This window comes from Crinia signifera, chromosome 7, assembly GCF_055691185.1.
Source record: "Crinia signifera chromosome 7, ASM5569118v1, whole genome shotgun sequence".
In the NCBI taxonomy this organism is placed as follows: Eukaryota; Metazoa; Chordata; class Amphibia; order Anura; family Myobatrachidae; genus Crinia; species Crinia signifera.
Genome location: NC_139223.1, coordinates 56,487,237 through 56,631,415, shown reverse-complemented (window position 1 = coordinate 56,631,415; position 144,179 = coordinate 56,487,237).

Sequence of the window (144,179 nt, the reverse complement as noted above, 5' to 3'; positions counted from 1 at the left end):
ATAGAAGCTGCTTTTCGGTTGTTGCCGGTTCACCCATAGAGTGTTCGGTTCTTAGGTTGCTTTTGGGATGGGGGTTACTTTGTTGATCGTTGCCTTCCAATGGGGTGCTCCCTGTCGTGTGCCTACTTTGAGGTGTTTAGTTCCTTTTTGGAATGGGTGGTTAGGGATGTGTCAGGGTGCGGTTCAATTATCCATTATTTGGATGATTTTTTGTGCATTGGCCCGGGGGACGGCAAGGTCTGTGCACTGTTGCTGTGCACCGTCGAACGGGTGGCAGCAGATTTTGGAGTGCCGTTGGCTCCTGAAAAAACAGAGGGGCCGGCGTCAGTGATTAGCTTTCTGGGAATTACTATTGACACTGTGTTGATGGAATGTCGTTTACCTGCAGACAAGTTAGCTTCGCTCAAGGCGGAAGTTGGGAGGGCGGTGAGATTAAAGAAAATTAAGTTGAGGGAACTGCAGTCTTTGTTGGGCAAATTAAACTTTGCCTGTCGTATCAATCCTATGGGCAGGATTTTCAGCAGACACCTGGCAGGGGCGACGGCCGGAGTTACTTCCCCTCATCATTTTATCAGATTAGGGAGGAAGTTGCGGGATGACCTTAAGGTGTGGGCGGATATTTTGGAGTCGTTCAATGGCAGGGCCATGTGGATGTCAGACGCGGTGGTGGCATTTGACATAGATCTGTTTACTGACGCGGCTGGGAGCATTGGTTACGGGGCCTATTGTCAGGGCCACTGGAGTGCAGGAAAATGGCCAGAGTCATGGGTCAGTCAGGGCTGGGTGCGTAACCTAGCGTTGTTAGAACTGTTTCCCATACTGGTAGCGGTGGTGATTTGGGGGCCATTATTTCAGGACAGAAAAATTTGCTTCCATTGTGATAATATGAGCGTAGTGGAAGCAGTTAATCATTTGTCGGCATCATCTCCTCCGGTGGTTAAGGTACTACAACGGTTGGTGTTAGAGTGTTTAGCCTTGAATGCTTGGGTGGTGGCACGGCATGTTCCTGGAGTGGCCAATTGTATAGCGGACTCCTTGTCTCGTTGGCAGTGGGATCGATTCAGGGAGCTGGCGCCTGGAGCGGATCAAGATGGGGTCGATTGCCCGAGGCACCTTTGGGAGCTGCTGGAAGAATAGCGGATCAGCTCATCAGGGATTCTCTCGCACCCGGCACATGGGCGGCTTACTGCCAGGAGTGGCAGCGCTGGAATGAGTGGTGCAGATCAGTGGGCCTGCCGGAGGGAGAGGATGAGATCAGGGTGTTGCTATACATCGGTCATTGTAAAGAGCTGGGGTGGTCTGTAGCAAAAATTGGGAGGTGCATGGCAGGTTTGGCATTCGGTTTTCGGGCTAGTGCGAAGCCAGACGTCACAAAGAGCTTCTTGGTATCACGGGCACTTAAGGGATGGAGAAGGGGTCATGCAGTACAGGATAAGAGGAGGCCGGTTTCTTTTAAATTATTGCAGGATTTAGGTGTGCAGTTGGGGTCAGTCTGCCGATCTGTTTACGAAATCAGCCTGTTCCGATTGGCATTTTCCCTTGCGTTTTTTGGGGCGTTAAGGTTGGGGGAATTGGTTAGTCCAAGCGTTGTTGTACCGGGGGGCCTTAGATACGAGGAGGTTGTTTTATTTTCGGACAGGATGGAATTTGTGTTGTGTCGGTCAAAAACAGACCAATTGGGAAGGGGAAAGCGGGTTGTGCTATTTGAGGTACGGGGTTCTTCTATGTGCCCAGTGGAATGCCTCAGAGTTTTCAAAGAATGTAGGTTTACAGAGGGGCAGCAGCGAGACCCATTGTTAGTGCATGTTGATGGGTCCTTTTTGTCCCGTTTTCAATTTGTTAGCGTTTTTAGGAAGGGGCTGCGGTTGCTGGGCCTGAGAGAGCAGGAGTATGCGGGGCACTCGTTCAGGATCGGGGCAGCGACAGAGGCGGCACGCTTAGGTTTTGGGGAGGATTTAATCAAGAAGATTGGCAGGTGGGATTCGGCTCGTTTCAAGTCATATGTGAGGGTAGGTATGTTATAATGTTTAGTGAGCTGCTAACTGGGAGTTTGTTCGTTTTTTGTTTTCTTTGTTGTTTAGGGCAGCCTTCGTGTCTCATCTGGATTATGGGACACTCATACGTCTTTTGGGGTGCCGTCCGAGCCGGAATGAGACCGAACGGACGACGATTGGGCTTGGATGGTCGGGAATTCGAAGTCCGCTGGCTGGGGAAGCGTGGCATGGTGTGGAGTGGGGTACTACCGGAGTTCCATCGCTTCGTAAGGCTGGACAGGCCCCCCGAGATCTTGGTGTTACATGTTGGGGGTAATGATTTGGGGGTTAGGCCTTTCCGTGAGTTAATTTGTGACATTCAGTTCGATTTATTACGCCTCTGGGCGTTATTTCCAGATGTGATTACCGTCTGGTCAGATATAGTGCCCCGGAAGGTTTGGAGGGAGGCGCGTTCAGTAGAAAGGATCAATAAGGCCAGGATTAAGGTCAACAGAGCTATTGGAAAATTTGTGGCTAGGAATGGGGGAGTGATGGTGCGTCACTTAGAGCTGGAATCTGGGTCGGGCGCATTTTGGAGGGGAGATGGGGTCCACTTGAACGCGGTAGGCATGGATCTATGGGCTCTGGCGATACAAGATGGGGTAGAGGTGGCTGTGGCTTTGTGGCGGGTACGCAGGGGGTTAACCCCATGCGTTAGGGCGGAGGGGATCCTCGAGGTTGGTGGTCATGGAGGCTTGGCTTTGTGGAGGGGAGGGCCCCATGGCGGGGGCTGGACTCCTCGGGGTGAGGCTATTTGGATACATTGATAATGAGCACGGGGTCTATGCAGATCGGTGCCCTCGAGCCTGAGTCATCGGCTGGGGGTAAAAAAGTGTGAGGGGAGTGCTCTGATATGTATGCCGGTTTTTAGGGGTTTTGGGCCTCGAGGATCACCTTTGGCGGGTTATGTGGGGATCATGGTTAAAAAACTGTTATTGTTAGTATTTTATTGTTTTAATAAAGATGGCTGCTGTGGCCAATTTCATCCAACATGAAGGAGTGGAGTCTTATTTGGGGAAAAGGGGGTGGGGAAAATGGTCACAGCGAGTTGACAATACCCTGTCATGTATTGGGCTGGACTGGGGCGGAGCCTAGGGGGAGGCCCACTTGACAGGGGTTGGAAGGAGCTTAAGGGTAGTAGGGTAATTGGGTTTTGGGGGTGTACCTGTGTGAGATGGGTGTAGGGGCGATGCGGTGTGGTGCCTGCTGCCGTGCAGGTGTCGTCAGACCACTTACCTGACGCCGCACCCTCTCACCTTCAGGCCGTGCCAAATCACGGTCCTGGAATTCTCCGGCACCCGGACACGAACACCTAGGAGGAAGGAGAGTAGGTGAGAGCTGTTCCTCCTGGACGAAGACCGATGCGCCCTCCGTCCCGCGACGTCTCTACAGTGGCACCCTCCGGGCTCCGGGAAACATCATCATCGGCGCACTGCCTCAGAGCCCGGAGTGTCACCTATTGGCACTTGCGCACCTAGGTGAGGCCTTAACCTTGCACGGGGTACAAGGTCCGCGTACGCCCTGGATGGAGGAAGGAAGGGAGATAGGCAGGAACACACAAACAAACAAGACGACACTCACCGTCCTCACTCTTGTACTGCGTCCGCACTCTTGTACTCTAACCCACGGTTCTCCTCACAGGTCCCTGTAAGGAGACAAACACCAGACCCGTGCAGAGCCTAACAAACCTAAACGTGGCACGACTACATAACTACAACACAAAGCCCTAGAACTGACTAAGTGTGTGTGGTGCAACACAACTACAAAAATCTAAACAACTTTGCTCTGCACGGACAACATACAATACAGTACAAGACCTTACCAACCAACTGCTCCTTTAACCTCTGCCTGTATTCAGATGTACTCCCTTCCTGGCTAGAGCTGGCCAGCGTATGCTCACTCAAAACAGTACCAGTTCGCTACTACAATCGCTCCTAACTGACAGCTCAGGCCTAGTGCCTGTCTGGGTCCACAGGCCTAGTGCCTGACTGGGGCACAGGCCTAGGGGCCTGATTCAATTAGCCCCCCCAAACTATGGGGGCCTCGGGCCTTACACCCGGCTGCTGCGCAACGGGCCTAGTGCCCGGCTATCTGGTTCTCGGGCCTGGCAAACTACACAAGGACCAGGAGGGCCCAACAATCATGTGGCCACGGGCCAAGAGGGCCCGACTTCAATTCCCACAGGCCGGAAGGGCCTGAAAATACCCACGGGCCTAGTGCCCGGCTCCCGGTGGTCAAGGGTAGGGGTAGGTGACCTGGGGCCGCCTACCTAGTGTTGGGAGAGGCCGCAGGGGGGAGCTTCGTCAGCTCTTTTGCTTCCCACCCTTGCTGGCCTCTCCTGATCCGGCCGCCATCTTCTTTCTTCTGCCACTGGCCTGTCCTGGCCAGCGGCGGCGCTGCTTCTTCTGTTCTTCCAGGAGCCGCCGGAGATCTCCCTTCTTGATCCCGGCGTCTTCTGGCCTCTTCAGCGGCCGCCGGAACTCTTCAGTCCGTCGCCGCTGTGTCCTCTCTCCTCCGGCGTCTTCTCGCTTCAGCCGGGGCGCTCCTGCGCTCCGCCGGCGTGGGACCTTCCTGCTTGTTCGCCTCCCGGCGGCGTCTGACGTCAGACGCCGGGGGCGGGCTTTAGGACGGCGCGGCCGTCTGCCATTGGCCGCCGATTCGGGAGCCATGATTGGCTCCCGAACGGCGGGAGATTCAAACTGACGCGAGCGGCACTTCGCCGCCCGCACTGTCAGCGCTGGGATCGGTGCATTGATCCCAGCGCTGTTCCTGTCCGCCGCTGTCTGCCCTATTGGCACAGGGATCAGACAGCTGATCCCTGCGCCGGGGGAGGTGGCGTCCCGTGGGGGACCCAGCCCTCCCTCTCCTCGTCCCTGCTGCTGCTGCTCCGGTGCTGGGAGCAGGGGAGCTGTCCCAGCACCGGGGCACACCATTACATTTCCCCCCCCTTTTTCCTTTGTAGTCCCTACAAAGTCCTCACTCACCAATATCCGGGGGTCAGGGCATTCTGAGGTCCTCTCAGGGAAGTAGTCTTCGGGAGCCCAGTCTGGACCGACTGTGGCCCCACTTTCTTCCACTGGCTCCGGACTAACCTCCGTCCCTCCTGACACTACTCTCCGGATCCTCTGGGGAAGTGGCTGCTTGTTATGGCCATTCATCATAGGCCACCAGGGAGAATCCTCTTCAATGGGTGCAGCGTTCACCCATGCTTCTTCCTCCACCTGGTCTGGGTCGTCATCGCGGGCTCCATGGGGTGGAGCTGACCACCAACCTATGGCAAATTCCTCCGGGGCATCTCTTTCCTCCCGGGCAATCGTCACCATCGGACAAGCTTTTTCATGGGGCACTTCCAACGGTTCCATATCTCTGGGAACGGTCCCTCCCATGGCATCACCATCCTCTCCTTCCCCTTCCTCCATCGAAGTCCATCCTTTCAGCAGGGGGTCTTGCGCCAGGATCTTCTCTTCCTCTTCCCCGAGGGCGATCGACTGCGAACACTGCTCCACATCCTGCAAATCTGGTTCTTCAGGCATGGCTAACACTTCAGAGTCTGGATTCTTCTCCACAGACTCCGGCGCCAGGTGCCGACCTTCTTCCTCAGCGTACTCCCTCTTTTCCGCTGGCACTTCACGATACCCAGGGCACTCCTGTTCCAACCGTCTAGGTTGAGGACTCTGCCAACCTTGGGAACTTCTGGGCTTCTTTGCCACTGGGTCTTCACGCTCTTCCTCAATGCGTGGTTGCTTCACCTCCCGGTCATTCACGTCGGCCTTCAACGGGAAAGAATCTTTTCCAGAGGTCTCTTTTTCTGGGCACAACATTGCCATGGCATCTTCCCAGGGACACTCGTGGGCCAAATGTCCCTGCCGCCGACATTTCCAACAGGGGGGCATCGACGCGGTCTTCCCCGGAATCACAGCGGCCAACTCTTCAACACAAGGGTATCTCTTGCTCGGCGCTGGCACAGACAAAATGGGCACCTGCGAACTCACTTCAAGCAGGCTTTTCCGCTCCACTGCTCTGGCTTCTTCCTGCCGTTTCTGGACCCCGCCATCGGGGATCATCCACTCTTTAGCCATCAGGTCTGAGTCCCCGTGTTTCCATCGTGGTTTAGTCTGTGGCCTCTCTGTCCACTTGGTTTTCGGCGGCCAGTCCCCAAAAGGACAGTCCGGTCGCAGATGTCTCGGATCTTCACATAACTCACACCGGCCAATGTCATCTTCACTATACGGCTCCTCCCATGGGCAGCTAAAATCCTTGTGTCCATACTCCCCACAGAGCTTACAACGGGGCTGTTTCTTCACCGGGGCCTTCTGTCGACGCCTTGGAACGACATCCTGGGTCGTCTTCCTCGGAGGCGTCCGGCAGGCTCCTTCTATCGCAGTTTCTCTCCAGGGACAATCACTGACGAAGTGTCCGACCTGTTGGCACGTCCTACAGGGGGTGACGGCAGCCTTCTTGCGCCCCTTCTCCCGGCGCTCTTCTTTGGCTCTCTGTATCGACCGTTCCACCATCATCCTAAATTCTTCTCCTGTCACAGTCGCCCATCCGTCGTCGTCAACCACAGGGGCGTGGATCGGTTCCGACGCAATCCGCTGGGGGGTCTTCCTGGGGACGTTCCACATCGTGTCCGCAGTGCGTATCCTGCCGACTACGCCAAATGTGAGATGGGTGTAGGGGCGGTGCGGTGTGGTGCCTGCTGCCGTGCAGGTGTCGTCAGACCACTTACCTGACGCCGCACCCTCTCACCTTCAGGCCGTGCCAAATCACGGTCCTGGAATTCTCCGGCACCCGGACACGAACACCTAGGAGGAAGGAGAGTAGGTGAGAGCTGTTCCTCCTGGACGAAGACCGATGCGCCCTCCGTCCCGCGACGTCTCTACAGTGGCACCCTCCGGGCTCCGGGAAACATCATCATCGGCGCACTGCCTCAGAGCCCGGAGTGTCACCTATTGGCACTTGCGCACCTAGATGAGGCCTTAACCTTGCACGGGGTACAAGGTCCGCGTACGCCCTGGATGGAGGAAGGAAGGGAGATAGGCAGGAACACACAAACAAACAAGACGACACTCACCGTCCTCACTCTTGTACTGCGTCCGCACTCTTGTACTCTAACCCACGGTTCTCCTCACAGGTCCCTGTAAGGAGACAAACACCAGACCCGTGCAGAGCCTAACAAACCTAAACGTGGCACGACTACATAACTACAACACAAAGCCCTAGAACTGACTAAGTGTGTGTGGTGCAACACAACTACAAAAATCTAAACAACTTTGCTCTGCACGGACAACATACAATACAGTACAAGACCTTACCAACCAACTGCTCCTTTAACCTCTGCCTGTATTCAGATGTACTCCCTTCCTGGCTAGAGCTGGCCAGCGTATGCTCACTCAAAACAGTACCAGTTCGCTACTACAATCGCTCCTAACTGACAGCTCAGGCCTAGTGCCTGTCTGGGTCCACAGGCCTAGTGCCTGACTGGGGCACAGGCCTAGGGGCCTGATTCAATTAGCCCCCCCAAACTATGGGGGCCTCGGGCCTTACGCCCGGCTGCTGCGCAACGGGCCTAGTGCCCGGCTATCTGGTTCTCGGGCCTGGCAAACTACACAAGGACCAGGAGGGCCCAACAATCATGTGGCCACGGGCCAAGAGGGCCCGACTTCAATTCCCACAGGCCGGAAGGGCCTGAAAATACCCACGGGCCTAGTGCCCGGCTCCCGGTGGTCAAGGGTAGGGGTAGGTGACCTGGGGCCGCCTACCTAGTGTTGGGAGAGGCCGCAGGGGGGAGCTTCGTCAGCTCTTTTGCTTCCCACCCTTGCTGGCCTCTCCTGATCCGGCCGCCATCTTCTTTCTTCTGCCACTGGCCTGTCCTGGCCAGCGGCGGCGCTGCTTCTTCTGTTCTTCCAGGAGCCGCCGGAGATCTCCCTTCTTGATCCCGGCGTCTTCTGGCCTCTTCAGCGGCCGCCGGAACTCTTCAGTCCGTCGCCGCTGTGTCCTCTCTCCTCCGGCGTCTTCTCGCTTCAGCCGGGGCGCTCCTGCGCTCCGCCGGCGTGGGACCTTCCGGCTTGTTCGCCTCCCGGCGGCGTCTGACGTCAGACGCCGGGGGCGGGCTTTAGGACGGTGTTGTCAAAGGTGTTGATAAAGCTGCAGGAAAGCAGTGAAACGCGTTAGGTGAACCCTGGTGTTTCTTCTCCCCACCTCTGGACTCTACTGCCACTACAAATCGGTTGTGGACACTTATAAATTCCTTGGTTTGCTACCACTTATTGGCGGACACCGTGCTCCAGTCATCGCTGGTAAAACAACATCCATACCGGCGCAGCCCCTGTCTGGGCACGGAAGCCTTTATTGATCCTTGCTGGCACTTCCATCTGGGCGCATCACAGCAGAATATCCTCCGGTGTTTGAGACCATCAACATCAGTTCTCACACCCCCAAAAAAGAGGACTGGAACATACTGAGCGACCCTTCATACCTCCAGCGGCAATACACCAAATCACCGCATATATTGTGAGGACTTCCAGCTTTACATCTTTATTTGAAAGGATCCAGAAATCTTCTATTGGTAATGTGCACTTACCCATTCTTCTAAAAACAAGGAAAATTATTTACCTCTTACAGTATTGTTCATTGAGGCGGGGACATTCACCTTTTTTAAAACTCGTTAATTCCAGTTTACTTTTATTACCTACCTTAACCCTTACTGTGTTCTTTTACTGTCATATACTGTGTAATATTGTGTATACTTTTTTAGTAAAATTTGTATCTTTTTATACCATTGTGTCTTATTCATTGCCACAAGCGCTGCTTAAACTCGCCTGGTGCGAGTTCCCTCTCTTGTTTCTTTAAAGTGAGGAGTGACTACCCTCACATCAAAGCAGCTGCTTAAAATTGCAGAGACAGCTCATCGTCAAGCGCCTGATTATTCCTAGTGAGTGCTCTGATATGTATGCCGGTTTTTAGGGGTTTTGGGCCTCGAGGATCACCTTTGGCGGGTTATGTGGGGATCATGGTTAAAAAACTGTTATTGTTAGTATTTTATTGTTTTAATAAAGATGGCTGCTGTGGCCAATTTCATCCAACATGAAGGAGTGGAGTCTTATTTGGGGAAAAGGGGGTGGGGAAAATGGTCACAGCGAGTTGACAATACCCTGTCAGGAGTACTGCACTTTCTAAGCACATATGCCCTTATTCAGATCTGATCGCAGTACAAATTTGTTCTTAAAATGGGCAAAACCATGTGCACTGCAGGTGGGGCAGATGTAACATGTGCAAAGAGAGTTATTTGGGTGGGGTGTGTTGAAACTGAATTCTAAATTGCAGTGTAAAACTAATGCAGCCAGTATTTACCCAGCATGTGTAAGTAATTTTGTAATGGAGCCCCTCGCTTCCTTGGCCTGCGATCACCAGAACGTCCCTGCTGGCGAGCATTGGTGGAAAGGGACTCCATCAGACATCTCAGTGGCAGGGCAGCGGGACCCTGCCCATCTCCGCTTCAGGGAGATGGGCAGGGCTAGGGTGGGTGCAGGGAATTGGGGGCAGGCATCAACAACCATTGCGAGGTAGTGGGGACCCGGGAAAAGCTCCATGGGAACGGGGCACGCGAGCATCTTGTGCGCGCATGCCCCCTTCCGATGGCTGGCGACGGCTGTTGGCTGGCGGAGGCTGGCGATAGAATCGCCAGCCCCTGCAAGGATGGAGCAAGCTCCATCTGTATATTAGAAGGCAGTACGTTCTAGCAGGCTCTCCGCCTTTCAGCATCCAGGAATCAGCATGGTCACACCAAAATCAAAACTATTAAGTGTATTCTTTCATATCTATACTGTGTGTACTTCCCAAGCTTATGTAATACAATTTAGCACAGTTTTAAAGAATGTGAGTTGTGAACAAAGATTATATGTTGTTTGATCTTGGGGATAAGAGCGTTCTACATAATTTTCCTTTTTAAACAGCATTTACTCATTTCCAGCACTATAATTACCTTATTGCTGCAATTATGCACTTAACATAATTATGTTTTGTTTTGTTCCCAATCTATTGTACTTTTTATACCACATCTAAAATATATTCGGCACCTTTTTAATGCTCCAATTAAACATATGGAAGGTCTACATTAATAATTAATTCTAAAGCAGCTTTGATGACGCCGGTATGCAATTACCAGCAACATTCCAGTTTTACACCAATCAATGACTTTACTTGTTTGTCTAAATTATATTTAAGATAATGTAAAATCCACGTTTTTTTAGGTACATTTGAAAAGTGTGTGCGAATCTTATTATATTTAGGGGCCGATTCAGCCCCATTTGTAATGGGCCGAATTCCCCCCTCAGGAGCGAACTTCTTAGGTGAGATTCACACTCATTGTGCTGTTCGCTCCAGGAGGGGCGGGAAAGGGGGCTGGCAAAGGCGGATGCAGGGGAACGCCCAGTTTTTTATGTGCATGGCCATAAAAATGCTGGGCATACTCCTGCAGCCGCCCTTAATTTTCACCTTTTGCACGTCTTGGGTGTAATCGATTTACAGGTTCATAGCAGCAGGATGTGCTGATGAGACTTTTCCATGGGACTGGATGCAACCAGTGGGGCAGAATGAGCAAAACCTGGCAGGAGCTCAATAGATTCAGGAGATTGGTAGTGGATTACAGGTAGGTGTGCAAGGTCCCTGTGGATCAATAAAAAGCTCACCGCATTTCCCCGGATAATTTGACTTGCGGCTTCCAAAGGAGCAAGTGGAGTTCCTGAGGAAGCCGGAAGTCAATTTATCTGGGGGAAACATGTTGAGCCTTTTATTGATCCTCTGGGACCTCGCACACCTACCTGTGATCCACCATTAACCTCCTGAATCTATTGAGCACCACCAAGGGCCAGTAAAGTGTTTGAATTTCTTTATGGGATATCTAGCCCAATCCCTAATACACACCAGATGTCAAAGTGGTCTCCATAAGGATACCTTGTGCTCTTGAAATTATAGAGCACCTATTAGGGATTGCTGTAACTCATCTTCAATTAATAGGATTATACTCCATTCCCAATACTTCCAGTACCCATCAGTGGATCACTATGAAAATGGTAATATGATTACTTATTTCATACCCAGTTTTGAAAAAATTGTGACTTTTAAAGTGAAATTTACCAACAATTTATTCCACTATTGAAGTCACAAATGTGACATTTGTTACACACCACCGTCCGGGATCTGCTGCACCCAGACGGACGGCAGCTGCGGCACGGAGGCTGGAGGCGGGGGGCGTTGCTAGGCAGCGTCCCAAGCCTCGCTCTAAGGACGGGCGTCGGGGTGTTGCCTAGCAACATCCCTGAACTTCCGTCCAGCTGACGGGGAACATGCACGCGCCTGAGTGACGTCGGCGATCTTCTGATAAATAGCTGGCGTCTGCTGGGCACAGACGCCGGTTATACAGATTGCTTCCCATCAGTGGCGTAACTATAAATTTTGCTCCCCCCTGCCAAAAAACTTTCTGGCGCCCCCCCCCCCCCCCCCCCCCCAAATAGTGCACCTACACTATATGCGACTTACCTTAGGACCCCCTTTCACAATATGACACAATGTGTAACGACATATCTCACGTATGTGTGTGTGTGTATATATATATATATATATATATATATATATATCACACACACACACACACAACATGTGTGTTATGTAAATTGTGCTTACCTGCCATAATTCTTGTTTCTGTTGGTCACTTTTAATGGCAGCCACCAGCCATGGATGGGGGAGGCGCAGGCACACATGAGGATGAGGAGGTAGCAGATGTACAGATGAGGAAGGACGAGTGGGGAGAGGGGTGCCTAGAGGGACAAATGTAGATTGTGGCAGAGGTAAAGAAATGAAAGAGGCATGGATATACAGATGGAGCCCCTGCCATCCTTGGCCGGGGCTCGCCAGACCCTCCCCGCTGGCGAGCGCTGGCGGCAGGGGCTACACTGAACTGGGACGCGCGTGCGTTTCACACGCGCACACGTCCCAGTCTCTCGGCGGGGACACTGCATGTCCCTGCCCCTCTCCACTTCAGGGAGATGGGCAGGGTTAGGGGGACGCTCGGGGTGGGGGGTTTGAGGGCAACGGGGGCGGGGACCGAAGGCAGGCTCCGTTGCCCATCTGTAGAAAGTACCAAAGACCTTACAAAATATATTGAAAGTCTTGCATGCTCATCAACTTCTCATCCATGCACACACCCTGCCTATTCAATTTTCCTTCACGGCCCACTACTACATTTTTCATTTAATTTCCCTATTCCCACATTTTTCTTCACATGTCTCCCCTGCCCATCACAATTATCCTCAATTGTCCCCACCATTCAAATTTTTCTTCACATGCCCCCTTCTCATGATATTTGTGTTACCTGTCCATATTTTTAATAACATGCCCCCACCTCCCACCATTCACATTTTTCATCATAATGTTAGCACATTTCCTCCTTGCCAATCATTTGTCATCAGAATTTTATGACATTCCATTTCCCACCCCTCTTAGCCATTATACCTACAATATCTTATTCACTCTTTACATGATGCACACCCTGCACACAAGTCCCCCCCCCCTTTATTCCCACTACATACCTCAGTTTCTGCTGTGTCTACTCTTTACTAACTGTAGCTGCTGTGTAAATATATGTATGACTGCAGCTTCAGCTTCCATTACTGCTAGTAGTGCAAATGGTCTGAGGGGAGAGCAGGGGCATTCACACACATAGCACACATTCACACACATAGCATACATTCACACACATACTGTAGCATACATTCACACACACACACACTCACACCATGTACAGACACCAACATAACATAGATACACACACACATCAGATACACACACACAAGCACAGCATAACTTCAAACACATAGCATACACACAAAAAAGATACACAGCATGTACAGAAGACACACATAGCAAACATACACACAGAATACATAAACACAGCATGTACACAGTCACACACACACATAGAATACATACACACATGCATACAAGCACACACACAGCATATACACACAAACATACCACCTCCAAGTCCTCCCCCACTCCCTCAAACTTCAGCAAAGTGTACCACTACCTACAGTAGTACTGTACCTACTCAGCTGCTGGCCACAAGATTCCAGGGCAGGCCATCTCTCGTACAGGACAGGACACGCTGGAGGCTGGAGCTTAGAGGATCTGCACACTAGCTCCCTCTATCTGCAGCCAGCGGCAGCCTGTCTCTATGACACTCGGAGCTTAGCTGCCGTCAGAGGGGAGAGAGAGAGTTCCTGCTGCCGGCGCTGCTGACTGACAGCGCGTCCCGACCCAGTCCCTGCACTGCACCGTGGGGTATGAGGGTGCAGGCGCCCCTGCTGCCCCCGCTCCCCCAAGCGGCCGCGGGGGTTGCCTCACGCTAGTTACGCCCCTGCTTCCCATAGCATACGTTTACCCGGTCCCTGGAGCTGCTGTTCCAGCTCTATCCTTTCAGTCCGCTCTGCTCTCCTGGTTCCCTGCTGCCCAGCCAGCTTCTGTGGATTTCCTGGCCTGGGCTAGTGCCTGCGTCTGATCCACACTTCCCATCTGCTTGTGGGTCACGTAAGTGCTCCGTTGGAGCACGGTGTTTTCTACCTTTTGTTATTCTGTTGCCCGCCGTGGCCTTCCCCCGCCGTGGGGCCCGTCTTTATTCTATGGTGTTGTTCTCTCAATTATTCTCTCAGTTGTTCTTTCTATTCAGTGATTGTCTGTCGCCCTAGCTCCCGTCAGGTAGGGGTGTACCCCTCTTTATCTGCACCCGGCTTTGGGGAATCACTTGTCTAGGTGTGCCCTCATTCTGAGATTCCCCTTGGTATCTCTTGTGTCTGCGACTGGGTCGCGATTCCCGTCCTTGACCTGGTGTCGGTTAGTCAGGGGTCCCTTCCAGCTAGGCCCTTTAACCAGTCATCCTTTTGAGATACTCCCTGGCGATCGCTCACCCCTTGGGGGAGATTCTCTAAGAATCTCCGCCACCCTTCGCCGCCCATCGCATATTTAATTATCGCATATGCTGTAACATATGCGATAATTAAGGCAAAGGACAGCTCTTGCGTTAAGAGCTGTCCTTTGCGGTGAGAGTCGCCGGGTCCCAGCAGGTCCCGGCGGCTCTCCCCTCCCTCCCACACCCAGCGCTGCTGCTGCTGCGCCGGGCTCTCCTCCTCCCTGCACCCGGAAGAGGATCAGTGCAGGGAGGAGGTCACAGGTCCGGGCAGCACTGCGCTGTGCTGCCCGGACACAGGTGAGGGGGGAGGGGGCGATGCGGGGCGGCGGGGGGTCGGTGCGGGGCGGCGGAGGGTTGCGATAGAAGCCCATTGGCTTCTATGAGGCATCGTCAGATTTTTCTGGCGATGCCCCCCGCCGCTTTAACCCGGCGGGGGATGCTTACAGCATCCCAAAATGCAGTAAAAACCCCGATAACGGGGTTTTTACCGCATTTTTAGCTTAGAGAATCCCGCCCCTTGTCTTTACGTAACACCTGGCTGCATCGGGGTCAGAGCCGGCTTAACTGGCTCTGTCGAACGCGGCGGCTACAGGCGAAGCCTAGCACTTGCAGGGGTATTCCATCTGCCCGGGGGACTCAACAGAGTCAGTGTAGGTTTTGCTGTGGCCGTCCTAAACAGCGGTCCCAGCTACGGGCTCACGCCTGACCTATTGTCTCTTGCCAGCTGTCATACTCCCCATAGCCCTGCCGAGTCCCGTAACAACATTGACTTTTTTCAAATTTTTTATATATTATGTTTTGCATTATTCTGAATTTTGTTATTATTGATTTCTACATTTATTATAATTCTAGTTAATGACTAGTATTTGTAATTGGGAACCATCTTGTGTATATTAATCAGCCAGGGATATTTATATATCCCTGTTATTTGACTGACTGCCCTGTGGATCAATCAGAACCTGAGGACGGGGCTTCACATGTGTCAGGGTCAAAGTTATGCTCTGCCATCGATGGAGGGAACCTATCTGGTTATCCCAATTGATGGAAACATGTATTGACCATAAACCATTGATGATTATGACTCATCAATTGTACAGTAGATGGCCGTCAAGATAGAGTCATTTATCAAATGTCTGAATGGCTACAGTATTGTACAGTTGTTAGGACTACTGAAGATCGACATGGCTTAGGTCAACACATGTATTAGGTCAACATGGCTAAGTTCGACAGGGTTGGAAGGTTGACACAAGCATTAGGTCAACAATGGTTAGGTTGACAGTCAAAAGGTCGACATGAGTTTTTCACTGTTTTTTTGAGCCGACATGTGCCGACAGGTGGTATTTCATGCCCTACCATCCACTAAGGCATGGAGGGAGAAGAGAATAGTGTGCCGAGCGTAGCTCAGCACCTTGCCCGAAGCATGGCGAGGGCAGCAGTACACTTTGACGGGGTCCATGTGGACCATGCCGACATTCGGGACAAAAAATGTAAAAAACTCATGTTGACTTTTTGAATGTTGACCTAGCCATTGCCAACCTAAAGCTTGTGTTGACCTTCCAACCCTGTCGAACTTAGCCACGTCAACCTATTTCATGTGTCGACCTCAGCCATGTTGACCTTCTGTGGTTGACGCAATGCATGTCGACACTAAATCCTGTGTCAGCCCTGTGACTCATACCAATTACAGGAGATTTGTACTATTTCCACCATGTTAATAAATGTATTTTCATTGTATGTGAGGGTTTTTGTGCTCACCATGGTTACACATTTCCCAGTAAATTCAATAAACACAAGGCACTGGCTGCATCCTCAACAAGCAGCCAGATGGAAACATGCATTGGCAAGAGAGGTGACAAAGAGGAGAAAACATTGTTATTATTACGCTGATAATAGAAGCTAGGCAGCAGATTTGAAGTTGTTTATCTGCAAACAGTGAAAGCTGGTGCACCTGAGCCCCAATACAGAAAAATGCTGCGGATTACAGTATAGGCACATCTTGTTTTATAAACTAAAGCATAAAGTGGTTATTCAGACCTGATCGCATGACTGCGAATTCACAGTCCAGGCGATATGGCTCATAGTACGCATGTGGCAATGCACAAGTTGATTGACAGAAAACCAGCACTTGTGGGTGGTGACCGTAGGGTTTCAGGGAAAATGTAGGCATGCCCAAGCATTTGAATAGAGGTCATGTGACATCAGCTCTGGGACCTGCACAGCCTGTTTCTATCGCAGATGCCAAGTAAGTCCTAAACTACGCACAGACTGCACACACTGGAGGAATCATTTGATGGTGAGCGGCTGGGGTATGGATTATGGGTATGGATTCGTTTATGGGTATGGATTATATTATCGCAGGCATGTCCAAACTATGGCCCTCCAGCTGTTGTGAAACTACAAGTCCCATTATTTATTTACTATTTATTAACAGTTTCTTATATAGCGCACACATATTCCGCAGCGCTTTACTTGAACATTCAAACGAGTCCCTGCCCCAGTGGAGCTTACAATCTATATTCCCTACCACATGTACACGCACACATTCATTCTAGGGTTAATTTTGTTAGGAACCAAATAACCTACCGGTATATTTTTGGATTGTGGGAGAAAACCGGAGTAACCGGAGGAAACCCACACAAGTACGGGGAGAATATACAAACTCCGCACAGTTTGGGCCATGGTTGGAATTGAACCCATGATCTCAGCGCTGTGAGGAAGTAATGCTAACTATTACAAAATAGTATTGCCCCATCATGCCTTTCACATCAGCTAAGGGCTATAGTTTGGACATGATCGGTGACCACTGTTGCAGAGACTGCTTGCAGTATGTGGAGCCCCTAATGTGTTGCCCCCTCTTAATCTATCTATGTTCCAAGTTATTGCCCAGAGTTACTCAATTCATTGGTGTTATATACGTTTATGTTCAAAATAAAAAAAAGAGCAATGGTTCTGATGGCCGTGCTTTGCTAGTAAGTCACTGTCGTTTTAAATTTTGTGCATAAACACGACGCTAGGTCTTACACTTTATCAATTGTTGTTGTCTACAAGATCCGGAGTGCCCAATCATCTGCTATATTTATGTCAAATGGAAATGGACCATAGGCGATGGAGAGCTGGATACACAAGTGCTGAGGGATCCAATTAAGGTCCGTCACATCCAAATAATACTCATTGGATGATATATGAAAAAGGCAAAAAACAACAATGGGCCTTATTTTGGTCCATTCTTTCTGACAAAATCCTTCTTAGATGGGCAAAACCATGTGCACTGCAGGGGGGACAGATGTAACATGTGCAGAGAGAATTAGATTTGGGTGGGGTTTTACTTCAAAGTGAGATCTATATTGCAGTGTAAAAATAAAGCAGTCAGTATTTTCCCTGCACAGAAACAAAATTACTCACCCAAATCTAATTCTCTCTGCACATGTTACATCTGCCCCCCTGCAGTGCACATGGTTTTGTCCATCTAAGAAGGATTTTGTCAGAAAGAATGAACCAAAATAAGGCCCAATATGTAGACTTTCTAAAATTTGATTAAAAACAAATGCACGTATGTGTGGGTTCCACAATGTGTACCCTCACTCACACAAATAAAGACGTTTGTATAAAGGTATCTTTTACATGCATCCAGGTTCCACCACATGCTTGACAGGGTGTTCAAATATGGGCACGTACCCTACTCACTCAAATAATGACTGGAATATGTGCATAAAGGTATCTTTATCTGACAGAAAATCTCAAGGCATAATCCTCCCATCCATAGGCTTAGAGAAAGAAAGAGAAAATCCTCTTTCAATTTGGTTCAAGAGATTTTAATTAACAAAAACTGACATACATCTGGGACGGAAGATGAAAAAGACACAGTACCTGGAGGTGCGGATAATGGTCATATACCGCAGAACCGGTACTGGCAAAATCACAATCCCTGGGATTAAAACACAGATTCTCCACCCAACGCGTTTCGATAGGATAATCTTGATCAAGGCTGGGAGAGGAGAGAGCTGCCATATTTAGACTACGGAGTATTTGTCAGTCAAGAAGGTTCTTCTGCGCCATCAGTAAAGCAGCTGTACTACCTGGATACTACAGCCACCTACTTACTATTAATCAGTTACCTGTCCCTGTGCACAAAGCCCATACTGAGTTGAACTTTGACGTTGCTTAAATTCAAATATGCCCAGTCCGCTGACTATATCATCTTCATATCATGTCTGAGCCATCCTATGCGGGAACAGTCCTGCCCTAATTCTCATTTTTTAGCCAACATGTTTCTGTTTGCCAAATGTGTTTAGTATGTACAGTAAACTCCATAATGGAGTGTATAATCGCTGCCTCGCTACCGTGCCGAGCACAAGCCCCCCGCCAAGGGAATCAACGCACTAGCATGTAAGCGGAAGTGTATGCTTACACATCCGCTCACATGCGGCCGTACGGAGGAGAAACCATTCTATGGTCACTCACCATCTACTGATTTCTCCAGCCTTCCCTCTGAAAAGTAAGTCTATAATTACTTTTCAGATGCCCACTATCCGCCGAATTGGGGGTGGGCGCTGATTCATGTGACATCAGCCGCCCAACCCAAGGATGCAGGGCTACGCCCAGCGTTTCCATGGGCACACCCACCATTTTTGTGGGCATGCACATAAAACGCTAGGCCGCCCCCTGCATCCACCACCCCCTTCTTGCCCATCTTCTTCTGAATGCCCCAGCCAGTGTGAAACTTTCCAAAGGCGTATGCTCCCAGGGATGGCACATACGCATATTTGCGCACAAACAACAGGCAATGGCCAGAGGCGCGAACTTGAAGCTGAGTGATCAGGTCTATATCCCCCTTCAAAGTCTGGTGCAGTAACAACACAAATCATTACCCACCTCGCTGCCAGTGCAAATGACACAATTAGTGCCAGATGCACCAAGCTTCAAAAGTGATAAGATGGAGAGTGATTAACAACTAACCAATCAACTCCTACCTGCCATGTCACAGACTGTGTTTGAAAAATGTCAGGCAGGAGCTGATTGGCTGGTTGTTTTTCACTCTCCATTTTATCACTTTTGAAGCTTAGTGCATCTGGCCCTTAGTTTTTACAAATAGTGCTTTATTGTTATTTGCATTTATTTTCAGGGAACCATAAAGCTAAACAGTGCCTCACAGACCAGTAATACAGAGCAGATGTAATTGTTTAGCGTTATGACTGCTTTAACATAGGTGACCTGGAGGGTAGTTCTTTCCTATATTGGCAATAGTGTGTAATTCAGTCTTTTGCATTTTTTTTTACATGTAGAAGGCAGGTCTCTTGTGTGTTGGCTTATTTCAGGAAGCGGGTCAACATTTTTGGCATAATCAAAAAATTACAAGGTAACAAACATATTTTGACATAATTACATGCATGTACATTATAAAAAGTATATATTTATTAGCTAAGTTATGTCTGCTTAAAAGAGGAAGTATGAAACAAGAAGAACGATGAGAAATAGAGAGGAGGTGAAAGGTAAAAGAGGTGTCTATGTGCAGGGGATGAATCAAGCAGTGGTTCTGTATGTGAATTTTGAAAAGTATTTGAAGCAATGGATGTTGTGGAGAATCTGAAGGACAGAGGAAGAGTGTTCTATAGTTTAAGGGTAACGCAGGAGGAGTCTTAGAGACAGGAGAGAGAGGTAGTTATCAAGGAGAAGGTGGTTACCGGTTTGGAAGCAACAGAGTTTTGGAGGTTGGCTGAAACCAATGGATTATCGATGGTGAATTGATGGTAACCCAACGTTGGGTCAATGGTGATACTTGGGAACCCATTGGAACAGCTTGGAAGCTAGAGAGTTTTGGAGGTCGGCTGGAACTGACAGACCATCGATGATGAGTCCATGGCGATGGTTGAGAACCCACAAGAGATTAGCTGAGAAGCCAATAGAAGACACAGGAGATCGGCTAGGACAGGTGTAGTAGAGGTAGTAGAGGTGGGAGTCAGGCTGTGCTGAAGACGATAAAGCACTTGGTCTGGAGTCCGGATATCACAGGAGCAGATCCTAAGATGCTACTAGGCTGTAGACACCATTGCACTGACGATTTTCAGAATTTCTCCCAGCATCCTTATAAGGTGTTGCTGATTGGCTCGAGAGAAATTATGTCAGAGTAGAGTTTCCCAGGTTGGCTTCTGAATCTCATGTGATTGCAGGGAAGATGGTGGTGGCCATGTTTGGAAATTGGAGGGAAACTCGCTGTGCTGGAATTGTGGCTGTGTCCTGTGACTTTGGCAATGGAAATGAGTTCAGATGAGTGCTGTCAGAGGTAGCAGAATACACAAAGCAGTATGCACCAGGTGACTGCAGAAGATGCTGGCCCAACACAGAGGCCTTGATAGTCTGTTTACCGCACCATGACCTTGTATAGCACTTCAGAGCAAGCCTAAGTATGGCAAGAAGGTGCTTCTCAGACACTGGATCATGTATAGCATTGTACAATAACTGTATAACATTATACAAATAGGAAAAGGCAAAGTACTGTACATAGTCAAACAGATCTGAGGTCAGGGCAGGCGGCCAACAACCTGTCAAACACATGAGCAGATATCAAAATATGAGAGCACATCAATACAATACAACGGTATCTTGGAGCATGGAACCACTTCTGAGGCTGAAGCTTTCACCTCATTGCCTATTTTAACCACAATGCTTATTTAAACTATAGCAGTTGCAGTGCATAATAATAATAATCATAATAATAATAATCATCTTGGTTGCTAAGCATCTGGCAAGGATAATGATAAGAAGCAGTTCACTAATTAAGAGCCATCGTGTTGTAACATTTAGTGAGGGTGAGGTGTTTGAAATTAATTCTGAACGTCAGAGGGATCCAGAGGAGGGATTTGCAGGGTTCTGAGGAAGAAACAGACCAGTGCAACAGAAAAATAAGTCTAGCAGTAGCCTTGCTATTGATGCCCCAAGAGAGCAAGATGATAAGGGATGTGGACCTGGGGTTTGGTGGTGTCAAGGGAGAGGACAAGTCTATTTCTGGCAATGTTTTGGAGTTGGAACCAACAGGTGAGAATAAGATGTGAGCAGTGAATGAAAGTGAGGGTGACGTCCAGAAACATACCTTCCAATTGTCCCGTTTATCTCGGGAACGTCCCGTCCCGCTTTCCTCCCACGGCCGGCAGTGTCCCACGGTGGGGGGGGGGGCAGTTGGGAGTCCCCCCCTGTCGTCCGTTAATAGACGCATGCGCATAGCAGCTATTCTTGCAGCCAGAGGGGCTGGGGGCATAGCCAACAGCTCACAGAGCTGCTGAACATGCCCCCAGAGCGGCGGAAATGGGGCGTGGCCTCACGGCAGTGCCGCATGTACAGACCATGCCCCCTTTCACTAGGCCACTCCCTCCGCTGACCGGAATTCATATGTTGGGAGGTATGCAGACAGCAGACATTAGAAAGTGCGAGGTGGTGGTATTGTCAACAGTGTGGGAGAAGCTGGGTGGGTGTATGGGAAGGGGGTAGGGGGGGGGGTTGTTGAGACTTGAGAAGGTTGGAATAACAGTTGAAATATAATGTCATTTTAAGAGATGAAACACATCAGGAGCTGCTCTGGAAATTCAGGGAATGGTATTCTAATCATATTGTGTAATGGTCTCTGAGTGAGTTCATCAAACAACCGTTGAATGACATAAATGAAACTGTTGTTTAGAAAAACTATTTCTTCTGCCACATTTGAAAGACTCACTATGTAACTGGAAGAGCAGAGACAATGTGAATTTATTTGGTAACACACAGAACAGTCTCTACCTGGGAACAAGAAGAAAGGATTTGTAAAGTATTTAACAATGTTGCAGAAAACAGGGCGTATATTCGATCTGATTCTAATTTGTGTGTTCTCACTTTTTACTCATGGCAGATAAAGAGAAGGCTTGGAACACTCATTTTAGGGGACACCCTTTATCAGCTGGAAATAGAAGAGGCTTGTTGAATTTCCAGATAGCCAATATAGACCTTTTTTAAAAATATAGGACAGGCCGAACTTAATAATGCTTTTGAGTCCTATCACAATTATCCGGAATGTAGATAAGTAAAATCAGAAATAATTGGAGTGATGTGACAAAGAGAAGAATAGCAAGTTATTATCTAGTGCCCACAGCTAATGGGCATAGCCACATAGCTATCAATACAAGAGTTATTTCTGATTGCAGGGCTAGTCCTCATGGGCATAGCTATATCTGCTGTACACTGTAGACTGTAGAGCTTGATCATAGATCCCAACAGTATCAAGCTAATTGCAGACTGTCCCTCTGTCCCTTCTGTGGGCCGCAGTGCACAGTGAGAGGGAGGGCCGGTTGGGGGAGCCAGTAATCACTAGTGGTGATCGCTGAATTCAGTCCATGAAGTGAGCCAGAGGCTACCCAGCTGCTCAGTGAGCGCTAAGCACGTCCCTGAAATAATGCAAACAGGAGTTGCAGCTCTTAGCCCTGTCCTCTCTAACTGGGGCCACAGCCCCCTCACCATTGGCCCCACCCGTTTTCCTCTACAATGGTGCCTCTGGTGCGGCAAGTCCCGCTCATGGGGCTTTGACAGTTGGGAGGTATGACTTGATATATCAACCACTCAGTCGCAGTGCCAGAATCTACACTGCACAAGTACCAGAGTTAAAGAGGGTATTATAGTTCCAGACAGGGGCAGATTAATATCAACCTTGGTCCTAGATGGTAATAAAGACAAGGGCCTGAAGCATGCCTCTGCCATGTATACACCTAGCTGATATGATCTATTTTCTCTCTATACCTCTGCTGGCAATTATTACTTATTTAGTATAATTATTATTTTTTTTTTTAATAAAGCGCCAACAGGGTTCTGCAGCACCTAACATTATAAATACTGCAAATGAGCAAAAACATTGAAAAAACGACTTACATTACAAAACAAATTAGAGCAAGTACATTGTAAATAAAGATAGTTGCTTCAGGGGAGAGGACACTGAAATAATTATTAGGACAGCAGAGACATGGGGATAGGTGCCATTAAACAGAGTAAGGAGTAAAAAAAAATAATAATAATGGGGGATTGTGACCTTTTCTGTGCTGTAAGGTTAGCTGCACCTCTAAATACCTCGCTGTTAATAGAGGTATGAAATATACATAGGGAAAAGAGAAGTATAGAGGTGCGCTGATGTAGGTTTCACCCAAATTGTGTACACAATGTAGAACAAAATATAAAAATGTATTATGTACAATGATATAAAAACAATTGGTTCTCAAACAAATTATCGTATCACATTTAATCCGATGTCTGATACCAGTTTTGACAAGTATTTTTCCTGAAAGACCCGACGCGTTTCGTTCCGGCGGGACTTCTTCAGGGATGACAAGGTATTGATCAGAAATGTGTTCAATCTTAATTGGTAGATGGACCAAAAAGAGTCAGCCCCCTAAAAGGGGTGTTGACTATCTGGGTATCCTCAGCTTGGGGAGATAAACAAAAAATCCAACTGATATCTTCTCCAGATATATATTCTACAAAAAGGTATGGTGTGTCCCATCAGTCAGAATGCTAGTGCCTATATATACAATCCAGCTGGTGGGCGGCACTCAGAAACGCAGAGAAAATCACTCACAATGCATCGGGCAAAAAAAATGTGTATTGGATATATAATAGAGGAAGCATATGACGAAAGAGGGCCCTGCTCATGGAGCTTAAATTCTAAAGGGGAAGGGCAGACAGACCGGAGTGACACAGAAGGGGTAGAAGTGAGCATATAACAGTGGCTTAGGATGGCTGTGTTTAATGAAAAAGTGGGTCTTGAGAGCTCATTTTAAGTTTTGCAGAGAGGTAGAGAGTCTGATAGGGCGGGGTAGAGCACGACTGCCAAATTGTTGGAGGCAGGAATGGTAGGAAGTAACCAGTTAGCACAAGAGACGACGAGCATTTGTGGAGCGAAAAGGGCAATTCAAAATAAAACAATAATTCTATACATTAATAAGTATTTTATAGGACAACTTTTTTTATATGGTTCACATAATGATATAAAAATGTATCCTCACATTTTTGCCACAGTAGGGGCAAACAGCAATTCTTGGCGCACAAAGTATTGTATATTGAGGTTATTTTTTAGACGTGTCCTCATATATACATCATTGCTGCAGTCATGCCAAACAGCACCTATCAGTGTACCAAGGAGACTGATTCAGACTCAATTGGTTTTGCTAAATTTTGGGAAATGGCAACTGGCAGTGGTAGTCTGCAGGGGAGAGAGGAGCGCCCAATACACGGCAACTGGCAGTGGTAGTCTGCAGGGGAGAGGGGAGCGCCCAATACACGGCAACGCCGCTTACAAGCCGATGACCTCCCTGCGATGTGCCCGCAAAATTTTGTGCAATATAGTGCAAGTGCTTTACTACACAACTGAGTCTGAGCACAGCTCCGTCTGTATATGGACGCAGAGTGGCGTGTGTGATTTGGAGACTTCCTGCCTTTGGCCAGAGGCGGATTAATACATTTTTTTAAACAGCACTAACAACAATTAAGTATAAGTTTGTTATATTAACAGTGGCATACAATTAAACCTGTAAACATTTCTTGCATATATTACTTACCTATAACCTCTAATGGTAGTTCCACCTCCACTATGGCCCTGTACAGTAATTAGAACAGAAAAGCCCATTCAACCACCATTGATAATAAAGAGTCAGTGATGAAATGGAGGCACCCAACCCTAGTCAAGTCCTGGTTGCTTCATTGTTCTCCTCCACCTTTGGCCTGTCCCTCCTGATGCTCACATGCAGCATTTGCCCCCTCCTCAGATCTCAGTGTCTTTCTTTTCTGGTACGGCAAATGTGATGTCATGCTATCACTGCCGCTGATGTGAAGAAGCACCATTAAGACAAGTAGGCTCTGAGCATGCTGAAGGCAAAGTGAGAGGGGGCTGGAGGAACAAAGAGATTTGGGGAAGCTGCTGGAGGTACACAGTGGGGAAGCTGCAGGATGGATACCAATGGTGAGCTGCTGGAGTGACAGAGGCAGATATGTGTATAAGGGGCACTATGGGATTAATGTGTATAAAGGGCACTTTTACTGTGGGTATTATGTGTTTAAGGGGAACTAGTATGGGAATTATGTGAATAAATAGCACTACTATTGGCATTGTGCTCGTGGTACCCCGCCAATCCCGGTCCCAGCTACCGGTCCCGGTCCCACCCGTACGCAGTAGCTTCTTCTGTACAGTTTATGCGCTGGCCCCCTGCCTCTATGAGCTGCTTATGCAGCAGTCCACAGAGGCATATTCAGGGTCCCGGGTTTGGCATATTCACGGTATCATCCCTGTACTGAGGATGAGCGGATCCCGGTTTTTATGGGCTGCCACTCAGCAGCCATGTAGAGGCATCCTGGAGGGAGCGAATACTTCCCAATGGGACTGCAATGGTCACTTTGGTGACTGGCAGGTCGGACTTCCAATCGAAAGCCACTGCCAAAGACAGTGAAGCCAGAGCAGTCTCACAGACAGGCAGAAAACAGAGGAGGATTTTACATAGTTTTAGATTTATTTTGGTGTGATTTTTCTTTTTTTATTATTATTTTATTATTCTTCAGAGTTAGTTTTGCCTTACAGCAGATTATGTTTTAAACACAAAACAATGCAGAACTACTATGCTCTTACACATCCCCTCACATGTGGCCGCACGAGTAAAAAATAATTCAATGGTTCCTGACCAACGAATTATATATTTTTCCCTTTCGCAAATAACAGTCATTCTAGACTGACTTTTATATCTGACGGAGATAGACAAAAAGGGGGCGGGCACTGACATCATGTGACATCGGCCACCTGCACCGAGCAGGCATTGACCCGCCAGCTTCCAGGGCAACGCCCAGGATTTCCCCTGCTGCCGCTCCCTGCCCGCCCCTTCTCCTCACCTGCCCAATGTGAACACCTTGGCGAGTGATAATTGTGGAAGGCATGGGCACAAGCGCATATACGCACATGGGCAGACACGCATAATCTGAAACGGGGGCCGAATTCGGCTTTGATCGTTTGGGTCTGAATCAGGCCCAATATTTGGTTTGTGATCATTCGTGAATAAATACATCATTTCTAAGGGAATGAGTTACAGTATACTGTTGTTTTTTTATTTTCCATGGGGGCGGTGGGATTGTGTTTTGGGTTATTTTTGGCAGACCCAACACCAAATCTGGGTAATCTAATGTCATGTACATTCCATATTTAGTTTGCAGCTATTTCGGTTTCCCTAGCATTAAGCTCTCTCAGATTTACTTAGGTTCTCACAAATGAATTCCAGATACAGCTGTTTTCCAGTGAATTCCAGACTAAATTATTTACAGTGTGAATTCTTCAGCAAAGTCAAATAATGTGGTACCAACCTGTACCAGCAGCCCCCCAGACCGGTGGAACTGGCTGTCTATATCTGTTACTGTGATAATGGCCTGTCATTGGCAAGGGAAATAATGAAACATATGTTTTTAAACCCGTGAATAGCATCATTCACACATCAATTTCAATTCATTTCAATGAGAGTTCTAATGTACATTTTTCTTTGCTGAATATAAAAAGAAGATAATAAGACAAAAATATGCTTACGTTTTATTTAATGTTTTCTTTTAAAACAGGTTCTAGTTGTGATGTTGTTTGCAATGTTTGATATATGTCTCAATGACCCAGTATATCATCTACTGTATATTCACTTAATATATATATACAAGGTCCAAATGTCTGATTCACCTATCATTTATTTTGAGTTGCTGGGCTGCAGGTGTGCAAATACATTCCCAGTATTGGTCATTTTTTTGTTATGAATTATTTAGAAAAGTCAAAAGGCAACTAATGTATAGTCTATTATTATATACTGTACAAGTTCACCAGATGCCCACTTATTGCACATATCCCTCATGTTGTGGAACGGCTCATCAATTCCAAGGGTAGAAAGCAAGTGTAGTGTAACCTAGGGGTAGATGTATGAAGCAGAGATAAAGGAGAGGTAATAAAGTGCTTGGTACTTTATGACCGGCCAATCAGCTCCTAACTGTTGCTTTTTAAACCCAGCCTGTAACTTAACAGTCAGGAGTTGGCTGGCTGGTGATAAAGTATCATGCACTTTATCACTTCTCCTCCCTTGTAACTGCTTCATACATCTTCCCCTGAGTCATGTTACAGATGGAGCGCCTCTCAGCCAGCGCAGGGGCTCGCCAGAATGCTACCGCTGGGAGATGGTGCTCCAACTGACTGGGACGCGCGAGCGTCCCAGTTACCGGGAGGCGGGGGACACGAACCCTGCCTGTCTCCGCTTCAGGGAGGGTTAGGGGGGTAGCAGGGAGGTGAGGACGAGCATCAGGGAATGACGGCAAGGTGGCGGGGACCATGGGGAGCTCTGTTTTAAGGGGATGCGCATGTCTCGGGTGCGTACATTCCCTTCCGGCGGCTAGCGGGGGCTGGCGGTTGCCAATCTGACCACCAGCACCCGGATGGAAGAGAGTGGCTCCATCTGTACAGCTCTGAACAACCTCTGAAGTTAGGTGGGCATGCCAAAAAGGCAGCATGGGCTGTTCCCTGGGGCACCCAAAACCTTAATCTGACCCTGGAAAACATAGATAAAGATTTATTGAATTCAGGGTGTATTACTTGTGCCCAGGCTATGGTTGGTTCCAAATGTGCACTTATAGTGAAAAATACTATTCTTACAATAAATGTGTTATAAATAAATCTGTAAATGAATACAGATAGAAATGCACATCTATTCTCAGATATCTAGTGGTCATCTTGGATCTGATTTTGAACCCTAACCCTAAATCTCAAATAGCAATTACCTTCGAACATTAGAGTGCCGAACAGCCACAGCACATTTATCTATCTATCTATTTATTTATCTATTTAGGCAAATTTGACTGCCCGGTGTCGGTTTTCGTTTGAGTGCCAACCTCCATTGGTATTGTATTTCATAGCCGACTTATATCTGTGCTCTCCGGAGGGCACAGACTGTATTTCTATTTGCAATATATGTATGTCTTTCATGAAGGAGTGCCGCCCTGTGTAGTTGTTATGTATATATATATATATATATATATATATATTGAAGAAAAAGGTGTAGAGGTGCGCTCAGAGGATAGTTTCACCAATCAACAATTGGGAAAATATAAAACATTTATTACATACAATAAAACAATTAAAAATACTTTCATAAAAGAGCTTCTCATTTGAAGTCAATTATACAATTTCATGGTGTGTCATTATCATCCAATACAGCTTTGATCATAGGTGTTGAAAGATCACGCAGAACCCTACGCTTTTCGTCCACTAGGGACTTCTTCAGGGGTAATACACCAGGATCTAAAAAAGGGGGTGGTGAAACAATGCCGTAAGGAGATGGAATTAACCAAGAAAGTTTGTTAAGGAGGATATTTTCTCAAAACATGGAGGACCGGAGGAAGAGACAAAAAGAGGAGAGCAAGAGGAGAGAGGATGTGGGTAGTTCCTCACAGGGAACTGTAGAAAAAGTTTGAGTCGGGATTTCCCAGAGTCACCCTAGTGAAAAACAGGGGTAGAAAATGAACATACCTATGGATATTGTATACCTTGGTTCGATACAAATGGGCATATAGTAAATAACCCTTTTGGGAATTATAGAGGGAGATGTGGTCACAGTAGTTATTCCGGTGACCCTGTGATACTCCACTTAGTGATGAGTATAATGGAATCTGTAAATTAATACAGTGTGAATGAATGAGTACATACAATTCTATAGTCAGTGGGTCCAATTTTCCAATAATAACATCATAAAGACTACAAAACATATAATAAGTCTCTATAAACGTATAAGCATCTTAACACATCGTCAAAGTGGGGTATAGTAGGTAAATATATATAACTGAACATCCAGTACGGTACAGCATCTCCATAAGTGATTGGTACTATAGGTACTTGAAATATGATACAATGAGAAAGGAAATGTACATACCGAATCGAGAAGTATAAACAACACCTCTCCGACAGATGACTTATTTTCCAACTATACAGTCAATTCTGAATATTAATACATAATAATTGGTTACAAATTTATACATAGAAAAATGTGATGCTTGTTAAACACCGGCTGACTGAGATATGTCAACTTGAAGAATATGGCCGCTGGCTTTAGTAATCCATAAATGGGTATAGAGGTACATAGAATACCTGTATATGTATATGTTAGCTTGTTCACCATATTGGGTTACTACACAGAACAACTAGTGAAACATAACATCAGTATATGTTGTAACTAAGATTCACTGAGACAGAACAAATAGTGGATAATACCTCAGTATATGTTATAACAAGAATTCACTGGGACTCACTGGGACAATATATATAAGTAACACCCAATTTTACTTATGCCCAGTGTGGACTTAAAGGTGCCAGTGCGCATAAATAGTACATACATTATGTCCTATGTTTACAGTGATGCATATCAAACACACTTTGGGCATTACAAAGGACCATAACATACAGTGGTCAGAGGTATACAAGACCAATTGGGTGCAACCTACCTGAATTAGTTAGCCTCAGTCACAATCAGCATGGGGAGAGATGATAAACCTCTGTGGAGTGAGGCTTTAAATACCCTTCTTAGAGTGACCTCACTTCCGGTTTTTGGGTTAGTGATTAAAGATAAACACGGGCTTTTGAGAGATACTGAGGGTGGGGTACAGGGTAATATAGCTGTATAGTTGTGGATAAGGCGGACCCAGGCTCTCTAGATAGATAGAGGTGATTAATTAACTATCTAAAGGGAAATATCGCATTTCCGGGACCGCTTTGCGTTCCATTTTGCGTGTCAGCCCTCTGTTTTGAGTGGCTGGTCACGTGCACGTTAGCTCCGTCCGATAGGAGGCTGGGCGCCATGGTCATCAGGAGGGGGTGGGCATTAAGCCTACTAGGCGTTCCCCTATTGCGTAGCAACCCTCTAACACTACTACTGGTCACGTGGGCGGGATCTATCTACTGGATGGGCGGCTGGGCGTGACAGAGACCGGGGGAGTGCGTGACTCATCTAATATATCACGTGTGTGTGAGCGCCGATGCTATATGGTAAAACCATCTAGCCTATATTAATATGCTCCTGATATCCAACTGCTCACTCTTTGCGTGCCAGTTTGCGTTCCACAGTAACCATGGTAACGCGTGGTACAAGGAAGTGAATAGGAAATGAAAGAGAAACTTCTAATGTTAACTAGGGGATATAATATTCCCTATAAAACGATAAAGGGGAATTACAAGTGTAAATAATTTTAATATTAGAACCATAGTGAACTGTGGATCTAGCGTTAGGGACCCTATTATACGTGTAAAGGATGTTAATGTGATGTGAGGGAGTTCCTATAATAATGATATATTATGACAAGGATCCAAGGGGCTCTGTGACATATAAAATACACATTAGAACACACAATGTGAGCACCTTGGCTAGTGAATGGATGGCTACTAATACCACCATTTGTTAATAATATATATATAATGACAAAAAAGGGGGTCTGTGACGTGTATAATAAACAGTGTGAGCACCTTGGCTAATGAATGGATGACTACTAATGTAACCATTTATTAATAATAATCCAGAAAAAAAAAAATGAAGAATGTGATATGTTATAAGAAATATATAAGTGTAATAGTAGAGACTCCCATTTGTTCTAGCAATGGGGCAATTTAAAGATGGGGGGAACCTTACCCTCGGGGTACATAAATATGTATATGTGGGACACAACCGAGCTAATGGGTGAAAAGGTGATACAGAATATATATATATATATATATATATATATATATATATATATATATATATATATATATATAGCAATCCAATGCTGCCGGCACTCCTAGTGTCTTGTGTACAAATGCTCCAGGTGCCAGAGTGAAGATAAATAGCAGTCCAGTAGACCCACAAACGTGGGAATAAACAGCACTCAGGGAGACTTGGTAAATGCACAAATAGTGTATTGATGAGTACAGGTGGATGGGGGACGTTTCGGGGTATGAGCCCCGTCCTCAGCCCCAAACCTACAGCAATCATATACAATACAAACAAACATTATATACTCACCTGGTCCTGGGATCACCGCAGACGCGTCCACAGCCCGCCTCCGTCCGCCGGAAGTGACGCGCAACGCACATCCTGGCAGCAGCACAAGGTACAGGTTGCCAAGCAACCTGATGCTTGCGCTCCACAGACCAGCAGCGCGTGCGTGTCACCTTGTCCGATCGTGACAGGCGCTAGCTGCGGCGTGTAATGGGGTCCCCCAGGCCAGGTCAAATACAACAAGAAAAATAAAAAAGACACTGCTCACCCCCCGGATCCTGCTCCCAATCATCTCTCAGCATGGGACCTCATGTGAGGACGACCATCCCGGATCCAATGTTCCCTGTGGCACCCGCTAGCGCCACCTTGAGTCATGGTTACCAAGGGACCAATCAGAGTGTCGACATGATGTTGATGTCAGGGCATCTTGAGCCGGATTAGGTGATGTGTCTGAAAAAAAATAAAACACAATATCAGAATACAATAAAAAACAAACAAAGATACAGGGTCAATAATATAACCACAACAATAAGAAGTAAACATGAGGACCTCAACCTAAAGAGTTCCAATTGATCTTCTCGTTGAGACCATCAGGGTGGATGGTACCCAATCTGAAGATCCATTCCGACTCACGAATGAGTAATTTTTTAGACCTATCACCACCCCGTGGGGACTCTTTGATATGGTCGATCATGAGATACTTAAGATCGGAAATGGAATGCCCACATCTCTTGAAGTGGCGTGCCACCGGTTGGTCAACATCTCTGCCCTTGAGTGACAGATTAATTGCCGACCGGTGTGCAGCCATTCTTTCCCTGAAAGTACGGGAAGTTTGACCAACATAATAAAGCCCGCAGGGACAGATGATAATGTAAACCACGTGTGACATCCTACAGGTGAGTACCTGTCTGATGTCATACTTTTTTGACCCATGGGGGTGCTTAAAATGTTTGCACACAATTAGATGCTTGCAGGTCTCACACGAAATGCAACTGTAACAACCAGGTGCCTTTGTGTAGGTGTTCGGGGGTTTGGGTATGCCAATGCCAGTAATATCAGCCTTGACCAGGCGATCCCTCAGGTTGGGGCCCCTGCGGAATGCTGCCAATGGTCTCACTGACCTTAACCCAGGTAAATCAGGGTCGGTTTTTACAATAGGCCAGAGGGCATTGGTGGCATGTCTAATGACTGCACTGGAGGTGGAAAAAGAACTTGACCAGGGCAGGACCGATGTTTGATTTCTGACCTTAGGAGCAAGCAGATTGTTACGGGACATGAGCAGAACTTCTTGTTTCTGGGACAGTAATGTATCCAGATTGTAACCTCGAGCCAAGAATTTGGAAACGAGAACATCCAAGCGTGGTTCAACCTCAGATCGATCACTGATGATGCGAGCCACACGCATCATCTGAGAACGTGGAAGGCCACGCTTGAGGGCTGGTGGGTGATGACTAGCCCCCATTAGAAAAGTATTTCTGTCTACGTCCTTGAAGAAGACATCTGTTTTGATTTTGTTGTTTGAAATACATACAGCTACGTCCAGGAAATGTGCTGAGACGCCACTGTAAGTGGCCGTATACTTAATGGTGGAAGGACCAAGGTTGATATCATGCAACAGATTGAGTAACGTCGACTGGTCCCTTGGTAACCATGACTCAAGGTGGCGCTAGCGGGTGCCACAGGGAACATTGGATCCGGGATGGTCGTCCTCACATGAGGTCCATGCTGAGAGATGATTGGGAGCAGGATCCGGGGGGTGAGCAGTGTCTTTTTTATTTTTCTTGTTGTATTTGACCTGGCCTGAGGGACCCCATTACACGCCGCAGCTAGCGCCTGTCACGATCGGACAAGGTGACACACACGCGCTGGTCTGTGGAGCGCAAGCATCAGGTTGCTTGGCAACCTGTACCTTGTGCTTCTGCCAGGATGTGCGTTGCGTGTCACTTCCGGCGGACGGAGGCGGGCTGTGGACGCGTCTGCGGTGATCCCAGGACCAGGTGAGTATATAATGTTTGTTTGTATTGTATATGATTGCTGTAGGTTTGGGGCTGAGGACGGGGCTCATACCCCGAAACGTCCCCCATCCACCTGTACTCATCAATACACTATTTGTGCATTTACCAAGTCTCCCTGAGTGCTGTTTATTCCCACGTTTGTGGGTCTACTGGACTGCTATTTATCTTCACTCTGGCACCTGGAGCATTTGTACACAAGACACTAGGAGTGCCGGCAGCATTGGATTGCTATATGCTGTGTTTGGTCCCATTTGGATTCCTGACACCGGTTTGCAAGGCACCTGCTGTACTCTTTTTATTATTGTGATTGTTTTTTCATTCAAATATCCTGTGGAAGTTCCCACTACAAACCTGCATTCTATGCTCAGTTTTTGTATCAGCTATACCTGTGGACATTTACTTGTTTTTTGTGCTGTCTATCAGTGTCATGGAACCACAGAACCCCACATCCAGTGGTGAGACACCAGGATGTCAAGTGTTTTCTGTCCCTCCATGTGACACACTCACGTTTACAGCAGCAGAGATCGAGGGTATTTTATTTAACCACGATGAAACACCTAAGGGGCCTGATTCAACAATTGAAGACGTCTTTCACCAGTTACATCGTTTACGCAAACGTGAGACGGATTATCTACTCCACGGCACTTCCCTTTCTGAGTATTTCAGAGCCAGACGTATTCCAAGGGGGTTCAGGGTGCGGAATACACCCACCATCGGCCGCCACAACCCTGACTTTGTGAGACGCTGGGTCGCCATTCTCAACCACTGCTCCCTCGATTTGATGGTGCTTGTCATCGAGGAGGCGGGAAGGGATTTACAATCTACCCGTAACAAACTCACTGATCTCACCAAGGAACATCATCTTATTCTCAACGATGTTTCCAACATTGCTTGGATCGACAAATTGGAAGCCCAATGTGCGTCATATAAGAATGAACTGATTAAGTTTAAACGCACTAAACGTACGACTGTTGACAATGACTATGCCGAAAATAGGGTATATACCTGGCTTTCTGGAACTAATCAACGCCAAGAAGGCAATGATCGCAGACGTCGCCCCTGGCAGTCACGTGGTGGCCGAAGTCGCCAATACCGTGAGGCTAGGGAAGCTAACAATGACAGCGACGTCATCATTTCTGATTCGGATGATGCTACCATCTCTGGCAATGTCCCTTTAGGCGGGACGGCCTCCGCTTCCAAGCCCCCGAATATTACAAAGCGCCCACCCGTCGGGGGGGCCAAACCAAGAGAAATTCGGAGAAACCCTACTCGTCTAGTCAATCAGAAACAGTCGTAATCAATTTATCTTCTAGAGTGCTGTCCGATTTAGAAACCCAAGTTTTGAACAAAGGCCTCACCTATGTTCCCACCAATCTCCATGATCCTTTCACCTGGAAGCGGGATCACCATCAACTCCTTCGCAAATTGCGTTTAAAGGAACATTTTCAATCCTGCCCTACAGTGACATCAGATGATCCAGTCCATGGTTTCATCCGCAAAACCACTAAATCTCGTTTTGACCCCATATCATCGAATTCATCGATCAGGACTTTTGGCAGACTCTTGGACGAATCAGTTGCAAAATTTTCGTCAGCACCAGCCAAGATGAAACACAACCTTACCAGGCCCGAGACACAGGCGCTGAGTGCTTTAAGTAAGTATGACGATATCGTTATCAGACCCGCCGACAAAGGCGGGGCAATAGTCGTCCAAGATTTTGCCTCCTATCGCCAAGAATTACAGAACCAACTTTCAGATGTTCTTGTCTACAAAAAACTACAAGTTAATCCTACCTTGAAATACCAACAGGAACTGTCAGACCTTCTGTCCAAAGCCGTCACCAATGGGACAATCTCATCCAAACTCAAGTCAGCATTGTATAGGGAATACCCCATGGTTCCTGTGCTCTATTCCCTGCCTAAAGTGCACAAGGACCCTCTGGTACCACCTGGCAGGCCCATTATATCGGCCCGGGACTCCCTATACCAGAATGTATCTCAGCTGTTGGATCACTTGCTGCAACCATTGCTGCATCTTAAACCCTCTTTTTTAAAGGACACTACCTCCTTTTTACAATTACTTGGGCAGATAGATCAGGTCCCTGATGGTACCATTATGGTATGTTTAGATGTATGCAGTTTGTACACCTCCATACCACACTCTGGTGGTTTGGAGGCTGTACAAAAATTTATCAGCGAGTTTCTTGATCCTGCGATTTTTGACCACAAGTTGTTTGTCGAGTTATTGTCCCTTACGTTACAAAGAAATTATTTTTTGTTCGACGGTGGGTACTACCTACAGCTAAGAGGGTGTGCCATGGGTTCTCCTGTGGCCCCCACTTATGCTAACATTTTTATGTTTTTCGAGGAAGAAGCCAGATTTCTCCATGTTCCCTCCGTCAGGGACCACCTACTCCTGTTCACCCGCTACATTGATGATATTTTCATCCTGTGGACGGGTGGACAGGAGGCGTTACTCAATCTGTTGCATGATATCAACCTTGGTCCTTCCACCATTAAGTATACGGCCACTTACAGTGGCGTCTCAGCACATTTCCTGGACGTAGCTGTATGTATTTCAAACAACAAAATCAAAACAGATGTCTTCTTCAAGGACGTAGACAGAAATACTTTTCTAATGGGGGCTAGTCATCACCCACCAGCCCTCAAGCGTGGCCTTCCACGTTCTCAGATGATGCGTGTGGCTCGCATCATCAGTGATCGATCTGAGGTTGAACCACGCTTGGATGTTCTCGTTTCCAAATTCTTGGCTCGAGGTTACAATCTGGATACATTACTGTCCCAGAAACAAGAAGTTCTGCTCATGTCCCGTAACGATCTGCTTGCTCCTAAGGTCAGAAATCAAACATCGGTCCTGCCCTGGTCAAGTTCTTTTTCCACCTCCAGTGCAGTCATTAGACATGCCACCAATGCCCTCTGGCCTATTGTAAAAACCGACCCTGATTTACCTGGGTTGAGGTCAGTGAGACCATTGGCAGCATTCCGCAGGGGCCCCAACCTGAGGGATCGCCTGGTCAAGGCTGATATTACTGGCATTGGCATACCCAAACCCCCGAACACCTACACGAAGGCACCTGGTTGTTACAGTTGCATTTCGTGTGAGACCTGCAAGCATCTAATTGTGTGCAAACATTTTAAGCACCCCCATGGGTCAAAAATGTATGACATCAGACAGGTACTCACCTGTAGGATGTCACACGTGGTTTACATTATCATTTGTCCCTGCGGGCTTTATTATGTTGGTCAAACTTCCCGTACTTTCAGGGAAAGAATGGCTGCACACCGGTCGGCAATTAATCTGTCACTCAAGGGCAGAGATGTTGACCAACCGGTGGCACGCCACTTCAAGAGATGTGGGCATTCCATTTCCGATCTTAAGTATCTCATGATCGACCATATCAAAGAGTCCCCACGGGGTGGTGATAGGTCTAAAAAATTACTCATTCGTGAGTGGGAATGGATCTTCAGATTGGGTACCATCCACCCTGATGGTCTCAACGAGAAGATCAATTGGAACTCTTTAGGTTGAGGTCCTCATGTTTACTTCTTATTGTTGTGGTTATATTATTGACCCTGTATCTTTGTTTGTTTTTTATTGTATTCTGATATTGTGTTTTATTTTTTTTCAGACACATCACCTAATCCGGCTCAAGATGCCCTGACATCAACATCATGTCGACACTCTGATTGGTCGACTGGTCCCTTGGTAACCATGACTCAAGGTGGCGCTAGCGGGTGCCACAGGGAACATTGGATCCGGGATGGTCGTCCTCACATGAGGTCCCATGCTGAGAGATGATTGGGAGCAGGATCCGGGGGGTGAGCAGTGTCTTTTTTATTTTTCTTGTTGTATTTGACCTGGCCTGGGGGACCCCATTACACGCCGCAGCTAGCGCCTGTCACGATCGGACAAGGTGACACGCACGCGCTGCTGGTCTGTGGAGCGCAAGCATCAGGTTGCTTGGCAACCTGTACCTTGTGCTGCTGCCAGGATGTGCGTTGCGCGTCACTTCCGGCGGACGGAGGCGGGCTGTGGACGCGTCTGCGGTGATCCCAGGACCAGGTGAGTATATAATGTTTGTTTGTATTGTATATGATTGCTGTAGGTTTGGGGCTGAGGACGGGGCTCATACCCCGAAACGTCCCCCATCCACCTGTACTCATCAATACACTATTTGTGCATTTACCAAGTCTCCCTGAGTGCTGTTTATTCCCACGTTTGTGGGTCTACTGGACTGCTATATATATATATATATATATATATATATATATATATATATATATATATAATACTGATCCCATCAACAAGAAGCATCCAGGAATGAGAGACCAGCACATCACCAGTTAAATATCCATTTGTATTGAAAGGACAGTCAATCCAATAACCAAAGCATTTCACTGCAGTAACAGAAAAAGCAATTCAATGCTAGTACTTATCATTTTCTGCAAACAAGGGGCAGCCCTATGATAATAAGCCCCATTCGGCCCGATATATATATATATAGCGTAGCGTGCAGAGGTCCGGCACTCTGGGCAATGGAACAATTGCCGCTGTGCCTTCCTAACAATTAGATATAGGCAAGTAATCCCTAATAGGCAAGAAACCAATTTGGTTTCACATTTTGGTTTCACATTTTTTGCACTTATTTAATTTCTGCCAGTAGTCCTGAGGAAGGGGCTCCGACCTCAAAACTGTCGACCATGACTGCAGATGTTATGCCTTGGTTTTTTCAATACACTTTTACATTGATTTATCACTAAGCCCGACGAGTGCTGCCTTTTATTCCTGGAAGCATTGATACCCCAGGGATTACTTGCATATATATATATATATATACACACACACACACAGACACACAAACACACAAATACCCTTAAACTAATGGTATCATATAAGTTCTGGCGGCAACCTTACCCACTTGGATTCCATGTTAGACTTAATCAGATTAAAACATGTATAACAATAGTGATTTGGCACATTTTCTAGAAGGATTGAGTGTTTACTTAAAGCAGAATATAATTAGCCTGTAATGACATTGGATATCAGAATTCAATAAACAGATGTTGTGAAGTCCAAATGTATAAAAAAAAAATTGTTTTTGTTTTTTTTAAGTATTTTTCCATTAAACCAATATTGTGGCATCACTTCATATACACAATCTTCTCCCCCCATTTTTTGGTGCATAGAACACAACGCATTTCGTCACATAGAGATTTCATCAGGGGTGAAACTACAATTGCAGAACAAACATTCTGTCTGTATGTAATTACTGTATTATTATGGATTGGTTGAAGTCCTATTTTTTTATATGTTTTTTATTGTTCATTTGTTCTGCAATTGTAGATACACAAACATTTTAAAAATTTTAAAATATTGTTCCACTGATGAAGTCTGTGTAAGAAACGCGTTGGGTCGTTTCTTTTTGCTGTTTACATGGGACAATTCAATTTGCATTTGTACTGTAAATCACAATTTTCTTGTTTTGTTCTTTGCTCATCTATGTATTGTCAGGTGCTGCGGAACCCTTGTGGCGCCATATAAATAAACGATACTAATAATAAAATAGTATTGAGCGAGCGCATAAGGTGAGACAGCCCATGCCCATCTGAAAGATGAAATTCACTCTCAGGCCATACGTCGTATCTCTGACATGAGAAAACAATATGTAGAATTTATGAATACATTTAACTTACATGATTTCAACACACATTTTTTTCAGTTTAGTTGGTGATGTGTTGAACAGGAAAAAGAATGACAGGAGAATTCAGTTTTATTGTGCTCACGATAAATCTCTTATCTATGTTTTGGCTTGATAGAAACATGTCATAAAAATGCCAGTAGTATGATACATACCAAAGTTTCCCTCTAATCTTCTGCCAAAGAGATAAGTTGTTTGAAGAACAAAGTACTTGCTTGATTTTTGCAAAATCAGAGGTTGAAGAAAGCAAGACATAATCTCATCTATATTTCCAGCTATGTGTTATTGTCTACTAATAGCAACACTGAACTGTCCATCAGACCAGGCGGGATGCATATCAGAGTCAGCTCCTAGGTTTTAGGGATGATGCATATGAGGTCTGGCATTGTTACGCACAGAGTACATTATCATGAATACATGCTGCAGCAAGTATGAGGCAACACACATTTTACCTGAGATCCGATTTTACCTTGTCCCTATCTGACATCTACAGTATTCAGAAATTCAGAAACTCAGCAAAATTGCCACTTGCTCAGGGATTGCGGGAAAGGAGAATGCTAAATTTTTTGGGCTATTAGTTTATGGGACATTATTATGACAGACAAAGGGCAGAGGCAGAAGAGCAATTGCACCACAAGCTTTCATGATTGAGAAATCATCAGCAATTTAATGACAGCTAGTAAAATGATAAGTCACATTTATTTCATGTCAATAACAAGAATTAGGGACAGATGTATCAAGTTTCAAAAAGTTACACCAAATTCACCACACCAGAGGGATTGGCTGTCAATAGAACGAATAGTTCTGGTTTCAGGCCCAAATAGGGTTATCAGCTACCCGGGTTTTAGTCCCTGGATCGCATCTTTCCTGTGACTAATACTATACTATATGCAGTCTTCCACTATCAATTCATAGATTTGCCAATAATGATTGTAATCTAGCACCATTCCTGCTAATCTTGGTTTACACAGGGCTGGTTCTAACATTAGGCAGCTACCTAGGGGCTCTAGAAGCTGGAGTGTACCACAGACCATCTAAGACACCACGTAAAAAGTAAAAAGACAGAAAAAAGCAGCGCTGATATCTGACAATTAAATCAATGAAAAATATTTAATAACAATACACAAAAATGACATTAAAATTACGAAGTGTTAGATATGGACCCAATTTATATAGTCACCAATTTGAGGAAATTTATCCTGCACTGATCTTGGTAGATGGAATAAAATGGAGTCCTTATTAGCCACTTGATGGTATCCTGATGTTGTTTAGAGGGACTCAACTGATGGCACAAGATGGAATTAGCCCGCTCGGGAGTCCTCACTGCTGAGAGTGGTCAGGTGTCCAAGGTGGAAAGGGCAAGGGACTTCCAAAGATGGTTGAATCCAATCAGATGATTGAGCAGGTGTAGATATATTCCCTAGGTGTGGTGAAATTGATATCAGGCAAATTGGGTCCAGGAGGCTGAAGGCACCAACGCGTTTCGCAGTGCTTCTAACTGCTTGATAAAGCAGTCAGTAGCACTGCAAAACACGTTGGTGCCTTCAGCCTCCTGGACCCAATTTGTTTGTTCATAAGTCACTGCTTAGTTCAGAAACTGTGGCTATATCCCTTGATCCTGTTGTATAAAGAGCATGAAAACCCATACCAGCAAGTCACTCCTCATCAATTTCCTCCTCCGTCTGGATCGGAGGTAGTCCTGCAGGCCATGGCACCGGCATAACTGACTCTTCTATCCGGAATTCAGCAGCCTACTGCTGCCGCTGTTGCTGCTGGGAGTCGTTCATCATCCCAGAGGGGACGTCAGAACACCGGTATGTCTTTTACTAAGCAATTGACTGTCCAACAGTTGTTTGCGATGAGGACGAAGTACGACAGCAGTGATCCAATGGTAAAGCAGATAACTGCGGCCTTCACAGCTATGTTTGTGTTAGACTTGCGTCTGGTGTCCGCCATCAGTGGAGTGGAATTCAGACGATTGATGGAGGTATTGGTGTCCCCCCGGTACCAAATCTTGTCTAGATTCTACTTCACTATGCAGGCGATACCCGGATGTACAGAGATGTCTAAAAAGTGTCCCCAGTGCCCTGAAAGTGTTGTTGTTCCCACTGTCCACTTAACCATGGACATGTGTACAAGTGGATCAGGGCAAACTAAGGGCTATATGACTGTGACAGCCCACTTTGTAGATGCATCACCTTCCGCAGCAACAGTAGCAGCAGCATCTAAAAAACGCCTGCTCTTTCCAAGGCAGGCTACTCTGTGTATCACCGTTTTCAGTATGAGGCACAACGCCGACAACTGAGGGAAATCATCTTGCAGTGGATTACCCCACTTAAACTCTCCTGGGGATATGTGGTATCAGACAGCACCAGTAACATGGTGCGGCATTACACATGTGCAATGTTTTGCCCACACAATAAATTTGGTGGTGCAGCATTTCCTTAAAAGTGTCAGGAGCATGCAGGAGATGCTTGTGGTGGCCCGCAAAATTGTTTAAAGTGTATGTTGTTTCTCTGTTTCCGGCAGACAGAAGTCTACAGTGGTGCAAAGATTTGACAGTCAGGAGATTGTCTGAAGCGGACCGTGACATGGCAACAGCTCCTCCTTTATTTTCTCTGACACCTGTGGCTGCGAGGAAACAGCTCAAATTTCCTACCCGACCTGCTGGCTGTGATGCATGGCAGGCAGGAGTGAGTTTGAACCTGCCAACAAATGCTGACATGCTTACTGTCACTGCATACGATGCTTTCACCTTTGAAAAAGTGGTGGAGGATTACATCGGTGACAGCATCCAAGTAGACATGTCAGAGAGTCCGTACCTGTACTGGCAGGAAAAAGGGCAGTTTGGAGGCCCATGTACAAACTGGCTCTATTTTAGTTGTCCCCCCTCCAAGAGTTTATATTGCAGCCAAACCTGGTCAGTGAGCGGCATAGGAGGTTGCTTCTGCAATATGTGGATAAGATGATGTTCATCAAAATGAATGATCAATTCTTCAACAAAGACCAGCAATTGCTTTTAGATACTACAGAGGGTCCTGTGATTGGGGAGTCCAGCGGGGATGAATTGATAAGTACACACTGAAGGGGGGTGAGAAATCAGAGGATGAGGACAACATCTTAACTCTGTAGAGCCAGTATGTACAGGTAGAGACTTTTTTGTGGGGCACAAACAAACCAATCATTTCAGCCATAGTCTTGTGGCACTCCCTGTCGCTGAAATGATTGGTTTGTTAAAGACAGTGTGCATGTACTATTTACACAACATAAGGGTGGATGGGAGGGCCCAAGGACATTTCCATCGTGCACCTCTTTTTTTGGCATTATGTGCTCTTTGGAGCCTAGTTTTTCAGACTGCCATCCTGTCTGCCGCTGTAGTGCCACTCTTAGATGGGCCATGTGCTTGTGCTGCCCACTTGTGTAGCTTAGCATAGTCATCCAGCTACCTCAGTGCAACCTTTTGGCCTAAAAACAACATAGTGAGGTGTGAGGTATTCAGGATATAGTGGAAATGAGTGGACATTAATGTAATTGAGGTTAATAATAGCATAGCAGCAGAAAAAGGACCAAATTCTGCGATTTTAGCAATTTTTTTTTTTTTTTAAATACAGATACGAAACACTGATGGGTGGTGTTTTGGAACAGATCCAGATCCAAAAGACTGCCAGTGATACAGATCCAAAACATGTTTCACGAAACACAATTAAAGTGGCCCAGTGCACATCACTAGTTTATAGATAGGAATAGCCATGATGGTCTAACCAGATGGCCAGATGAGGCTTCCTTCAGTCTAACATAATACTATTGGGTTGACTGTGGTGTGGGGGGGAGGTAAATTTTAGCTGTTTTAACACATCACTAAAGGATCCCATATGTATTATTAGTGTCCTTAGCATATATTTCGGGTCCCACGACATAGCAGTTCCTGTAATGATTCTATCTATAACAGGATACTGCATTCCTAGAACCACAAAGTGGGAATGGGTGCTAGACTAATGCCAGGTCTGCCTTGGGTACATACAGATGTGGCATATTTCATGTTACACACTAATCGCAGCAAATGTGTGCATTTGCAGTGATTATCACACCACATATTAGTGTGTGCACTGACTGCGTATAGGATCGCATGGGTGCGGGCTCTACGGTAAACAAGTTCTAGCCTGGGATGAAATGTGGCATTGTCACACTCACAACCTGTTCACAGGTAAGTTAAAGTCACATCTGTATGGGGAAGCGGATTAAGGAACATAACAGAAACACGTAGGCATGTTTATGATGATGTTTGCCACTCCCTGGCATGGATGAAGTGTGTCCTCACATGGCCACGGTAGTAAAACTTATCTTTAATGACTAGTGACGTTGGAGTTTGACAGAGATAAAAATATACTTTATAGCTGCTCATACAAGTATGCATACCACTCTCGCTATTTAAATGAATTATAATAACAATTGATGTTCTTCCATGTTATGCTTCTCTAAATATTCATTAAAGACATTGACATAGGTTACTCTACGCATCACACTCTAACCAGTATATGGTGCAGCTCATCAGTATGCTCTCGAGAATCCCGAGTCGAGCACTGCTTCCATGGCAAAAATACCCGCCAAAACGGACGCCGCACATGACTAGTTAAATCGCCTCTAGAACATGGTGGGTGCCATGTTTTATGAGACCTGAGCATGTGCAGTCGAGGAGGTGGCCCACCCAGAGTCTGCATATGGGCCCCTCCTCAGTTAACAAGTTCCTGAGCTCGCCGATTACCCGTACTGAGTCTGTATACAAAGAAAAGCCCCTTCCAATAACCAGTTTATAATTCAAAGCTTAACTTTGTTTAGTATCACATAATTCTGTTTTTCAAAAAATAATGAAGAGGCCTATTTTAAACAAAGAGCTTTGTTTGTATATGTAGTATATAGTCAGGGGCTGATCCAGGATAAAATGAAAGGGGGGGCACCATGATAAAAGAGGGTTTAGGTGGGGGAGGGGCGGTGTTAGTGGTGCCAGTGTACATGCTAAGAGAGCGGCAGAGAGAGGGTGGGAATGGGATTAAAAATAGGCCCTGGCATTTAAAGTGCGCACGCCCACCATGGCGACAAAAGTGAAGGACGTAGTTGTGCGCTCGCCGAAGGCGCGCTCCGGAAAAGGGGGTGTGGCCACTCAACAGGGGGTGTGTCCTTGAGTGTAGTGTACAACAACTTCTACACATTATGCAACAAAATACTAGACCCCATTATACTTGCCCCTTACATATGATGCCAAATGGAATGAGCCAAAATGCACATAATGCCACTCGGATTGAGCCAAAATTCACATAATGCCACATGGATTGTGTCAAAATTGACATAATGCCACACGGATTGAGCCAAAATTGACATAATAACACATGGATTGAGCCAAATTCATAAAATGCCAAATGGGTTGAGACAAAATTCACATAATGCCACATGGATTGAGCCAAAATTCACATAATGCCACATGGATTGAGACAAAATTCACATAATACCACACGGATTGAGCCAGAATTCACATCATGCCACACAGATTAAGCCAAAATTCACAAGACGCTTTATAAACAGGGATATTGTCCACCAAAGGCGTGCATTAAACATTTACACCATAATGTCCATTACATGTTAAATTACACACCATTATGTCCATTATGTATTATGCCAAACACCATAATGCCTATTAAAAATGATGCTACATAAGTGCTGCTTATCTACATGCTCTTTGCCAAGGGTTCCATGCTCATTGCCAGAGGTTCCATGCTCGTTGCCATGTGGGATTACATGCTCATTGCCAAGGGGGAATACATGGTCACGGTAAATGGGGGACAGCCACCGCCAGGCAGAAGTGATAGCCACTGACAGTGGCAGAGCCTGGCTGTATTCAGAGCACTGCAGGTCCTGGCTAAAATAATACCCCTTTCACACCAGAAAATGCATTCCCAGGTTGGCCCCTTTTACACCAGCCTAGTCCCTGCATTTTCTGGTGTGAGGGGGAGAGAAAACCACCCATCCCCCCCTTTAACCAGTTATCTCATTTAACCGGCTATATCTTCGGAACCAACTGACCCATTTACATGAGACAAGTATCATATTGAAGAACTTTTGAATGGGCTTTGAATGATTTTGTTCCAGTGAAACTGGAACGTTTGGTTCCAGAGTAATCTGCCCTCAAAGAACATGAACAGCCATGAAATTACATTTAAAAAATAAAAAAATCGGTTTACACGCAATATCTCTGGAACCGATATGGACCAGCCTGGTATCATATTGAAGGCCCAGCGAGTTGGAATTGAATGAGATCAACCACAAGCTTCTCTGATGCCAGGGAGGGAACTGGCAGCCGTCGGCACCGGGTGGGGGTTGGAATTGGCGGGTCCCATATTATCCTATGGGGAAAAAATGTTACAGCTTTGCCAGGCGATATCTCCGGTTCCCGGGGGGCTAGAGACACAGGGCTGGGCTCGTTGGAAAGCCCTGGTCCTCAGTTCCAAAAAGAAATGACAGGGGGGGCACGTGCCCAGGTGCCCCCCCCCCCCTGAATCCGCCACTGTATATAGTATAAATTGTATTATTAGGCAGATCTCCAATTGTTGGTCTCCTGAGATTCTTGGAGGCAGTAGAGAATATCAGAGCAGCCAGGCAGCATTCTCTTCATGCTTGCCAGCCTGCAGCCAAACAGTGAATGGCTGTAAGCATGTTGACTGGTTAATAACTGGTGCTACATCCACCAATCAGAAAGCATTATTCTCTTCCTCCTTCCCAGCCTGCAGCCAGACAGTGAATGGCTGCCATCATGCTAATTGGTGAATGGCAGGTGCTATATCCACCAATCAGAGAGCATCATTCTCATCCTGCTTCCAAGTCTGCAGCCAGACAGTGAATGGCTGACAGAATTGGTGGATGGCTTGAGCTATCTAGTTGCAGGTAGAGTGAAGGATGTGATTGATTTAGAGAGAATATCATGGAGAGAGATGAAAAGCAATTTGTTGTACCATGGTGCGTTTGATACAAAACTAGAGTTATAAAGGCTTAGGGCAGTGTTTTTCAACCACTGTGCCCTGGCACACTAGTGTGCCTTGAGCTGTTCTCAAGTGTGCCCCCAGATCTAGAGAAGCCCAAACCAGTTTACAGCGACTACCAGTTCAACTGTTATTTACTGGTCTCTTCTCTGTAAAGGGCCAATGTGCTTTATTTTTGTTATCTGTGGGGACTAGTGTGATTGTTTTCTATATGGGGGCCAATAGGTTTGTTTTTTTCCTGTGGGGGCCAATGTGTTTTGGAGCTGTGGGGATCTCATGGTGTGCCTTGGCAATTTAAAAATCTTATTTAGTGTGCAGCAAGGTAAAGAGGTTGAAAATCACTGGCTTAGGGGAAAATGTAATAGGGTAAGAAGATGAGAAAGTGAGAGATTTGGTCAATTTATTTTAAGCGGTTTTAAACTGGTTTTGCAGTGTACTGGAAATGATTGCCAATTTAACCCCTTCACGACATTTGACGTATATATACGTCATGGCCGGGAAGTACTTCCCGACACATGACGTATATATACGTCATGACTTTAAACTGTCACTGCGTCTCGAGACGCAGTGACAGAGGGACGATGTCTGCTGTCCCTGACAGCAGACATGTCCCTGCATGCCCAGGGGGGGCTGCGATGTCGCCCCCCCGTCGGCGATCGCTGTGATTGGCTGTTCAGTGTGAACAGCCATTCACAGCGTTTTCCTGTGTTACCAGCGAATCAGACGCTTGGTAACACAGGTGTCAATCACCGCCGGGCGTCAGGGGGCATGAGGGGGTCATCGGTGACGATGACACCTCACCCCACCCTCACCCCACCTGCCCCCAAGGCTGTGATTGGTCCGTGGGACCCACGGACCAATCACAGCCAAGGCGCGACATTTAAACTAACGGTGACTGCGCTGCAGACGCCATTCCGGTCTGGAATAGCGTGCAGAACGGTCACCGTGCCTGTCTGCCGTGAATACCGACCTGATCCTTGCTAATACTTACCTGATCCTTGCAAATACCTTACCTGATCACCTGCTCACTGCTTGTAGCGTGCTGGACGCTTCCTGGATCTGACTTCCTGAGACTTCCTGCTGCTGCTGCAGTGTGATAGAGAGATAGAGAGATAGAGAGAGAGATAGAGAGAGATAGAGAGATAGTGACAGAGAGAGCTATATTTTGTGTCTGCTACCCCCCCTTTTTGGGGGTGCAGGGGTTTTTTATATATAAATAACTGTCGCTGCTGCTGCAGTGTCATAGTGATAGATAGTGATAGATAGTGAGAGATAGTAATAGATAGTGAGAGATAGAGAGATTTGTGTCTGCTACCCCCCCTTTTTGGGGGTGCAGGGGTTTTATTTTATATATATAACTGTCAGTGCTGCTGCTGCAGTGTCATAGAGTGATAGATAGTGATAGATAGTGAGAGATAGAGAGATAGAGAGAGATAGTGACAGAGAGTGATAGAGAGTGTATATTTTGTGTCTGCTACCCCCCCTTTTTGGGGGTGCAGTTTTTTTTTATACATATAACTGTCAGTGCTGCTGCTGCAGTGTCCTAGAGTGATAGATAGTGAGAGATAGTGAGAGATAGAGAGATAGAGAGAGATAGTGACAGAGAGTGATAGAGAGTGTATATTTTGTGTCTGCTACCCCCCCTTTTGTGCTGATCAGTATATCTGTGCTGATCAGCAACTTTTTGGGGGCGCAGAGGTTTTTTTTTTATATATATACCTGTCAGTTGCTGCCAGTTGCACTGTCAGTTGCACCAAAGGTTGTGCACCTGCTGTCCCTCACTGGTAATCAGTGTCGCATCACTGATCACCTTTTTTTTTTTTTCGTGAGTGCTGTGGGGTCTTTTTTTAATTTTTTTTTTACACACACTGATTTTGTGGGTGTCCTGTGGCCACTGTGCGCCGATCAGTGACGTACATCACTGATCAGCTTTTTCGGCACAGGGTTGATCAATTTTTTTTTTTTTTTTTGATCAGATTCCTGTTGCCTTTGAGCGCTGTTCAGTGACAGACGTTACTGACCAACATCTGTGCTCAATTTTTGGTGCAGGACCTTTTTTTTTTTTTTTAACCCCTTCATTTTTTTTTTTTTTAACCCCTTCAATTTTTTTTTTTTTTAACCCCTTCATTTTTTTTTTTTGTATAAAGTATTGTTTTTGTTCTGCACTACATACACACTACATACCCCCCGGGTTGAAATAAAGTTTGTACCCCCCCCTACACTATACACGTGTTGAAACATTTCACTACCAGTAACACAAAAATAAAAATGGCATCCCAAATGTCCTCCCAAATGTCCTCCCAAATGTCATCCCAGTCATCCAGAAGAATGTATTCAGTGGAGGAGGCATATGCCATGCTTGCCTCTGATTCTGACACAGCCAGTGAGGCAAGCGGGGAATTTGAAGGATTCGTCTTAAGCTCCTCTTCCTCCTCTGGTGATGAGGGACCCCCTCAAAGACGCCCCCGTAGAGCAGCTGAGACCCCCCCCCCAATAATTGATCTCGTATGGACCCCACCACCAGACAATTTTGAGCCCCAGGTTCCTGAGTTTTTGGCCATGCCAGGAATCCAATTTGATTCCACAGGTCTCAGAGAAATTGACTTTTTCAAATTATTTTTCTCTGATGATTTTATAAATTTAATGGTGGACCAAACTAATTTATATGCCCAGCAGTTTATTGCTCAAAACCCCACGTCATCATTTGCTAGGTGGACCCCTGTAGATGCAGTAGAGATGATGACGTTTTGGGGTCTGGTGTTTCATATGGGCATAGTAAAAAAGCCACAAATTAGGCAATATTGGAGTACAGATGTTCTGTACAGCACCCCATTTTACCGTATGGCCATGACTCGGACTCGTTTTGAGGCAATCCATAAATTTATACATTACACCGATAATGCACAGTGCCCACCCAGAGATGATCCCACCTTTGACCGGCTATTCAAAGTCAGGCCGGTCATTGATCATTTCAGTGCCAAATTTGCAGAGCTATACATCCCTGAAAAATTTATTTGTATTGACGAGTCCCTTATACATTTTAAAGGAAGGGTTAAATTCCGCCAGTACCTTCCCAGTAAGAGGGCAAGGTATGGCATAAAAATGTATAAGCTGTGTGAAAGCACCACAGGGTACACCCACAAGTTTAGGGTATATGAAGGGAAGGATTCAAGAATTGAACCGCCAGAATGCCCCCCCTCCCTCGTAGGTGTTAGTGGCAAAATTGTCTGGGATTTAATGCACCCCTTCCTGGATAAGGGTTATCACCTCTATGTGGATAACTTTTACACCAGCATCCCCCTGTTTAAGGCCCTTGGTTCAAGAGGTACAGCAGCTTGCGGTACTGTGCGCAAGAACCAAAGAGGCCTCCCCAAAACGCACATTGCCCAAGTAATGAGAAGGGGTGAAAGCAGGGGAATATGCACCGAAAATATGTTGTTGGTCAAATATAAGGACAAGAGGGATGTCCTTATACTGACAACAATTCATGGAGACAGTACCACCTCCATCCCTGTACGAGGTACCAGTACCCACACCTCAAAACCAAATTGTATCCTAGATTACAATAAGTACATGGGCGGAGTGGATCTTTCAGATCAGGTACTGAAGCCGTACAGTGCCCTGCGGAAAACAAATATCTGGTACAAGAAGCTGGCCGTGTATATCATCCAGATGGCACTGTATAACGCTTACGTGCTATTCCGTTCTACCGGCCAGAGGGGGACATTTATGCACTTTCAAGAGGAAGTCATAAAGGGCCTAATATTTGGGAACCAGCAGGCAGAGGGCCCCAGTACTTTTAGTACTGGGCCCCGTATTGTACCAGGGCAGCATTTTCCCAACGAAATCCCCTCCACTGCAAGAAAGGGCAGGACACAAAAAAGGTGCAAAGTTTGCTATAAAAAGGGAATAAGAAAGGAAACTATTTTCCACTGTGAAACTTGCCCCGACAAACCCGGCCTATGTATAAAGGAGTGTTTCAAAATATACCACACATCGATGGATTATTAGGTTCATCATTTCACCGTGCATCGGGGGTCTTGCTAATGCCACATAGCACCCACCATTCATTCCACCAGAATCTGAGCTGCAAAATCCAAAAATCACTCCTTCCCTTCTGAGTCCTGCCATGCACCCAACTGGTATTTTTTGGTCACATGTGAGGCATTGCCGTACTCTGGAGAAATGGGGGCACAGATTTTGGGGTGCTTTGTCTCCTTCATTCCTTGTGAAAATGAAAAATTTTGAGCCAGAAGTACATTTTTGTGTAAAAAAATGTAATTTTTCATTTTCACAGCCCAGTTGTACCAAAATTGGTGAAACCCCTGGGGGTTTGAAATGTACACTATACCCCTAGATGAATTCCCTGAGGGGTGTAGTTTGCAAAATGGGGTGACTTGTGGGGGGGTTCCACTGTATTGGTAATGCAACATAGCACCCACCATTCATTCCACCAAAATCTGTGCTGCCAAATCCAAAAATCACTCCTTCCCTTCTGAGTCCTGCCATGCGCCCAACTGGTATTTTTTGGTCACATGTGAGGCATTGCCGTCCTCGGGAGAAATTGGGGCACATATTTTGGGGTGCTTTGTCTCCTTCATTCCTTGTGAAAATGAAAAATTTTGAGCCAGAACTGCATTTTTGTGTAAAAAAATGTAATTTTTCATTTTCACTGCCCACTTGTATCAAAATTGGTGAAACCCCTGGGGGTTTGAAATGTACACTATACCCCTAGATGAATTCCCTGAGGGGTGTAGTTTGCAAAATGGGGTGACTTGTGGGGGGGTTCCACTGTATTGGTAATGCAACATAGCACCCACCATTCATTCCACCAAAATCTGTGCTGCCAAATCCAAAAATCACTCCTTCCCTTCTGAGTCCTGCCATGCGCCCAACTGGTATTTTTTGGTCACATGTGAGGCATTGCCGTACTCGGGAGAAATTGGGGCACAGACTTTGGGGTGCTTTGTCTCCTTCATTCCTTGTGAAAATGAAAAATTTTGAGCCAGAACTGCATTTTTGTGTAAAAAAATGTAATTTTTCATTTTCACTGCCCACTTGTATCAAAATTGGTGAAACCCCTGGGGGTTTGAAATGTACACTATACCCCTAGATGAATTCCCTGAGGGGTGTACTTTGCTAAATGGGGTGACTTGTGGGGGGGTTCCACTGTATTGGTGCAACATAGCACCCACCATTCATTCCACCAAAATCTGTGCTGCAAAATCCAAAAAACACTCCTTCCCTTCTGAGTCCTGCCATGCACCCAACTGGTATTTTTTGGTCACATGTGAGGCATTGCCGTACTCGGGAGAAATTGGGGCACAGATTTTGGGGTGCTTTTTCTTTTTCATACCTTGTGAAAATGAAAAATTTTGAGCCAGAACTGCATGTTTGTGTAAAAAAATGTAATTTTCCATTTTCACATCCCAGTTGTACCAAAATTGGTGAAACCCCTGGGGGTTTGAAATGTACACTCTACCCCTAGATGAATTCCCTGAGGGGTGTACTTTGCAAAATGGGGTGACTTGTGGGGGGGTTCCACTGTATTGGTGCTTGGGGGGTCTTGCTAATGCGACATAGCACCCACCAAAATTCCACCAGAATCTGAGCTGCAAAATCCAAAAATCACTCCTTCCCTTCTGAGTCCTGCCATGCACCCAACTGGTATTTTTTGGTCACATGTGAGGCATTGCCGTCCTCGGGAGAAATTGGGGCACAGATTTTGGGGTGCTTTTTCTCCTTCATACCTTCTGAAAATGAAAAATTTTGAGCCAGAACTGCATTTTTGTGTAAAAAAATGTAATTTTTCATTTTCACTGCCCACTTGTATCAAAATTGGTGAAACCCCTGGGGGTTTGAAATGTACACTATACCCCTAGATGAATTCCCTGAGGGGTGTACTTTGCAAAATGGGGTGACTTGTGGGGGGGTTCCACTGTATTGGTGCTTGGGGGGTCTTGCTAATGCGACATAGCACCCACCATTCATTCCACCAAAATCTGTGCTGCAAAATCCAAAAAACACTCCTTCCCTTCTGAGTCCTGCCATGCACCCAACTGGTATTTTTTGGTCACATGTGAGGCATTGCCGTACTCGGGAGAAATTGGGGCACAGATTTTGGGGTGCTTTGTCTCCTTCATTCCTTGTGAAAATGAAAAATTTTGAGCCAGAAGTACATTTTTGTGTAAAAAAATGTAATTTTTCATTTTCACAGCCCAGTTGTACCAAAATTGGTGAAACCCCTGGGGGTTTGAAATGTACACTATACCCCTAGATGAATTCCCTGAGGGGTGTACTTTGCTAAATGGGGTGACTTGTGGGGGGGTTCCACTGTATTGGTGCAACATAGCACCCACCATTCATTCCACCAAAATCTGTGCTGCAAAATCCAAAAAACACTCCTTCCCTTCTGAGTCCTGCCATGCACCCAACTGGTATTTTTTGGTCACATGTGAGGCATTGCCGTACTCGGGAGAAATTGGGGCACAGATTTTGGGGTGCTTTTTCTCCTTCATACCTTCTGAAAATGAAAAATTTTGAGCCAGAACTGCATTTTTGTGTAAAAAAATGTAATTTTTCATTTTCACTGCCCACTTGTATCAAAATTGGTGAAACCCCTGGGGGTTTGAAATGTACACTATACCCCTAGATGAATTCCCTGAGGGGTGTACTTTGCAAAATAGGGTGACTTGTGGGGGGGTTCCACTGTATTGGTGCTTGGGGGGTCTTGCTAATGCGACATAGCACCCACCAAAATTCCACCAGAATCTGAGCTGCAAAATCCAAAAATCACTCCTTCCCTTCTGAGTCCTGCCATGCACCCAACTGGTATTTTTTGGTCACATGTGAGGCATTGCCGTACTCGGGAGAAATTGGGGCACAGATTTTGGGGTGCTTTTTCTCCTTCATACCTTCTGAAAATGAAAAATTTTGAGCCAGAACTGCATTTTTGTGTAAAAAAATGTAATTTTTCATTTTCACTGCCCACTTGTATCAAAATTGGTGAAACCCCTGGGGGTTTGAAATGTACACTATACCCCTAGATGAATTCCCTGAGGGGTGTACTTTGCAAAATGGGGTGACTTGTGGGGGGGTTCCACTGTATTGGTGCTTGGGGGGTCTTGCTAATGCGACATAGCACCCACCATTCATTCCACCAAAATCTGTGCTGCAAAATCCAAAAAACACTCCTTCCCTTCTGAGTCCTGCCATGCACCCAACTGGTATTTTTTGGTCACATGTGAGGCATTGCCGTACTCGGGAGAAATTGGGGCACAGATTTTGGGGTGCTTTTTCTCCTTCATACCTTCTGAAAATGAAAAATTTTGAGCCAGAACTGCATTTTTGTGTAAAAAAATGTAATTTTTCATTTTCACAGCCCAGTTGTACCAAAATTGGTGAAACCCCTGGGGGTTTGAAATGTACACTATACCCCTAGATGAATTCCCTGAGGGGTGTACTTTGCAAAATGGGGTGACTTGTGGGGGGGTTCCACTGTATTGGTGCTTGGGGGGTCTTGCTAATGCGACATAGCACCCACCAAAATTCCACCAGAATCTGAGCTGCAAAATCCAAAAATCACTCCTTCCCTTCTGAGTCCTGCCATGCGCCCAACTGGTATTTTTTGGTCACATGTGAGGCATTGCCATACTCGGGAGAAATTGGGGCACAGACTTTGGGGTGCTTTGTCTCCTTCATTCCTTGTGAAAATGAAAAATCTTGAGCCAGAAGTGCATGTTTGTGTAAAAAAATGTAATTTTTCATTTTCACAGCCCAGTTGTACCAAAATTGGTGAAACCCCTGGGGGTTTGAAATGTACACTATACCCCTAGATGAATTCCCTGAGGGGTGTACTTTGCTAAATGGGGTGACTTGTGGGGGGGTTCCACTGTATTGGTGCAACATAGCACCCACCATTCATTCCACCAAAATCTGTGCTGCAAAATCCAAAAAACACTCCTTCCCTTCTGAGTCCTGCCATGCACCCAACTGGTATTTTTTGGTCACATGTGAGGCATTGCCGTACTCGGGAGAAATTGGGGCACAGATTTTGGGGTGCTTTTTCTTTTTCATACCTTGTGAAAATGAAAAATTTTGAGCCAGAACTGCATGTTTGTGTAAAAAAATGTAATTTTCCATTTTCACATCCCAGTTGTACCAAAATTGGTGAAACCCCTGGGGGTTTGAAATGTACACTCTACCCCTAGATGAATTCCCTGAGGGGTGTAGATTGCAAAATGGGGTGACTTGTGGGGGAGGTTCCTAACTTTTAGCACTTATGGTGCCTAGAAACCTACATGGTGCCTAAAAAAAAATCTCATAAAAAGGAGGCTCCAAAATCAAGTAGGTGCTCCTTCTATTATGAAGCCTGTGGTTTGGTCAAAGTGCACACTAGGGCCACATATAGGATATTTTTGAAAACAAAAGAATTGGGGGAATCAATTTTTAGTCACATTTCTCTAGTAAAATCTACTGTATTCGTTAGAAAAATGTATTAAAATTGAAACTCTGCAAAAAAAAAGAAATTTTGAAATTTCACCTACACTTTATTTTAATTCCTGTGAAACACCTAAAGGGTTAACAAACTTCCAAAATGCTGTTTTGAATACTGTGAGGGGTGCAGTTTTTGAAATGGCATCATTTATGGGGGTGTCTCACATACAAGTCCCTCAAAGTCACATCAGAACTGAACTGGTCCCTAAAAAAATCAGTGTTTGAAATTTTCTTGAAAATTTGAGAATTTGCTATTCATATTGTAAGCCTCCTAGTGTCCAAAAAAATTAAAAGGAAGTTGAAATAATGATGGAAACATAAAGTAGACATATGGTCTATGTTAGTTATTAACTATTTTGAGTGGTATGATTATTTGTCTCACAAGCAGAAAATTTAACATTTTGCAAATTGCTAAATTTTCCATTTTTTCACGATATTTTGGTATTTTTCACAAAAAAACACAGACTGTATCGACCCAAATTTACCACTAACTTGAAGTACAATGTGTCACGAGAAAACAATCTCAAAATCACTGGGATAAGTAAAAGCAAAAAAAAGTTATCCCCACTTAAGTGAGACATGTCAGATTTGAAAAAAAGGGCTCTGTCATGAAGGCACAAACTGGCTCTGTCATGAAGGGGTTAAAACAACTGGAGATTTCTTAACAAATCACTCACTTCCTGATTCTTTCACCCTCTTACATTTCCCCCTTAGACTGCAGTGATTTTCAGTTGTTAACGATAAGCATTAAAATGCCTTTTTACTGCTGTTGTTTAGCATGTCATTTTCAAATACCTAATTCTATGCAAAATTTGTGCATGTGAATGCTCAATGAACAGCACAGCTGACCCTATATTGCATCTAATATAAAAGGTGATGTTAGCTTGTATTTCACTAAGCAAACACCAGCCTAGTATGAGTTTAATTAACTAAGCATCATTGACTGAATTTGAAAACACAGGTGTATTTAATAGCAAGCAATCATAATATTGTAAACATTTTATCCTATATACAAATTGGCTGCATAGTGTTCTCAGATAGGGCCTTATTCTGGTTCACTCTCAGAGGCAAATTCCTTCTCAAATGGACAAAACCATGTGCACTGCAGGTGGGGCAAATGTAATTTGGGCAGAGAGAATAATACCCCTTTCACATTGTAGCTTTAACACAATATATTGCTGTTTTTTTTACCGTTTTAAAACGGGAACATCTGCAGTGTGAAAGCTCCATTGTCAATTTACCGGTTACAGAATACCGGTATTTTAAAACGTGTTAAAAGCAGGATCCTACACGTTTCTGAGCCGTTTTCCCTGCAGTCTGAACAGCTCAGAAACGGTATTTTCTACAAATGATAACCACACAGGGGTGATAGGTTATCTCCCTGCATGATCCCTGCCCACAAGCATTAAACAAACATTTAAAATGACATTGTATGGCTTTCTATGGGTGAAACGGGTTGAATCGGAAAGGTACAAAAACGGTATTGAAACTGCAATATATCGTTTACAACATGCAATATGAAAGGGATTTAACTGGCTTTTGACCCGTTTTAAGACACGTTTAGAAAAAACGGGTTCAAAGCAGGTTTGCAATGTGAAACCAGTATTAGATTTGGGTGGGGTTTTACTTCAAAGTGAGATCTATATTGCAGTGTAAAAATAAAGCAGTCCGTATTTTCCCTGCACAGAAACAAAATAATTCACACAAATCTAATTCTCTCTGCACATGTTACATCTGTCCCACCTGCAGTGCTGGCATTTATAGCGGATAATTTGACCATCTCTTACAGAGATGTTGGCTCTCAAAGGGTGGAAACTACAAATTTGTTAATATAGAGATCCATTCAAACTTGGAGCTTCTTGTACTTTACAATACAAAGATTCCAAATCATTCAAGCAAAGTAAAAAAACATCTGTGATATTATACATGACGCGTGACGTATTTCCTTTTGATCTTATATTTCTGCTGAGTATTTTTTTCTTTTCTTTTCTTGTCAGTAATTCACATACATTTTCCAATAAGAAAAAAAATAATAAGTAGCTTGTGTCAAAGTATTATGGAAACGTTACTGAACAGCCTGTTGGCTTAGTCTTAGAAAAGAGAAGGGAAAAATCCTCTACGTAACTAAAAAGAAAAGTGTTAGACAATTCCTTGCTTTTCCACTAAGCGTAACCATGAAAGTACATTTGTTATTATTTAAGTACTTTGCAGCTGGAAGGATCAGCAGCAGGTAGCTTTATGGAGCACTTTAAATTTTGTGAGCTGTCTGTGAAATTGGAATTGTATGCTACAGATTGCACAAAGAAATATAAATCAAGCATTTTAGCCAACCAGATCTGCCAAATGGAGAGTGAGTGGGCGGTTTTATTATGTTGTATGCTTCCTAAGGAAATTTGTGACTCATAGAAAAAAAAATCTGCATTCCTCACCCTGACAAAAGACACTCATACCCCTTTCACATCGCACCTAATTGTTGGGTTCATGACAGTTTTATACCGGGTCCCGCAAACCGGTAGCAACATGACAATACAAACTGGTTAAAAAGAAGGGTTCTTACAGGTCCGTTGCCATGTTGCTTTGCAGTGTGAACGGGTTAATTGGGTCGTTTTCCATTCACACTATGGAGAAGGCAGTTGTTACAAAATTATATATTTGCAGGACTTAACAAAGGGATTTTTGGAGTTTGGCATACTCCCCTACCCTGCCAGAATGGCCAGCAGGATCCTGAAAATTGGGGGGACCTCCCAGCACCTTGGAATGGCTGGCAAGTCTTCTGCAAACTCCTCCCCTCCACCCCCCTCCACCCTCCTCCCCTCAGAATTGCATTATCATAGCCCTGCCCCTGCTATACAATGTCTGTTTTTAGCAGATGGTGGAGCCACAATGACTTGTTCATTTGGCCATGCCCTCAGACTGGCCCGTCTTCTGGCTGGCCATGCCTTGTAAGTAGGGGGAATAAAGGAGGTGAGTATGGAGTTTGGGAGGCAGTATTGCAGTGGCTGGAGTATGCTGCATGCTTGTAAACGCCCCCCCCCCCCCACAAACCTTTTTTGGGGGGGTTTAGTTTGACTTGGTTCTCTTCATCTACTTTTAGTACTTTTGTGAGAATCCGAGGTTGTTTTAGGTAAGAAATATAGAAAATTCTGAAGGTTTCACAAACTTTCGAACAACACCTTAGGTTAGAGGTGGTATATGTAGCAGCCACTAGTAGTCAATAAGAACCAGATGGACTCTTATTGGCTATCTAAAGTAGCCATGGTTAGCTGAAGCAGTGGCTGTCTCCAAGCTGTCAGTGTGACAGACAATAGGATTCAGGCTGATTCCTGTTGCCTGAGACTGTCACATGTGACAGCTTCCATTCAGAGGATGCGGAAGCCAGAGAGATAGGTTGGCAGGGCAGGATCCAGTTAGGGGGTGCTGTCTGCCCAACTGCAGAACAATCTAACTGTAGCTGCTCACTAAACTGAGGCTACTGCTGGACTTAGGTGACAGGTCAGTCTGGAGCAGTGGTCAGGGAACACAGGTAATTTCCCCAAATGTGGTAAAAATAAAATTCCTGGTGGTAATGGATCATGCTGCCGTGACACAGCCAGGCATTCATATGAATCAATATGCATGCCCGGCTGTCTCGGTAGTGCAACCGTCCATTATCCCCAGGAATTTAATTTACTTGCATATAGAATCTATATACAGGTTGAGTATCCCTTATCCAAATATCCGAAAACCATCAATTCCAGGTGGGAGGGGTCCCTAAGAGCTCCGCCCAGACTACAAAACCTGGCTATTATATAGTAGGTGATAATAAGAATAAGATATTAGATATTTAGAGTTCTACCCGCTGCTGCAAGTGCCAGTGAGTCAGCCAGTACTCATAGGTACAAATTGAAGTGTCATTGTGTGTGGTGTGAAACACAGGTGTGGTATAGGGTTCCAACAGTCGGGATCCCGACAGTCATTAGCCCGACATCGGGATCCTGACTGGCTGGACTCAGACAGCATGGCGAGCACAACAAAGCCCCTTGCAGGCACGGTGGCTCGCTACGCTTGCCACCTATTCTATTCTCCCTCTATGGGGGTCGTGGACCCCCACGAGGAAAAATAGCCAGTGACCATCGGGAACCCATCTGTCGGTGTTTCAATAGTCGGGATCCCGATGTCGAGTAAGTGACTATTGCGATCCCGACTGTCGGGACCCCGTCCGGCACCCGTGAAACACTTGGTTCAATACCATTACTGTACTTTCACCATGCAGCGCATAGATTCAAGAAAGTGAAAACATTTAGTTTTTTTGTGGCTAAAAGCACTTCAGGGACATCTGTAACAGCCCTGCTGAGGACATGATATGTAACTGGCACTAAATACTGTATGTGAAAATTATTTCTTGGCATTTACATTCAGTATCTGAGATAGTACACAAACTTTGTTCGATGTGTTGAAACATTGTTTTATGCACAAATAAAATATATTTTGTGTATTTCATGTAATTGATGTGTTCTACAACATAAATGCAAGATACCTCAAGATACATCATTGAAATATAAAAATATTCTGAAATATGGAATAATCCATTATCCAAAATTCTTCTGGTCCTGAGCATTTTGGATAAGGGATACTCAACCTGTATAGATTCTATATGCATGCCCGGCTGTGTTTGTTACAGTACTGTAGTGTACATCAGGCCCTTGTGTATAACATGCTTCCCTGCGTGATGCCCCGAGCCCCGCCTCCAAGTCCTCCAGCTCTTCAGTAGAGCCTACTAGTTGCTGCGCCATCTCGGCAGCACGCAGTCTGTACTGCTGCTGCGGTGCAGAGTTTCCTTGCCTAGTTATAGACTCCTGTCAAGGTATCATCTTGTAATACTGACACATTATCAATGGCTATACCACACCCAGCCTGGCAGCCATTGATAATGATGATGCTTATCATGTATGGCTGTGTGTGGTATAATCATCATCATCAATGGCTGCCAGGCTGTATACCTTGCTAGCAGGATATATCATCAATTTCTGGGGGTACAGTGTGTATTACAATTATATGATTCCTTCCTTTTAAATCAAGGGGGTAACGTTGGTGTATCTAAATATATTTTGGGGTAAAAGGTAAAAAAGTTCCCTGGTCTGGAGGGACAATGAGTGTGTAAGTTTTATTCTTGAAGGCAACCAAAAAAAGTTTTGTAGTTTGCCCTATTAGACCCGTAAGCATTTCCACATATGTAACGGCCCATTTCAGTACTAAGCGTCCATTTGCAAAGTAACACATTTGGTTCACTCGCAAAAGCAAACTCATTCTTTAATGGACAAAACCTGATGTCACATGTGCAGAGAGAGTTATATAGATATCAGTTGGAAATATAAACCCCACCCAAATCTAACTCTCTCTGTACATGTAATATCTGCCCAACCTGCAGTGCACATGTTTTTGTCTATTAAACAATGCGCTTGCTTTTGCGAGTGAACCAGAATCAGGCCCTTCATTCCTTGCAGTTTTTATAGGCAAATCCCTGTGAAGATCTGTACAACCCAGAGTTGGGATCATAGTACGGTAAAAAACATATCGTTTGTTTTCCGGAAATCCTGTGGGTTTACTGCACTGCCCAGACTGCGTGCAGATAATTTCATTTCATTTCTTTTAAACAATAAACAGAATGACATTGTGATGATAGTTACCCATTGTACCATTCTTAGAGCTTCCCTAGGCCCCAGATTGTCTCCAAGATGTAAGCAGCACAATTAATCTGTTTCTGCAAATAAAGGAAAATGAAAAGACTAAATCATTATCTGTGAAAGCACATGACTGCTTGGTACAGTAGGTTACACATGAAATTCAGTTTTCCGCACAGAACCATATGTGTGCTTCAAGATTTAATTCACTTAAAAGTGATGACTTATGGTTATGCAAAACAATTGGTTTACAAAATGCTGAGTTAAAATCTGCTTCATCAGTTTTGGCTGGATTTAAAAGGAATTGCTGTTAGCAGATGAAAGTGTAGTGTTGTGATATGGTACCTTCATCTAAACTTTGAAGACAAAAACTATGAATGTGGTTATAATCAAACCATTATGATTTGCCAAAAGTATCAAAGCATCACTGAGAATTATAAAACAAAAAAGGTGTTAGGATTCTGTTATATCCTACGCTGCTATATTTATCCCCAAATCTTCATGATGGTAAATGTGGCAAAACTCAGTATAACATTTTAAAGAGATCTACAATGACATACGGTGATTTCAAACACTCATTGTACAATTTTCTCGATAAGTTGTCTTCCACAGAAGGTAACATTGCCTTATCATCATAACATAGATAACATGCCAAACAAATAACATAAAAACAGATGTCTATATCATACATGCTGACATTTGGGTAAGGTATAGCTCACAGTGTCTAGACAGACAGTGAATAGGTCAACAGTGAAAGTTACAATGACAGTAATGTGGACATTGTATACCAGGGTCATTATAATAGACTGCATAAACCACACCCCCTGCTGTGACAACCTGACTGTCTACCGGAAAGGAAAGTCAGAAAGTCAGGGATTCCAGATGGCTGACTGACAATATCTATTCAGACAGTAAGTTAGGTAAAAACTTAAAGTTAGACATGCATTCGTTAGACATGCAGTAGTTAGACAGTGACAACAGTTAGGCATGCATTAGTTAGACATCGACAAATGTTAGACATGCATTAGTTAAATATTAACAAAAGCATGTCTAACTTTTGTCACTGTCTAACTAAAGCATGTCTAACTTTTGTAATTGTCTAACTAAATGCATTTCTAACTTTTGTCACTGTCTAGTGTGTGTCTAACTTTTGTCAATGTGTAACTAAGGCATGTCTAACTTTTGTCACTGTCTAACTAATGCATGTCTAACTTTTGTCACTGTCTAACGAATGCATGTCTAACTTTTGTAAATGTCTTACTAATGCATGTCTAACTTTTGTCATCGTCTAATGTGTGTCTAATTTTTGTCAATGTGTAACTAAGGCATGTCTAACTTTTGTAAATGTCTAACTAATGCATGTCTAACTTTTGGTCTTGACCTAAGCACTGTCTGAATAGATATTGTCTGTCAGCCATCTAGAACCCCTGACTTTCTGACTTCCCTTTCCGGTAGACAGCCAAGTTGTCACAACAGGGGATGTGGTTGCTGCAGTACATCATTATGACCCTGGTATACAATATCCACATTACTGTCATTGTAAAGAAGGGCAGGCATGGAATATATGCAACATATGCAATAGTTGCGGGGGGTGTTGGCAGGAAAGGAAAGCAGTGTGGGCAGTTGTAGGGAAACTAATGCATGTCTAACTGTTGTCATTGTCTATAGACTAGAAGATCTTAATATGTATAGTTTAGAGCAGAGAAGAGAATGGGGGACATGATAGAAACTTTCAAATATATGAAGGGTTTTAACAAGGTACAGGTGGGAGACATTCTTCACAGGAAGAGAAGCAACAGAACATGAGGACATGCACTGAAACTAGAGGGAGGAAGATTCAGGGGAAATGTGAGGAAGAATTACTTCACAGAAAGGGTAGTGGATAAGTGCAATAGCCTCCATCAGAGGTGTTAGAGGCAAATACAGTAGAACAATTTAAACATGCTTGGGATAAGCATATTGATATCCTTACAAAAAAAATAAGGAACAAATACGGTCCCTCTAATGTCATGTAGATTGAAAGTTTTCATGAACACAGAACCCCCCCCCCTCCCCTCCCCTCCCTACAGTCTGTCACATTTGCATCATCTACAAACCCATGCTAAGTGGCTGGAATTAGGCCTGCGCTTGCACCTCTAAGGCTATTGCGTAGGATCTTACATGTATGTGTCTCTTAAAGGGGGCAGAACCTTAGGAAAATGAGGCAGTGCTTAATAATACACCTATTCCCATCACTGTGGGTGCCTGCCAAGTTCTCTCTGAAAGGCACTGCCTAAGTGCTGTGAATAATTGCCATGCGCATCCCCACATGTGCACCCTCCAACTCCCCATCAACCCTGGGACACTGCGTCCCGTGGGTGGGACAGTAGGACAGTTCTGTTTTGCAGGATATGTGGGAGGTATGGAGCGGAGAGTGTTAAATGCAAAAAAAATAGGTACTAATTAAGCCACCTGTTCTCAAGTATGGCCATTATTAAAACTAGGACTACCCCAAAGGAGAAAAAAATATTTCCATCTAAGGACTAAGAGCTGCACCTAGGGATGTGTAAGCAGTGCCACCACCAGGAGGATAGATAGATAGATAGATAGATAGATAGATAGATAGATAGATAGATAGATAGATAGATAGATACATACATACATACATACATACATACATACATACATACATACATCTATATAATTTAATTTAGGAATCACTATTGGAAAAGATATATCACCCAGAATGCTCTGCTGGACGCTGGCTGCAGAGAATCCTGTGTTGAAATTTTGTGCATTAGCCTTATGAAATATTAACATTTGCATAGCATACATTAGATTGTAGTTACTGCATTTTGCATAAATTAAAAAATCACACAGAAAGAAATGTAATTCTATATTCTGTACATAAATTAATTAATCATTACAGCAATAGTCCACAGTAGTGACCATGCTTTACCAGCCTTCGCTGGAGCTGTACTAATTGTTGTGGCTTTTGGAGAAATATGTTTTGCTTTTGCAATCAATTAATTGCACATTGGGGAGAGTTAGTAAGACAAGCTCGTTGGCCTGTGACCTCTCAGAGTTAATGATACGTCTTCTCGTTAAGAGGAGTCACTTCTAACCTTGACCTTGATGCAAACACTCCAGGTGCCACTGAGCTGCTTCTCCCAATGGGAAAAGAATAAGTTAGTATTGCATGGAGTACAAAGGAGAACCTTGTGGCAAAGCTATTATGTCATTGCAAGATTGTAAAGAAAACCATCTTTGTATTTTTTCTATAATCCTATTTACGTCACGACTCATATGTTACAATTCTCAGCAACGGTGCAATTTCTTTCTCCCAGCCGTACCTCAATGAGATATAACATTGAATTTGTACCTTTTCGTGCATAAATGACTTATTATATCAATGACTCCTCTATACCCTACACTACATCCCTGACCCCTCTATACCCTACACTACATCACTGACCCTTCTATATCCTACACTACATCACTGACCCCTCTATACACTATATTACTGTACATCACTGACCCCCTCTATACCCTACACTACATCACTGACCCCCTCTATATCCTACACTACATCACTGACCCCTCTATACATTACACTAAATCACTGACCCCCTCTATACCCTACACTACATCACTGACCCCTCTATACACTACACTAAATCGCTGACCCTCTCTATACCCTACACTACATCACTGACCCCTCTATACACTACACTAAATCGCTGACCCTCTCTATACCCTACACTACATCACTGACCACCTCTATACCCTACATTACATCACTGAACCCCTCTATGCCCTACACCACATCACTGACCCTTTTATACTCTACATTACATCACTGACCCTTCTATACCCTACATTACATCAATGAACCCTTTATACACTACACTACATCACTGACCCCCTCTATACACTACACTACATCACTGACCCCTCTATACCCTAGACTACATCACTGATCCCTCTATACACTACATCACTGACCGCTCTATACGCTACACTACATCCCTGACCCCTCTATGCCTTACACTACATCATTGCCCCCTCTATACACTATATTACTGTACATCACTGACCCCCTCTATACCCTACACTACATCACTGACCCCCTCTATACCCTACACTACATCACTGACCCCTCTATACACTACATCACTGACCCCGTCTATACCCTACACTACATCATTGACCCCTCTATACACTACACTACATCACTGACCCCCTCTATACCCTACACTACATCACTGGCCTCTTTATACACTACACTACATCTTTGATCCCTCTATATTCTAAACTACATCACTGATCCCCCCATACTCTACATTACATCACTGATCCTTCATATCTTTTGTGCCAACCAAACTATTCTTTTTCTCCTGTGTGTAAATAAAGCTTGCTAGCATCCCAAAAACATTGTATATGCTGGAACATGTAGTTATCCATGTTAAAACACATGCCTATGAACACTATGATGTCAGAAAGCACACACATACATAGATACAATGACAGCAAACACACTGGCAGCACCCGCACACACACACACACACACACACAAACTAATCCAGATTAGGTTCACAGCCACTAAGACCCCCAATCCTGACCCCGTGGGGGGCCCAGGAGCCCAAAAAAGGGTCTGACCACTAAACAAAGTGGGTCATGGAAGCAAGATATGGCAAAGTTGCATAACATAGAGGCGGTAGAGGACATGAGGTTTAAGAAAAAAGAAAAATAATCTAGTCAGATCCAGGAGCCGACCACAGAGAGGTGTATGCCAGCCACACCATGGGCATGGGGAGCACATTGCCTTCCGCTGGATGGATTTGGATGAGAACTTCAGATGACACTAGGGAGCCACCTCTTGGGTCTGTTGGAACAGCAGTCAAGCTTAAAACAAGAGAAGGATAAAGTTCAAGCAATGCTAATTGCACAACCAAACCCGAGCAACGCCAGGTACCTCAGCTAGTAATGTATAATGCAAATGTATTATCTGACATCAAGTTACGTTCGCTTTTCTATAACTTACTATAGCATAAAACTGGGGCCTTAAAAGAAAAAGTGTTTTTCAGTCCTTGAGTCTGTTTTTCTTTGGTAGATTCTTGTGATAAGTTCTGCCAAACTGTGGTTAGCTGTAAACTCCTGTGGTGGTATTGAAATCTGAGCATCTGCTTACTAGGCGCTGGCAGGAAGATACACTTCATGGTGATAACTCTTTTTTTCTTTCCTATTTCATGTTATTTTATTTTTAGTATCCTATTTGTATACTACTAGGCAACTCCAATGTGTATTTTTAGTAATAATTTACAAATAGAAATGTTGCAAACAACGTCTCACTGAATGTCTACTGTCCTTCTCTTGTTATAGCTTGCAACCACCTCTGAAACACTGCCATGGACAATGCCTCTACAAACAGGCAGTAGGACCTTTGAAGGGTTCCCCTTCACCATAATATTGGTGCTAATGACTATGTGATGTGATTTGAGTCCTGCAGATATCTGATATTGTATATGTCGTTACTGTTTAAAAACTGTGTGAGCAATGTTGGCATTGGAATATACTGTACAGTATTAGCAAATTATTCTATATCCATATTCAATATAACATTGTATGTACAGATGAAGCGCCCTTCATTCTTGCAGGGGCTGGCGGTTGGATAGCCAAAAGACAGCCCCCGCCAGCCGCTGGAAGGGAGCATGTTTGCCCCCTTACTACGGAGCTCCCCGCCGGTCCCCGCCGCCCACTCCCACCTCCCTGCTCCCCCATAACCCTGCCCATCTCCCTTACTTGGAGTTTCCACTGCCAAGAAACTGGGATGCCGTGCGTGTGAGACACTCAGGTGTCCCAGTCAGATGGAGTGTCATCTCAACAGCGGGGGCAATCTGGCAAGCCCCGGCGCTGGCTGAGAGGTGCTCCATCTGTATATGTATGTAATATAACATGCCTCGATATAGGTCATTGGTACAAACTCATCTAGAGTACTGTGTTCAGTTCAGGAGGCCATATCTCCAGAAGGATATAAATACATAGAGATGGTACAAAGAAGGGCAACTAAAATGGTGCATGGCCTACATCACAAAACTTACCAGGAAAGACTAAAAGATATTAATATGTATACTTTAGAGCAGAGAAGGGATAGGGAGGACATGATAGAAACTTTCATATATATCAAGGGTTTTACTTTTAACAAGGTACAGGTCGGAGACATTCTTCACAGGAAGAGGAGCAACAGAACACGAGGACATGCACTGAAACTAGAGTAAGTAAGTAAGTAAGTTTTATTTATATAGCGCGCTTTCTCCAACAGGACTCAAGGCGCTTTACAGACATTAAAAATAATGCACATACTGTAATACAAAGGGTTGTCAAAACGGGCAACAATGGCAGTACAGATATACATCACACATACAGATATGCACTAGATGCATTCTAATGAGGGACATGGACAACATATTTACTGAGCTGTACAGCACCCAGGCAGCCATTCGTCGGCGCCACATGGTGATTGCACCAGCCAGAAGGGTAGACAGGTAAGACAGTACAGATATAGGACACATACAGATATATACTAGATGTACTCTATTGAGCGACACGGACACATATATTTACTGAGCTATGCAGCACCCAGGCAGCCAATCAGCGGCGCCACATGGTGATTGCACCAGCCAGATAGGTAGCCAGTAACAGTACTGATATATATATATACTAGATGTATCCTGATGGAGAACATGGACATGGGGAACATATATTTACTGAGCTATGCAGCACCCAGGCAGCCATTCAGCGGCGCCACATGGTGATTGCACCAGCCAGATGGGTAGACAGGTAAACAGGTAAAACAGTACAGATATAGGACACGTACAGATATATGCTAGAAGGAAATTACTTCACAGAAAGGGTAGTGGACAAGTGGAATAGCCTCCAATCAGAGGTGGTAGAGGCAAATACAGTAGAGCAATTTAAACATGCTTGGAATAGGCATATTGATATCCTTACAAAGAAATAAGGATCAAATATGGTTTGAGGTAACATGTTTAAAAATGGGGCAGACTATTTGGGCCAAGTGGTTCTTATCTGCTGTCAAATTCTATGTTTCTATGTTTCTGTTGTGACATATTTCAAGTGTTACTAAATATCATGCCCAGATTTTTCAGTCCAGACACTTAAAGTATCACAATTAATGCTGATTTATGATCTGCCTAGTCCGATGGCAAGGCTGTCTTGCAAATCCTTTCTGAATGCATCAATGGCCTCAAAGGCTATAATATGTCCATCTTTGGAAACAGGGTCAATTTAGCACTTGCTATAGATGACGATCAAAGGGAAGATCATTTTCCTAATGGGATGCAATTTTGTGGTTGAATGTTTCATACCATTACAAGATCTAAGCTTTTTAATTAACACATGCTGGGAAATTCATTAAACTACCCCTCCAGTGTTATTCCAATGCAAGTTTTGATTTACCTAGGCTCTATCGTATCTTTCACTGGAAATGATGGGATACTTGTTATATAATAGGAGGAACATATTTTAAAAGGTTAGACAGCGTGAGAAAAAATATGAGCACGTGTAATTTAGGAAATGAACAGAAGTCTGGGTTAAAAAGGGCACTTGGTATTATTATTATTTTATTTTATTAAAAATGTCTTGAAATAAAAAAAATATTCTTGACTGTGTCTACAAATCCATAGTCCATAATGTTTTCGGTTTTGAAATGAAATAATGTTAATGTTATATCAGTAAGCATCATTGGTGTGGTTGGCTCTCGGACTTGCGGGAGTATTCAATGATTTTTTCTCCATGTGCAGCGAATCTTGTGCACATTCCCAGGGTTCCGGAGGGCTCCAGCATTCACTGCCAGCCCTCCCTGTCACCCTATTCAATGCAGCTGGTGGATTTTAACTCCTGCAGCGAATGCCGCTGGGAGCTGGGGGACGGAGGCCGGCAGGGAGATGTAAGCCTCCCTGCCTGCCCCAGAATTTTTGTTGGGGAGAAGGAGGGCTTAAGGGGACACAGGCAGCAGAAGCTGCCCCCCCTGTTAGCTGGCAGGGGACAGGGGTAGGGAGCCTCTCCACTGGTCCCCCTTGTAAGAAGCCGGGACCAGTGTGCAGTGAATAAATGAATATCTAATGAACGGCTCCCGGCTCCCGGCCACCTGCTGGCAAATGTGTAAAAAAAAAAAATTTGTTTAAAAAAAATAATAATAATTAAATATATATTCATTTGCTACAAGCATGCCCCTTCACAGAAAAAAAAATCTGATTTTTTGACACCCTAAAAAAAACAACCTTTATTTTAAAAGATCACATTCCAGTTCACCTAAAAAAGATGACGAATGCAAAACGGTGAAACATGGCGAAAATCACTGGAGAAAGCAGTTCTCCATTTGAGCATTGAATACTCTCTCGGCGAATTTGTCTAAAAACCCCATTGAAATCCACCGGCGAAGTGCGGCGAATCGCACACGGTGAATCGACAGATATTCGCTGTTCATTTTCAGTGAATTGTCTCCATTGTATAGGGGAAATTGTTTTTCATAAGAGAAAATTCACCGTTACCGCGGCGAATTGCCAGATTCACTGTAAAATATGGTAAATCTGAGGCATTGAATACTAGCCTTGGGCAACAGACTTATAAGCAGATTGCACTCTTAGGGGCCCATTCAATTACTTGAGTTAAGCTGAGATTTTACAGCAGGTAGCACTCTGAACCTTGGTACAGGTGGAGCCTTTCTCAGCCAACTATCTAGATAGCCATGGTGAGTCATGGTGAGCCAAGGCCTATTGTTCTCAGATGCAATACAATACATAGAACAATACAGTAGGGGATTAGCAGAGTAATCCTATTACTCACTTAGTCCTATTAAAGGGATGTTGATGAGGATGGCTCTCTATGTACATGCCGTCATTCACGGTATAGTCAAAATGAAGCTGCATGTACAGATGATGGAGGACATTGTTAACGACCCATGGAAGCACTCGTCTTTAAAGATATTGAGCGTACACACTGGACGATATTAGAAACGATATCGCTCAGAAGGGCCAAAATGATCATATTGTTTGTACTATTGCTTAGTGTGTATGGGGCTGTATTTGAAATATCTTCTATTCCATACTCCCTTTGATACTTATTTCAGTGTCCACCGGTCTGCCTACCCTTTTCTCACACATAGGAAAAAAAGAACAATAGTGGTACACAGTGCTGTTCTGAGGAGGCATTAAATACCATGGAATAATAAAATAAAATATTATTTATTTAATTAATAAGATAATCATGAAATAAAAATGTAATTTAATTCTAATTTTAGAAAGGCATAGTCCCATTCCTAGATTGACCTTTGGAATCCTTTTGGCAATACCCTCAGATATAGATCTCCTAGTGAGCTCACTATCTGAGGAAGCTGCCGAGTCCCTAAGGAGGTGGGGAAATGCGTCATTTGAATATATTTTTTTCTGCTGAGCGACCAACCTCTCTTTGACACCTGGGGATCCCCTTTATACCTGCAGGGCTCTTCCAATAACCGTGCCATACCAGATTGCTCCTCATTCAACTACACACCAGAAGCCTAAAGCTTCGGGAGCTTGTAACACTGGACTATTGCCAATACAGCTACAAGGAAGGAAGCTCAAGCAATTGGGTGTGGTATAAATGACCGACAGTCGGGATTCCGACAGTCATTACTCAGACGTCGGAATCCCGACTGCACAGTGGGGGGGGTGCAAAGAAGCCCCTTGCTGGCTCGCCGCACTTGCCAACTATTTTATTCTCCCTCTATAGGGGTCGTGGACCCCCACAAGGGAGCAGTCGGGATTCTGACGTCGGAGTAATGACTGTCGGAATCCCGACTGTCTGGGAGCTGTCCGGCACCCATGCAATTTACAAAGCAGGTGTGGAGAGATCTCTCCCCTTTTTTAATTTTTTAACTCATTGTGTGTGGCCAGACAAGGAAAGTAGACATACTGTAGCTACCAATTATCCACCCCCCAACAGAAGTATATATACTTTGGGACATTAACATACTCCTTTATATCTCTCACTTCTAACCACTAATTCTTTTGGGGCGACGACTAACAACTAAACTGAGTCGGATTAACAATTACTACAACTGAAAATAACCCTACTAACCTTTTACTATTAACTGTCTGTCTGTTGCTATGTAATTATATATTTTTATTATACAGTACATAGATCTATTATTCATTTGTATTGTTTGTACTTTATATTTTATATACCACTGGCCAGTGTAATTTTTATAGTACTGTTATATCATTTAGTTTAATTAATATTTTTATAAAATAAATATTTTTCATTTTTCATTCAAACATTGTTTCCAGCGCATTCTATACATATCTCTTTCTTGCTATTAAAGAGATGTCTGCCACCTTAATCCCCATGTATAAAAGAACATGTGCTGATATTCAAGCATCAGCAGCTTCTCTTGTGACACAATGGAACAGAGATGGAGTGAGGTGGAGTATAATGATGGCTGGGAAACTTGATGATAGTGTAAGAAAGACATTTACAAAACAATATACACTTCCTGGGTAGAAACTTTTCTCAATATTTGTGGTTCGAACTGCTGGGGGCATTGGGATTGTCAGCTGACAATTTGCCATTGAACAAACTCATTGCTTTGGACCTGATACAGTAGTTCAAAAAGTTTAAGGAATCCTTGTGCTGTCATAGAAAATCTCTTAATTTCAGGGATAGTGGGGCTATTCTATGCTCTTATTGGAAAGATATTGAGATACACGGTTATAGAATCCTAATTTTTTGGACTTCTTCGTACAGATCTCCCAGAAGCATAGACATTTTTTCCACTATGAAAGACCCTCTTTGACAATCATGTTTGTTTTGCTTCCGGTATATCCCACAAAGCTGGAGATTGTTGAATGGGGGTAATTCCCTTATGTTTTATGAAGTTGCAACTGCCAAAACTTTCAAAGATTACAGGCATATCCCGGATGCCCCAGTGGTCAGTTCACATGATCGTCCCCATCTAATTCACAAGTGTCCCTACTAGGGGTGTTTTTTGTGTTCTCATGTTGGTCTCTTATTTCATTTGGTCTGTCTTTTGTTGGTCCATAGTTGGGAATAACTATTTTTTTTCACAACATAACCTTTATTCTCTGTTTTTTGGAGCGTTATGCTCTACGGTTTTGTGCATTGTTCTGAAAACTGTCATGTTTGGATTGTTTATATGGATGGCTGTGGCTAGCTCTCCCATCCTCATAAGCATTGGTTGGGTTGTTTAGGTGGCAAATTTTGCAGTCTCTAGTATGAATCTATTCTGAATCGTTTCGAAAACTTGGCTCCTGATTGGCCGATAGGCGGCCAATAATGCACTTCGGGGGGGGGGGGGGAGAGAAGCGTTGAATGTAAACAACTACATTCATAGTTCAACAGCAGAACCCAATAGTTAACTTTTTCTTTTACACAAATGCCTTTAGCCCAGTGCCCATCGCCCTAGGGCACGGGGACAGCCCCGAACTTCAACCCTGGCAGGGTTAATCCTGGAGGGAAGGACCCCTATATTGGGAAGTTCTCCACTCCCTCAGGGTCTCTGCCCAGGCTGACCGGTCAGGAAGGGATGCTTCAGACGGGGGAACTAATAAAAATAGTTTCTCCCGACTGTAGCATTACCCTGCTGGCTGGTTGGGCCCGGTGCTGGTCCTCAAAATAAGAAGGACCCCTATTCCTTTTGTCCCACTTTGTATTTTGGTAATCAGGACAGGCCCTTGAGCCTGGTGCTGGTGTTAAAGTTTCTGGAGAACCCCTACATCGTTTGTTCCCAGAACTGTTAAACCAGGACCAGCTCTTTGATCCAGGGAATCTGGTTAGGGCCATACCATTTAAAAAAATATTTATTTATTTTTTCTATTTTTTACATTGTAGCTTGCACATATCTGACTGACCCGTACAGGTTGCCGTCTCAAATTTGTATTTAGTGGACGTATATACGGCCGCCAAATACGGATATGAATGCAGAGGCATATGGCCACTTACACCATCGGCCTAACACGAATACATAATTACGGCCATGATAGTATAGGTGCTGAACAGTTTGGAATAAGAGCTCAATGTGTTTAGGTGTGTTTAGCACACCTTCCCCAGGAGCATGTTACATCTTTATTCCTTGAAATTTAGCGCAGTTCATTCTTTTCTACTCGGTTGACATTTTTAGAGGGTTCCCATGCACCCCTTAAGAACAGCAGCTACGACAGCGCCCAGAATATGGTCCTTTTCTCGTAATTTACCAGTGTACTGGGCATGATCCAGACCTAATCGCTGCAAGTCTACGGATCACTTGCTAATGGATCGTTGAGGTGCAAATCAATTTGCAACTCACTTACCATCAAATGATTTTTCCAGTCTGTGCAAGTGTGCGAAACTCTGACCCTTTAACAAGTCTTGGACAGAGAAAGGCTGATCGAGGCCGGAGCTGATGTCACATGCCCTCCCTTACAATGCCAGGGCACGCCTGCATTTTCCCTGACACTCCCAGAAATATCTGGTTGCCACCTCCAAATGTAGACTTACTGTCAAACTGAAGAGTGATGGGTATAGATTCATTGCTGTTTTCTGTCAATGTTTGCCATCGTGCTTGCACACTGCAATCCAGTCGCATGTGCAGTCATTCAATAATCAGCTTGCAAATTTGCACAAAAGAGTAAATATACAGTAGAAATATACAGATTCAGTGACCACAGTCAGTCATTAGATGCGGCAGTAAGGCCAGCCCGTCTGAGCTGAACAAGAACTTCCGCCCCTACCCCTCCCCTCCATCCATGTCACAGGGGATTGGAGCAAGACCTATACTTTGGGGTAGTGTCAGGCTTGGGATTTACTGGTGTATAGTACAGTATAGGACATTGTTTCTCAAAGCTGGTCTTCATTGAACCATAGCAGTACTGTACTTGGATCATAGGTGTGTTGATTAATACAATATATCTACAGGTCGTAATAATTATTCCTGAGGATACCTTGATAGAAATTATATTAGACCTGGATATAATGCTGTACATGCATTTGATAGTTACATAAGAAGCCCAGATTTAGGTTGTAGGGGGGAGAGTCAACAGAATGAGCTTTCTACATCAATCATAATTATATAATAATAATATTAATATAAGTCACATAAGTTATCAGAAATAAATTAAACATCATATAATTAATATATACATAAATAATATATTTGGTAGGAGACAGAACTTTGCCTTATAAGCATACATTCTCCCACTTCATGATAAGACACCTGTCTCTTCTTATTGGCAGCTGCTCTTTGATCTGGTGTGCTGATTGAGTACTCCAATGTGCTGCTGCTACTGGTCTTATGCAGCAGCAACATTAATATATTATATGATTACGTGCATTCCTCCATATATTGTGGCTGTACCTAATCACATTATATATTAATGTTACATACTGTGATGATGACTTGATCCACAGGATGGGCTGAGAGTTTTCTGAGTTATCTAAAACCCCCATGTGTTTGCTTGTGGAGTTGGGCATATAAGCATGTACAGTAAGACCAGAATTGCTTCATACATCGCTCCCATTTGGCACAGTTTTCTCATGACTGTCCTAATTTTTCCAACAAAAATTTTATTTGCCAAAGATTTGTTTCTCATAATTCAAACTGCAACTGCACCTTAGTGAACATAATAAGATATAAAATGTTTTTATAACTGCTTTATTGTATTATGTGGTGTAAGCCACTTTTTTTTTTTTCAATTAATTTATATAATTATTTTAGTAATATTCATGGAATCCCATGATCCCATGATCAGTGGGTATCCTGTAAGTGGCTATTTGAATTCCAAGATTGGCCTGTGCATGTGCAATCTAATGCCAGGCATTGTATGAATTGAGACGCTGCCCAGCTGCTCCTGTGCTCAGCTGTGCGGCTCTGTGCAGCATGACATGGTCAGAGGTCACCGTGTATAGCCCTCCTGCCACAACCACTGCACCAGTTTCAGGCGCCGCACTGCCCGCCTCCTGCCACAATGAGTCCTAGCTATCCAGTGGGGAGCTGCCTGTCCCCACTGGACAGCTCCATGGAAATAATGCTAAGGGGTGGCAAGTGGATAGGGGTGGGACAAATATCACAGATTCTATGGTGGCTTAATCATAGGTATCTCAGGAATCCCGGGATTGAGCATTTTTCAATCTTGAATCCTGGTATGGAAAAAATGCCCCAGGATTGGCCACACTACATGAAGGGAAAAGTATACAGATATATAAATATTACACCCAGAAATTTGCTTCCCTCTCCTTACAATACTTTACTATACAATACATTTGTATTGTCATTAGCAAAACAGAACAGATGAAATTGCATTGTAAAACCATACCTCCCAACATTTCCATTTCAGAAGTCTGGAAAAAGGGATGCAGCCTATTTCATAGGGGCGTGGCCTTATGGAGATTCTGCGGATACAGGCCACGCCTACATTTTTAGTCAATACGGGGGCATGACCAGCACTGTTGCTGCTGGCCATACCCCCATCACCTCTGACTCTCTGAATAGACGCTGTGCGCACACGCACAGTATGTATTCCTCTATTCATATTCCTTGATCTGAAGACTCGCAACTCCCCCCCCCCCCCCCACCGCCCACTTCAGGACACTACCTGCACAGGTTTTCGGGGGCGGTCCCGCAAAAATCAGGACAGTTGGGAGGTATGGTAAAACATGTGTCCTATTGGTCCCTTGTTTCATGCCAGTTATCTTCCATCTAATCCCTGCAAGGAGAAGATTTACTAAAGATTCATTTTGGCCGACTTTGATAATTTGGTACAGGTTGAGTATCCCTTATCCGAAATGCTCGGGACCATGAGCATTCCGGATAAGGAAATATTCCGGTTTTTGGAATATTTTTTTTTTAGCTATACTTACCTGCCCCTGATGGGTCCCCGATGGTCCCTTGGCGTCCATGAAGTCCTCCGGCGTCCACGGCACCGTCTCCGGCGTCTCCAGCGGTCCCAAGAGTGCTTTGCGCAAGTTCCCAGGCGCGCCGGTGACGTCACCGGCGCGTGCGCGCACTCGCGGAAAGCACTCCTGGGACTGCTGGAGACGCCGGAGAGGATGCTGAAGGCCTGCCGTGGACGCCGGAGGACTTGGTAAGTACTAAAAGAGGGTTAGGGGGGGGGGGGGAAACAAAAAATTTTTTTTGAATTATTCCAAAAAAACACGGTTTTTGGAATAATTCGGATACGGGATGCCCGACCTGTACTTATATGTTAGTTGGGCGCCCACTACTCTATTTGCTTAGTTTTCCACGTCCCCTCGCGGGACTCGCCATGCTTCTAGCTCCGTGGCTCACTGCACTCGCCACATTATATAAAGTCAACTCCATGCCGACATGGATAGTGGGGGTATGAGCATACTAACTATAGTGGGTGCCCAACTAACATATAAGTACCGATAATTTTTATTTTATTTTATTAAAAAACGATCTTAATCGATATTGGTCTTGCAGGGCTAAAACACACATTTACTGATATATTATTTTTCATATTCATGTTAGTAAAGATTTGTTCTACTAGTAGAATCAAACCTTGATTAAGATCGATTTTTAATCAGTCGGGAATCCACCTTTAGCAAATATACCCCTAAGAGTAATTACAGTCCTCCCCTTCCTGATTATTCGCCATATTATTCCTTTCTAAGTATTTCATGAGCTTTTATTGTCACCTAGCTTCAAAGGTTGCGGAATATGTACTCTGGTCTGTTTTTCTTTGACATAATTGTACCTTTAATATCCAAGTAATAACCTAACATGTGTTTAATTAGCTAGTAAATTTCCAGCCTAAAGCAATTTGCCAACAGCAGACATTGCTTTTGTTCCGGACTAGTGAAAGACCTGTCAGGAGTGGGAAGAGGGGGAGGTAATAAGCACCTGCTCCCAGCACACAAGGGGTTACACACAATCTTCTTATTGCAAAACCACACTGCCTGCTTAGTGGAACTACAGTATATGCCCTAGGGGAGAAAAGGAAAAGTTAACAACATATCATGATTAATATATTACAGCTTCAGAAATAATTAGAGTTCGACAAAACTGAGGTGGGGGGAGATCTTGAGATGAGCTTAACCTAACATCATTACCATTTCATACAATTTTCTTAATGATCTTACTTGCAGCTCATTTTTTTAATACTGCCGGGTGCAACTATTTTTGCCAGTGCTGGAAAACGAGACCTGCATGATAAAAGCACAGATTCAATACATTCTGGGGGTTATTCTTGTTGATTTGCAAGGCTGCGAGTCCACCAAACCCGGCTTTGTGAATGGTGGCCTGGCCGCCACGCATTCACAAGGTCGAGTGAATGGATGTTACACAGTAACATCCATTAGCAGCTAAGTTGGATCCACCCACATCAATCGATGGTTAGCGACCATCAAATGATGGCGAAGGTGCACGCGTATAAAAGTGACTCTGAAGTCACTTACATATGCGTGGGTGCTCGGGAGGAAGTGGGCGGGCAGCTGACACCCGGTGATGTCAGCTGGCTACCCCCCACACCCGTGTCATCAGGGCATTTGCATGAGAACGCCCAGCGTTGTCATGGGAACGCCCTTGAAACGCTGGGCATTCTCATATGAAAATGGCACAGACTGCCACACCCCGCCCACACTTGGGTTTGTGCGCCCAGTGAACACCCTGTTTGCCATGGCTGCACGCACCCCACATAGTGCATGTTTTGCAGGTCTCCTCACACAATCAAGTGAAATAATTAGCTCCATCTGTGGATCTTTTAAAATGTGCCAGTGAATAATACGTGCACCTGTGCACCTGCCAGGTAACCTGGTAAACGTGAACTGTGTGGGGTCCTGAGGACCAAGTTTGAAAACTACTGCGCTATACCATAACCGTATTAAGAGAGAATGGGGCTTGTGTACTGTACAGTCTCCATCTGGCCCATTCTCTGTAGCCTGCAGTGCAGTAGTCTCTGAGCACTAGCATCAATAAGCGACCCTAGCGCTGTTCTAGAGTTGTGGGCACATGTGCAGGCCTTTGGGAAAATGGTAGCGGCAGTGTTTTTCCTACAGCACATGCGTACCACTTTGCCATTTTCCCGGTGACTTGTGTAAAACAGCTGCCACCAACATAGGACTCTGCAGGGGTAAATTAAGAAATAAGTGCAAGATTTGCACCTATTATAAGTTCAGTGATGTGGGGGGGGGGGGAGGGTGTATCTGTCATACCACAGTCCACTCTATAATTTTGTCAATGCTCACTAAGTTTGCAGAGCTCCGCTGGAAATACTGAATATGGTGCACCATGCGAGACACTGCTCTCCGTACACTGCCTTTATCCCGTGATACAGTTCTGAAGCTCGCTTTCTGTGCAAGTGCAAACAAATTGTATAATCGCTCTTTGCGCTGATCTGGAGGAATCCATCATGCGTCTGACCACACAAAACAACTTTCCAGGAATGAAGAAAATGAGGCGAAACCGTTCACTACACATGCGCAACTGGGGAAAATACTACGCCATCTATCGGCAAACACATTAACCCACTGCAATCAGATACAACGCCACTACAGCAAAAGTCTCCTTTTCATTTGGGCACACCTTATATCACAGTTTCTACTAGGATTTAACATTTAGGTGGTTGTTGAACTGCCATCCTGTTGAAAAACAATGTAGTAGTGAAAACAGTATTGTGATCTGTTAGGCGGTGAAAACTAGAATGGAATGGAAAAATGGGCGTGGCTTTGTGCCAAAGGGGGCATAGCTCTACGTGATGACTGAGAACGTGAAGCCACACCCCTGTTTTTGACGCTGTGGTGGCATGATCAGCTCTGTGTGAGCTGCTGGCCATGCCACCTGTCCCTCTGCCTCTCATGAATAAATGATGTTCTCATGCACACAGCGTCTATTCATTGCTGCACAAATGGAAGGTACAGTATGTGTTCTGGTCCGTGCCAGTGACTGGGGCTTTTGTGGCACCCCACTGCCGTGGTGTTCCCCCCTCTTCAATTTTCCCCAACGTTATTTAAACAGACCCTTCCGCCCATGGACTGGAGCATGAAGGGTTAACTGGAGCAGAAGGGGTTAACAGACCCAGCAGTGTCCCAGCTCATGTTCACGTGCAGGGAGCCTGTCATGCTCCCGATTGGCTGAGGCAGGGCGCGAATCCAGGAGGTCAGAGGTGAGCAGCGTGGCTGGAGGGAGAGAGAGCAAAGATCAGTGCCCGGCATAGTGAGAGAGGAGACGGCCTGTCCGTGCGCTGCAGAGCCGCGCTGACCGGAGAGCCGGGGAGTGAAGGAGCCGCTGACCGCATGGTGATAGACAGCTGTGCGCGACGAGATCCGGGCGCAAGGGAGACTCTGCTGCAGGAGCTAGCCAGGAGAAGCGTGTCAGGACTCAGGCACAGAAGAGGCAAGAGCTGAGGAATCTTCAAGGCGCACAGATCGGCGGTTATGCCCGTTAACCCCAGGAGCCGGTGCCAGTGGACGGAAGGAGCTGGCAAGGATCATGACCGTCCGGAGCTGGCATCAGCACCCGAGACTCGGGTACCTAGTCCCTCCGCTACTTGACCTGCACCCTGCTGCCCTAATCGAGGCTGTTTGTGAGGTCCTATTAACAGAGACCCTGCCTCTGGCTGCCCTGTAACCTGGCCGCCCCAGCTATAAAGGCCATCCAGTACACTTGAGGCCTCAGAGATCCTTCCAACCCCTCTTGGTCACCCTGTTACCCCAGTAAAGAGTGCGTTTACAGTGCCTGGACTTACAGGGACCCCCCAAACCCTGTTCCTAAACAGTCACTTGCTGGGCCACTGACTCCATCACTATTACTGGCCGCTTGCAGAGCCATGGACCCCATCGCAGAGGCTATTGTTGTATTGCGGTTAGCCCTACAGCCTATTTGCTATCTTTCCAACAGGGAGTAGAAACGGGGGCTCGCCTGTCCCTCTTATGAGGACCGTTAACTTTATTGGTCTATTTAATAGTAGTGTGCACAATAAAATAGGGCCTTAAGGACTTGTTCTTCGTGGGACCTTTATTCACCCTCAGGAACTGTGTTGCATCTGGGACTACAGTTTAGCATGCATATGTATAAGGTGTAGCGCCACCTGGCGGACATTTTTAGGTAAAGCAGTTTGGTTACAGTAGAGTGCTTAAGTGACAGTCTTATCTTCATTTATATCATTCTTTCCCATATCGTCTTCTTTAACTTTGTTCTATTGCAATATCTTTCTGAAGTCATTATGTTATGTCATTTTATATGCAACAGGTGTATGTTGTTGTCTTTTGGTAAGAGATGGTAAATGACCACTGCAGACTGGCCATTGACTAGTACTGATGTGGTCATTGGCTACTCAATCCAGACAGGAATATATACTGTATATGTCTTTTTCTTGTTTGATGTTTGCACAAATACTTGAATAGTATCGCAGCAATTGCACTATGTCTCCTATTAATAAATATTCATTGCTGCTAGCCGTGGTTGCCCTCTTTTCTTTGTGGGTCCTCCCCGGGGCGGCCTTCTGTGTCTTTCGCCAGCTAACAAGGGCCGTAAAGAAACCCAGAATCCACTGCTGTCACCTGACCCAGGTACGTCATTGTTCATTCCACCGTTTCAGGGGCTCCTGTCACACTTTATTCACTGTTGTATTCCTGGAGTGTTAGTTCCTATGGCTATTCTGAGTAGCCATTGTAAGCAGTAGCTTGGTTCTGCAAAGCCACCAGTGGTAGACTGAATACATTTTTGGCTCAGCATTAGCATATTGTCGCACATCCACTGCGCACAGGATCACAGTTGCAAATGCATTGGCATACACTTATAAATCAGGCCGCTTGTATGTAAACTGCTGATTAGAAACACTGGCGGTGGGCCTCTCTGTACAAATACCAGTGGCTGCGACATTATAATATTATTGCAGATACCCTGCGGACTGGATCACAGACGCAATGAGATTAGCATCCATCTCTGATAATGGCCCTTAGTTGCATGTTTATTTTAAAGAACTGTGTAGAAAAAGTTTCAATTATACTTTAAGGGAAGTTCTATAGACTGAGCTGCGGATTTAACTCTTTAACATTATATGCACTGGGGTCACATATTGTATTGGAAGTTACTATACTGCTTTTTCATTTTCAGATTTGAAATGCAGATAACAGCCTAAGAAGTCTGTGTCAGCAAATGTCACATTATGTGCCTCTGGGCTACAAAAAGAAAGTGTTTGAGTGGTTACAAAAGGAAGGACATAATTATGGCAGCCTGCAGATATAGATGTGAGGAGCTGCAGTGGGTCTGACTGCGTTCTCCTCACTAGAATCTCACTCTGGCCAGCCAAGAACTACAAGGTCTACACAGCATGGGAGCCACAAGAGACTCCTAATCATTTCAGCTGAACAGTGCTCATTTTATCTTTAAAGAACCAACGGCGCGCTCACCTACAGCACAGCCCTGCGGCAACAACACATAACAAACCTCCAGGGCTCTCAAATCCAGTCTGTTCTTTTAATTGCTTATGCCGACTGCTGTGAATTTCCAATTTTACTTCTGTGCGTTACATAAGATGCTTTCATATTTAACTTTCCATTGTTTATATTAGCGACAGTATGTCTCGTTTAAAGAGCGTGCTTTCCCATCCCTGTAAAATGCAGCTACACCGTTTACAAATCCTATACTGTGTGCACACACACACACACACACCGAATGGGCAATTCAATAACAGTCAATGGCCGCAAGTTCACGTTCCCATAAACTCATGGCCATGGAGATATTCTCCTACTGGTGAGAACATATTTATTTAGGAGGAGAGTGTGCCCATGTGCAGCACCCCAGTCTCCTGGGGATACGGTCATTGGGTCACCAGCAAGTTGTTAGACAGTCATTAAGTCGACACCATTAGGTCGACATGCATTTAGGTCGACATGTGTCTAGGTCAACATGTGTCTAGGTCAACATGCAGGAAGGTCGACATGGATTAGGTTGACCGGGTCATTAGGTCGACAGGGTCATTAGGTCGTCATGGGTTAGGTCGACAGTCAAAAGGTCGACATGGTGTTTTTCACTGTTTTTTGTCCCGACAGCCGGTATGTCATACCCTACCATCCACTAGGGCGTGGTGGAAGAATAAACCTCAGCCCAGCACCGAGCACAAAGCATGGCAAGGTGCACTTTAGTCCTGTGTCCATGTTGACTGTGTCGACACTTGGGTAAAAAAACTGAAAACCCCCATGTCGACCTTTTGACTGTCGACCTAACCCATGTCGACCTAATGACCCTGTTGACCTAACCCATGTAGACCTAGACTCATGTCGACCTTACTGCATGTCGACCTAAATGCATGTCAACCTAATGGTGTCGACCTAATGACTGTCTAACAACTTGCTGGTGACCAACTGATCCACACCCGTCTCCTGCAGATGTCCTGTCCATTGCTTCTGTCAAAGGTACGATGTTTCCAGCTATGTATTTAGAACAATGACGCATGAACAGAAGTTAGTGAACACACATTACATGAACCTTTGTTATCTCCTGTGATGGAACCATCTGTCCAAAGACATGTATTCCATCGTACATAGCAAGGCCATCTTAACGTATGGGCTCAGTGGGCAGCTGGGGCAGATTGGGTTGTGGGTATCCTCCTCCTGAGATTTTTGGGAGAGAGCAGAGGATGCTGCCTGGATGCTCTGATCGTGAAACACAAACAAACAGAGCAACCAGGCAGCATTCTCTTCCTGCTTCCCAACCGGTAGCCAGACAGTGAATGGCTGTCAGCATTCTGAATGGTGGATGGCTAGAGCTATCCACCAATCAGAGTCCAGCTTTCTTTACCTGCCTCCCAATGCAGTGCAGCTAAACAGTGAAAGACTGTCAGCATGCTGATTTGTGGATGGCTGAAGCTATCCACCAATCAGAATGCTGACAGACATTCACTGTATGGAAGCAAGTGGAGAGATGGCATGGGACCACAAAATGGGGGGTGTTATGATATTTATTTTTTTGTTTACATTTTTTTCCTGTAGAGGGGCCCCAAAAGAATTGCTTTAACTAGGGACTAGAATGTTGTTAAGACGGCCCTTGTACATAGATCACAATGAGAGTGTGGATACTGAAGGACTAACGATGCATTTCTGGTATACCTGCTTATATTTGTCAAATTAAAATAAGAAAAGTTTTGTTCAAGATAAATTATGTTATAAATAGAAAAATGACTATTAGACTCAGGCACAGCTGTGACTTTGCATTTTGCTTCCCTACGTGAGAGTGCTGAAGCTATTAAATAGTGTCAATGCTGTCATTGATCATATCATAGGAGTTAATAAAGACATTTTAATAGTATTATGGAAGCTTCCTTTTATTAACAGAGCTTTTGGACTTTTTATAGCAATAACTGCTTAACCCTTTGGGTGCCAACATCTCTCTGAGAGATGCGCAAAATATCCGCTTCAAAATTCAGCTTCGCTCACATTTGTTATATAAATTCAAATAAAAACTGTTGTGTAAAAAAATATGTTTCCTATATAAGGCAGGGCCGCCAACAGGGGGGTGCTGTGGGTACAGCTGTCCTGGGCTCTGGCCTCTAAAAGGGCCCGGGCAGCTCATTTTGCCCACAGCAACCCTCTGCTGTGTGCTGCATGCTGCAAGTGCTGCTCTCTGTCCTCAGCAGGTCCCGAAGCACAGCTTGGTTCTTCAATGCAGGAAGCCGGAGGCCAATTAAAATGCTGCATCGACTTTTGAGCCAAACAGAGCTTGTGTACCGTTAGCCTACCCAATCGGAGCGGCTGCTGGTACACAAGCTCTGATTGGCTCACCCGCCGGTGCTGCATTTTAATTGTCCATTGGAGTTTTGCATTGAAGAAGCCAGGCTGTGCTTTGGGACCTGCTGAGTGGGTAAGTAAAGGGAGAGGGGGAGATGGGGTCCACGTACTGACATCCACAGTGCCTGGTGGGGGGAGGGGGGGTGAACTGTGGGACCCGGACTGGAAATCAGTCCGGGGCCCAGGGGCGTAACTATAGCACCGCAGCCCCCGCGACCGCGGGGGGGGGGCGCTATGCATGTGCGAGCGCTGGGGGCTGCAGTGCTATAGTTACGTTACACCCCGCCGCCCGCCGCACCATCCCCAGTCTTTACCTGTGCAGGTGGGGGGGACGCTGCGAGGCGGCTGGGGGGACGGACGCTGCGGGGGACACAGCTGCGGCAATTACTTACAGCTGAGCCGGGAGCTGTCTGTACTGAAGAAGAAAAAAAAAGCCCATACAATGAATGGGCAGCCTGTGATTGGCTGCTGAGCGCTCTCTCAGCCAATTGCTGACTGGCTGAGAGAGCACTCAGCCAATCACAGGCTGCCGATTCATTGTATGGGCTTTTTTTTTTCTCCCTACGTACTGACAGTGACAGCTCCCGGCTCCCCCTGCCCAGCTCAGCTGTAAGTAATTGCCGCCTCTGTGTCCCCTGCAGCGTCTGTCCCCTCAGCCGCCTCGCAGCGTCCCCCCCACCTGCATTGACGGCTACCTGGGGGAGCGGCAGACGGGGGGGGGGGCTGCGGGTGGTGGGCGGAGGGGCGGGTGAGTGGCTGGGCGCCCTCCCTTTAACGGCGGGGGGGCACCCAAAATGTAGTTACGCCACTGCCCGGGTCCCAAAATTCCTGGTGGCAGCCCTGATATAAGGTAAACATTACGGGTCATTGTGATGAATACAAATGTGTGCTTGCCAATTATCACACCTCTTTTGACAAATCCATTGGCATTTTAAAGAGTTAAATCTTAATCAACTACCTCCTGATTTATGTCTACTATTCACAATGTTGGGCATCATTTACACAGGAGAGGAGGTTGAAGTCTGGAGGGACAGCCTGGATGTGATACCTAAACAATAATACTGGAGAAAGAGGCATCCTGACAATTATCCCTCAATGGTTGTCTCCTGACCTTACTGGGAATGTGTGTGAATGGATCCTCATATAGTCTAGCAGCTGGATTCTTTCACTTGAAATTATTCACAGCTCCAATAACACCATCCCAGTCATTATATATGGAGGCAATCAGGATGTCCCTGGACTTGGCAAAGGGGGGGTAGACATAAATTATGTCATATATGCTGTATAAGTTACTTTGGTATTGACCCATGCTATATTTACGCTGCTGTTGGGACATCTGTGAAATGGGTCATTAAGTAATGAATAGTAGGATGGAACAGCAAGGGTTAGGTGGTCAGTGGGGAGAAGAATGTCATTTCAGTTGAAAGGTTTTAAGTGCATGAGAAAAAGAGATCTTTCCTCAGCTCTGGTTTTGTAACTGTTTATTCAAATCTTTATTCTGAATTTTATTTAACAAAACAAACAAGCAAAACAAATTCCAGGGCAGTTTTAGTGTGGTCCCACCAATATTTCCCAGTTAACATCCACACAAGAATTCTGTCATACTGCTGTGAGATTTGGGAGACATAGGGCCTTATTCTAGTTCACTCTTTCTGACAAAATCCTTCTAAGATGGACAAAACCATGTGCACTGCAGGGGGGCAGATGTAAAATGTGCAGAGATAATTAGATTTGGGTAAGTTATTTTGTTTCTGTGCAGGGTAAATACTGACTGCTTTATTTTTACACTGCAATATAGATCTCACTCTGAAGTTAGAAATCTTATTCTCTCTGCACAACTAACATCTGCCCCACCTGCAGTGCACATGGTTTTGTCCATCTAAGAAGGATTTTGTCAGAAAGAGTGAACTAGAATAAGGCCCATAGTCATTAAGGGCCTTATTCTGATCGGTGCGGATTTCTCCGCATGCGGTCGCCCCGCCGATGGTTATCGTCTGCGCATGTGCAGAGGTCACTCTGCGCATGTGCAGGCGATTTCGCCGCACGGATTCTTTATACGCCGCACAGGGGGCGTAGAGGGGCGTGAGAGGCTACTAAGCCTCATTACCCTATGCATACGCCCCGCGTTTCATGGGCGTTCCCATGCAAACGCGGGGCTTATGCATGGTAATGAAGCCGTGACGCGTGTGTAGGGGGCGGGCACCTGACATCGCCGGATGTCAGCTGCCCGCCCCCATACATGATTTCACACGGACAAGTGTCCGTGTGGTCTTGGGTGGCGGGACCTAGTGGAGCGTGCGGCCCTGCATTCGATGTTCGGCGACCATCGAATGCAGGGGCTGCTCCCAAGACGGAGGAGGCGTATCCCCGTCCACTTTCATGCGGATCGCCACATATCCGCGTACGGACAGAGGTGGCGATCCGTATGGAAGGCGGGGATTCGCCTGCACGGTCCTGGCCGCATATTCTGATCGGGCTGCACCGATCAGAATAAGGCCCTAAGTCACTCAGGCCATCTTGTTTCCATTATATTGTTATACAAATTGAGGTTCATAAGAAGGCACTATTGTTTTAGGGGAAAACCAAAATTTCATTATAGCACCTACTACCGAAAATAATGTTAGTTTAACATTTCTGGAACCGGAGGTATATTAACCAAGGGAATTTGTCAGAATAGGTGTGAAATTGCCATACAAACCTCTTTATTTTTACTGCCAACATTGCTGTGAGCGATCCTCAAAATATCCGCTAAAAAAATGCCAGCATCGCTCACAGCGACTGTTCTTTTTCAGGGTGCAATATTTAACTAAACTTCAATGAATTGAATTGACTTGGCTGTGGTTGTATTTATTTATACTAAAAGAACTGTCGCTGTGAGCGGCGCTGGCATTTGTAGCGGAAATTTTGAGGATCGCTCACAGCAACATTGGCAACGTAAACTGCAGTTAGATTTTAGTTTTCGTTGGATTTAGTTTTCTTTGTTTAGAGTGAATGTCCACCTGTAAATCAGAACATATGTGGGGCCCGAGCCGTCTAACCAGCATGGTAGACCCTGGGCAAAGCAATGCACTTGGGCCCTAATCACCCATTCACGGGAACCAATTAGAAGGGAGACAGGTACAGAATGCAGCCTGGACAGTCTGATTGTGTGACCACCACCGGTTCCTTATTGAGTCATTTTATTTCTTAACAGTTTCTTATGTAGTGCAGCAAATTCTGTTGCACTTTGCAATTGGAAACAGCAGTGGTAAAATAAAACAGACAATCATAGAGGTAGGAAGTCCCTAGTCACAAGCTTAGAGTCTATAGGACAGGTGCTATCTACTGTATAATGGTCCCCCTCTGCATAAAGCTGGAATGCCAGGGTGCCTTCCTTCAATGGATATATATATAGTTAAACCTTCATCATGTTCTGGATAAAGAATAGGTCACACTCCACGGACTTCTCCCACGCTCTACACTATTTGCACTAGCACTGTGGCCCTTATTCTGGTTCACTCGCAAAGGCAAATTCCTTCTCAAATGGACAAAACCATGTGCACTGCAGGGGGGCAGATGTAACATGTGCAGAGAGAATTAGATTTGGGTGGGGTTTTACTTCAAAGTTAAACCTATATTGCAGTGTAAGAATAAAGCCGCCAGTATTTTCCCTGCACAGAAACAAAATGACTCACCCAAATCTAATTCTCTCTGCATGCTACATCTGCCCCACCTGCAGTGCACATGGTTTTGTCCATTTGAGAAGGAATCTGCCTTTGCGAGTCAACCAGTATAAGGGCCTTTGTCACCATGTTAATATATATTATATTTTAATATAGCATTTTTATCAAGCCATAACCAGTGGTGCAAGTAAGGGGGTACGGTGTGGTATGGCGTACCTTTAAGAAAAATGTTGCAGGTACGCCGTACCACCTCGTGCCCCCCTGCTGTCACTGCAGTCGCCCGTCCGTGGACCAGTTGCTCGTCCCTCCCTCCTTCCCTCCCTCCATTGTCTGCCGCTTCCAGTTCTGAGGGGAGGAGAGTGCATCGCGCACCTCTCCTTCCCCTCACTGAGTATCACTGTGACTGACTGGGCCATCAGCCAATCAGAGCTCACGGGCCGGCAGCCAATCAGGAGCCAGCCCACAAGCTTTGACTTTCTGACGGCCCGTCATATGTATTGGGTGTGTGATTCATAACAGGCATTACTGTGTAAATTTTGGCCACGTGCCTTCGACGTGCAATATTCCAGCCACTCTGTGAGTATGAGGAGGTAGTTGCAGGTTTATTGACCACTGCCGATGGATCGGCGGCAGGGGGGGGGGGTTCTGGGTACTCAGAAACCCTCCCTGCATGCGCTAGTACAAAGCAATACATTCCGGGGCTTAAATGTGGTGGGCAATGCCATTTTCAAACAGGCATTGCCCAAAGAAGCCTATGGGCTTCTATCGCAGATTTCTGCATTGAGGGATGCAGCCAGGTCCCTCCCAGCGGCACACATGTCATTAGACGCTTGGGCAGATAGAACTCCGGGTCCAAAACCCAGAAGACTTATAATCGCAAAAGACAGCTCTAACCACAAGAGCCAACTTTTGTCAAATTCTTCTTCTTTAAAAGGTGTGGGGCAATATGACAGTGCGGCATGGATGTGGTAAGGGGAGATGGTTAGGTACAGTGCCACTAAGAATTGAAATCGACTGAGAAGGTATGAAGCCCCTTTCCCTCAGTACGTATTGCTGGGAGTTGGGCCATGTCTTTATAGATCAGTCTTATTCCACCTTTGCCGTGTTACTATAATGTATTGTTCTCGTGAATCTATCATACTGATGTTGTAAAAACAGGAATACAATATAATTGCCTGGTGAATTGCAGCTATAATTAATTTTGTTTCAAAGGCTGAGCGAAAACGCTTATCATTCAGAGTAAGATTTATTGGAACCATTACCAGGATCGATCCTGAATACTTTTTCGCCCGTGAACTGCAAGTAATACGGTCTTAACAGAAGGATTAATGCCTGTGGCACAGCAGAGGAATACATCGTCTTTATCTCTCTTCCATTCTCTGTGCGGTTTTTGGTCATTGTGAGAGACCACAGTTGGAGAAGAGCAAGGGTCATAGAGAGTACAAAGGCTTGCAGGACCCACGAGGCATTGAACAAGAGAAGCTCACACACACACACACACACCCATACATACTGTAGAACCACATAAATATGATAAATATGTCTTGCTGTAATATAATACAAACATGTATTTTCACCATGCCACTATGTTACTTGCAAAGTTTAGTCTCATGGTTGTACTTGTAGCCACCTCACTGGTGAGATCCTGACAGAGGGCAGAGATTGGGAACACCTGAGAAAGTTTCTCAAGTAGAAACTTGTGTGAAGCAGGCGGTGTAAGAAGCATGCGGTGTCAGATAGCAGAGTGTAAAAACTTTAAAGTGGAAGGTCTTGGCCTGTCTTGATTAGACTAGAGTTGGTAAACAATAGGAAAAAGATCAAGCAAATGTTATGGAGAAAATAATTGGGGTGTAATGTTACAAAGGAGATAATAGCTTTAGTAGAAATATATTGTTAAAAATACCCAAGTACAGTAATGCCAAGTACTCCAATTGCACAAAGTAAAAAAATATTTAATGAAAATAAAGGGGCTGATGAGTAATTGAACTTGTGCCTGTTTGCAGAACATATCTTGCTTTTTTCCCCTTTTGCCTCCTGTGTAACTGTGCAAGCAGGTATGGGCTATGTAGAATTGTATACATTGAACACATCTATGCCAAACTCTAAAGACTTAGTAGGTTCTCCCAAAGACAGAGCTCAGTGAGGACCTTGCAATTCCAAAACAAAAGGTTTTAGATTTTTAATAACAAGTCGGACCAGTTTGCCCTTGAGAGCCCCCCCGGCAGCTTCCCCGTAGGCTCACATGCAATTTGGAATTTGATGTGCCATTTTTACATGCAATAAATTGCATGCGATTTATTGCATGTAATTCAGGGGAGCTGTTGCGGCAACGGGGGCCGGGCAGCGGAGTCTGGCCAGCTGGTGGTGGTGGGGGGTAGACTGGGAGCTTGTAGCGGCATTTTGCCAGGCAGCGGGGCGGGATACGGCTGCTGAATATTTTAAAATGACCCGACGGCATGTAACACACATCCGATTTGGTCCAATTTCATGGCCCGATCTGTCGGAATCGGTCGAAAATGGACCAAATTAACTCCAGGGTCAGACTGACCCACATGAGTTTATGGAAAATCCCCAGTGGTATGCCATACTTCCTGAGGGCCTTTCTCTAGAGGTCAGTAACTTGGAGGAGCAGGATCATGGATAAACTTAAATGCTTGGTGTCTGTCTATTGAACTACACTAAGACTAGACCTCCTGCCAATTAAAGTGGGTAGTCCTGAACACCTCTGTACCTTCCTTTATAAAGGGGCCCTGTTCTTTTTATATATCTATTGATTTGTGGTAGATGTCCACACCCTGGGCCTTATTCTAGCTCACTCTTAGAGGCAAATTCCTTCTTAGCTGGACAAAACCATGTGCACTGCAGGGGGCAGATGTAAAATGTGCAGATAGAATTAGATTTGGTGAGTTATTTTGTTTCTGTGCAGGGAAAATACTGACTGCTTTATTTTTACACTGCATTATAGATTTCACTTTGAAGTAAAACCCCACCCAAATCTAATTCTCTCTGCACATATTACATCTGCCCCACCTGCAGTGCACAAGGTTTTGTCCAGCTAAGAAGGAATTTGCCTCTAAGAGTGAACTAGAATAAGGCCCCCTGTGTTGGCTCTCTACACCCCCTGCCCTGGGGTCCAAGGGAAACATAGAGCTACCCTATATCCATACAGTTATTCTCTATTTATGCAAGTCAATAAAATCCATATAAACACATATTTGCATTGTCTGTCTTACTTTTACTGGTCCCTGTAAAGACCCCAATAATACTAAAACTATTTTCTAAAGTAAAAAAATACAGAAGACCCGGTTGGTTTCTTGGGATACATAAGGATAACCAGCAGTTGGGATTCCAGCATTCAGAATACCGACTCTGGCATCCCGATGTAGGAAATCCTGACAGGGGTCAGGTAAACATACTTACCCTTTCCCCCCTGACACCCCACCTACTGTATTTATAACCCTCCCTCCCACAGCTTAACCTTACCCCACCCCCCACCGCCTCAACCTAACCTGCACCCCACAGTGTAACCCTAACCCCCTTCTGAGTGCCTAACCGTAAGTCCGCCTCCCTCCACAGTCTAAATGTAAGTGTCCCCCTAGTGCCTAATCCTAACCCCCCCCCCCCCCCCCCACACACACACACACACACACCCCGGCATACTGACTATGGGCATCTCGACAGTCCGGAATCCAGCACTGGCATCCTCATTGATGTTGGGATTCCAGGGCTGGTCTTGGGATGCCGGCGTTAGGAATGTTGCAGTATCTTTTCTGCATAGTCACTTGTTTGCCAGTTTTTTATAAATAGCCACCATCATTGCCTTTATAATGACTCATTATTTTAATCTCTAGTTTTTCTGACGTTAAATTCTAATTAGGGATGCATGGGCTCGGATTTCCCAGATCCGAGCCCACACGAATGTCATCAATCCGAGCGCGGATCCGAGCGGTGCTCGAAGCTTTCCGCCTGACTCGGATCCGGGCGCGCCGGCAAAACGTAATCGCCCTGCGCTGGATTCTCGCGATGCTTTAAATAGCGGCTGCTGCGGTGTGTTGGTGCTGCTGCTGGGGCTTGAACTGAAGTTGTCGCTGGGGCTGTCTGCTGGAGCCTGTCTCCCTCAGTGCTGCTGTGTACTCTGTCCTCCTCTCTGCTTAGGGTGGGATCACCCTAGCAAGGACAGTCCGCTGTGTAACAATGATAACTGATTCTGCTGTGTGTCTAACTGTGTACTTGTAGGACTACTGTCTCCTCTTTGCTGGGGCCTACCTCTGGTGCTGTACATAATATTATATTATATACCGTATATACTTGAGTATAAGTCGACCCGAATATAAGCCGAGGCACCTAATTTTACAACAAAAAACTGGGAAAAACCTTATTGACTCAAGTGGGACCCTCACTCAAGTATAAGCCAAGGGGGGCTTTTTCAGTATAAAAAAATGTTTGGAAAAAGTAGGCTTATACTCGAGTATATATGGTATATAGTCCACTGGTGCTGCTAGTGCCTGCACTGCATAGAGGCTGCCAGTATCTACTCAGTCCACTGGTGCCACTGCCAGTGCTACTGCCTACCTATACCTAGGCTATTATATTTAATTAATAAATAATACCTGTAGTGCTGTAATAAATTCCACCCTGCTGGTGCCCTGCCAACCAGTACCTACTGCAATATAATATAATTCTGCTGGTGCCTAGTATTGCCGGATCTACCTGTCTGGTGCCTAGTACTGCCGTATCTACCTGTATGGTGCCTAGTACTGCCGTATCTACCTGTCTGCTGACTAGTACTGCCGTATCTACCTGTCTGGTGCCTAGTACTGCCGTATCTACCTGTCTGGTGCCTAGTACTGCCATATCTACCTGTCTGGAGCCTAGTACTGCCGTATCTACCTGTCTGGTGCCTAGTACTGCCGTATCTACCTGTCTGGTGCCTAGTACTGCCGTATCTACCTGTCTGGAGCCTAGTACTGCCGTATCTACCTGTCTGGTGCCTAGTACTGCCATATCTACCTGTCTGGAGCCTAGTACTGCCGTATCTACCTGCCTGGTGCCTAGTATTGCCGTATCTACCTGTCTGGTGCCTAGTACTGCCGTATCTACCGTCTGGTGCTTAGTACTGCCGTATCTACCTGTCTGGTGCCTAGTACTGCCGTATCTACCTTTCTGGTGCCTAGTACTGCCGTATCTACCGTCTGGTGCTTAGTACTGCCGTATCTACCTGTCTGGTGCCTAGTACTGCCGTATCTACCATCTGGTGCCCACTGCCTAGTACTGCTGTATCTACCATCTGGTGCCCACTGCCTAGTACTGCCATATCTACCTGTCTGGTGCCTAGTACTGCCGTATCTACCTGTCTGGTGCCTAGTACTGCCGTATCTACCGTCTAGTGCCTAATACTGCAGTATCTCATCCATTATTATAAGGATCATTTTAATTATTACATGAATGATGCACTATTTTTTTGATCATTGATTCTTTTATTGTGGGTGGGCCCAGTGGCAATTCCATCTTGCACCTCTTTTGCCATTATGTGCTTTTTGGGGCCTAGTTTATTTTTTTTTTTTTTAGCTGGATTATGGGTATTAAACTGATAAAAACAGTCAAACACTTCAGTCAGACAAACTCAGTGCTGCACAAAACGCCCACTGCTCCTCGGCTGCACATGGTAAACACGATCAAGCCAGATAGGGGCCTTTTTGGGGCCTAGTTTTTCAAACTGCCATCCTGTCTGCCACTGCAGTGCCACTCTTACATGACCCACGTGTTTGTGCTGGTCACTTGTGTGGCTTAGCATAGTTATCCAGCTACCTCGGTGCAACCTTTTGCCCTAAAAACAATATCGTGAGGTGTGAGGTGTTTAGAATAGACTGAAAATGAGTTGAAATTAATGTTATTGAGGTTAATAATAGCGTAGGAGCAAAAAAAAAAACAGCAGTTTTTATGTTTAAAAAAAAAATCAGAACCCAAAACCCAAAACGTTTAGGGGGTGTTTTGGCAAAACCCATAGAACCCAAAACCTGAAGGTAATCAGAACCCAAAACCCAAAACGCGAAAAGTGGTCGGTGCACATCCCTAATGGATACTTTTTCTTTGTTACTGTACTTAAAAAAGTCTGTAAGAACCTGATTGATTAACAGTAATTACAGCACCCAGATTGTACAGTTCCCTGTATCCTAATTTTTTATGAACACCCCATCATATCCTTTAAATAAATCATAAAAATTAAACATTATCTATCCAAGAATTATAATAACATTGTAGTGGTACATTGACCATAAAAAATATATAAAATATTACATATATTTAATGGCAGGTGAATTAATGTTAGGTTATTTCATCGGAATTTAGCCAAATTAATAATAGGTCTGTAAGTGAACCCTTCAGGGCTTCCTAGAGCTGTTGGTTTCCTTACAATAAAACATTAGTGATGGGATCACAGAACTTTTTTATTTTACTTTTATGATATCATGCAACTGTAAAAACATTGCAGCTGTTGTACAATATGTCCCTGTAGGATAAATAGGTCAGTTATACAGTAATTACTGTAAGGAATAGTGAGAGGCAAGGGCATATCTATCATAGGTGCAGAGTGCAGCTTCCAGGGCCGGACTGGCCATCTGGCAATTTTGGCAAATGCCAGAGGGGCCAATGGCCAGGTGGGCCTTGCAGGGTGGAGGCTCCGCCTCCCGATCGGCACAGAGAGAGCAGCTGGACTCGAGGTGGGTCCGGTGGCTCTCTCTGTGTACTGCTGAGCAGAGAGGGGAGCATCGCACGCCGCTTTTCCCCTCTTTCCTGCAAGCCGGGAGAGGAGAAGCAGCGTGTGCATGCGTGGTGCATATATGCTACTTTGCTTCTTCAAGCTACTGACTGACTACACTATGTCATCTGTGCATGATGAAACATTGCAGAAGAGCTGCCTGTCCTGACCCTTATCTGTTCTGTGAACATGCCTGATGTCAGCAGCTCTTTAACATTAATAACTAGCACCATAGAAGGGCCACAAATTCAGCCCATAGTCTGTGACATAATTTGGAAACATTCAGGGGTTTATCCAGAAGAAAATGAGGGGGGGCAACCATTATAGGTGAAGGGGGAATCTAGGTACATTTGAAAAGGGGCGTGATCTCACTATAAATGGTTTTATCTCTAAGAGGGGCATATTATATCGGTAATATAGAAAACAGTATTCTGCTGGTTACTAAACCAACCAAATACAATTATTAGCACTGTGCATCATATTTTTCTTATTTTATTTCTTATCATCTCTTCCTCCTTCCAAACATATGCCTAAGGTGTATTTAATTATGTGACAGCTGCAGCTTAGTGTGATACCATTCAGTGTTGCATATCAGTAGAGGAGCTGTCAATGCATTCTCCCATTCTGTCATTGTGCAGTTGACAGTGTATGATACATAACAATTCTGTTAAGTAATCTAGCTCACACACATTTCCCATGAAAACCCTGCTTTTCTCATTTGCTCTGAAGACGAATGGTTCTCCACACTTATCTTGCAAAGGACACATTACAGCAGCTCGCTCAGCATATTCCCGTTTACCCCATACAGAAAACGACTTATCGAGGAAGCATTTACTGCTCTGATTAAGTCGGTGCATCTGGAAAACGAGAGCAAGCAAGGCACTTCATTCTCATGTTTACTAATGGAGAAGACTTCAAGGCCTCTATCTCACATGTACCAGCGGTTGGTATCCAATTTAATTTCATAATGTGGTGTCATAATGTCATCTGAAATCACTCTCTCAAATCATTATTGCTTCTTTATCCCGTGTTCTAATTGGTGTAGAAGTGATTCATTGGCAGAAGAATATAGTAATCTAGAGTAAGCATGACATAATGAGGGCATTAATTAACTTAAGGCAAGAGTTTATGACTAATTATAAAATCAGTGACACTTAGTCATGCAGAACAAGTAGGAAGGATTAAGCGATGGGCTCTTATATCACTGCAAGGTCATAGCCTTATAGCAAAATACTCTTAAAACTAACCCATTAAGCTAAATGAACTAGAAAACAAAATCTTTTTCTGTTTAATACTACATTTAGGGTGATTACACAAAGCTAAGATATTGTTTTATTACAGTGTTTTAGCTAATATCCAACGTGAAGGGTTTTGAAATAGGATTAACACAGATTCCGTACGACTTATACAAGTTACAATTGATTTGCTTTGATCTTTTACTGAACAAATCACAAGATTTATTGCTGATTAATTGTCTATTTCTAAAAACAGCTGATGTCTAGAAATGGGAGCAAGCTGGTACTGGAAATCATCATATATTTTTATTTTGTAAGGAGTAACAACCATTTATCCCCAAATTACTCACTACATGTGTGCGGAGAAGCGGGAAAACTGGTGATAGCCTTGCAAGTGATTGGACAGGCTTTTCATATGTGAGGGTCAACAAACAATGGGGTTATTTAGTACCGCTCGCTAAGCAACGGTAGTTCGCTGCTTAGCGAGTGTCTTAACGCTCAGTGCCAAATGCACCCCGAATCCCCTCAGTAACATGCGAGGGGATGTACACAAACACATCCCCTCTCATGCGGTCAAAGGGGATAGAAATGATTTGATGTTCGATGACGATCGAATGATTTCTCTCCTCTTCAGAAATAAAAGTCAGTCTGAATTGACTTTTATTTCCATCGTTGTCAGCCGAAGACAGACCATTTTGTGTGTGTGTGTGTGTTCAAAATGTTTTTATCCTATCAAAGAACATTAAATGTACTTTGGGAGTGTGGGCAGGTCTATGAGAATGTTTTAGATGGTCAGGATATCTTTATGGGGCCCCTTGGGACCTGCTGGGCCCTAGGCAGGTGTTTAACTTGACTTGTGGAAAATCCTCTTGCTTCAAATCCGGCCTTGCTAATTCCGTGTAACTGCAAAAAACTCCACATCAGCCAGCTGCTGCTGGTTTCCTGAAACTTTTAGGTTCTATGTCCTGCTGCTGGCTCAATATGTCATGACTCTTTCTTTTGTGTGCTCTGGGTTACCCTTGTGGGGTCTGGATTCCCAATGCAATAAAAAAAACAACAACAAATATAAATACTGACACTTAAGGTCAGATTTAATTAGCTGCGTTAATTTACAACACAGGAGGAAAAGTTTGGAAGCCTCTGGCTTTTACTCCCCAGGCTATTCATATACAGACCCTTTTTCTTGTGCGGTAAATTTGCTGCTAACCCAAGTTGACCCATAAGTTCCTGGATTTCTCAGAGGCACAGTATGTGTTACTCCTCTGGCACCAGCTACCAGCCCTTCTAAGCCAACAAGCTTTATGGTATTTAGTAGTATAGCTAAAAGTTTGCCCCCTAATGAGGGTTGCTATGGTGGTATAGCTAAAAGTTTGCCCCCTAATGAGGGTTGCTATGGTGGTATAGCTAAAAGTTTGCCCCCTAATGAGGGTTGCTAAGGTGGCTGTTCTGAGCAAAGCAAATTTAGATGCCACCATGAACTCTAACTGACGAGATGCTCTCGCCTTCATTTTCTGGCTTGTCTGGCAGCATTTGCATCATCAATTCAGTATTGGATCTTATGTAAGACCTTATCATGGGTGTCAGGGGTGACCTTATTTTCCAGCAAGGGATGGTCTATCTCAGGAGCAGATACTGTAAAGCAGGAATACTGTATCAGGTAGGGAGAATCCACTTGTCCACCTTAGGTAACATAGTATGGAATGCTAGCTTCTTAAAATGTAAATACCTCAGAATTTTTTGACAAGGCCCCGTGTATAAAGTGCAGTTTAGCTGTGTTCTACCTGCAAAGGATACTAGAGCCTTTGGAATGTCTCTCCATACTCCACTTTTAAATGAGGAAACTGAATGGACTACCTCATCAGACTACCAGTCAACTATCTGTGAATGTCTGTCAGCATTGTCCACCTCCATCTTTTGAAGACATGTCTTGCCACAGCACCGCAGGTAGGCATGTGTGTGCATGCGAGCACTGAGCATGCTTGTGTGCTTGTGCGGCTTTTATACTTGGTCGGCAAGGAAGTTATTCAAAAGTTTAATTTTCACCATTGGAATACAATGGCTGCACCGACATTAGCTTTGCCCAGCCATGACCACTAACAAATAAGTATATATTTCATTGAAACAGGACAGATGTGTTTAACTGAACAAATGACAAACATTTGGTAGGACATTGATTCCATTGGTACTGTATTTGTAGTAAATAGTCCCTTCAGTTGACACAATTGGGTGGGGCAGAAAAGCGGAGAGTAGTCTTTAAAGCAGAATAATGTTGCCATGTAAAGAATGTCGGTTTGCTTACAATGGTAGTGCTACCACTTATAAGTGCAAAAAGATTTATGGGGACTTCTGTAATTAAAAAAATACATATATACAATTTCTATAAAAGCAAATTAAATTTGTGTTTAACTAGGAATATCCATCTTTTTTCCACAAGTGATGAGATTTGCATTCATGTGTTAAAAGTAATGAGCAGCCTCCTACTTTTAGGAGGGGGCTGACACTACTCCCGAGTCTGAAGAGGAGACAGCCAACCTCAGGTCCTGGCACCTGCAGAATGGTGCGGGGCAACTGTGCCTGGACAAACCTCCAGTTCCTGTGGATTACATCTGCTGTGGCATATAGAAGCCAACTAGGGTTGAGCGAAAGGCATGGAGTGCCTTCCTACCGGAAGCACACTCTCTGCGTAATGCAGGCCGGTCTGGCAGTCCCACAGGGAGAAAACACCTCCCACTGGGACTGCCTGTAGTGTCTGTGACTGACAGTTAGGACTTCCAATAGGAGGTCACTGTCAGTCACAGTGAAGCCTGTCTCAATGACACTGAGTGGTGTGGCTGCAGTCCTGCAGCCCATAGGTATAAATCTGCCAGTGATAAGCAGTGTTCTCTGCATGTGTACACTGGCTGATGGCATGGTCCATGAGGAAAAAACATGGCTGGTGGGAATTACAGTATACATGATTTGATGAATCAGTATCTAGAGCAACACCTGGATGAGCTTTGTTTCAGTTTTGGATCCTCCTGACAACACAAGTTCATAGACACCACTGTCATGTGATTGCTGACTGTATCGCTGACATGCAAAAAATCTGGATGAGCAGCTGGGACCACCCGTTTAGAGAACACAGACATAGCAAGGTTTTTACTTTTTACACAAAAAAATTATAGGTAAGAGATTATAATGTCACTCTGTAAACACAGTCTGGTTTTTTTTTTAAACATTAAAATGTCACAGCTCACACTCTAGCCGCGGGATAAGGTGGAGGTTGCATACTGCTAACATGTTTCTCTATCTGTTTCTCAAAGCCCCTATGTTCCAAAAAGTTGATTGAATTTATCATTGTGAAAAAAACTACCCTTCGGAATTATCACTTTCACACAGAAAAATCCCAAAAGCCTGTGTATTTCCTGGATAAAATAAACCCGGGTAGGACTCAGGTGAAAACTCTCACCCCCTTTTACACTGCACAAAAACCCAGGAATCTCCCATGTCGACCTCTTTCATACAGAAGCCTGATTAATGAGAGAGGTGAGGTGATGTGAAAGGGGCATCAGAGGGAATGAGGAGATGTGGCAAGATAGAATGATGGAGCCAGGTGATGGTGGGTGAAGTAAGGGTGTGACAGGGGGAGAGGCTATGAGTTTCCGAGATGAAATGGTATGCTCTTCCACAACCTCGAACCCTCTTTATTCCCCACCTGAACCCTCTGACACTTTCTCTTCATTAGCACTTACAAATGAAAAGGACGTTTCCACACTCTTCTTCTCCTCCTACTCTACTACCTCCCCTCTTAATCCTATACCTGCACAAGTCATTAACACTCTGTGTCCTGTTCTTATCCCAACCTTAACTAAAATCTGCAATCTCTCTCTTGCTACTGGTACTTTTCCTTCTCTGCTCAAACATGCAGTGATTACTCCCATTCTGAAAAAACACAATGCTGACCCTAACTCTCTCTCTCTAACTATTGTCCTATCTCACAGCTCCCATGCCTCTCCAAGCTACTGGAGAGACTTGTCTTCTCTCGCCTCACACACTTTCTTAACTCTCACACCCTATTAGACCCGCTTAAGTCAGGTTTTCGTTCCCAACACTCCACTGAGACAGCACTGACTATAGTGGTGAATGATCTGGTAACTGCCAATTCTAAAGGCCAGTACTCACTACTTATTCTTCTAGATCTCTCTGCTGCGTTTGACACTGTTGTTCTCATACAAACACTGCACTCCCTAGGTCTTAATGATGCATCCCTTTCCTGGTTAACATCTTACCTATCTGATCACTCTTTCAGTGTTCACTTCTCTGACTCTACTTCCTTTTCACTACCTCTGTCAGTCAGAGTTCTGCAAGGCTCAGTCTTAGGTCCTCTGCTTTTTTCAATTTATACCTCCTCCCTTGGCAAACTCATCAGCTCTTTCGGATTTCAGTATCATTTATATGCGGATGATACTTAAATCTATCTATCAACCCCAGAGTTGTCACCAGTGGTTTTGGGGCGAGTCTCTGAATGCCTCTCTGTCATCTCATCTTGGATGTCTTCTCGCCAACTCAAACTCAATATTTCCAAAACGGAATTACTTATATTCCCACCAACTAAGAACAGTTATCATCCTGATATCTCCATCACTGTTGACAACTCGACAATCTACCCTACCCCACAAGCTCATTGCCTAGGGGTCATCCTTAACTCTGAACTGTCCTTTATTCCCCACAGTCAATCTGTCTCCAAATCATGTTATTTGCATCTAAAAAACAGGTACTCTTTACCTAGCACGGCGCCCGCGATTACAATCGCGGGCGTCGGGGGTAAAAAATCGCGGGCATCGCGGGCATCGCGGGTAAATCAAAAACGGGTGCGACGCGATGCCCGCGATGCCCGCGATTTTCCCATAGGGATCAATGTTAAAAGTCAGATTGGTCGCGATTTTAGCGTTAATTGGCTCAATGCCCGCGATTTTTACATAGGAAACAATGTTAAATGGGCCACAGAGCCCTAATAGTCCCCCTGAAGTGTGAAATGGCCCCCACAATTTTTAACGCCACCCCACGATCAACGTGAACCCGAAGCGTGGCGAGCGCAGCGAGCCCGCGAGGGGCGGCGGTACGCGTCCTCCGACCTTTTCATACCCCCACTATCCACGTCGGCGTGGAGTTGAGAATAGAATAGTGTGGCGAGCGCAGCGAGCCACCGAGCCCGAAGCGTGGCGAGCGCAGCGAGCCCCGCGAGGGGACGCGGATACCTTCACAGGTAAACGCGTCCCCTCGCGGGCTTCACAGGTGTCCGCGTCGCCGCGGACACCTGTGAAGCCCGTGAGGGGACGCGTATAACTGTGAAGGTATCCGCGTCCCCTCGCGGGGCTCGCTGCGCTCGCCACGCTTCGGGCTCGGTGGCTCGCTGCGCTCGCCACACTATTCTATTCTCAACTCCACGCCGACGTGGATAGTGGGGGTATGAAAAGGTCGGAGGACGCGTACCGCCGCCCCTCGCGGGCTCGCTGCGCTCGCCACGCTTCGGGTTTACGTTGATCGTGGGGTGGCGTTAAAAATTGTGGGGGCCATTTCACACTTCAGGGGGACTATTAGGGCTCTGTGGCCCATTTAACATTGATTCCTATGTAAAAATCGCGACCAATCTGACTTTTAACACTAAAATCGCGACCAATCTGATTTTTAACATTGGTCCCTATGGGAAATCGCGGCCATCGCGGGCATCGCATCGCACCCGTTTTTTAGTGCATGCGATGGTCGCGATGGGCGCCGTGCTAGGTAAAGAGTACCAAAAAACATATCCAAAATACAACCCTATCTCACTCAAGACACTACTAAATATCTTATCCATGCACTCATTATATCCCGCATTGATTATTGAAATACTCTCCTAACTGTTCTTCCCAAAAACAGACTCTCGCCACTGCAATCCATTCAAAATGCTGATCTTCCTAGCAAGACGCTTATCGTCTGCTGATCCGCTCTGCCAGTCTCTCCATTGGTTACCGTATTCAATATAAAACCCTTCTGCTAGCATATAAAGCTATTAACCATTCTGCACCAGATTATATCTCCTTACTTATCTCAAAATATCTCCCATCTCGACCACTCCGCTCTGCACAAGATCTGCCTCTCTCTTCTGCACGGATCACTAGCTCCCATTCATTATTACAGGACTTTCATCGGGCTGCTCCCACCCTATGGAATGACCTTCCAAGCACAATAAGACTCTCCACTAGCCTCCAAACTTTCAAGCGTTCCCTGAAAACTCACCTCTTCAGGCAAGCCTATCATATTTAAGTTCCATATGCATAACCCTCTGATGCACTTATGTATCATATAGCTTCCCTTCTGGACCTACAAGCTATGCTATTACTGATGCCTGTCCTTGTGTTTCCCTCCTATGTCCCTATAAATTGTAAGCTTGCAGCAGGGCCCTCTTATCTCCAAGTCTGTCTGTTGTTACCCAGTTTGTTTTATCTCTGTTTACAATTGTAAAGCGCAACAGAACCTGATGCAGAATCTGCTGCGCTATATAAGAAACGGTAAATAGATAAATAATAAATATGGAGTGGCAAGAGCGAGTGAGGTGACGGGGTAAGATGACAGGGGGCGAGAGGGGATGATTGAGTGAGGTGAGAGGGGAGGAGAGGAGGCTACTCTCATTCACTAGCCTCGTCCAGCCTCCTGTTCATCAGCGCCAGGCTACCTGGCAGTGTGCTCCCCATCAACTGCTCCCAGTCACCGTTGCCCTGCACCTACATGGCAATCAGTGCCTTTCTGTGTATTAATACCCAAAACCTGGGTTGCACCCTTTCAGGCAGTCGGCGTCCCGGGTTTTTGGAATTAAGATCCGGGAAAAACCGGTTGAACTTATACCCCTTTTAGACAAATTATTTTCTGTTTGAAAGGGGTATAAGTGACATAGGGCGGGATGTTCTAACATCCGCCGCCCTACATCACCCCCCTCCGCCCGGGTACTGCATTCTTAATAATCACATACAGGTATGCTCTAATTTTGGGGATTTTTCGTGTGAAAGGGGTATTAGTGCAGATGAAACAAGCAAGCAACGACTAGCAGTCTGGCTGGTTCCTCTTGACTAGAAGTCTCCCGTTACCCATGGTGTGGGAACTGTCCTTTATTCCCCTTTATAGTCTATGATTTTACAGGTAGGCTTTGCGGTTACTCCAGACTCATGGCAACAATCTCAGGTAACCCAATTTGCCGAGTGCCATGATTTCTCCATCAAGCTCTTCCCAGGAATCTGTTTGCCTATAAATGTCCCTAATATTCTAATTCTATGCAACCTCCTCTTATACAACTCCTGACTACGAAGACAACATTATGGGATACATTTACTAAAAGTAAAAAGTGGGGATGCTGCCCATAGCAACCAACCAGATTCTGTCTTTCACTTTCTAGGATGCAATAGAGAAAATATACAGTAGTTAGTATCTGATTGGTTGCCATGGACAACATCATCACTCTTCACTTTTAGAACCTTTAGTAATCCAGGTGTGGATCGTTACTTTGACAGTCAATAGGGCGACCACAATTGGTCGACAGACAAGTCGGCACACAGAAAGGTTTGACATGAAAAAGGTTGACATGGGAATATGTCGACATGCGTTTTTCATGTTTTTTGGTGACACCATATTTGAAGTAGTCAGGTAGTGCAGAGAGAGTTAGATTTGGGTGGGGGGTGTACTTCAAACTGATATCTACTGTGCATTGCATTGTAAAAATAAAGCAGCCAGTATTTACCCTGCCATAGGCAAACGCAAGGGGGGGGGGGGTGATTCGTAGCTTTTCGGGGGAGGGGTGGGGCTCAAGATGCAAATCACATCATTTAGCTCTACCCGCTCTTCGAAGACCAGCGAATTGCGGGATTTGCTGTACTGGGGGCGGAGCTTGATGACGTCTACATCAGGCCCCGCCTCCGAATTGCTGCTAACAGTCTTCTCTCCATGGCTTCTCCGGAGAGGAGAGACAACCCTGGCCTAGTGTACCAGCTTCTTCTACCACATTTACTGTATGTGTAGATCTGATCCATCAAACATCACAATGGATCAGAGAGTAGCTGCCAGGAGGAAGAGTCAGTACTGGTTCTATTATGTTTGTGTATTTATTTATTATGATATGTTAAACTTTTTCCTGACCACCTATCTTATTTAAATGTTTGAAACAGCCTTTACTATAGACCATCTGTACTGTTAAAAATTGATACTTTATTCCATACAGTATCCATTGTAAAAAAAGACCAATTTTCAAGGCTGTTACCGCTCCCCCAAATTCTCGTACGTACTCCAATGTGCTGCAGAGTGGGAGATTTTGGATTACAGTTGGAAACCCCCTCTAAAAATCCTGCGTTTGCCACTGCCTGCACAGAAACAATAACTCACCCAAATCTAACTGTCTCTGCACATGTTACATCACCCCACCTGCAGTGCAGCATGGTTTTGTCCATTAGAGTGATTGTGCCTTTCCGATTAAGAATAACCCACAATGTGGCAAAGTGGTCAAACCTTGTGTAATATAAATAAAAAGATACCACCAATTTAGTAAATCACATGGTTTTTCATGGGATTGGTTCCTCACATGCAAATTTAAGCATATAGTACATTCTCCCCTATCATAAAATATGAGGGGAGAAAAATAGAGACCAAAATAGTGCAGGTCAATTTTAAAATAACAATTTTAATAAATAAATTGCACTTACAATATAAGGGGGTAGATTTATTAAGCTCGGTGAAGTGATAAACTGTCCGGTTTTTATCACCGGCCAATCAGCTCTTACCTGTCATTTTTCAAACCAAGCCTGTAGCTTCACAGGTAGGAGCTGATTGGACGGTGATAAAAACCAGACAGTTTATCCCTTCTTTAGTTTAATAAATCTACCCCAAAGGCACTTTATTGTAAGTGCAATTTATGTATTAAAATATTTATTTAAAAATTGACCAACATTGTATCGCGTCAAATTGCATGGATCGCTGCGCATGCCATTCTTGTATTCTCCCTCTTTGCCCACCGGGATGGTAAAGTATGAACGAGTCAGTTAAAAACAAAAATCATGAAAAACTCATGTCAGCCTTTTTACATGTTGACCTTTTGCTTCTGTCTACCTTTTGACCATGTTGATCTAATTCATGTTGACCTTTAACATGTGTCAACCTTTTGCCTTTTGACCAATAGTGTTTGGCCTATTCGCTGTCCACCTAGACTCCGTTGACCGAATGATCGCCTACCTAGTAAATATACCCCTATGTGTCAGCCTGGAAAGAACATTGGGAATCGCGGACATGAGGGCTGCGGGGAAGGATTTATATGAGTGTTTTCAGAATATATAAACAACATTTAGAAGAAAATCTTAAGCAGCTGGAAAGAAGTCGCCCCTGACCATACTCATGCATTAAATGCTTCTCATTCTCCCTACACTAATTACTGTTTCTGTTGGAGAGATCTGCTTGAGGTTAACAGGCCTGTAGGTCTGTCCACCATAAGGTACATTCCCTTAGGTGTGCAAATATAATTTGGAGACCTCTTGCGGGTTCTTGCAGTCCCTCTAAAGTGACCAGAAATAGAACAAATAATGTTTATAGAGTTAAAAATAAAAATGATTGGATTTTTGTTTGTAGAGGAACGCTCTGGTTCCGTGCTGCAGTTCTGCTTAGCGGACAGGATTGCTTTTGCATCGATCTGCTGCTGAAGAAAACAGAATCACAATAAGGTATACAGACAGGTTAATTATTCATGTCCCAAAGAATACAATAAAAGCTAACTACTGATTATAACCCTTTCATTTCCGGAACTACCCTACTGTATTTTCTGAGGTTACAGTGAGTTGAAAAAGTTTTATGGAACAGCAATACACAGAACATGTAGGGCTGTTGGTGGATGGTGTAATGCTTAGCATCACGGCCCAAGAACATTTGAAGAGTTGAATGTATGGAGTCAGGCCACCCCTAGGCACAACATTACTGCCCACTGCCCCTCCCAAAAATATACCAGTGAGTGCTGTAACTTACCTTGACTCTGTTTGTCCTGTTCCTTGGGCGAATTCCCATAAGCATTGTGCTGCAATGGGTCTTCTCCATTTCTGTCTCTAGTCCACTGACTGCTTACAATACTGGCAGGCAATATCACAATGTGTTGCTAGGATCATTAGGTCCTGCTGGGCACTGGCAGTAAGGGAATGCAGGCAGCTGCAGCTGGAGTCTTCTGGGAACAGGAACGGCCACTTCAAGCTTCCGTGACCAGCAATGGCGAGCGACCTTACATTCTGATGAAAAATATATGCTCAGATCCGGGAGGGGAGGTTGCTGTCTTCAAGTGACATCCCTAGGTCACTGGGATAATGGGTTTGATTCCTCCCTTGGCCCTAACTGCGTGGAGTTTGTATATTCTCTCATGCATGGCTTTCCTTCGGGAACTTCGTTGTCTTACTACGATCCAAAAATATACCAGTAGGTTAATTGGCCAACTGTGTCTATATGTGCACCTCAGTGTCACACCATAACCCCAGTCTCAAAGAAAAAAATATTTTTTGTAAAGATGTCTCCCAACTTTCTCTGCATACTTACCACTGGTTATGGTATATCGGGTCAACCGGGTGTGGCTCAACCACGTTATGGTCGACTACCCTCAGTCGACCCTGCTGAGTAAGATGGCAGAAGATAGTTGGCTGGCACTAGAGCTGCAATAACGCTAGTTAGACACCAGTGGGTGATCATTGGGACCATTATCGACGGTCACATGGTCGACAGGAGTTTTCAGGATTGTTTGGAGCTGAATGTCCCAGGGGTCCCTGGGGACACTATTTGTGCAGTGTCCCCTCTCATGGATCGCTGCGCTTGCCATGCTTCAGGCATGGTGTCACGCTACGCTGGGCACACTATTCTATTCTAACTCTATGTCCACTTGGATAGTAAAGTATGATCCAAGTGGACCTGCACCAAACAATCCTGAAAAACTGATGTTGGCCATGATGTGACCATCAACCATGGTCCCGCTGATCAACCACTGGTGTCTAACTAATGTTACTGATGCACTGGATACCCTTACCACCAGGGTAATTCTTGGTTTTTGTATTGCAATGTTAAACTTGCGCATTCATCCAGTTATAACTGCTCAAAGTCAGATCCCTGAGGAATAATACGTGGAAGTAAAAGGTTAATGGTAAAAGATGAGAAAAATATGAAAAATAAAAATGGATTAGCAATTGGGACTGGTATTAACCAACATCATTTACTAATGATCATTTTCTGGAATACCAGTCCGTTCATCTGATTCTGAGTCAGTCGCTGTCGGGCAGAAGGTGATATTGCTTCTCTGACGTTATGCAAATATGGCTACCAGCCCTTTCCTGGTGTACATCTGAATGTGCAAGGACTGAGACGCCCACTGACAGCATCTTTAGATGCTCAAACATCACTTGATGCATTAATTAGACCCAAACATTAGTCACTACCATCAAAACTAGGTCAGATTCTCCCATCAGAATATGGCCTTCAAAGTGAGCAATAATGCATTTGAGTTCGCAACCACTTCAGAGTCATGCCGGCGGCACTCCCATTACACATCCATAAGACAGGGCATTTGTCATTGCCCAGGAAAGCATAGCACATTTCCAATACATTTCTGATACTGTCTGTTGCAACTACACCCAGGGCCGGTGCAAGGCACCTGAGCGCCCTAGGCGGGGGTTCCCCGGCGCTCACACACTTCATGGGCGGCGGGGGGTGGTGCAGCTGCCACCACCACTGCGCTCCATGGGAGCCCCCCTCCCGCCGCTGCGCTCCACGGGAGGGGAGGATGGGAGATACGGCTGCTGCCGCTGCGCTCCACGGGGGAGGGGGGGGGAGTTCGGGGCTTAAAGATGCGACTCCGTATGGGCTCCAGGAGGGTTGCTGCAGGCTGTAACCCCGCCGCTGACAATGACCAGCACGGGGGGGGGGATGGGCTCCAGGAGGGAGGGGAGGGGCAGGGTGGCTCAGTCACTCACCTTCTCCCAGCACCTTCTTTCTTCCTGCTCTCTTTGGGAACTTTGCCGCTAATGCTGTTTTTTCTGCTGCTCAATACCGCCCTCCAGTGGCCGGCACCCTAGGCAAATGCCTAATGCTGCCTAGTGGTGGTGCCGGCCCTGACTACACCTCTGTGCGTACACAGCATGAAATGTATGTATGATGCGACTTTTTAGTTATTTTAAAGGGAAAGACTAGATGGGCCAAATGGTTCTTATCTGCCGACAAATTCTATGGCAAATTCTATGACTTCAGTAGATGCAAAACATTTCTCAGCCATCAACATCTCAGGCCCTCAATGGCAATTGAATGAAAAATGATTTTATTATTATGGACGGTGTAATGGTTAGCATTACTGCCTCACAGCACTGTTTTTTTGTGTACATGTGGTAGGGAATATAGATTGTATACCCAGGGACTGGTATGAATGGCTAAATATTCCCTGTAAAGCGCTGCGTAACATGTCTGCTATATATGTATGTATCTATGAATAACTATTAATAATCCATTAGTAGATGATGACAAATACTGTATATATTTCTAGTATCTAATAAATGGAATAGAATGTACAATACGATTCCACCCAATGACTTCAGAGTCTTGTTTCAAAAGGTGCCCATACACTGCACCGAGGGTTCCCAAACTTATTCCTCAGGACAACACGCCACATTTTCCAGGTCACCAGGCAGGTGCACAGGTGCATTCATTACTGATTGACACATTTTAAAAGATCCACAGGTGGAGCTAACTATTTCACTTGTGATTCTGTGAGGAGACCTGCAAAACATGTGGGGTCCTGAGGATCGACGTTGAGAACCTGTGCACTAGGTAATATACATGCAATTTGGCCATTTTTATGTGATTGCAGTAATCAATCGCATAAAAAGTGTCCAAATTGTATGTATAAGACAGCAAGTCCGAAGCGATGCGCGGTCCTGCGCACATTGCACCGTAGCCTGCAAGTCGGAACAACTGCAAGATCTAAGCTAAGGCAGGAAGATATATTGCATGCGATCCTGCGTCCCCAGAGGTGATATCACTAGTTCCAAGAGCACAAGTTAAGATACAAGCCAATCATGTTTTCATAGCGGCCTATAACATGGCAGTTAGGAGCTGATTGGCTGGTAGTTTATCTCAGGGGTCCTCAAACTATTTTGCTCTGGGACCCCATCAGACAATAAAAATAATTACGGGACCCCAGCAAGTTACTGCAGAAGGTCATCACATCACATGTGTAGTCAGCAGACAGCACATACATGGCAGCATTGTGGAGGCACAGAGTGATGGGAGGAGTCTAAAATAACAGACTCCTTGAATCACTGACTGAGATGAAAAAAGTCATCAACCTGATGGTCAGCAAAATGGAGTCGGGACCCCACAATGAGAAGGTCGGGACCCACTTTGGGGTCAGGACCCACAGTTTGAGAACCACTGGTTTATCTCTCTCCAATGTATCACTCTCAAAGGCTTAGTGCAAAGCAGATATTCTGCCCAAAAAAATATAAAAAAATGTTTCTAAAAACAACGGGGGAAATTTACTAAGATGCTAGTTGTATTTTACTTGGGAAGAGACAATGGGCAACCAATACGATACTATCTATAAATCTCTAGAATGTGCTTAATAAATAAAAAGTACATTCTGATTGGTTGCCCATAGCAACATCCCACGTGAAATAGAAGTCCCATTTTAGTAAATTCCCCCAACATGTTTCAAAAAAGTTAATCAAGGTCATGCAGTATTAGAGAACTCAAGGTGGGAAGAAGGAGACCCCGCACCCAACCATATGCTACATGACAGAGCAGTACGCAGCTAGCCAAATGCTCATTAAACCTCAGATCTATATGTTTAATAACAACGTAAAACAGCTTCTTTGCCAGTAAATGTCTCACTTAGACCTTCATAAAAAACAAAGAAATTGATGGTGTATAGTACCCGCAATGTGGGCACTTAGTATGTTAATTATAGATGAGAATCTCTCTTTGTATCTGGAGAACCCACAGGCTGATGAGCTTCTATTGAAGACACTCTGAATAATTATTGATTTTTCCATGTTAAATCATGTAGCACGAAAGCTTCTCAGTGTATTCTCTAATCTGTATTAATCTTTTTCATGCTGGGTAGGTTAAATCTATTTTTATATTGCTCGCTGGTTGTTTCTAGTGACTACCAGTGGCTGCTGCTTCTGTGCTGTAGCAAACTCTGATCTCCACTGGTTCTCTGTGCTGATGGCTATAGTTGGTTATGAAGAGAATTAAATCCACAAAGTGGCAATACTGTATAAGAAAGACAAGAAAACCACAATATCAACAATTATGATGTCAACATTGTTACAATCCATGCCCCTGTTTTTTGTCACTCTGGTCCATAGTTGTCTACCCTCCTGCATTCTGCAGGAGACTCCCTAAAATAGAAGCACTCTCCCTAGAATTAGAATCCAAAGTCCACCACAGAGTGTGGCCTAGCCCACATTACACTGTTACATTTTTTGGAAAAAAAGCAAAGCAATGAGAGATAGATACATTTACATTGAATTATCAGCACCATTTCCTGGCACTTTACCAAGTATAGTATCTCTTACTAACTGCTTTGGGGGTCATCTACATTTGGATATACTGTAAGTCGTTTTAAAAGATTCCTCTCAGATGTAGCAGTACACACCCACGCTTCTAGGTGCCACGTTCACAATCTCTTTTCACAATCTCTCCGTATATGGAAATAGACACACCTTTGGGTGGAGCATGACACGCCCCCTCAGTGGGGCACTGTGCAAAATTCTACTACCAACTATAATCTCCCTGAAACTAGTTTTCAAAAGTAGGCAAGTATGGGTTGGGCATCGCCAGCGCTGCCCATGTCCTCAGTTCCTCTGTCTCCCTGAATAGAGCAGCGACAGACAGGGGGCCTCCCAACTGTGTCCCTCCACCCAGGTGGGACACCGCTGCCAGCGGCTGGCACAGCAAGATGGACAGTGGGACATTCCCGAGATACTTGATAGTCCGGCGACAATGGGGTCAGTTGTGAGGTACGCGCTTACCCCTCTCAGCGCCACTGTTCAAAAGTAGTAATTTAATTTTCCCTATAAAAAATGTCACTTATTCTAAATATCCTGCTTGAGAGCTCTTTAAACACATGCATTGATCTGCTGTGTTTGACTTTGCTAGGCCCCTTAAGTGTAGGGAATATGAATGGAACACAAGGCTCACGACACTGGCAGTATCTGCAGCCAATATCTTTCTTCTATGGAAAACTACTGCGGTAGTATTTGAAGTAAATTGGCTGCCTCTCATTTCAGTGTGCCAGGGTGACATCTGGAAAGACCCACAATCTGCACCTCTTCCGCTATGGGAAATGCATCCTGGTTGTTTGTTTGATTACTTTTTAAATAATAGTTCTTTTTTTCTGATGCTTATTACTTCTTTCATGTGGGATGCCAATGAGTACATATGTGTATATAATTACCTAGCCTCCGATTCTTGGAAAAGTTCTATTCCCTCCCAGATATTTTGTGTCCTGCTTAAATGCAGATGAATACAAATACAGTGCAGAACTACATTCTAACCTCCTATTTAGCACTTAGCAAATTAAACTCATTACATACTCCAATTATTTTGGGGCTCTCCTTGGTGGGCATCAGTGGCAGAGCTTGTACGTGGTGGGCTCAGGTGCAAAATACAATTTGGGACCCCCTCCTCCACTCCAACCCAATTTCACAATATGCCACAACGACAATGGGTGACAGAGGGAGGCAGAGTGTGGCAGGAAAAACAGTGGGTGACAGGAAGAGAGTGACAGAGGCAGCAGTGGGCCACTTAGTCCTCAGGGGCCAGCTGCACCAATGGTAGTTCCGCCTCTGGTGGGCATGGCTCCTGGCCAGGCTGGCCACACCCCTGTTGTACGTCCTTAATTGAGCTGCAAACTAAGAAATATTCCCCAACCCACCATAGATTGTGACAAATGTCAGGGTGGTGGGAAAGTCCTCCAAATTAGGACTGACCCAGCAAAAGGGGTGCCAAGTGGGAGGTACGCTAATGCATCTTAGCACAACAGCAAAGTAAAGGCACTTTGGGTAGTAAAAGTAACAGAGTTTTCACTAGTTGAAACTACATGTTACATAGAAACATTCCATGGCAGATAAGAGCCACTTGGCCCATCTAGTCTGACCATTTCAGTAAAGTTATTTAACCCAAAAATGTGCTTGTGGTTTGTATATATAACATACATTAGCCAAGCAAACATTCTTATTCATCACAATGACCTTTAAAGTTTACCTTATATAGGGAATATAGGGTGAAATAAAAAATCTTTTTAAAATCTTTAAAAAAAACTGGAGATCTCTTACCAATTCTCTCTCCCTATTACGTTTCACCCATCTTTTTTTTTTAACACAAAATTTTTGTATTTGAATTTATATAACAAATGTGGCATTTTTAGCAGATATTTTATACGGATTCGGTATGAAATCCCGACAGGGTCAAAATCCCGACAGGGTCGAAATCCCGAATGGGTCATAATACCGACAAGGCCAAAATCCCGACATTTAAAATCCTGACAAGGACAAAATCCCAACATTTAAAATCCCGACATGGTCAAAATACCGACATATAGAATGTACAGGTGAAACAGTCAACATGACTTTCCATCGACAGGTCGCGAGGTGGACATGGGTTTTTTTACTGTTTTTTTTACCCGAATCTCGACACAGTCGACATGGACACAGTTGGAAGTGAACCGCAGCCCCTCGCGATGCTTCGGGCACGGTGCCTCTCTGCGCTCGGCACACTATTTTATTCTCCCACCACACCCTAGTGGATGGTAGGGCATGAAATATCGCCTGCCGGCACATGTCGGCTCAAAAAACAATGAAAAAAACCATGTCGACTGTGCGACCTGTCGACGGAAAGTCATTGTGACTGTTTAACCTGCACATTCTATATGTCGGTATTTTGACCTTGTCGGGATTTTAAATGTCGGGATTTTGTCCTTGTGGGGATTTTAAATGTCGGGATTTTGTCCTTGTCGGGATTTTGTCCTTGTCGGTATTTTGTCCTTGTCGGTATTGTGACCCATTTGGGATTTCGACCCTGTCGGGATTTTGACTGCATCCCATTTTACACATCTCTCACAGAGATGTTGGCACTCAAAGGGGTAAAGCCAGTAAGTATTCTATTGTGTTTTCATTGTAGATGCATAAATGCAATAAACTACTGTACATAAAAAAGATAAACTGCAGATTACAGATATGTGCAGCACGGATGGTGTAGTGGTTAGCATTACTGCCTCACAGCGCTGAGGTTATGGGTTTGATTCCCATCATGGCCCTGACTGTGTTGAGTTTGTATACTCTCCCCGTACTTGTGTGAGTTTACTCCGGATACTCCGGTTTACTCAGTGGCGTAACAATAGGCCCGCAGACCCTGCGGTCGTAAGTGCAGGCGCCGGGGGTCTGCGGGGCTATTGTAATGCCGCTGTGCTGTCCCCTCCTGCCCTGGCTTCTGCTGTTATATTTACTGGGGGGGGGGGTTACATTTACTGGGGGGGGCTGCTGAAATTCGGCAAGGGGGCGCAATTTTCATAGTTACGCCACTGGGTTTGCTCCCACAATCCAAAAATATACTGGCAGGTCAATTGGCTCCCAACAAAAAATGAACCCAAGAGTGAATGTGTGTGGGTGTGGTACAGGGGTCCAGCAGTCGGGATCCCGACAGTCAGGATCCCAACTGGCCGGACTCAGACAGCATGGTGATCGCAACTAAGCCCCTTGCGGACGTCCGAATGTCAGGACCCCATCTGACACCCATGTGTGTGAGTGTACGTGTGTTAGGGAATATAGATTGTAAGCTCCACTGGGGCAGGGACAGATGTGAATGTTCAAATATTGTCATTAAAGCGCTGCGGAATATGTGTGCGCTATATAAGAAACTGTTAATAAATAATAATTAAGTAAGTAAGTAAGTTTTATTTATATAGCGCACTTTCTCCAACAGGACTCAAGGTGCTTTACAGACATTAAAAATAACAATTAAGCACACACTTGTAGTTTCACCGGGCTTCTAGTAAGTGAGCAGAGGAAGATGCTAGAATGTTTTCAAACCTTGAAATGTAAATTGTTAGTCTTAATAATTAAGAAATTGTACAACATCTGCAAGAGCTGTGGGATACTGCTGGAATTCTCAACAGCTGTTTCTAGCACTCAGATGTGTGATTGGGAATTCCTCTACAATGACTCTGACACTGTGTGTGTATTTATTCACTACGTATGTGCCATAGGAAACCAAAGTCAAACATACACTCTAGATACATCTTGAAATGTACAGTATAGGGAATGTGGCTGAAATGCCAATTTGAACTTATACATATGAATACAAATGTCCTCTTGTAAGAGATGCAATATAGAGCAATGGTTCCCAAACTGTGGGGGTTATTCTAGTTCATTCTTTCTGACAAAATCCTTCTTAGATGGACAAAACCATGTGCACTGCGGCTGGGGCAGATGTAACTTGTGCAGAGAGAATTAGATTTGGGTGGGGTTTTTCTTCAAAGTGAGATCTATATTGCAGTGTAAAATAAAGCAGTCAGTATTTTCCCTGCACAGAAACAAAATAACTCACCCAAATCTAATTCTATCTGTACCTGTTACATCTGCCCCCCTGCAGTGTACATGGTTTTGTCCATCTAAGAAGGATTTTGTCAGAAAGAATGAACTAGAATAAACCCCTGTGTGTCGTGGCACCCTGGGGTGCATCATTACACTTTCAAATTATTTATAGTCAATTTAATAGGCACAACCAGAGCTTTTAGCTTCCAATCATAACATATATGGAGAACCAGAAGTGAATCCTGTCCCTCACTACATTACTGAGCCGAAAGGTCATTACACACTCTGCGTTTTTGCGCAGCGTGTATGGCCATCGAGAGGGACGGACTGGGCCGCCTAATTGGCCCTTGCATTTGTGTAGGCTCACAACGAGAAGTCGTGTGCATGCACACGCCGGACACGGGCATGCCAGGCATGCATGCGCTGCTGATCCCAGCTTGCAGGAGAGAGGGGAATAACCGCACATGATGCTTCCTCTCTCCTGGACCTCTCTCTGTGCGCTGATCCACCTTGGAGTGAAAATTCAGCCCACCTGGCTATCGGGCCCCTCTGGCATTTGCCAGAAGTGCCAAATGGCCAGTCGGGTCCTGGCCAGCGATGATGTTCACAACGCTGGCCGGAAAATCGCTCAGTGCAAACACACTGAGTGATTTTCACGGGGTGCACGACTTTCTATAGTCGTAGACTATGGAAAGAAGTTCACTTGTCTACTCAAACGGGACAATGGAAGGAAGCGGCCAGCGATGGTTCGGAAGCATGCATCACCGCTCACTGCTTATTGCCTGGCCACTCACCCTAGCTGATTTTGAGCTGAAAGCAGCTCAAACAGCAAAAAGTGAGCTGCTTTCAGCTTCAAATCGACTAGTGTGGAGTTGGGAGGTCGGGACTCGCTCCCAAAAAGGGGGCGCGGCCTCGTGAAAAGGGGGGGTGGCCTCGCGGGATGACGTGTCCTCCGGCCGCGCATCCGTTTTCCGCTGCTCGTCGGCGCTGAATAGACGCTGTACGCACAGCATCTATTCTTGGCAGGCTGGGGGGACTCCCAACTGTGTCCCCCCCCCACCGTGGGACAATGGCGGCCCCGGGCGGGACCCGGGAACGTCCCCGAATATCGGGACGTTCCCGCGGTAAACGGGACAGTTGGGAGGTATTTCTGGATACAAATACACCTATTTTTTTACAAATTTCCTTTAGTAAATTTCCCCCACAGTATACAGGACAATTGCATGCAAGATGATCTTGGCAATAGCATTAAACATCTTAATAAGTAGGTAACATAAATGCTAGTGTACTGTATGTGCAGAATTGCATTCACTTCACATTTCAGATGCCCCAGCCTCCAAGCAACTTGGGTGCTTATGATCTGTACTATACAGCCATACTTCCCAGCTCTGGTATGTGTAATTAGCTGTTGTAAAACCACCTTATAACTACAAATAAAAGGCAACTAAATAAAAATTGTCTAATGGCCCCTATACACTATAACAAACGATATGGGCAGATTTCACCCGTTCCTGATGGATAGGGCCGAGCATTCGTCCCAAATCGGATGCCTTTGATGTCCCCTTGGTTCCGATGCGCAGTCCCATGCCCATCTGACCTGAGACGGACCACCAACCTTGGACTCCCTCCCGGCAGCGGGGAACAGGGGTTGCATGCGATACATACTATGAGATAGGGCCGCATGCGATCCTGCACTTGGGAATTTATCTAATCTGGCTCATGATCACTTTGGCCATAGAAATAAAATCTACATAAGTATAATTGACCGTTGTGTGTCTGTGTATGGATGTTCCACGATAACTCTTGAGGCTTTAACTCAGGGATGGGGAACCTTTGGCCCTCCAACTGTTGTTGGAGGGCCAAAGGTTACACTACACAAAACTACACATCCCAGCATGCCCTGCAACAGTTTTAGTATGGCCAAATAGCAAAACTGTACGAGGGCACGCTGGGATGTGAAGTTCAACAACAGCTGGAATGCCGAAGGTTCCCCATCCCTGCTTTAACTAATAGTCTTCATACTTTGCACACTACCTTATTATCTTAAGGGACGATATAAGTACGAAGATGGGTCTAATCGGATGAGCCCTTAAGGGTGCTGTCATAAGGGTCCATGCTACTTCTGTTGTTTTCATGCATTGTGATAAGTCGTTGGAAAGCTTATGACTTTGTGAATACAACCAGGGCTGCTGAAAGCACCAACAGGTCCCAGTAAAAAAGGGGCGTGATCAATGGGTGTGTGTGGTCAACGGGAGGGGGCGTGATGGGGTGGATCGGCAACTGGGGGGATCAGCAACAAGGAGGATGGTGGTGTGCCAGTGGTTCACTGCTGGAGGCACCATTGGTGCACCCTTTCTTTACAGTGGCATGCACAGAAAGTTCCTCCTGCACCGCAGCTCAGCCCAAGAAATTTCCGGGACTTTTTGAATGATCTGCATGATAATGACCAGTCTTACGCAACAACTTCTTGTACATTACTCAATTATTAACATTATCGAGGTCATCTGTCCATGCAGCTCGTTTCTACAAAGTAATTGACAACTAGGTATATATATACTGTCCAGTGTGTGCATTACGAACCACATGTACAACAAAGTAGAAACCAAATAATTTGGAAATTTTCTGACAACTCCTGTATATTAAAGGGTTATTCAAAACTGATCACTGCTGTGCCAATTTGCAGGATGACCGGTTGTTGAAAGACTGTGCATGTGTACAGATGATACTGTAGCAAGCAGGCAAGAGGCCAAGCAGCACCAAAAATCAGCAATTACTGTACTCTATTTGCAAGCTGCTGCCATTTGAGGTTGTCACCCGGCCATGTTCTGGTGCGGTCAGGAAACCCACAGGCGTGCCCAGGCATTTTCATTGACAACGGATGATGTCAGTTCTGGCTTCTATCGCAGAGTGGCGGAAGGGTCAGGTTTATGCACTGACTGCACACACTGAAAAAATCATAAGATGGTGAGAGAGTTGCGTATGATTTGCAGCTGGCCGGCGATCGTCATTCGCAGACTTGCACAAGTCTGAATAACCCCCATTGTTTGGTCGTTTGTGAAATCGAGTCAGTGTGTCTGGGACTCTTTGAAGTTCAAGGGAAATCATCAGACAATATCGTTCATGCTGCACATTGTCCAGTGTTTGGCCAGGTATAAACTATCAACCAATCAGCTCCTGATATTTTTAAACACATCCTGTAGCATGGCAGCCAGGAGCTGATTGGCTGCTAGTTTATCTTTCCCCAATTTATCAATCTACAAGACCGAGCACATCTCACGATAGTGAGCTAGTGGGTCGCATTTAGTGGTGAGAAGGATCCATCCTGGAATATGTGGACAATTTAAATATTAGTAGACCCACAAATCACAGTGTTTGTTTTGCTGTCATCATCAGTATTTTCTTTCTTCCTGGTTTTCTCAGCAGGTCCTCACTTGTGACAGGTTTACGGATGTTTGCACTAAGTAGCTTTTAGGGGCATTCTGTTGCAATTAGGCATCTTGTTTTCTTTTCTGTAGGCTCTTGGCTTGTAATACCATTACAAAGAGTATATATGTGCCTTCTCTAATCCAGTCTAGGAGCATCCTGGTGCTTTCTAAAGGATGTCCAGCAATGAAAACACATCACCTTAAGAAGTGAGGCAAAATTTGCTTGAACCTCATCCTTAGTGGTGGATCTATTTAGTAAAATTAATTAGGCGGCCCTAGGTTTGGTTTCATGGTAGAATAAAGCTTGGCTTTTAAAAAGCAAAGTAATTCTGTGTGTGTGCTTTGATGGTGTGAACGAGGTTAAAACTTGCTACCTCAGCTTGAATTACTTCAAAGCATAACGCAAAATAATGTCACCCCCAATAACAATAGCCTAAAAGGCAGGAACTTCAATATCCCATTAATTGCTCTGTATCCCACCATTAATTGCTCTGTATGTACTTATGCCTGAATGCTGGGGTAGCTTTGTTGTTTTAGAAGAGCAGTAATGCTATCATACATATACATATTTAGTAATAAATACAGATATTATAGGTTATGACAGTTTCTATCATAATTGCACAAACTAGGTTCTTTTATGAATTTGATAAAGTAGTAATATATTTATTACTAGTTACAGGTTCTTATTGTGGTCATTTTTTAGGAACTCTAACTGCCAGATGTACTAAGCGTGAAACGTGATCAAATGGAGAGTGATAAACCACCAGCCAATCAGCTCCTAACTGTCATGTCACAGGCTATTTGAGAAATGAAAGGAAGGAGCTAATTGGGTGGAGGTTTATCACTCTCTATTTTATCACTTTTCAAGGCTTAGTACATCTTGCTCTAAAAAACAAAAAAAATACACATCATATCAATTAAAATAAACAGTACTTCAAATTGCTGCACTTGTTGATTTTCTACCATTTCACACTATTTTACTGATCTACTAATATGCTTATTGAAGAACTAACTGCCACAACACCAATTGGGAAGCGTTCTCAAAAAAATCATTCCTTGAAAAATTGGTCATCGAGGGGCGAGGTGCACCAATGCCAAAATTGCGGCTAAACCTACAAAAAATGCTGTTTTCAGAGATTTGCCGCATATGCACCAACAACCAGAATGTGATACATTCCCAAGGCTTCTTTCTGTAATTCCCAGCACCCTCCAGCAGAGTGTGTATCCATCAGCACAAGCGCAAAAAGGAATCCCAGGTCCGGAAATTGAAATTCCTGCTATTGCAAAAGATAGCTTTTACTAAGAGAGCTGTCCTTTGCTATAATTTTCAAGCATACAGTGTTAAAAAACCCTTGTCTTGTATGCTTGTGAAGAGTGGTGGATTGCATTACATGCATTGCTTGAGGCATTCTGCCCATTGTACATTGATATTATTGTGTTCAAGTTAATATGCTGCTGTAAGACACTACTGAAAGTACAGTAGGTTACAAGCAGCCAGCACATAGTTCCAGGCTCTGCTCATTGTCAGGTGATACCCCTGGCCACCGCAAGTCTGTTATCCTGTCAGGGGTTCTGCTCATTTTCAAGGGATTTCCCACTTCGGCCATCACCGTTACAGGTCTGTCACACCTACCCCCCAATATAAATGTCGTGCTTAACCCCGTTGAAAATTTCCATCCCAGAATGCACAGGGACAAATGTTTTGCGTATGCGCGTGTGCAGCAGCATTTCTGCGCATGTGTATATGCTGGGTGCATGCGAACTCTGCAAAAAGTCTGTTCGCCGGGTGCACTCACCCAGCTTTGTGAGGGGGGGAGGCGGGTGGAGAGGGGCATGGGTTGCCGGGCAGGGCTATAAGAATATTACCATGAAAATGCTGGGCATACACATGCTAATGTGTATGTGACACAGGTGCAGGGGGTGGACAGCTGGCATAACCGGATGCCCCCCCCCCCCCCCCCCAATTCCCTGCAATACTACAAGCTTATGTAAGAGTAGTCTGGACTGGAAGAGACAAAGGTACATTGGAAAGGGATGTAATTCGGCCTTGTGGGGGTAACAGCACAGGCATGTATTTGCGCATTTGCAGGCCCTGGGAGCGAATGGCTTCAGCAAGTTTCACATTCACTGAGGCGTCTGCTCCAGAAGGGGCGAGCAGGGGGGAACATCGTGCAAGAGCAGGGGAACGACCAGCCGGGAACGTGTGGCTGACGTCACATGGAAATAAATAAGTCAATTCAGACTGACTTTTATTTCTGAAGGGGAGAGAAATCATTCCATGTACATCCCCTCGCATGTTACTGAGGGGATTCCGTGGTGGGGGACAGGCATTCGGCTGGGCAGCAGTAAGACACTCGTTAAGCAGCGAATGGCCGCTGCCTAGCAAGCGGTCCTCAATTACCCCCTAAATTAAAGTCTCGCTGAAAAGATTTAATTCACTTAGGAATGAACCCTTGAATATTTTACAAAGCAGAAATTTGGTTGAAAGGACATTTACAGTTAGTACTGCAGAACAAATGGTGAATGTTTACATTTTGAAAATGTACATTGTAAATGCTGTTAGCATAGCAACCAATATCCTGTATATATCTAGAAATATTATGTTATGTTAGATAATTGCACCAAGTAAAAGAAGAAAACAGAGGACAAAGGACATGCATGTGTACATGATGGGTAACCTGTGTTTCCTATGGAATATAATAAAAGATACTTTTCTCTGGTAAAAAAAAAATGTTTTGCCTTTGATCTTTAGCAGCAATATATTCTGTTTAATTACTTGTAAATAACCTGTCATCTCCACCTCACACAGAATTGGTGCCCTTAGAATATCAAACACTCGTATTGTAAGAGAGAAATGCTCTTTTGTGTGACTGTTTCTCTGTACAAGGCACGGTGACAGGGGTCATCATTGTATGTACACAAATTACAAATCATAGCCCTCTCATTTGCATACAGATGTCACTGGTGTTTGTCAGGAAATATCATCTTCATCAAATGGAGTACATAGGTTAAGTATATGTAAATAATCTTAGAACTAAAGCTTGCGGCAGATGCACTTTAAATTTCATTACCCTTGCATTTTGTAAATAGAGGAAACACCCCTTTAGTTATTAAACCACAGCTCAGACTGCTGGAGGACCAGGGCCGGCTCTACCATTAGGCAGGGTTAGGCAGCAGCTTAGGGCGTCGGGCTCTGGGGGATGCCACCAAGTCTGCCAATCAAAAATTAAAGATGTCTATGAGGATCCTTGTTGTACTTAATGCAGGGGGCTGCTGCGGAACTTGTAAGACCTCACCTCCATACTTTCCCTTGAGGCATACTTCCCTCCTTTGCTGCCTTCTCCTTGTACTCCATTGTGGGTGGCAAAGGGGGGCTCAAGGAAAAGCAGGGGACTTGCCTTCTCGAGGTGGGGCTGGGAGGACCACCCAAATTTTTTGAAAGTCTCCCTGCCATTCCATAATGTTTGTCAAGTATGCCTTAAGGGGGTTGGAAAGTGAGTATTGGTGGCAGTATGGGGGAGAGGGGGTGCAGTAAGTTGAAATTTTGCCTAGGGTGCTGTGAAGCCTTAAACCGGCCCTGTGGAGGACTCAATGTGTCCCATGTTCTCATGACACCACAGCTGAGACTGGAGGAGAACTCAATCTGTCCAGTAGTGGCTCCTGATTGACTGCCATTCCATGAGTTCTGATTGGCTCGCGAATGGCCATTGCTCAAAAGGCCTGCCCATAACACGCCAATAACACTGACTAACTGTGTACGTGACACCTTCCTGTCATTGAACACCCAATACATTTTAAATACACTTCTCCCAAGAGTGCTCCTGATTTTGCCACTGCAACTCTATATTGACACAGGGCAAGATGTACTAATGTAGGGTACACACCAGAACAATCATAATTGAGAGCAAATCGGGAGACGACCATACTATGGTTGCATGATGCGTTGGAGCTCACATCTGCATCCGATCCAATTCCGATTTGTACCCAATTGAAGGGGTCATTTTGAAATCCTGACTGCAGCAGGTTGGATCTGCAAAATGACCAAATGTCCAGCGGGGACGTGCATCGGATCGGAATCGAAACTAAAACATGCCCAAAGATGCCCAATTTACATAGAATCGGTCGAGATTGTATTGAAATTGGGGGAATTGAGGCCAAATCGTTCTGGTGTGTACCCAGCATTAAAAAAAATTAAAATGTGAGTATTCTCTCAGTGCGCAAGTGCAGCTAGGATGAATTCTCTGAGATGGTTCTCTTCACCTCGAATTAGGACAAATGGATAGAATAAAGTGAGGACCCTTCACCAGCGCACCAAATAAATGAAAACAAAACTTTCCTTATTAATTCAGAGATGTCACTGGAAACATACAAAGGGAGCTGATGGCTTTTCTGACATGTAGTCAGGTCTCCAAATAATGGTATTTCACATAGATCCACAAAGCAATGATAAAAAATGGTCCATAGCGTAATACAGTTTAATAAACACTCAATGACATCAACAAAACAATTACAATCAGCTCCAATTAAATAAAATATCTGTGCATTAGACCATTGCATTGTCTCATAGTTATTGCACATCCCCACAGTATCAAAATAATGCTGGCAAAAAGTAATGAATAAATACATTTAAAAAAATCTTATATGAAATACATAAAAACTGACAATATAAAATGCAATTAAATAAAATCACACTTTATAAATTATAAGAACCATTTTAGTTCAAAATCGGCATTGATACCTGAGGGGTTCAGTGTATTAAAAGCGTATATATATTGCATTTCTGTCATAGCTAATTGGGAGTTTAAATCCCGTCTACGTCTGTCACCCTCAACCAATTTAATTCCTGCAAATCTTTTTATGTGAGAAATTTAACTCTCATGTTTGTGTTTGAAATGTTGTGAAAGTGAATGGGTTTCCACTCCATTCCGTATATTTCCTATGTGTTCACCCATACGGATTTTTAATGGTCGTGAAGTACGCCCAATATAAGCTAAACTGCACAAACATTCAATTAAATAAACAATATTTCTTACATTACATGTAATGAATTCCCTAATTTTTTTGGGTACTCCATTAATCGAGATCTCTTCTATCTTTTTGGTTGTGCCTGGAATGTTTTTGCAGGCTACACTTGTTCCGCATCTATGGAACCCTATTGTTCTTATGCCCCTTCTCACTTGTGTTGCGGGATAAATGCTTCTTGTTTGTTTATTGCCTAAATTCGGGGCTTTTCTGTATATAAATGTTGGCTTTTCAGGTATCTTCATCCCAATAATAGGATCCTTTTTTTAGGATCTGCCAATGATTACGGACTGATCTTTCTATTTTTTTTTTATGATGGACACTGTTATGAAAGCCCATTTGGTCTTATTTGATTAACATTTCATTATTAGCTCTATCTAATAGGAGGGATTCTCGTTCCATATTATTGACCTTTTCCAATGCTTGTTCTGTAGTTTTACTGGTGTATCCACTGCCTCTAAATTTATCTACCATTTGTGCTGCTTGTTATTTAAATACCAGTTGGTCGGTACAATTTCGTTTTGTTCTCTTTAATTGCCCCACTGGTATAGATTGGAGCCAATTTGAATGATGGCAGCTGTTTAAATAAGTTTGCGAATCTGTGGGTTTTGAAAACATTTTGGTTTTTAGTCCATCTTCTTCATAGATTGTTAAATCTAAAAAGTCGACACTTATTTCACTGATATTAAAAGAAAATTCTATGTTAAGATCATTGGAATTTAAATTGCACCAAAACTGATCTAAAAGTATTCGGTCTCCCTTTTATAAAAATAGTACATCATCTATATAACGGTTCCAGGTCACCAGGTTCTCTCCGAAGGTGTAATTAGCCCACACATGGTCCAATTCCCACTGTCCCATGAAGATGTTTGCGTAGCTTGGAGCGAACCTGGTGCTCATTGCCGTGCCCACTTTCTGTATATAAAAATCGCCATTAAACATAAAATAGTTATTAGATAATATAAAAGATACTCCTATTAAAATTTTTTGTACATTTTCATCTAGGTTGCTTTTATGTAGGATTTTTTTGACAGCATCAATGCCTTGTTGGTGGTCAATTATGGTGTAAAGGGACTTTACGTCTTCCAGGGGTAAGTCAGTAATTTTTGTAATATGTCCTTTGTATCCCTCAAATCTGATCTATTAGTAAGGACTAACGGTTAGAGGTGCACTAATCAGGAGCCTTGAAAAAGACCCCGAAGTGGGTTGAAACGCGTTGGGTTAGACCCCCCGGTGAACTGGTGACGGCTGTGTGGGACGTGCTTGCTCGACAGAGACGTTTGCTGCAGGTTGCCTGGGGCAATTAAATGTACCTATTTGATAAGATCTCCATATTCCCAGATTTTGCTTTGGAAACCCAGAAAGAGCGAGCAAAATTTATAGATGTGAAGAAGCGCCTGAGGGAAAGCAACATAAAATATTCAATGGTTTTTCCAGCTAAGTTAAGAGTTATCTTCAATGGAGAGACTTCCTTTTTTTCTAGACCTGAAGAGGCGGCAAGATGGTTGGATAGATGGGCCCCGGGCTCTCAACAACTGTCTACTAGATAAGTTTTTGATGCTAAAAAATTCGAGACTTTACCTGCTGGGGCGTTCACCTCGCATTGGTGGCTTAAGACTTTTTTCTTTTTCATAAGCAGCCCCAAATATTTTTTCTTTTTTTTTTTTTTTTTTTTTTTTTCTTGTTTTTCCTTTTTCCCTTTCCCCCCCCCCCCTTTTTTTTTTTTTTTTTTTTTTTTTTTTCTCTTTTTCCTCTTTCTCCTTTTTTCGGGCCAGGGGAGGGGGGAGTTTAAAGTATGCCATCCAGGGGAAGGTATGCAGGGTGGGGGGTGGGGGAGGACTCGGGGGGATTGAATGTAATGTATGTTTCAAGATATGATTTATTTCCTTGTAAAGGTCTAGAAGAGAACCCAGGCAGTCTTAAGGATAGAAAGGGCAGGTTACTGGAGGAGGCAAAAGGGGAGTCCACGAGCTGGAGGAGGTTGAAGATAAATCCGACTGGTATTAGCACTACGGGGCAAGATGGTTAAAATTTTAATGTGGAATATCAGGGGGATCAATGACAAAATCAAACGTTCCCCAGTTATGGAGCAAGTAAGGAAATCCAAGGCAGACATTGTTGGCCTAGTAGAAACTCACCTTGTTGGAGATAAACTGAGAACCCTGAATAAGTCATGGGTCAGTAAATGTTATCATGCACCCTTCACATCCTCCTCTCGTGGTATCTCTGTCCTCATTAGGAAGTCAATCTCTTTTAGATGTAACAGGACTCAGATCGACCCAATAGGACGCTATATATTTATGGATTGCACAGTTAATGATTTACAGATGTTACTTCTTTTTGTATATATACCCCCTCCATTCAACCTTGAGGTACTAGTAAGAGCGGCTGAGTTCGTAGCAATGGCCCCCCAGGTAACAACCATATGTATGGGCGATTTCAACAATGTCCTGGATATAGTGTTAGATAGGTGGAGTCCCTCTGCTGGGACGACACCCAGGAACAACAAGAGCTTTTTCCACTTTGTCCAGGACATTGGCTGGATAGATATTTGGAGGGCCCGGAATCCCAAGGCCATGCAGTTTTCGTGTTACTCGGCCTCCCACCTAGCCTTTTCAAGGATTGACCTGGCACTGGTCTCTAACAACGCCACTACGCAGGTGGAAGGGGTCGAGTATAAGGCTAGGGGAGTTTCCGATCATTCCCCACTGCTCCTGACAGTGCGAGAAAATAATGAGAAAGGACAGGGATTCTGGAGATTTAATGCCAGATGGCTACAAACCCTTGGGCAGGAGGGAAAACTCGTGGCACAGTGGGAGGAGTACTGGGAGATAAACCGGGGGTCTGCATCTTCCTCTATGATATGGGACGCATTTAAGGCATATATTAGAGGAACCTTAAAAAAAAGAATTAATGAGATTCGGAGGGAAGATAAAGAAAAAAGTCAGGAGTTGGAAAAGAAAAGCATAGATTTAGAAATTAAATACTTAAGGGACGGGGGTGATACAGCCCGGCAGGAATGGATAGAGGCACAGTTGGAATGGATGGAGTTATTAAAAGAGCAAAATAACCGTCTAATGTCAAGCCAAGTTAGAAGTAATTATCAACATTCAGATCGACCCGGGAAATACCTGGCCTTTTTAGCCAGGGCTGAGACACCCTCAAACAACATTATTTGTATAAAAAAGGATGATGGTACCCTGCTAGGTTCCACAGCACAGATAGGGCAGGAAGCAGTGAAGTATTTTAGTCAACTGTATACTTCTAGGCTGACAAACTCCCAGTCGGAATTAAGAGATTATATCTCAAAGATTGATATACCATCCCTGGGGGATCAGGAAAGGGAAGAGTTGGAGGGCCCTCTAACCCTGGAGGAGGTGAAATCGGCAACTAGGAATCTTCCGGGAGGTAAAGCCCCAGGATTAGATGGGCTTCCTGCTGAGCTATATAAAAAATATTTAGATGAACTCTCCCCTTTACTGCTGGAGACTCTGCAGGCCTGCTTCGAAGAGGGCAACTTGCCGCCTTCGTTATTAGAAGCAAGGATAACAATTATACCTAAGCAGGGAAAAGACCCCACTGCCCTCGATTCGTACAGGCCCATATCCATTCTAACGGCAGAAGTAAAGATCTTATCTAAAATATTGGCAGCCAGGTTAAACAAATACATATTGAAAATTGTCCACTCTGACCAATCCGGCTTTATGCCGGCTAAGTCCACGAGTATTAATCTGCGCAAGCTCCAAAGCCATCTCCAGCTTCCGCAGGATAAGGGGGGGCACCCTGTCGTGGCCTCCTTAGATGCATCTAAGGCTTTCGACGTAGTTGAGTGGCCCTACTTATGGGCAGCGCTACGTGCGTTCGGAATTGGGCCAAGGTTCTTAAAATGGCTACAACTCCTATATGCAGAGCCGAGGGCGCGGGTTTCAATCAATGGCTGGACATCGCCTGCCTTTGCCCTGACCAGGGGGACAAGGCAGGGGTGCCCCCTATCTCCAGTGCTGTTTGCACTGGCAATCGAGCCCCTGGCTTGCAAAATCAGAGCACAGTTCCGTAATAAGGGCCTACGGGTAGGGGAAGGGAGAGACATAATCTCTCTGTACGCGGATGATTTATTGATCTACTTGGCAGATTTTACCTCTGATCTCCCTTCAATTCTGGAAACAATAAATGAATTCGGTGACTACTCCGGGATCCAAATTAATTGGAGCAAATCACACATTCTCTCTGTGGCGGTAGGAGGGACCCCCCCCCTTAGTCTTCCACCCCCCTTTCATTGGACATTGGCGTTCAAATACTTAGGGATTTGGATAACCAAAGATCCAAAAGAGTTTATCACTCGAAACATAAACCCATTAATAGAGCAGTTGACTAAAAAATGCAAGACATGGAGCCGTTTGCCCTTAACAGTTATAGGACGCGTCAATCTTGTAAAGATGGTCCTATTACCAAAAATCCTTTATATAATTCAACACACCCCTACTTACCTTCCAAAGTCAATTTTTCGAAAAATAAATAGCATTATGGTATCATTTATATGGAACAATTCAAGATCTAAAGTCCAGTTAAAAGTATTAATGTACGATAGAGAGGAGGGGGGTCTGGGGGCACCGGATATTAGAAGATATTATATCGCAGCACAGTTAGCTCAGCTGAAATCATGGGTGATGCAAGACCAAGGGAGTGAGATGGCGAGGACACTGGTCAATGCTTCTACACCTGGGGTGAACCCTCTAGCGAGACTTTTACAAGGGCAGACACTGGTTAAAGATACCCCACTGGTTGCTCAAGCAGTCAGGGTCTGGAGAGAAGCAAGTAAAGCTGTGGGGATCCAACTTCTTGACCCTGAATATCCTTTGGAAGATAGTTGGAATGCTTCATCCTCAGATCACCTACAGCTGAGAGCTGCGTGGGGACTTTACTCAGTTAGAAACCTTGGTCAATTATATGTGGAGGGCACGCTTAAGTCCTTCTCTCAACTGAGGGAGGAATTTGGGGTGCCTGGGACTTACTTCTTTAGGTACTTGCAACTGAGAAGCAAATTAGAGGAGCAATTTGGCAACTCCCCACCATTATTCTCTGAATCCCCTATTAAAAAAATGATTAAAAAGGGAGGGAAAGACAGCTCAACATCCAAAATATATAAATTACTGGGCAAGGCAACTTCGACCAGCCACATGGAAGATTTGAGAGAGAAATGGGAGTTAGACATAGGACATATAGAAGACGAAGAATGGCATATAGCCCTATCAACGGTTTTCAAGGCCACGAACGTCATCCGCATCCAACAAGTGTCTTTTTTTGTGTTGCACCGCGTCTACCTGACTACCCCACGGGTGGCAAAATTCAATAGTTCTATTTCCCTCCTATGTCCGAAGTGTAAAGGAACAGTAGGCACTTTTTTTCATTTGTTGTGGGAATGTCAGCTCGTAGCAGATTTCTGGGAGAAAGTAATGAACATCATGGTTGAAGCAGGGATACCCAGGGAACTGCTTACCTTAAAAAGTTGCCTGCTCAATGTAATATCAGATAGGAGATTTGAATCACCAGGAAAAACGTTTATACTATTTTTGTCCTCAGTAGCAAAGGTTATTATAGCCAAAACTTGGATGGCCCCAAACGGCCCTGATATAAATTGCTGGATAGAAAGGGTGAATTTTATGGTCGAACAAGAAAAGTATCTACACATGAATAGAAATACTCTAGGTAAATATCACAAGATATGGAATAGGTGGAAAACCACATGTTATTGGAAAAATAGGAAAAAATAATGTATTTTATAGAGAAGGGGAGAGGGGTTGTACTCACTGAGGGGTTGTATTGATAGAAGCCACGGATATTAGAGAAATAACGGCTATGTAGTAATTGTCACCATATATTAGAGGCATAAAAGTAGCCTTTGGACACTAGTAAGAGCACTTTAAAGAAAAAAAAAGTAAAATGTGGAAATACAAGAAATTCACAAGACACTGTAATATAAATACACAAAGATGGTAGAGGGCATGTAAATCTGTTTTGTCTATTTTCCCCTTTTTTTTTTTTTTTTTTTTTTTTTTTGGTTTTTCCTTTGTGTGACGGCACTAAATCAAGGATAGTTTCCTACTTTTTTAAGAAATTGTTAACTTTGCACAAAGAGACTATGGCAATGGTATAAATTTTCCCTCTCTCTAAGGCATATACAAATTAATAATATAAGGAAGAAGAAAAAAAAAAAAAAAAAACCCCACAACACGAGGAACTTATCACTCTCCCGACTTGGTACCAACTCACCAACGATGAGCAATTTATCACTTTCCCGACTTTGTAAAAAGTTCACCTGCGAACACGACGATAAAATTATAGACAATAGAACTTTGTGACGGCAAGGAATTTTAGACACTGCCTCCCCTGTCCCCTCCCAGCTACCTGACTAAAACATCACACCTGATATTTGATGTGAAAAGGTATTTATCGAAAAATGCTAAAGATTAATCTATAGCGACCGCTTGGGTGACCGCTAGACCTCTAGACCAAACTGTATGTAAGATGGAACGTGCGTAAGTGTATGTAAGGATTATTATCTAATTATCTAATTATGTCTTTTTAAATGTGAAATAAAATATAATACTTAAAAAAAAAAAATGTACCTATTTGAACTGTTCTTTTGAATGGTTCCTGCAAATCCGGTAATTACTTTGCCACATTGCTGTACATGCTGAACGGGGCCACTGTGTTCTAGTCCACATATATTTTATTTCATTGGAGCTGATTGTAATTGTGTTGTTGTCATTCAGTGTTTAATAAACTGTATTACGCTATGAACCATTTTTTATTATTGCATGGTGGATCTTTGTGAAATACCATTAATTGGAGACCTGACTACATGTCAGAAAAGCCATCAGCTACCCTTGTATGTATCCGGTGACATCTCTGAATTAATAAGGGAAGTTTTGTTTTCATTTATTTGGTGCTTTGGTGAAGGGTCCTCACTTTATTGTATCCATTTGTACCCAGCGTTAGCCTGGAAAAGTGATAAAATGGAGAGTGTTGAACCACCAGCCAATCAACTGCTAACTGTCCTTTTTCAAATGAACCAGTAGCATGGGAGTTAGGAACTAATTGGCTGGTGGTTTATCACTCTCCATTTTATCACTTTTCAAGCTTAGTACATCTGGCCCAAGAAGTTTTATATAGCTTCCCCTTTGTCGCTAAGTGTGAGCGCACTGGAGACAAGGATAGCGCAGGATGAGAGCCAAGAGGGTGGGGGCCCTACTTGTGTCTAATGAGTAAAAGTTTTGATGATGATGATTATTTTCTGATTGCAGCCTTGAATCACATTTTCTTCATTCCAGGTTGACATTTTTAAAGTAACAAAGGCAACCGCTGATATTGTGTTATTGTTTCCTGAAATCACCTTTGACATAACTTAATGGGTTCATTCTAATGCAATGTGATACAAAATTACCTTTCTGGAATACTCTTAATATCAAGTTACTCTCTTTAAAGGAACCATTTCCTCAGGCAAATTTGGTAGTTCAAAATTCTGTTATGAATGTAAATATAAGTAAATCTGACATGTATCTCCAGATAATTCTTTATGGCTTTAGACTCTGGAGGTTAAATACACCCTTTCAGAGGTAATGGGGCTGCGTAGAGAGAACGACTCCAGATTGAGCAATATAAATCTGATGTGTACATACGCAGAAAATAAGTCATATGCCCCTATGCAGATTTGCATGTAGGTCCTCTTGTACCTAGAGGGGCAGTAAGTAAGAGGCAGGAGATATTCTAACACAGGTCAAGTATAGTAAGGGTATATTCATGGAGATACAGACTGGGGCAAGGAGACATACTATATACTGTATGTCTGAGTAAGCTTATTATTTAAGTGTGATTAAGGCCAGGTGAGAAATCTAAATGGCAGCACCCCACAGTATTAGCAGAGTACCCTAAATCAGTCATTGCAAGCATGTGAGGTGAAACTGGTTGGCTGAGGTGGCATGTGAGGGAAAAACTTGTGCACAGGTGGGGAGGGGGCAGGGCCGTCTTTTCATATGGGCTTAAAGAGCACTTGACCAGGGGCCCTAGGTGTATAAGGGCCCTGATAGCTGAGGATCCCCGTTTTCCAGGGATACCAGAATTTTGAAAATAGGCCCTAGGGAACTGGAGATATCCAACTTCAAAGCAGCAGTCCACATCCGACCTGTTAATTGCAATTCCCAGTCATATTTCTCAGGTTCTCTCTGACAGTACATTCCAAAAGCTGGGACTCTCCCCTTTCTGGCAACACTAGCGGCTTGTCTCTATCATACCCAGAACCAGAGATATCAGCCTTCCAGCAGCCGGTCCCTGCTCCAGCTCCAAACGTCTGGTGTACAGTTTTATATTTTTGTCAATGGATTGCTCTGGCTCCTGGTCTCTGAGCCCCAAGTCTCCAGCACCTCCTGAAAGGTGGGACTCTAGATTTTTATACTATTGAAGGCTAAGAAATCTATTTCCAGATAATGGCGATATCTGCAGTCAAACAAGCTGCCCTTCCACCGGAAAATGACGAATATTAAGCCGGCTCCATTATCCAACCCTCCCCTGCGTATAAAACACCCCCTACCTCCCTGGAAGTCATTTACAAGGGACCCTTCATTCAGCTCAGTGCCCCCTTCCACACATTAGTATTCTCCCTCCCACCACCTGTAGAGTAAAGGAGTAAATAGCAGAAGTTAATGCTCCAGATCCTACATGTTGAGTGGAAGATAGAGCACCCACTGCCACCCGTGGGACATCAAAGCTGCTGCTGATAGCACCCCCCACCCCTAGGAGGGGAGAATGGGTAAGGGCCCCAGCGCATTGCTTTGCCCAGGGGCCCACACTGCTGTTAAGACGGCCCTGGGAGGGGGTGGAGGGCATTTGGGGAAAAACTGGTTGCCAGAGGGCACAACGTTTAATGAAAATCTGGTGGACAGAGGGGGCATGTGAGGAAAAGTTGGTGAGCAGAGGAGGCACATGATAAAAAATGGTGGTAAGGAGGGAAAACTTTTGTATGTTTTCCTATTCTTATTATTTTCTCTCTGATCCAGAAATGACATTTTAAATATAGTAAAATTATACAGGCATTTCACAGTGATTTTGAATTAGTGCATAATGCAATCACTACACACAGAAGAACATGGACCAGATTCACTAAACTTAAAAAGTGATAAAATGGAGAGTGATAAACAGCCAGCCAATCAGCTCCTACCTGCCATGTCACAGACTGTGTTTGAAAAATGTCAGGCAGGAGCTGATTGGCTGGTTGTTTATCACTCTCAATTTTATCACTTTTGACGCTTAGTGCATCTGGCCCCATGTCTGCTGCAGACATACAGTATTGCAACAATAATTTTCCAAAATCTGAAATGTGGATGCAAACACCTGTAGAACTCCTGTGTTTGTCCCAGCTCCTGGAGACCCTGTGATTCTTGGTTCAGGCTTTAATGAGAGACTGTATAAACTGTGGACATAGATTTTGGTTTTACTACAGAGACTGTATAAACTGTGGACAGAGGGATACCTTACTGCATATTGCCACTTTTTTTGTGAATCAGCCTATTGCTTGTTTTTCACCCCAATGAGGCTGTATAAATACACCGTTAAGAACAGAGGAATTCCATATTGATCGTAACAACTTCCTGTGTGAATTTATCTTCTAAATTCTGGTCTAAGAGACCACGTTCATCTAAACTGAAGCTGTGTAAATCTATGATTGTGGACAGAAGAACATTGTCATTTTATACATGAATCTAATCTGAGAGATATCTTTCCCCTGAATTGGTAACTCTAATAAAACGATTAGAGGACATAACTCCACCCATAAATTATATATAGGAGACATCTCCATTTTGGATTGATTCATTGCCCCTGATGAAGTCCTAAGGGACGAAACGCGTCGGGCCGCAGATCTACATTGTTTGTGGCACTTGTCTGAAAAATCCGAAACAGTGAAATGAATTCTTATTGCTGGATGAACCGGCAATAAATGTTTACTTGTTTTTACAATTTTTATTGATTCATTGTATGCACAGCCACTAAGTGGTACACTTAGCGCACCCCTATTCTTTTTTCTTATATATATATATATATATATATATATACCATGCAACCTGGTGCACATGGTGTGCCTGGAATGAGGGCATATCCTCAAAAAAAGGGGGCGTGGCTTGCTACGGCATCATCCCCATGATGTTATGCCTCCTTCCTCTGAAGCTCTGCCCCCTTTTCCCATTTTTTGTCATTATATTGACATGGCCAGCTCTGTGAGAGCTTCTGGCCATGCCTCCAACCCCTCAGCTACACTCAGTAGATGCTGTGCACATGCACACAGTGTCTATTCCCCCATAATGGCATGCTGGGAGGACTCCCAACAGCCCCCCCCCCCCCTACCCCCTTTCTTCAACAAATACAATAGATCTTACTAACTACTTTGGGGCTCATCTACATTTGGATATAAGCCATTCCACGACCCACGCTCTCAGATGTAGCTGTCCACATCCACGCTTCTAGGTTCCACCTTCACAATCTCCCTGAAATGCTTTTTAAGAAGTAGGCATGTGTGCGCAAGTATCACGGATATCTCCTGCTTGGCTTTCCCTTCCGCCCTGTTCTGGTGTTCCCATTTAGTAGTAGGAGGATCAAACTCTTTAAGCACTGAAAATGCAATCTTCAGATGGCGCTCTTTCTGACAGATTTTGGCGCTATGTGCACCTGCATGTACTATTCACACAGGCACACTGGCACTGCTGGGGCAGACTCGGCAATGCTAACGTTTGCTACTACTAAAGACAACTGAAGTTTGGCTCTGCGTCGGAATTTCTCCGGTACTCACAGCAAGTTACCCAATATTAACATGATGAGTATGCCCTATAGGATTTAGGGCCAGATGTATCAAGCTTCAAAAGTGATTAAATGAAGCGTGATAAACAGCCAGCCAATCAGCTCCTACCTGCCATGCTACAGGCTGGGTTTAAAAAATGATAGGTAGGAGCTGATTGGTTGGTTGTTCATCACTCTCCATTTTATAACTTTTGAAGCTTGATACATCTGGCCTTAAATGATGTACAACGCACCTTTAAAGAGGAGAATATTCATACAGTACAGAGCGTTTTTTGGGCCACCTATATTGCAGTTGAGAGGGATCTTCCTGTACTGCAGCACATTTAGATCTTTTCGTCAAGTGTATAAATCATTCACACACATCAAGTCACAGAGCGTCAGCCTGTCTTATCTCTCTGCATACTGCTTACATTATATCATTGGCTAACAAAGAAAGTCTATCTGTCTCCCTGGATAGGTAGTTACAGTCTATTGCGCAGCTTAGGGATGTGCACGGTACATTATGATGGGATGATAGGATTTTATAAGTGGCGCCCAGCAAACTGACAATAATTGAAACTCTTTTTTATGGATTACTTCTTTCCTATCAAGACCAATTTAAAAAAAAAAAGAAAGAAAGCCGCCATGCACTGCTCACCTCTGCAACTGGAAAAGCTATTATCACAAGTATGATTGCAGACAGGTTCCTTTCCTCCGCTAATCCGTCCTAAACAAGCTTTAGAACAAGTCCATGCACCTCTGCGGGCTGTGTTTAGAGAGGAAGATGCTCAGTGTATTATCTCTGACTTGCATCGCAGAACTAATCCTTCAGTTATCCCTCTTCTTAGTATTCAACACAGGTAAGCTAAAGGGTTGATCTGAATCTGATTCATGGGGGCATACAGTATGTAGCAGGGTCTGAGTTGTCCGTGCAGGCTGACCATCTTTTTTAAAACGGCAATCATTTGCAAGGCAAGACCATGTTGACCATACTGTAAATAAATACCGCTAAAAAAAATTGTACAAGATAGCCCGGCATCCCACACCTCAGACCCTAATACATATGCCCCTTGGTCTGAAAATGCTGGTCCAGATGTAATGCGGTGCAAGTCTGGCAGCCGTGCGGGGTGCCGTCCAAACTCGGAGGTGGCATTTATTTACAGGGCATGGTTTACTGTGTAAATCATTGTCGCTTTAAAATAAAGGGGGTTATTCTGATTCACTCGGAAGGGCACAATCACTCTCTATTGGACAAACCCATATGCACTGCAGGGGGGGGGGGCTGATGTAACATGTGCAGAGATAGTTATATTTGAGTGTTTTATTGTTTCTGTGCAGGGTAAATACTGGCTGCTTTATTTTTCCACTGCACTATAGATATCAGTTTGAGTATACCCCCCACCCAAATCTAACTCTCTCTGTACATGTTACATCAGCCCCACCTGCAATGCATATGGTTTTATCCATTAGAGAGTGATTGTGCTTTGCCCTTGTTCAGCATCCCATATGACCCCCGGGGTCTCGCACCACATTACATCTGGCCTGCTACAGATGGAGCCTTCTTCAGCTACTGTAGCCTTCTCTGGATAGCCATGGCTCACCAATGCCCATTGTTCTCAGCTGCAATACAATACATAGAACAATACAATACTCACGTAAGCCTATTAAAGGGCTAGATGAGGATGGCTCTGCCTCTATCAGTATGTCATAAAGAAATGCTGTTTAAGTTTTAACATCATATTTGCATACTTTTGAACAAGCATTTGAAGATGATTGGAGAGCACCATCTATGTGCTGTTACTGGTTTATATAATAGTTAAGTAATAATAATTATATTTATTTATTTTGCACTCTTTCGCCAATAGATCTCAAGGCACTTAACAGATAGAATGAACATAATACAGTACATAAACAATGACAAACAGAAAAGCTTTTCATAAAATACATAGAGCATGGAGACACTAAATGGACAAATAAGGAAATGTTTGGGTAAACAGGTAAGTCTTAAGTTTTTCAGTGTAATGAATGTAAAGAGGAAATGTTTTGCAAACCATGCACTGTTGCTAAGCTCATATAATCATATTGTACACTTGAAGATGTATGTAATATAAGTGCTAGCAGTGTATCTGGGATCAGCAGTGACTCTATACATCACATACACCGTGCAGCAGAACCCAGGTAAGCATTAGGAGTCACTCTCCTTAGCCCGCTACCAGACTCTCATTAGCTTTATGGGCTGCTGTCAAAGCAACCCATAGAAGCTGGGGGCTAGCGCATGCGCAGTACCGATGACGCTACTGTGCATGCGCCAGTCCAGCAACCATGAAGGGGACGAGTGGGGATGGCAACAGCGGCAGCAAGGACTGGTGGCAGCCAGTAGCAGCCCCCCTCCTGCACTGATGTAGGAGCCGCCACTGATGGCAGCTATCATACATAGTGCTGTTGTCAATCCTGGATGCACTGCTAGCACATATATTACTGTACATACCTTTTTACATGCTCACATATGCTGATGTCAGAGAGACAGAGATGTGCTGCTCTCAGAGAGGCAGGGATGTGCTGCTGTCAGAGAGGCAGGGATGTGCTGCTGTCAGAGAGGCACGGATGTGCTGCTGTCAGAGAGGCAGGGATGGGCTGCAGTCATAGAGGCAAGCATGTGCTGCTGTCAGAGAGGCAGGCATGTGCTGCTGTCAATAAGCAGAGATGTGCAGCTGTTACTGAGGCAGAGATGTGCTGCTGTCAGAGAGGCAGGGATGGGCTGCTGTCAGAGAGGCAGGGATGTGCTGCTGTCAGAGAGGCAGGGATGTGCTGCTGTCAGAGAGGCACGGATGTGCTGCTGTCAGAGAGGCAGGGATGGGCTGCAGTCATAGAGGCAAGCATGTGCTGCTGTCAGAGAGGCAGGCATGTGCTGCTGTCAATAAGCAGAGATGTGCAGCTGTTACTGAGGCAGAGATGTGCTGCTGTCAGAGAGGCAGGGATGGGCTGCTGTCAGAGAGGCAGACATGTGCTGCTGCCAATAAGGCAGAGATGTGCTGCTGTCAGAGAGGCAGGGATGTGCTGCCATTCCAGGACGGTAGGCAACCCTGAGCTAACTACTAACAGTTTCCATTTTTGCTGCTTGAGATATTTGCCATTAACCCTTAACAGCTGTGAGAGAGCTAACCAGTTACTGCTACGTTTGAAGTATTTCGCTTATCTTTTTACTAATCAAAACACAGTTATAAATTGGATTTATAATAATTACTTCAAGAGCAAACTAACAATGATCTTGCTATACTAACAAAAAGACTTTTGCCTCACGAATAAACAACTAACAGCTATCAGGATACCTTGTATATAATACATATATATATATATATATATATGTATATAATATATATATATATATATATGTGTGTTCCTATGTTATAGATCTATGTTTTTAGACTTTATATTAATCCATATTGTTTTTTTGTTTTTTTCTCTCTTACGAAAATGCTGCAGAGACCCATCACAGGGACCGAGCATTATCACAAGCTTTCTCCCTGTATGCAATAAGTGATACATCTGTGCAATGCGGATAGTGGTTAATCGGCCCCTCAGATTTTAAACATCGGCCAACTCCGTTCGACACTGACGCTGTGTCCTACCCAGAATAAGCCCCAACATGATTTAATGAAATGCCTTGTTCTTGTTGGCAAACTCGCTTAATGAGAAGTTTATTGTTTTTACATTATTTTGGTGTGAGAAGGTAAAACGAGGGCTGTATAAGCCCAAGTGCAGTTAAGAGACTGTGAATTGGGCTGTTTTAATAAAGTTTATTGAAAAGGACTGGGCATAGAAGGAGGGGTTAATGCTGGGCGGGAAGCCCCCACCAATGGGGGGCAAAGGGGGTAGCACCCCAGGTCAGGGGTATATAAGTTGAGGTAGCAAGGTTATACTCCCTCTTTGATTTTTGATCTGCAGGGATCAGCGTCACAGGAAGATAAGTACAGCTTTTTCAGTGTCTTACCTCAGGTTAAGATAAACATGTCCGGTAGGCCCAGAAGAAACGCCCCACCGCCGCGCTGGCTGGCGGACGCCGCGCGCCCGCTCAGCCATGTCCCTGGTCGCGGGGATGTTAGTGCTCGCTCCGTGGTGACGGTAGCCGGGGGTGGCGGGTCGCGGCCTGCATCGCCTGCCGCTCATGGTAGCGGCGGGGCAGGCGAGGGGACCCCCCTCCTGCCCTTTCCACATGCGGCGTCCATTCCCCGGGATCCGGAGGCGTCATGGCGGCGGGCGGCGGGGATGCTGGCTCTGCCGGGCCTTCTGCCGCGGCTCTGAGAGACGGAGAGCCGGGCGGCGCGCCTTCAATCCTCTCGCGCTCGCCGGGCTCTCTCGCGCGGGGGGAGGACGGCGGCAGCCAGTCAGGGTCCCCCTCACGTCACACCGCTATAAGGGGGGACAGGCTCAATGGGGACGGAGACCGCGCAGCTCCCTGCGCGGTCTTGGTGCCTCAGTCGGGAGACAGGGGGACGGTAGCGCCCCCTGCTGACTCCCAGGGTATCACCCACATAATAAGGGTTGAAGCGCCATCTGCTGGGCAATTGGCAGAGGCTCAGGTGCAGGAAATAGAGCAGGCAAGAATGAAGAGCAGGGGCGCAGGCTCACAGGGTGCCAACAACCAGACAGGATGTGTGGATGTGGGTGAGGGTCGCCCGGGCAGGGGGCCCAGCCCTATGATGGTCATCACAGGTGGCCCCACGCCGGGGCTGAATATTGAAGGAAGGCCTCGTCTATGGCGTATGCAAGCGCCGATGGCGGGAGGGCAGTATAGACATGGGGCAGCTCACCCCCCGGCCGGGGAGCGAGTTTATGAGGACCAGGGTTTGGGAGCAGGGGGTCAGCTTCCCCAGGGAATCTTCGTACCTGGGTTGACAGGGTACGGGACACAAACACAGCACAACTATGCACCAGGCCCACAATTTAATCGGGCACAGGGAGGTCCAACCCATTACTTTCCCCAGCAATTCATAGGACAGCAGGGGCAGGGGCAGTGGCCCATGCAGTATCAAACATTTGGGAGTTACGGCGGGCCTCAGTTCCCGTACTGGGGTTCTGGGCCCGGCCACTCTTTCAATGTCGGCATGCCAGCATACAACCCATACTTCCAACAAGGTGGATATGGTTTCCCTGGCTATCAAATGCAACCATATGGGGGCTGGACGGCGCCGCCAAGGGGCCATTTCGCGGCGAGCCCTGACAGTCACCTTAGGCAAAGTGAGGCTGTGGCAGACAGGCATAGGTTTAGCTCTCGCGGATCGGCCTTGCAGACAGATACAGGGGCAGCTGAAGTTGGCGAACTGGCATCGGGTTCACCCAGTCGCTCAGTTATTGACGCTCCTTCTATTTCAGCCTCCGAACCACGGCCAACTACACCGATGCCTTCGTTGGAGTCGAGGTCTCGTGAGAGGTCGGCACATGCAACAGCACCGCGGTCGACTCAAGGGGAGAACGCATCAGCTGCCCAAACATCCAAGAAGGCGGGGGAGGCATCGACCGCAAAAGAAACCCCTGTGAGTGAAGCAGTGGTTGAGGTCGATGAAAACACGTCGCAAGAGGGAGATGGTGAAGAGGAAGGTTCGTCTTCGGGTGAGTCAGGGTCTTCAGCATCTTCAGGTGGTAGTGATGATTCAGGCGCTGCTAAGCGGCCGCGCAAGCTAGCGAAGCTAGTCGCAAAGCAAGTGGCAAAGGAGGTGCGGGGAAAAAAGCGTAAGAGGCAGCCTAGCACACCAGCAGCGCCAGCAAATACGGAAGCATCGCACTGCTCTAATACAGCGGTAGCTCGAGGGCTCAGGAAGGGAGTTAGGGAAAAAATTCGCAAAGGTAAATTTATCGATTTCTTTACCATTACAACAGAAATGAAGAAAGAATTCGATAAAGCAAAGAAGGCTACGCCCAACGGCGAAGCTGCCTTCAAGGGTTTCCATAATTGGTTAAGAGGTTTTCTGGCATTTTCATCATGTTACCTCACGCTTAGACCCACAGAATATTTGAATGTGATTAGGTATTTACATCTCATAAACGAGACTTTTATGAGTTATAAGGGTCCGGCGTGGAGGGAATATGATGAAAAGTTCAGGCTCTGTCACGAGGGTACCCCCATCATGCCCATGGGCTCAAAACATGTTGAGATCTGGTGGGAGGTTATAGGAAAAAGCCAACCTATGACAGAACCCGCCGGGAAGAAGTCCTTTCAAGGGGGAAAAGCATCGGGGAAATCCGGGGGGAAAGGGCGTTGTTTCGCTTACAACGACGGAAAATGTGACAGAGGGGCCAAGTGCCGTTTTAAGCACGAATGTAAGATATGCGGGGCAGGCCACCCTGCCAAATCCTGCAAAGGGGGTAATAAGTCGGGGGACACTGGAGAGGGAGCGTCTAGCTCTAAGTAAGGCTGAATCCCCCATAATCGTACAACAGTTGGCTCTTTATTTGAAAGAGTACCCCAATAAGTTTGATGCAGAGTTTTTGTTGGAGGGTTTCGTTCATGGTTTCCCATTACCCATTCCAAAGAATTTTTTCACGTCCACGAATAAGAATCTAAAGTCAGCCAGGGAATTGCCGGATGTGGTTAGGGACAAGGTGCTAACTGAGGTCAAGCTGGGCAGGATGGAGGGACCTTTTGAGGTACTCCCTATACCGGGTCTGTGCATATCACCGCTGGGAGTGGTGCCCAAAAAGACTCCAGGCAAATTTCGCCTGATACAGCACCTGTCCCACCCACCCGGCAATTCTGTCAACGATGCCATTCCTGAGGAATTGGCAAGCGTTCGATACCAATTATTTGATGAAGTTCTTAGTTTGGTTAAGAGTGTTGGCCCAGGGGCCCTTATGGCCAAATTGGACATAGAATCTGCTTTTCGGTTGCTCCCACTGCACCCGGACTCGTTCAGATTTATGGGTTTTAAGCTGGAAGGGGCCTATTATATAGATAAATGTCTCCCCATGGGCTGTTCGATTTCTTGTTCATTTTTTGAAAAATTTAGTACATTCCTTCAGTGGTGCATCCAAAGAGAGGCTGACTCCAGAGGGGTGGCTCACTATCTGGATGATTTCCTCATAGTAGGACCAGCAGGTCGAGCAGCATGCGGGGAGACATTGCAAGTCGCTTTACGGGTTTTCAGTTCGTTAGGAGTTCCCATAGCCCACGACAAAACAGAGGGACCCGTAACGGTCCTGTCGTACTTGGGTATCGAAATTGATACCGGGAAAGGTTGCTGCAGGCTGCCGGCGGACAAGGTCCACAAGTTGCGGGAGCTGATAGTTGAATGCGGGAAAAGAAAAAGGGTTCAGCTGAGGACGGTTCAGTCCCTGCTGGGTTCCTTTAATTTTGCTTGTAGGGTGATACCCATGGGCAGGGTTTTCTGCAGGAAACTGGAAAGGGCCACAGCCGGGGTTAAGGATCCGCACCATACAATCCGCTTAGGAAAGGAAATTAAGGATGATTTGAGGACATGGTCCGAATTCTTGATTAACTTTAATAGTCGCCTAATGTGGCAATCCGATGCGGCTTCAAACTGGGACTTGCAGCTGTTTACAGACGCTGCGGGATCATCAGGCTTTGGTGCTTTCTTTCAAGGGGAATGGTGCTGCGGGAAGTGGCCGCAATCCTGGATTGACAGAGGGTTTACAGTAAACATGTTATTACTGGAACTTTTTCCCATTATAGTCGCAGTGGAGCTATGGTCTTGCCAGCTAGCAAACAGAAACATAATCTTCTGGTGCGATAATTTAGGGGTTGTCCACGCGGTAAACAATCAAAGGGCAACATCGCCGGAAGCATTAAGATTGCTGAGACACCTTGTCCTTGTTGGTTTGAAGAACAATATCAATTTCAGGGCTGAGCACGTACCAGGGGTCGAGAATGAAGTGGCAGATGCTTTATCAAGATTTCAGTTCACCAGATTCCGCGAGCTAGCTCCAACAGCAGCCGAGACCGGCCTAAGTTGTCCAAATTCTGTCTGGCAGGTGGTAGAGCCGGCATGACAGAATTGGCATTTCGGTCTTTGGCGCCAGCGACTCGTAGGGCATACGGAAAAGCCTGGGAGGATTGGTGTAGATATCAGCAGCTGCCGGAGGCTAGGGGTAAGTCTGTTGATGACTGCCTCCTGGCTTTTGTGTGGGACAATTATAATAGTGGCCGGTCCAAGTCGGCTATGGCGGCGACATTGGCTGGAATAGCTTTTCATTGCCGTTTATTCAGCATGCCAGATCCAACGAAGTCTTTTATTCTCAGTAAAGCGATGAAGGGTTGGTCTCGGGTACAGCCGGGTCAGCCCGATAATAGACGCCCCTTGGACGAAGTGAAGTTAGTAGAGCTATTGCAGGTGTTAGCATCGGTGGCAGACAATGACTCGGAGCTGGCACTCTTTAGGGTGGCTTACGCCTGGGCCTTCCACGGCGCATTTAGGGTTAGCGAGCTAACAGCGCATAATAAGAAAGTACACTCAGGCATACTTTGGGAGGACGTGGTGGTTAGCAAGGAACAGGTGCTATGCAAGCTGAGGAGGTCTAAAACAGACCAGCAAGGCAGGGGCACCTGGATTACGCTGAGACCACACCTAGACAAGAGTATTTGTCCAGTTACTCTAGCTGGCGAGTATGTAGCAGTGAGACAAGGTGCGGCCGCACAATTCTTAGCGCATGCAGACGGATCGCCGCTAACGAAGTTTCAATTCGCTGCCGTCATGAAGAAGGGACTAGCTGCGATAGGGCTAAGGCCTGAGGATTTCGGAACGCATTCGTTCAGAATTGGCGCAGCTACGTCAGCAGCAGTGGCAGGCTTGCCACAGAGCGCAATCAAGGCCGTGGGCAGGTGGAAATCCAATAGCTTTAAGAAATACGTTAGAGTTGAAATGCTTTAAGTATAAAGTATAAGTGTAAGTTAATTATAAGTTAAGTATAGTATGCGCCTGTTGCGCGGGTCCAAAAACGTCTCGTTTACAAACGGTTGGGGAACGATTAGCGTTCCGCAATCGTCGGTGTGGAGTGAATTTTTTATTTTTCCTCTAAGAGGTGCTTAATTCAATCTGGCCCCAAACTAAGAAGCCCTCTAGAAGTTTTTGAGTTTTTCACCTCCACTTGGACCTCAGTCAAAACCCCGTTAATTGTTACTATAGAGCATAAGTAGAGATACTAATCATTAGGTTTTGCTTCCTTTTCAGCCCTTCCCCCTCCCCTTGGCCCCACAGGGGTAATTTGGTTTGTAGGTCACTCATATGTTTTCTGGGCGGAAAGAAACATCCTAGCCAGAACCTCACCAGTGCTAGCGAGGGCAAAATCAGTTAGATGGTTAGGTGTTAGAGGCATGTTGTGGAAGGACCTCCTGGGGTTTTTAGAGAAGAAAAGTAGCAGTTTTGTCAAGCCGGATATCCTAGTCATACATTTGGGAGGCAATGACCTGGCTAAAACTACAGGCATTGCTTTAAGGATAAAAATGGAGAAAGATCTGATGGCTTTGTTACGTAAGTGGAGCGGCTTGAAGCTGGTGTGGTCAGACATTGTACCACGTTTTTCTTGGAGAGGCGCCAAAAACCCTGAGGCAATTGAGAGGGCTAGGAAAAAGTTGAACCATGCTTTAACCAGATTTGTCTTAAGGCAAGGGGGAGTGGCAGTGAGGCACCCAAACATTGTGAAGGAGAAACCAGGCATGTACAGGCCAGATGGAGTGCACCTCTCAGAGGAGGGCATGGCGGTTTTTCTGGGTGATATTTTTAAACAGTTAATATAGTATTTGGAGTGTGTATTTTGTAGGGGATGGCGGGGCATTGGTACTGGGTGCCCAGGGCAGTAGAGGGTACCATTGCTGTGGCGGGACAGCACCCTCGACCAGGATTCTAGAAGGGTGTCAGGTGGTCCCTGCGTGGTATTACCCCTCTCCTTGCCAGGAGGGCGGACGGGCCTCGACTCAGCGCGGTGGGGCGACGAACATTTAGGCGGATATGTTCGCGTCAGGCCTTAGAGGCGGGGGGATGTCCACGCAGGGCGGGCTGTGCCTTTGGTAAGGGGTGTTTAGGAATTTGGGAACGACCTGGTCGTTGCCCGGGGCAACACCCCTGAACGGTCTCTGGTCTCAGGTGCCTGGTCTTTGCCATCCCCTTTATCAGGGGTCATACCAGTTTCTTAAATAAATAAGTATGACCGTTTAAACTAAGCTATTGGTGTCGCGTCTTTATTTTTAGATAAGTGTGTACGTGTGAAGTTATTTCTAGGCCGTTATGTAGTTATAAGAGTACAAGCAACATATTCACTAGGCTACTTAAAGATTTCTACCTGAGGAGGCAGGAAGGCATAATAGTTATTAATGGAATAATACATTTCAGCTGAAAGATTCCAAAATATTATAAAGCTTTCAATAGAGTCAATCTGAGCAATGCCCCCTCTCTGTTCAGGAAATCAAAAGCGTATCAGTGTTTTTACAAAATGAATATACATGAGAGCTGGCACCATAATTAGGGAAATAATTGCTGCATATTCAGTGTAACATGAACAGGATTAAGATAAGTGAAAATCCAGGAACCTGAATTTTGGGAGGTGCCCGGTAACTGTGGCCTCCATTATCCATTGAAGCTATTACAGTCAGCTGGGGGAAATAAACATGATTTGCCCTCATCCTTTCCCATCTCCCCCTCTGCCATATCTACTGTCGCTCCCACAGTTTAAAAATATTCTTAAGTAAAGTCGTCATGTTCAGCTGATGTCATGCTACAATCCTCCTCTGATCTTATGTAATGGTAGAATGCTCTGTTGGTCTCTATTTAATGGAACATTGTTATGGCCTTTACTGGTAATGATGCAATACTCTAAGAGCATGTTATTCATTATATTACACAATGTTATTGTACTGTGCTTATTTTGCCTACAATGCTGGTTTAATGTTATCACAGGCTTAAGCTTTTCCCAAGCATGCAATGTATGTACTGTATTAGTCACATGGATATTAGACTTACTGTTTATTCCATGGACTACAACTTTAATCCCTTTTATTTGTTTCAGCGCTAGAGCCTCATATGGACTCTGAAACAATGGGCCTGATTCGGTAACTGCGACTGCTTTCTCTAACATGCTGCAGCTCTGGGGAATCTTCGAGTGGGCGTGCAGATGGAGAGCTGCACATACAGTATATTGTACCATACTTCTCAATTTTCTAATGCCCCAAGTCGGGACACCTCTGTGGCTCCATAAAAGGGCGTGGCCTTCGGGAAAGGGGTGTGACTTTGAAGGAAGGTCTGCGATCATGAAGCCACGCCCCCGTTTTTCCCACCGATATGAGGGCATGGCCAGCAATCTTTGAGCTCCTGCCCATGCTCCCGGTACCTCTGTCTCCCTGAATAGATGTTGTGCGCTTACACATGCACACAGGGTCTATTTGCCGCTGCTCTGTGTGTGAGAAGAAGGACTCCCAAATCCCCCCCGGCCACAAGTGAGACGTGGGACATTCCCAAAAAATGGACTGTTCTGCGAACATCGGGACAGTTGGGAAGTATGCAGAACACATTCTGCACATGCGCACGTGATGTGCCCAACCACCAAATGGCATTGCTGAATCAGTCCCTGAGAGCGATGGGATCCAGAATGTATGACTAACCTACTGTAGATGATGACTATCTCCTTACATGTGTTTGTACAGTGGTTTCAGCAGTGGAAGCTATAGTACACATATTAATACAACAAAACCGAGAATATTCAATAAATGGTCAGAAGATGACATTATAAACACATAATAACTGGATATACAAGAAAATGTAGAAGTAAGCAGTATAGAATTGATCTAAGAAGCTATAGAAATGGATCGCCGGGTCCAATATTTACTAAAGACCCTACTGTATCTCAGTCGCCTCATCCAAACCACATAAAGATTCACAACAACATTTCCAAATGTGGTAATTCCAGGCACTTTCTCCCTGTAT